The sequence below is a fragment of the Lithobates pipiens genome, unplaced genomic scaffold (assembly GCF_037356315.1).
Source record: "Lithobates pipiens isolate NorthernLeopardFrog02 unplaced genomic scaffold, aLitPip1_a1.2 Scaffold_18, whole genome shotgun sequence".
Classification (NCBI taxonomy): Eukaryota; Metazoa; Chordata; class Amphibia; order Anura; family Ranidae; genus Lithobates; species Lithobates pipiens.
This window is the reverse complement of record NW_027507758.1, coordinates 567,933,759-568,077,937: the sequence shown is the minus strand read 5'-3', so window position 1 is coordinate 568,077,937 and position 144,179 is coordinate 567,933,759. Positions and strand designations below refer to the sequence as shown.

Genomic DNA, 144,179 nt, shown 5'->3' with positions numbered 1-144,179 from the left:
CTTCTAAGAAAACACATTAAAAAGAGAAATAAAAAATAAAAAAATACATAAAATCTTAGAACTAGTGCATAATAAATTGGTGACCAAACGTTAATTTTTTTAAGAGCAAAATAAACTTTTCTAGTGTAACTTTTTTGGTTATACATTAAGTTGGCTGGTGAAGTGTTTTAAAGGACTTATTTTTGTTGTGCGATTTTTTAATATATTATGTTGCTGTAATTAGTATGTAATTTTTGTAAAACACATCATACTATCAATCTTACAATCTTCTAAGAAAACACGTTAAAAAGAGAAATAAAAAAAGTTAAAAAAATGACATAAAATCTTAGATTTAGTGGCATAATAAATTGGTGACTAAAAGTTTATTTTTTTAAGAGAAAGATAAACTTTTTGGTTATATATTACGTTGACTGGTGTAGTGTTTTAAATTACCTATTTTTTGTGTGATTTTTTAATATATTGTTATCTTGTTGTAATTATTATGCCATTTTTGTAAAACACACCATACTAACAATCTTACATGCTTCCAAGAAAACACATTAAAAAGGGAAATTAAAAAATCTTAGATTTAGTGCATAATAAATTGGTGACCAAAAGTTATTTTTTTTTAAGAGGAAGATAAACTTGTCTAGTGTAACTTTCTTCATTATATATTAAGTTGGCTGGGGTTGTGTTTCAAAGGACTTATTTTTTTTGTGCAATTTTTTTGTATATTGTTATGTTGTAATTATAATGTATTTTTTTGTAAAACACATCATACTATCAATCTTACATGCTTCTAAGAAAACACATTAAAAAGAGAAATGAAAAATAAAAAATTACATAAAATCTTAGATTTAGTGGCATAATAAATTGGTGACTAAAATTTTTATTTTATTTTTTCAAGAGGAAGATAAACTTTTTTTTGTTTTTTTTTAGAGTTAAATTTTTTATTTTGGCTTGTGTAGTATTTGAATATGTCATGTAGGGCCTTTTAAAAAAAAAATCATATTGTTTTGTTGTTTTTATTTGTATTATTATTATTATTTTGTTTTACATAACTAAATTTATCTGGGTTTTATTTATTTTTTATTTTTTTGCTCACTCTGAAAGGTTTCCCTTTTGTCTATAGTCAGAAATCAGGGAGAAAACAAAACAACATAGGGGAGGAGGGGGTGGTTAGTAGCCTTTAATTTTCTAAATGCTGCTGTTTTGTAAGGCTGTGTCATGCATCTCAGTTCAAACATGCTTCTCCTCTTTATTATTCATGGGCTTTTTTCTCAGCCAGTGGTGTTGAATAATAAAACAGCCCGGGATCAAATGGACCAATTCTCCACGCCTGACACCAACTGCTACTGTTCTCTGGGCTCTGCCAAGCGTTGCCTCTGATAATGAGCGGGATTTGGTTAAACAGTAAATTAATGAATAATGAAATATCCAGGTTGATCAGTTAGAGAGCACGCTTGCTTTGCCCCTGGCTAAACGCTGGGGGCTGAAATTACTCTCAAACGGCACTTGCCTGTCTGCTGGGCTGGATAACTATTTTACAGACCATTGCTTGACAGAATGTTAGAATGGGAGGGCCGAGGTAGGGGGGGTTGGCTGGAAATGAGCTACACTAAGGATTATCAAGGTATTGTATACAAAACAAGGGGAAGGAATAATCTTGTTATAATCTGAAGGGAACCTTGTTTCGAGACTTGTAAATAAGACAGGAAATAAAACATGAAACAGTCTAATTTTTGTAGTCAAATTATTTAAATAATTTAGTTATTATATTGGTAATATCATTATTTTACTTGGGTATCCTTTTATTTGTATATAGTAATGTGTGTGTGTGTGTAGTATAATATTATTATTATTATTATTTTTATTTTTATAGTTCACCAAAGTTGGTCATCTCCACCAGGCCACTTTGGTCTTAACCTCCCTGGCGGTATGATTATTTCAGATTTTAGGTGCTGAAAGCGGTACCATTATTTTGCATTAAAATTTGGCGTTTTATATTGTAGTCCTGTAATTCTTAGGAATAACTCACTTAAATCTGTCCAAACCAGAGTCTAGCAGACATCCCGGGTATGATAAAGTTTGAAAAGTTAAATCATAAATTATAATATAATAAATAACTATAAATAATTATACCAAATAATAATATAATAATAATAAAAATGATTCAATAATGTAATCAAATCAAAAACACTGAAATTAGCTCAGTGGCAGAATTGTCACTGTCATTACTTTTCAATATTTGATGACGGATCTCCCCACAAATCGATATCCCTAAATTCTGCGAGTGATTCCAAATTATTATCGCTGTTTTCTAGCTGGTCTAAAACCATTTTTGATGTAAAGGGACAGTTTTGGTTGCTATGGACAATCTCCAGTTTCCAGGCATAAAGAAAAGTTTTTATATCATAAAACTGCATGCAGGATACTGGACAGAACACTAGGGACAAAGGGGATGTGAAATAATTACATACAGCAATGTAATCTGTAAGATTATATTATACTGTATGTAATGTGTGTGTTTCACTTTTTGAAGTTTGCACCGTTCTCCGTCCCCATGCGTCGCAATGCTCGCATGGAAGGGAGCTAGGCTCCGTGATAGATCGAACGGAGGACAGCTCGCTCGTACAGCAGGGGGACATCGCTAATCGCTAATGTTCCTCTTAGGCCATCATTGGCAAGTCCCTAGAGCGATGTGGACTTCTCATCTTCCCTGCCTCACTGCCACAGGTCCCCTGCCAGTGCTCTGGGCTCCTTCCCTTTGCCAAGTGGCCCCATAACAAGCCACTAACTATGGGGGCACCCATGTGCGCTTGCTCATGAGCCCTGCTCTGTGTGTCTATAAGACACAGAAAGCGCAGCGCAGCTCAGCCCCACCCCCAACTCCCTCCTCACTGTCTGTGATTGACAGCTGGGGAGCAAATGGCTTCTGCTGCTGCATCTCAGCCATTCAGGAGGGAGTGCCTTGGCTCTCGTGCACATCACTGAATTGGGATCGGGCTTAGGTAAGTATTGGGGGTATTGGGGGGAGCTAGACACTGAAGGTTTTTTACCTTCATGCATAGAATGCATGACGGTAAAAAACCTTTAGCCTTTACAACCAGTTTAATCTCCTTTAGTGATATGTTCTTAGGTCTTCACTTATGTCCTTGGAGTGATATGGTCCTCTCAGGTCTTCTTTGATGTCCTTGGAGTTAGATGGTTCTCTTAGGTCTTCATTGAGAAGTCCCTAGAGTGACGTGGTCTTCTCAGGTTTTCATGGAAGTCCTTACAGGGGTTTGGAGTTTGTGAAAAGTCCTTAGAGTGACGTGATCCTCTCTGATCTTCGCTAAAGTCATTAGAGTGACACGGTCCTCTCTGACCTTCACAGAAGCTCTTAGCCCTTGTACACACGGTCGGAGATTCTGACAACCAAATCCCTTGTACACACGGTCGGACAAAGTTGTCGGAAAACCCAATCGTTCAGGACGTGATGACGTAATTTCGTTACGATGGGACTACGTTCAAGCTAGTAGCCAATAGCTTTGATGTAGGAATTTGATCTGAGCATGCGTGGCACTTTGTCCGATCGGAATTCTCTACACATGATCGGAGTATGTCCGATCGGAGCATTTTGACGGAAAATATTTCCGGCAAGTTGGAAAATTTGGTCCGACGGATATTCCGACGGAAACAGTCCGATGCATACCACAAACAGTCGGAATATCCGACAAAACGCTACGATTGGACACATTCCGTCAGAATCTCTGATCGTGTGTACAAGAGTGACAGTGTCCTCTCAGATCTCACTAAAGTCTTTTGAGTTGTCCTCTCATATCTTCACAGACTTCACCAAAGTCCTTAGATTGACATGTTACTCTGGTATCTTCACCAAAGTCCTTAGATTGACATGTTACTCTGGTATCTTCACCAAAGTCCTTAGAGTAACAAATTCTCCTCAGTTGTTCACCAAAGTTCTCACAGTGACATGTTTCTCTTTGTTATTAACCAAATCTCTAAAGTTTCATGGTTCCCTTTATTTGGAGAGTAGGGATGGGTTAGAACATCTGTCAGTTGTGTTTTAGCTTTCTGTCTTCCTATCCCAGTGACACCTGCACCCTATTTCTTATCCTGGTGTCAAGACAGTTAGTGGGGGAAGATCACCCTAATAAAACACTGACAGTAATAAAATATCGACAGATGTTTTTACTCTTAACCACAAAAAAATGGCTTGAGCTGGTCTTTGTTTTTGTACACAATCGGGTATTTGAAGAGAAAACAGGTTCAGATAAAGATTACACCAGATCCCCAACAGGACATTGACAGAAAGATTTGCTTCTCTCTACAATAAAAAAGCTAAAGTTCCATGGCTCATTACAGTCCATTAGATAGAACCCTAGTTAGAACTGATCCCAGGACCCCAGAATATGATTAGCCACTGTAATGTTACTATACTAAGTTACCTCTTTTAACATTTTTTTTAATGCAGATACTTTTTATTGAGTTAAAATTATAGAAAGTTCAAAATAGGTAAGCCCAAACAGTAGGCTTGTATAAAAAGAAGCAAAAAAACTAAACCTATTTGGTAAAAGAAAAAGTCGTCAGGAGTTCAAAATACAACCACATTACAGATAGAGCAAGAGTCAAGGTAGTAGACTATCCATATAAAATCACATATGACACATACAATGAAACTTGATTTGTTGTAATAGACTCTGTGTTCCTATAACATATTCCTCAAGCTCTCCAACAATAAGGCACCAAAGTATCAACCATCAGTAGGTATTATAAGCGATAATAGTAAGAATCTTGGGAAAACCTCATATAATGTGTCACAGCAGTCCATGAGCCACCGCTCCCAAGTGAAATTGGACAAAGTCAAGTTAAGAACAGTTATAGGCATAGCGTACAACCTCCAACTAAGTAATGGAAAGACCAACCTTGTAACGTGTCAAGGATCAATTGTGTAGGAGCCAGGTCAGAAATTGCCAACCAGGCATCCCAGATTTTGTAAAATGTAATAGGCAATCCCTATATTAGTACACAGGCTTCTCCCTTTTGAAGCATCTAATAGCTGTTTCCACTCATTATGGAGGTCATGGATCATTGTAACTTGTTTTAACATTTAACTTAGCTTTGAGAGAGCTGTTGTAGTTACTTTTCCATGTTTTCCAATTCTAACATTATTCTACACTGAACATCCTAAATCTCTACGCCAGACAGACTTCCCTTCTATTCTATCTGAATAGAGTGGGGAAAGATTAGCTACTCCATCAGGTTTTTCATCCTGTTTGTGACTTCATTGAGAAGATTTACCTTAAATATGTGCCTTTCTGATACCTTTATCACACCAGGACAAGAAATGAAGTGGGTGAAGGATCAACAGGGCACAAAGGCATAAACATTAATAAAAACATGACCCCGTTGTACTTAACCACTTCAGCCTCAGAAATATTTGCCCCCTTAATAACCAGGCCATTTTTCGCGATACGGCACTGCTTCGCTTTAACTGACAATTGTGCAGTCATGCAACGCTGTACCCAAACAAAATTAACATCCCTTTTCCCCACAAATAGAGCTTTCTTTTGTGGTATTTGATCACCTCTGCAGTTTCTATAAACAAAAAAAGAGCGACAATTTTGAAAAAAAAAAAAAAACATTATTTATTTACCTTTTGCTATAATACATATTCCCTAAAAAAATGACAAAAACGAATTTCTTCATCAGTTTAGGTCGATATGTATTCTTATACATATTTTTTGTAAAAAAAATCACAATAAGCGTATATTGATAGGTTTGCACAAAAGTTATAGCGTCTACAAAATAGGGGAAAGATTTATGACATTTTTATTTTTCCTAGTAATGGTGGCAATCTGCGATTTTTAGCAGTACTGTGACATTGCAGCGGACTGATCGGGCACTTTTGACACTTTTTTGGGACCATTGAGATTTATACAGCGATCAGTGCTATAAAAATGCCCTGATTACTGAGTAAATGTCACTGGCAGTGAAGGGGTTAAAACTAGGGGGTGATCAAGGGGTTAAATGTGTTCCCTCGTGTGTGTTTCTAACTGTGGGGGCAGTGTAGTGACTGGAGGAGGAGAGGAGACATATCGCTGTTCCTAATTAGTAGGAACAGATGATCTGTATCTCCTCTCCTGTCAAAATGGGGATTTGTGTGTTTACACACAAATCCCCATTCTGACTCAGGCACTCGCACTTACCGGCCACGTGCATCGGGTCCCCCGCCATGCAGCCGGTGTGCGCATGCCTGCTATGACTCCTAAAGAAGCTGACGTACAGGTACATGAGCTGGTCGGGAAATGGTTAAAAAGTAAATAAATAGAAAACCTCCATATATACAATCACATACCCAGAAAAAAGGCAAACACTTATAAAGCATGGTCCAATTTACTTCAGAGGGAGAAAAATAAATCCTTCCTGATCTTTTGCGGGCTATCGGATATTCCCTGGACGATTTCTGGTGTTCTTATAATTATTAGTATCCAGCTATGTTTTGTGCATTTAGCAAAGGAATTAAGGTCTCTTTTAAAACAATCTTCGGACCAGCAGAAGGTGCTAGCGGCACACTTTGCTAGAATCCCAGGCAGATTGGCTGTGACACATGGCTTATAAGGGTTCTCCCTGTGTCTCTTTTCCGGATTGTCTAGTATTCTGATCATCTATTTTGAACCAGACATGTGGCACTTGCTTTGGCTGTTGCCCCCCCCCCCCCCCTTGATAATCACTTATTCCTTTGTGGGTTTTTGAGCCCTAACAGAGTGTGCTGCTAGCTACTTCTGCTGGTCCAGAGACATGGCCATGTTCATTTTTGATTGCTTCCATCCAATTATCCCCTGAGGAAGACTACGCATAGTTGAAACGTGTTGATAGATTTTGGTGGCTATGCAATTCCTTTTAAATATGTAATGTTTGATTACCCCTGCCCCCTGTGAGGCTAGCGGGAGATGATTATAACCTATTAGGACATGGGGTGTATAGACCAGCCATTTTGATCCATTGTATAACAAAGATTTTTTACTCTTATAAAAATACTTTCTCAATTCTCAATCTGTGTGCTTTCAACTTTTCTTCAACAAAGTCCCATGGGAAATACTTTTTCTAGAAGTATAATAGGGATGGAGCAGCCTTTTCACCTATGATACATTGCTAATTCTTGCTTTGATTAGTTCACAGTTTTAACCGCTTTCCGACCACTTCACACACATATACTGAGGCAAAAGAGCATACTAATATACCTGTACGTTGCACTTTAAGAAGCGGCTTGCGGGTTTGCGCATGCCCGCCATGAGCTCCGTGAGTGTGAACGCGAGTCCTGTGGACTCGATGTCCGCAGGGATACCCACAATCATCTCACGGAGAGGAAGAATGGGGAAATGCTGATGTAAACAAGCATTTCCCCATTCTGCCTAATGATACTGACACTGATCACAGCTCCCTGTGATCGGGAGCGGTGATCAGTGTCGTATCACACACAGCCCCTCCCCCCACAGTGAGAATCACTCCCTAGGACACACTTAACCCTTGCAGTGCCCCCTCCTGGTTAACCCATTCACTGCCAGTCACATTTACACAGCAATAAATGCATTTTTAATCGCACTGATCGCTGTATAAATGTGAATGGTCCCAAAATAGTACCAAAAGTCTCCGATCTGTCTGTCATAATGTCCCAGTCATGATAAATATCGCTGTTCACCGCCATTACTAGTAAAAAATGCCATAAAACTATCCCCTATTTTGTAGACGCTATAACTTTTGCGCAAACCAGTCAATATACGCTTATTGCAAATTTTTTACCAAAAATATGTAGAAGAATACGTATCGGCCTAAACTGAGGAAAAAAATGTCTTTTTATATTTTTTGGGGGGATATTTATTATAGCAAAAGTAAAAAAAAAATCAAAAATTTCACTTTTTTTGTTTACAGTGCAAAAAATAAAAACCGCAGAGGTGATCAAATACCACCAAAAGAAAGCTCTTATTGTGGGAAAAAAAGGACGTCAATTTTGTTCGAGAGACACATCGCACGTCGGTGCAATTGTCAGTTATAGAGACGCAGTGCCGAATCACAAAAAGTGCTCTGGTCTTTGGCCAGCCAAATGGGCCGGGGCTCAAGTGGTTAAAGGTTTTTGCAGATGTGCAAAACGAGATCACACAAACAGTTGTAGATAAAATCAAACTGTATACATTTATTTAAATAATAACCAATAAATATAACGAATGTAATAATATTGGAAAATGTAACAGGAATACTTAGCTATAGTTGCCTTTTGCCAAAGAGAACCCCCCCCCCCCCCCATATTTAGGGCTTGGTTCAATGATTAAACCAGTTGTTTGTTTTGACTGCAGTATATAAAGGAGCATTTGGTAATATTGACCAATAATAACTGGAAAGCAACATTACCTTTCAAGGAAAATAGCACACATTCCTGAAAGGGCTTGGTCATTTGGTCAGTTCATAATGACATTCCTATAGTATAAAGTCATCTAAGGTAACCAGGCTTAGGGTTCATTCTTAGATATTAGTGAGCCAATATAATAAAGAAATACAAAATTTCCTCAACACCAAGCAACATGCAGTCAGTTGACAGAAGGATGTAGACCAGCCATTCTCAACCAGGCTTCCATGGAATTCTAGGGTTCCTCCGGGGGTTCCTTGACCTCTGGCTAATTGACCTCCCATTTGATAGTGTTGCATAGTTCTGGATCAATGCCACTTGGCAAAGCCAGCTGACAACAATGATATTTTTTGCTATATTTAAGGGAGAAATTTGCATAAGCGTAAGGGGCATTTTTCTCCATGACCATCAATACAAGGGGCATTTGTTCCACTGGCCCTTAGTGAATTATTTTAGCAAGGCTTCCCTCGGACCTGAAAATGATTTTAAGTGTTCCTCTTAGGTAAAAAGGTTGAGAAAGGCTGGTCTAGACACCTTAGTAAACTGAAGCGGCTGAGTCACTGAAATCCCTCTTCATTTTCTCACACATCTTCCAGCCTAAGAACAAATTGTTAGCATATGGAATGTGTCTGAAGGTTCAAACGGCAGCCTGGATTCTATAGGAAGCAATATGAGACCATTATATACTCAGAAGACAAACTGCCATCTGGAAACCATGCAGACTTGGATAATATTTTGAGCTGCTCGCTGCTTTCATGTCCAATGGAAAATTAATATTTTAATTATGGGTGGAGGATGCTGAGTTAATCCACCCACTGGATGCTCATAGTAAGTAAGAATTCCCAACTGAAAGCTCCAAGCTTTTCAGCCTGTCTGGGACCTTTAAGAAAGTCAAACATCAGTGTTGGGTAAACTGATATTTCAGATTTTAAAAGATGCTGGCAGCTTCCGTAAAGTGACATAAAACTCTGATTTAAAAAAAACTATTCCAATATGGACTCCTAACTCAAAAAAATACATGTTAAAGTATGCTTTCGCCCTCCTCTAAATCTCCAAATTTATTTTTTTTCTACTGTGATCTGACTTCTTGTTAGAGGGTGGCTATGTTGGATCTCCAGGTCACCCTGTATGTAGGCACGTAGCTCATACTCACTCCCAAGACAGACTATAGAATATGGACTAAGATTTGTGATGTGCATAGGGCAGTGCACATGACTGCAACTAATGTGCACTGCTTGCTCCAAATAAATGAAAGTGAGAGGGAAAAGGCATGGGATTTTAGCAATCTTAATTGCATATCCTTAGCTGTATGGAGATAATGAGCTATCATATACACTATATTACCAAAAGTATTGAGACACCGCCCTTTACACACACATGAACTTTAATGGCATCCCAGTCTTAGTCCATAGGGTTCAATATTAAGTTGGTGTACCCTTTGCAGATACAGTTTAAACTCTTCTGAGAAGGCTGTCCACAAGGTTTAGGAGTGTCTCTAGTCTATAGGAATGTTTGACCATTCTTCCAGAAGCACGTTTGTGAGGTCAGGCACTAATGTGGATGAGAAGGCCTGACTTGCAGTTTCCACTTTAATTCATCCCAAAGGTGTTCTATCGGGTTGAGATCAGGACAAGTCAAGTTTCTCCACCCCAAACTCACTTATCCATGTCTTTTGTGCACTGGTCCAAATCATTTGGTGGAGGGAGAATTATGGTGTGTGGTTGTTTTTTAAGGGTTTGGCTTGGCACCTTAGTTCCAGCTCTGGCGACCAGAGAGAATGCAGACATGATACAGGAGATGGTCAGATACTGCAGACATGGTACAGGAGATCAATGCAGCTTCACCAGTGCCCATCAATGCAGCCTCACTGTGCCCATCAATGCAGCTTCACTGTGCCCATCAATATAGCTTCACTGTGCCCGTCAACACAGCCTCACTGTTCCCATCCATGTAGCCTCACTGTGCCCATCCATGCAGCCTTACTGTGCCCGTCAATGCAGCCTCACTGAGCCCGTCAATGCAGCCTCACTGTGCTCATCATTGCCACCTTACTGTGCCAATCATTGTCATCTCACCGTGCCAATCAATATAGCCTCACTGTGCCCATCATTGCCGCCTCACCATGCCAATCAATGTAGCCTCACCATGCCCATCATTACAGCCTTACTTTGCCTATCATTGCCACTTTACCATGCCAATCATTGCTGCCTCACCATGCCAATCAATGTTGCATCACCATGCCCATCATTGCCGCATCACCGTGCCCATAATTGCAGCATCACCATGGCCATCATTGCAGCCTTACTGTGCCCATCATTGGCGCCTCACCATGCCCATCATTGCAGCCTTACTGCACCCATCATTGCTAACCTCACCATGCCAATCATTGGCGCCTCACCATGCCCATCATTGCAGTATTACTGTGCCCCTCATTGCCCCCTCACCATGCCAATCAATGTAGTTTCACCTTGCCCCTCATTGCTGCCTCACCGTGCCAATCATTGCAGCCACATCATGCCAATCAATGCAGCCTCACCGTGCCCATCATTGCCGCCTCACCGTGCCAATAATTTCCGCCTCATGTTGCCAATCAGTGTAGCATCACCATGCCCATCATTGCTGCCTTACCGTGCCCATCATTGCAGCCTTACTTTGCCCATCATTGCCACCTTACTGTGCCAACCATTGCCGCCTCACCATGCCAATCAATGTAGCTTCCCCATGCCCATCATTGCTGCATCACCGTGCCAATCATAAAAGCCTTACTGTGCCCATCATTGCTGTCTTACCGTGCCAATCATTGCCGCCTCACAGTTAGTGCCAGTGGATTTTGTACAGGCACATCGCGAATCTCACGCTGTGTCACGGAGCTCAGTGTGAAAGGTTCAGTCTTGCTGTGACAAAAGTCCCGCCCCCCTCCTAGACCAGCTCATGTGATAGACAGAACACTGCGTCTATCAAATGAGCTGGTCTAGGAGGAGGGCGAGACTTTTTTCACAACGAGACTTCACACTGAGCTCCATAACACAGCGGCACTCTGCTTTGAGCTACGTTGCAGCCGCAGCATAGCTCAAAGTGGCCCCAGGGCAGGCAGCCTACCGGGAAATGTCCCGGTATCCTGGTAGGCCAGTCCAGCCCTGGTGCCCACTGCTGTGAGTGCTGGCTGGGAAGGGAGTTTGTCTATACTCCAGGCAATGGTAGAGAGTGATTAGGTTTACCCGCGAGCCCCACATCAAGTCATGGCCTGCTTTAAAATAGTGAATGGCGGTCTCAGCCTGGACCATGCCAGGCCACGCCCCAATGTGTTTCACTCCGCCCATCGGAGCTTACTCATGGGCGGGCAGAGTTAAACATGTTGGGGTGGGGCCTAGCTATTATACAGCAGGTCTTGACTTGATGATGTGCGATTCCGGGGACACCTAGTCACGCTCTATCAATCAAGTAACACACACATACATATGTGAGAAGAATAATTCTTAAGCCATTGTTTATGGTTAACTCTAAACTGATGAGCTGTAAAAGTTTTTAAAAATATAGCAAATGGACAATTTTGATTAATATAATGTTTTGCTGTTTCTCAGAGGCATGCATTTTTAAGGGTTACATTTATGTGGTAGTGATTTACTCAACAGAGTCTAGTTTTTTTACATATTACAAGAACAGGGAATTATATTGTAATTTTGTGCACTAGAAATGTTAGTGTATTTTTACACATCTCTTATGTATCCAGGTGCCCTGCTCGCTCCCCCTCCCTCTTGGCAGGGACCAATCAGAAAAGGCTAGAGGAGAATCACGGGACATGCAGCACCTATGGAAACTAGTCCTACCAAAAATAATGGGGCCTGTACTATAGTCCCCACCAGACCCTGCAGGAGAAGGATGAGGAGGGGAAGAAACTGTATCTCTCAGGTTGTAAAGGACACAGCTTGGTCTTGCCATGAGGGAGCCTGGAGAGTGCATGTTCCTGTCCAGCGTATAGCTCCGCTGCTGCCTAAGGGCAGCCAGAACAGGATCCGGAGTGCTAAGTCCAGATTCACCTTGGTCCAAAGCCGAGAGTGGATTAATCGATGTGTGTGATCGAATGGTCAGAGTTGCAGTATCGCTGAGATTGGTGAGCTGCTGCTGTGGGGATTTACTATCTTCTGCTAGAGAGACTGAACCCTTACAGCCATCTAGTAGCGTTATTTTTACTTTTTGACACTTTTTTTGGTGAATAGGTAGGAGTACAATGTACCCGATACCCATTCACATAGGGGGGCTGGGATCTGTGGGTCCTCTAGTTAAAGGTGGCTTCCAAATTCCGATAAGCCCCCCGCCCGTAGACCCTGACAACCAATGACCAGGACTGTTGGAAAAAGGGTCTTGCCCCCATCAACACGGGGATAAGGTGCTTTGGGGGGACCCCAAAACACCCTCCCCATTTTGAGGGCATGTGGCCTGGTATGGTTCAGGAGGTGCTCGCTCGTCCCCCCTATCCTAACCTCCAGGCTTGGATAAGGGCCTGGTATAGATTTTGGGGGGGACTCCAAGCACATTTTTTTTTCGTGTGGAGTTCGTCTTAAAATTCATACCAGACCCATAGGGCCTGGTATGGACTGGGTGGGGGGGGGGTGGAACTGCCGTTTTTTTTCTTGATTTTTTATCTTTATTGATGGTAGCCAGCAATACATTACAGCTGCGAGCAAGTTTAAATTACATTTTTTCCTTTAGAAATGTCATTTTGCTGCGTCACTGTTCTACACATCGCACAGTGCCACTTTACAGGCAGACTAAAGGGACCCCCCTCCCCCTAGCACAATATTTAAAGGAATCTTTAATTTTTGTTTCACTTCACATGCTTGTTAGAACTTTTTGCCTGTTCGCGTGTTCTGGTGCAAACCGAACCAGGGGGTGTTCGGCCCATCACTGGAGATGACCAATTGTCAGGCCTGAACCCTTTCATATGACCAGGAGAGTGAAGTCATTGTTCTTCTGAGTTTCTGACCTTGCTGACCTTGGGGCAAGGAGACACAAGGGAGTGCTGGTAAGGTGAGCACAATGAGTTGGGGAATGCACATTCCAGAGGCACTGGGCAAGAGGAGGGGAGCTTTGGTAATCCAGCATAATTGCCTTGAATATGTAGTTTCCTCTACGAGCAGCTGATCAAAAGTTCTAAAAAAAGAATGCATACTTCAATGAATTCTTAATGCCTGTTAGCTGCTCCTGTGCTGCTCTCTGAAGACTAATCCACCATAGATCGCTTTTCAGGGACCAACACAAGTGTAAACAAGCCCAAAGAATGTCTTAGACACTCATAAGAGAACGGTCTTCCTTCCATTGAACAAATTTCGCTATTTGTGACAGATTCACGCAGAGGTAAGAAGTGTACATAAATTTGTCACATGGAGACTTGGTGGGGGGGCAGCACTGAGTCCATACTGCTGTCCAACAACAAATGACACTGTGAGGCCCCAACAGCAACTTCGCAAACAGTGATCAAGAAGAAGAGAAGGCTTACTCCAGAATTACATTGGTCTGACTATTTTTTTAAACTCAGAACTAGTGGTATATTCATTTGCTGTAACAGTTATTGCAATAGCTGTGAAAACTTGCTGAGAGGATTTTCACTTTTGAGAAATCTCCCTCTGTTCTAAAGCAACACTCTCCCCCAAGAAGCCAACATTTCCAGGAATGTTGGTTTCCTACTTCCTCATTGTTATTCAAGCTGTACACTCACTACTTTACATTGTAGCAAAGTATACTTTCTTCAGTGTTGTCACGTGAAAAGATATAATAAAATATTTTCAAAAATGTGAGGGGTGTACTCACTTTTGTGAGATACTGTATTTAGCAGTAAACATTGGTTAAAAAAAATTCTATTGTTTTTCTTTAATAAGGTGATGACGCGAAAAAAAATAATGTTCACCTTTGTCTAAATAAGGATTAATAGCTTCACAGTAATCTGCACAGTAACATTTATATTATATATATATATATATATATATATATATATATATATACTGTATAGTAAATACATACTGTATATACATACACACATATTGTTGCTGTTTTTATACACTTGTGTCTTCACGATCAGAATGGTTTGAGTCAAACACATAAAAATAGAATCGCATTTTAAGCACCATGGAGGAGTGACCTTGTAGTTAAAACACTGAACTGTGCAGTGGATGACTCCCCTGGCCTTGGGCAAATCACTTTATCTCTCTTAATTTAAAGTACTTTTATATACTCGCATAGAAAGGCGCTTTCTTCCCCTTTCTTGCCCTTGCCATGTCCTTTCACCAAGTCTATTTTAGGAAGCCTTGAAAGTGATTATATTGTAAACACATCACTGCATTTTCTCCATATACTTCCCATGCTTTGCTTACTTGCTCATGCTATTGACAGATTCATGTATAATCAGGGATGGACCGCCTGTTAAGGCACTGTGCCTACAAGCCATAGGGGTATAGGAGCCCCGTGAAAAAGGGTAAATCAGAGTAGTTAGTAACGGGGCCCTTTGATCACTGTACAAGTTGACTATATGGAGGGGGGGTTAGGTGTAAGGGGCCTTCAGGTACAAAGTGTAGGGGTTTGGATGAGGTTAGGTTTGGTAGACATATACTGTTTTAGCTTTCAATCCACATATACTTTTCCTAGTTTACTGTAGTCAAATATTAGAATTTGGCTAATTATAAAATCTCTTAAACTATGTATGTCAAATGCAGGCTGAGGAAGGGATTTTTTATTTTCCCTAGGGCAAAATTGGCCACATTTGCCTGGAGGAATCTATATTTTGCCCTCCTCTGGATCATGAGCGAAGGTGGAAGGTGGAAATTAATGGAGATGTGCATATTTTTAACCTGTTAAAATGCAATTCCAGCCTAAAACTTTGAAGGTTTTGGAAAGGTGAATGTTTAGAACAATGGCCAAGCTTCTATCACATCCCAGTGGCCTCTATCACTTGGATAGGAAGTCAGACTCTACCATTTTCAGCCCCCCCCCCTTTCCACTCCAAAGATTACTGTTGCTTTGTGGTCATACCCTAGCTCCCCATAAGGTATGTCTTCCCCCAATGGCCCTCTGTTCCCTTTCAACTTGGGCTTTGGAAGCCATTTGGGAAGATGCACTCATTGAGATGCAGTTCCCTTTCTAGTGGCAGGACTGAACAGAATGCTACATTACTAAGAGACTACATTCAGAACCAAAGTAATGCATGTTTCATTTGTGGTGTACATCTGAAGCTTGTGTGACGAGGCAACAAAGCAGGAGAACAATTGAGAGATGGACAGAGTGTTGTCATCCTATGACAGGAAACTACTGGGTAATATTTTAATTAAATCTGCAGATAATATGAGAGTAGTGATTGTGCTCATATACATTGCCTTTAAAAAGTATTCATAGCCCTTGACATTTTCCACATTTTGTCAAGTGACACATAATTGTGAAGTGGAAGGGAAATGATGGTTTTCAATAAAAAAAAATATATATACAGTGGTGTGAAAAAGTGTTTGCCCCCTTCCTCATTTACTGTTCCTTTGAATGTTTGTCACACTTAAGTGTTTCGGAACATCAAACCAATTTAAACAATAGTCAAGGACAACACAAGTAAACACAAAATGCAATTTGTAAATGAAGGTGTTTATTATTAAAGGTGAAAAAAAATCCAAACCATCATGGCCCTGTGTGAAAAAGTGATTGCCCCCCTTGTTAAAACATACTATAACTGTGGTTGTCCACACCTGAGTTCAATTTCTCTAGCCACACCCATGCCTGATTATTGCCACACCTGTTCACAATCAAGGCATCACTTAAATAGGAGCTGCTTGACACAGTAAGGTCCACCAGAAGATCCTTAAAAGCTACACATCATGCCGAGACCCAAAGAAATTCAGGAACAATTGAGAAAGAAAGTAATTGAGATCTATCAGTCTGGAAAGGGTTATAAAGCCATTTCCAAAGCTTTGGGAATCCAGCGAACCACAGTGAGAGCCATTATCCACAAATGGCGAAGACATGGAACAGTGGTGAACCTTCCCAGGAGTGGCCGGCCGCCCAAAATTACCCCAAGAGTGCAGCGACGACTCATCCAAGAGGTCACAAAAGACCCCACAACAACGTCCAAGGAACTGCAGGCCTCACTTGCCTCAGTTAAGGTCAGCGTTCATGCCTCCACCATCAGGAAAAGACTGGGCAAAAATGGCCTGCATGGCAGAGTTCCAAGGAGAAAACCACTGCTGAGCAAAAAGAACATCAAAGCTCGTCTCAATTTCTCCACAACACATCTTGATGATCCCCAAGACTTTTGGGACAACATTCTGTGGACCGATGAGACAAAAGTGGAACTCTTTGGAAGGTGTGTGTCCAAGTATATCTGGCGTAGAAGGAACACTGCATTTCATAAAAAGAACATTATACCAACAGTAAAATATGGTGGTGGTAGTGTGATGGTCTGGGGCTGTTTTGCTGCTTCAGGACCTGGAAGACTTGCCGTGATAAAAGGAACTATGAATTCTGCTGTCTACCAAGAGATCCTGAAGGAGAATGTCCGACCATCTGTTCGTGTACTCAAGCTGAAACGAACTTGGGTTCTGCAGCAGGACAATGATCCTAAACACACCAGCAAGTCCACCACCGAATGGCTGAAGAAAAACAAAATGAAGACTTTGGAGTGGCCTAGCCAAAGTCCTAACCTGAATCCTATTGAGATGTTGTGGTATGACCTTAAAAAGGCCGTTCATGCTCAAAAACCCTCTAATGTAACTGAATTAGGACAATTCTGCAGAGATAAGTGGGCCAAAATTCCTCCAGGACGCTGTAAAAGCCTCATTGCACGTTATCGCAAACGCTTGGTTGCAGTTGTTGCTGCTAAGGGTGGCCCAACCAGTTATTAGGTTTAGGGGGCAATCACTTTTTCACACAGGGCCATGATGGTTTGGATTTTTTTTCACCTTTAATAATAAACACCTTCATTTACAAATTGCATTTTGTGTTTACTTGTGTTGTCCTTGACTATTGTTTAAATTGGTTTGATGTTCCGAAACACTTAAGTGTGACAAACATGCAAAGGAACAGGAAATGAGGAAGGGGGCAAACACTTTTTCACACCACTGTATATATCTGAAAAGTGTGGCGTGCATTTGTATTCAGCCCCCTTTACTCTGATACCCCTAACTAACATCTAGTGAAACCAATTGCCTTCAGAAGTCACCTAATTAGTAGAGTCCACCTGTGTGTAATTTAATCTCAGTATAAATACAGCTGTTCTGTGAAGACCTCAGAGGTTTGTTAGAGAACCTTAGTGAACAAACAAGTCGTGAAGGTCAAGGAACACACCAGACAGGTCACGGATAAAGTTGTGGAGATGTTTAAAGCAGGGTTAGGTTATGAAAAAATATCCCAAGCTTTAAAATTCTCATGGAGCACTGTTCAATCCATCACCCGAAAATGGAAAGACTATGGCAAAACTGCAAATCTACCAAGACATGGACATCCACCTAAACTGATGGGTCGGGCAAGGAGAGCATTAATCAGAGAAGCAGCCAAGAGGCCCATGATAACTCATGCAGAGATCCACAGCTCAGGTGGGAGAATCTGTCCACAGGACAACTATTAGTCGTGAACTCCACAAATCTTGGCTTTATGGAACAGTGGCAAGAAGAAAGCCATTGTTGAAAGAAAGCCACAAGAAGTTCCGTTTTAATTTTTGCAAGAAGCCATATAAAATACATTTACGTTTTTGGTTGTAACATGACAAAATGTGGAAAATGTCAAGGGGTGTGAATACTTTTTCAAGGTACCATATGTAAGATGTGCATACATACATTCCAACTGTCCCGGCTTCAGTCCGGCACGTTGGCCCCCTGTCCCAACGATGCTGTGTCCTGGGCCATGTTATGTCCCGTAAAATTTGTTTGGACCACCACGCCCGAAGCATACAATTGAAAAAAATTATAAAATTCCAAAGCATGGTTCATGTGGCTTTTCTATAAAAGACCATTATAAGAAAAAAAAAATCTCACTTATTCTTCCTATAAAATTCCCTATGAAACGGACCACAAATTATGAGACATTATTGGTCTGACACAGTTTCAGCTTTACCTAAGGTCCATTTATAGCTCTCTTTTCTCATCTACATTGTTCTATTTTATTGAAAGTCTGACCTTTGAATTTATTGTTATTGTCATAATCCACCTGCCTGTTAGAAATATGGAGACCCTTGTTTGTAGAAATGGCCTTGGGCATTACAGTAAATTACCTTAGGATGAATATAGAATAATTTACCAAGAGAGTAGTCTACATAGATTTAAGTGTGCCTGTTCAAACAAACTTCCATCTGACCCAAACTATACCATGGACCACCATAAATTTGCATGACTGGGATTTTTTTCACATTTTTTATTTCAGTATCCACAGTATGTTTCCAAGAGATTTTCAAAACCAAATCCCAAAGTTGCTCTAGATTAGGAGTCCACAAAGGACAGAGTAAGAAACTAAGTCCTAAATGTATTAAAATCAATAAAATCCATTTCAGAGCATGCACTGATCCCTCATCCGGAGAGTTTTTCTTATTTATTATATCATGATTCACTACTTTACATCGTACTTTGTGCACACCTAATATTCAACAGCATTGATGTAGAGTGTGATACACTCAACTCAATTTGATTTTAAAGATCTCCTGTAAATTTACCATGGATTTCTGCTTTACAAGCCTATTTGCTGGAACACAAGTTGGTGTTTTCTCAGCCAATCACCCAGATGAGTGGAACGCATTGAGTCTAATTTACTTATTCATCTGCTGCCACTCTTAGCCCTCGTACACACGGTCGGAGAATCCGTTGGAATGTGTCCGATCGGAGCGTTTTGTCGGATATTCCGACTGTGTGTGGTATGCATCGGACTGTTTCCTTCGGAATATCCGTCGGACAAAATTTTCCAACTTGCCGGAAATATTTTCCGACAAACTGCTCCGATCGGACATACTGCGATCATGTGTAGAGAATTTCCAATCGGACAAAGTGTCACGCATGCTCAGATCAAATTTCTACATCAAAGCTATTGGCTACTAGCCTGAACATAGTCCCGTTGTAACTAAATAACGTCATCACGTTCTGAACGATCGGATTTCCCGACAACTTCGTCCGACCGTGTGTATACAACAGTTTCGGACAAAATCCGTTGGACAAAATCCAACAGATTTGGTTGTCGTAATCTCCGATCGTGTGTACAAGGGCTTAGATGAGCTCCATTTTATTTTGTTTGCATTGAAGTATGCATTCTTTTTTTTAGGACTTTTGGTTAGCTGCTTGTAGAGGAAACTACATATTCAAGGCTTTTATGCTGGATTACCAAAACTCTCCCATGTTATTTATGGATATTTGACTTTCCATTGTGTATTCAGCTTTAAAGAGACACATTATTCTTGCCCAGGGCCTCTGGAATTTGCATTCCCCAACCCATTGTGCTCACCTTACCAACACTCCCTTGTGTCTCCTTGCCCCAAGGTCAGCAAGGTCAGAAACTCAGAAGAACAATGACTTCACTCTCCTGGTCATATGAAAGGGTTCAGGCCTGACAATTGGTCATCACCAGTGATGGGCCGAACACCCCCTGGTTTGGTTTGCACCAGAACACGCGAACAGGCAAAAAGTTCCAACCAAAATGCGAAGCAATAAAACAATAAAAATGAAAGATTCCTTTAAATATCGCTCCTGGGGGGTCTGCCTGTAGTGGCACATCTGTGCGATGTGTAGAACGCAGCGAAATGAAATTTATAAAGGAAAAAAACGGCGTACAGTTACACCCCCCAGTCCATACCAGGCCCTATGGGTCTGGTATGAATTTTAAGGGGAACTCCACACCAAAATAAAAAAAAAATGTGCTTTGGGTCCCCCCCAAAATCTATACCAGGCCCTTATCCAAGCATGCAGCCTGAAGGCTAGGATAGGGGTGACGAGCGAGCACCCCCCCTCCTGAACCATACCAGGCCACATGCCCTCAACATGGGGAGGGTCTTTTGGGGTCCCCCAAAGCACCTTATCCCCATGTTGATGGGGCAAGAGCCTCTTCCCGACAACCCTGGTCATTGGTTGTCAGGGTCTGCGGGCTGGGGGCTTATCAAAATCTGGAAGCCACATTTAACAAGAGGACCCACAGATCCCAGGCCCCCCTATGTGAATGGGTATTGGGTACATTGTACTCCTACCCATTCACCAAAAAAAGTGTCAAAAATAAAAACCACAATAGACAGTTTTGACAATTCCTTGATTAAAAAATGTGTCCCACAATGTACATCCTTCATTAATCACGCCGCCCGACGGACCCGAACAAGAGAAAAAAAAATCAAAAACCTCTGCCTTCATGGGAGGGCTCCCGCCAACTGCTGTCTTTTCTCTTTGACAGCACTTATATAGCAAGGGTGGGCGAACCCGCTGATGTAACCGGATGACCCCGCCCCGTCTGACATAACATGATGTCACATGACGGTTACGTCACCAGGTGGCCCCATCCTTGCCTATATAACATTTGTCACAGCCAAGAGACAGCAGTCACCGGGAGGCTTCCCATCGAGGGAGAGCTTTTTTATTTTTCTCTATTTTTTTTTTTTTCGGGTCCATTGGCTGGCGTGATTGAAGATGGATGGACATTGCACTTTTTTTTTAATAAAGGAATTTTCAAAAACTGTCTGTTGTGGTTTTAACTTTTTGACACTTTTTTGGTGAATGGGTAGGGGTACAATATACCTGATACCCATTCACATAGGTGGGGCGGGATCTGGGGGCTCCCAACCAATGGCCAAGGTTGTCGGGAAGAGGCTCTTGTCCCTATCAACATGGGGACAGGGTGTTTGGGGGGCACCCCAAAGCACTCTCCCCATGTTGAGGGCAAGCAGCCTGGTATGGTTCAGGAGGGGGGCACTCGCTTGTCCCCCCCTTTCCTGGCCTGCTCGGCTGCTTGCTTGGATAAGGGTTTGGTATGGGGGGGCTCAGGCCAATTTTTTTTTAAATCTTTGCCAGACCCAATGGGCCTGGTATGGATTGGGGGGGGGGACTCCCATGCTGTTTTTTTTTACTTTGGCATGGAGTTCCGCTTAAAATCTATATCAGACCCAAAGGGCCTGGTTTGAATTTTGGGGGGACCCCATGCAGGGTTTTTTTTCTTAATTCTGTCATAGGGTTCCCCTTAACCACTTCAATACACTGCATTATATACTCTGCAGTCTGCACTGCACTATATATCTTGCACTGTATTCAGTGTTGCCAACCGTCAGTATTTTTACTGGCAGCCAGTAAAAAATGGGCACTTTTCTCCTGCCAGTAAATGCCAGTGACAGAAAAAGGTTGCCAGTAAAATATATTGTTGTGACGCTCGGCCCGAGAACTGCGTATTTGCAGACCATTCAAGTGCCTGCTATAATGTGTTCAGGTAGGGCAAGCGGGGGGGGGGGGGGGTCTGGCGGAGTTGGTGCCTGAGCGTGTTGTATGATGTCATGGTGCAAGACTAATCCAAGCATAGTGGCCAGAGCCTTGTGTTCAGGTCTGCAGAATGGGAGCAGGGCAATGCGGGAGTGGGACAGTCAGTGCTGTTTGGACCGGAGTACAGTGAAGGGACCACCTGGCATGGAGAGAGATTGTCACTGTGACTCAGAAGGAGACATATCATGTAGGTGAGGTGTCATCATCATCTGTGCTGCTGCAAACTGCTGCCAGTGCCACTGTGTGTGCCTGCCCAATCTAATTTCCTGCCCATTGAGTCCTGTCCTGAGCTACTTACTTACTATATCAAAAATAAAATAAGAAATATGTTTTTTGCTTTAATATCTACCTTAATATGACATTGCTAATTGCATATTGTACTGGTTTGTAGCTTAAATACTGAAACTTGCACTTAAAACCTTAATTTTGTAACTTTTGGAAATGGCAGTAAAAACTTGGCTGTGCCAGTAAATTTTGGGTGTCATGTCAGTAAATTTCAATCTGGTAGGCAACACTAACTGTATTGTATATTTTGCACTGACTTCCCTGTATATATATACATATATATATATATATATACATACACATATATATATACATACATATATATATATATATACATATATATATATATATATATATATATATATATATATATATATATATATAAATTAAACTGCCTGCACTCCACTAACTAACCTGCCTAATCTAGCTCAAGTTCTCTCAATCTCCATGTTATCACACTACATACGGCCACCCTGTGAGCAGCCTTACATAGTGTGGGGCATGGACTTAGCCCCTTGGGCCATGATTAGCCAAAGGCACCCTGACAATCATGGCTCAGCAGATCGCGCTGTGATTGGCTAAAGCATGCAGGCCGGATGCACTACGATCTTGCACTCAAATTTGCCATGAACGCCCCATATGTTTGTTTGTTCTGCCAACAAACAGTGGATGTTTTAATCGAACTTACTTTTGACTCCAACATCTAGACCATCCCTAGTGATCACAGGTGAGCAGGACAAATTCTCCTTTATACTCAGAAATTCCACTTATTCTCACCAGTTATGAAGGAGAATGGAGCTGTGTGAGAGTGCAGGCAAGGCAGGAAGGGGTACTGTCACTAGGGATGGGCCGAACAGACCCTGTTCAGTTTGCACCAGAACTTTCGCACACCACGAAAGTTCAGGCCTGAATAACGAACCCCATTAAAGTCAATGGGACCCGATCATCAAAAGTGCCCATTTTGAAGGCTTATGTGCAAGTAATCGGGCATACAATGGTTATAGGGGTCTGAGTCATGCTCTGGGGGACATGTATCATTGGAATTGGATTTTGGATGTTAATTGTGCCCATGAAATCTATTGGATTTTGGGTGTTAATTGTGCCCATGAAATCTATACCAAAAACATTCTTCCAGATGAAATGATTGAACACCCTCAAAGCTAGGAAGCCTCCCAAAAAGACTTAATCAGTGACATCGGCATCAGGGGCTTCATAGTTGGTAATCCAGGACTGATTCATTTTTATAAATGTTAAACGGTCCACGCAGTCTGTGGACAGGCGCATTCTATGATCAGTAATGAAACCTCCTGCAGCACTGAATGCCTGTTCTGAAATCACGCTGGATGCAGGGCAGCTAAAACAACTCAATAGCATACTGGGCAAGTTCTGGTCAGTGGTCTATTCTCATGACCCAGTAAGTCAGTGGATCATCAGCTGGAAAGCTGGAAAGCTCTCCATCTCTGTTTTGGCCCCGAGGTAATTGTCCACCATGTGATACAGATGCCGCCGATGGGATGTGGAAGCTGACAGCCCTGGGTGGCGAGGACTAAAACAATTCCGAAATGTCTCACTTAGGCGGATGCCTTCTCCAGCGCTCCTCTCTTGACCAACAGAAGACTCAAAATTAAGTTTTCCCTGTAACCTACTGGAGTCAGGAAAACCGTTCAGTAAAATCCTCTTTGTGTACTCAAGAGATTTTATCTTCTGCACTCTCTGTGGTGATGGGATGAGTTCTGAGATCTTCGTCTTATAACAGTGGTTAAGGAGGGTTGGCAATCAGTAATCATCCTTCTCCTTTATGCCACATATTCTTGGGTCCTTTCACAGGCTTTGAAGCATGAAGTTGCCCATGCGCCTCAAATTTGCAGAGGCTTGAGAAGCAGACTCCTCGGGGTTACTCAGGGTGACAGAATCTGGAACGTCCTCCTCCCAGCCACGTACTACTCCCAAGGGTCCTGGGGTTGGAAAGCCATCGCTTACAGATTGACACATGTCTTCCTGTTCTTCGAAGCCTATGAAAGTGCCATAATCCTCCTCCTCATCCTCCTCCCCTCTCTCCTCCTGTGTGTTCTTTGACATGGGAATGATGGTGTCTGGAAAAGTGGGCCTTATGAGGAAAGGAAGTCCTCCTCTTCCTCCTGCTGCTCTGCCTCTAGTGCCCTGTCCATAATGCCACGCAGAGTCTGCTCCAGCAGGAACACAACAGGGATAGTGTCACTGATACATGCACTGTCACTGCTCACCATCCCTGTGGCCTCATGCTGTACTGGCACAGATACTCATTGACAGCCCTCTGCTGCATGTATAGCCGCTGCAGCATTCCCCAAAGTTGAGTTTCACCTGATGGGCATGTCACAAATCAGGCGGAATACGGGCAGGTGGAATTCCCACTGAATTTCAGCCAACCGAGCACTGGCTGCGTATGACCACCTGAAATGGCTACAGACTCTTTTGGCCTGCTTTAGTACATCTTGCAACCCTGGGTACGTACTGCATGGCACCTTTTAGCCTGACTCTGGGAATAGCCCTTTGAACGCTCAAGCCCCATACACACTATCAGATTTTCTGCTGATTTTTTCCTTCAGATTTACCAAAACCATGTAGTGCAAGGGCCTGGCTGATTGCATACAAATTGAAACTCCTAATGTTTGACCTCATATTATATGGTTTTGGTAAATCTGAAGGAGCAAATCAGCAGAAAATCTGATAGTGTGTATTGGGCTTTAGGGGGTACCTGATGTTCATAGGACAGATCTGAAGAGGAGGGCATAGAGGTGGCGGAGGAGGAGGAGGGTGTAGAGCTCACTGGTCTGGCATCATCATCACCACCAGCTGGAGACATGGGGCAAAACAAGCTGCAGCACCGAGCCCTGTCCTGCATCCTTTAGAGTTGCAAGCAGCGTTATCCAGTGTGCTGTGAAGGAAATATATCATCCCTGCCCAGGCTTGCTGGACCACATGTCAGCAGTAAGCTGGATTTTATGGCTGACTGCCTTGCCCAATGACGCCAGAACATTCCCTTCCATGTAATGGTAGAGAGATGGAACAGCCTTACGTGAAAAGTAGTAGTGACTGGGAACCTGCCATTGTGTTACAGCACATTGTGCAAATTCATGGAAGGGGACAGAATCCACCAGGCTGAAAAGCAGAAGTTGGAGAGCCAACAGCTTTGACAAGCTTGCATTCAGACGCTGGGCATGTGGATGGCAGGGACTGTATTTTTTTTCTGCTGCAGCAGATGGGGCAGAGAAGTTTGCCGGCTACAGTCTACAGCTGGTGGTGTGCTGCTGGTAGATGTGCTGCTAGGACCTGAGACACCTTGTGCTATACCATCATCTCTGTCAGTGGAGGCTGCTGAAAGGTAATTACTCGGTATCGTAGGGGCAGACTGAAGTGGGTAAGGAGGAGGAGGGTCAGATTTGTGCCCCTTTTGTGTGGCTTTTAGATGCTCTTGCCAACGGGCTGAATGGTTGGATGTTAAATGCCTTGTTAAGCATGTGGTACCCAAATGGTTGGTGTTTTTGCCACATTTGATGTGCCTGAGACACAGTTTTCAGATGGCAACAGTGCGATCTGCTGCAGATGTGCTGAAAAAGGCCCTGACATATGAGCTTTGGGGAGTGGGCCAGGAGATAACAGCTGCAGAATGTGATGGAATAGGATGGTTTCTCTCTACTCATTCTTGATGTCAGCCTCCTTGAGGTTGTGCCACCTCACCTTCAGTTTCCTCCTCTGCTCTATTTAGCACACAAGTCGCATCAGTGACCTCATCATCATCTCCATCTCCTCCATCTTCATCACTACCACTGGAGACAACTTGCTGCGGCTTAGGGAACATGAATGCCAATTTGTCTACCAGTGTTCCTCCCTCTCTCTAGGCTCATGTTCCTGTCATCCTCAACCTCAGAATGAACATCTGAATCCAGTAATGGCTGGACATCATCAAGGAGCAAGTGGCTGACGCTTTGGTCAAATAACTCAGCTGACTCCGCAATGGCTGGTGTTGGGGCTATGGCAGGAAAAGATGTGGCCAAGGAGGCAGGTTTATCCACTCTAGCAACTGCAGGGGACTGAAAACTTGTCTCTGCTTGCGTGACAGAGGATGAGGAGGATGAGGACGTTTTAGTAAGCCAGTCCACCACCTCCTCTGCATGCTGTGACTTGAAAGCACTGGCAAATTCACTAAACAGAGGAAATTAAGCCCTGCCTGAGGACTGACCACCACCTCCACCTTTGCCTGCGGACATATTTGTTGTTGGCCCCCTTACAGTGCCAAGGGAACATCTGCCTCTCCTTGTTATCCTCCCAGACATTATTGTCAGGGAGGGGGCGGTGCCTATAAGCAAATGTAAAGAAGAAGTTAAAATCTGTACGTAGATGCACTTTAATCAATGTAAAGAGTTGTTTGGTGCACTTTAGATTGAGTACTCACACTACACAGACACACTCCACGGATACACTATGATATACTGCAAGATAATGTGCCAAACGCACAATGATACACAGAACTGTATGGCGTTAAACTAGCAGTAATGCACACAAAACTATATGGTGTTAAACTGGCAGTAACAAACACAGAACTATATGGCGTTAAACTGGCAGTAACACACAAAAAATGATATGGCGTTAAACTGGCAGTAACTCACACAGAACTATAATGCGATAACTGTCAGTAATGCACACAAAATGATATGGCATTAAACTGGCAGTAACGCACACAGAAGTGAATGGCCTTAAACTGTCAGTAAGGCGTGCAAAACGATATGACGTTAAACTGTCAGTAACGCGCACAGAACGATATGGCGTTAAACTGGCAGTAATGCACACAAAATGATATGGCGTTAAACTGGCAGTAATGCACACAAAACTATATGGCGTTAAACTGACATTAACTCTCAAAAAACTATATGGCGTTAAAATGGCAGTAACGCATGCAAAACTATATGGCATTAAACTGGCAGTAACGCACACAGAAGTAAATGGCTTTAAACTGGCAGTAACGCAATCAAATATGTCTCTCCACACCAAATTCACACTGAAAACGGCTGCCATTGAAAGACTATTGTTATACTGTGGGGCGGGAATGAGCCATGATTGGATAAAGTCATGATGATAGTGTTCAATCATGACTCTGACAGTGCTCTGTTCCCTGATTGGCTGAAGCTTTCACTACTTCAGCCAATCATGGCTTGTATTGCACTGTACAGCGCCACAATGCATTGTGGTTGGTTCGGGGAGCCAAACAAACGGTCAAACGACACGTTTGTCTGGATGTTCCCCGAACGACAGAACTACGAATGTTCAGCTCGAACTTATGCTCGGGCCGAACTGTTCGTTCATCCCTAACTGTCACCTTGCTTTACATGAGCAAGGTGTTCTGCCCCACTTTTATGGAACTTTCTGTGCTGTATTGAACTGCATCGTGTTATTATTTTTCAGTAGTATGTTGACATCTACTTTGGGCTGCTACAACGTGTTTACTATGTGATTTTGGTTTCTCCCTCTGCCCTCCCCTCCTGTTTGATAATATTAGTCTAGTTCTAGATAGACCATTCCCATTTCTTTCACATTCCCTCAGTTGGTGTTAGTACTTCACAGAGACAGGGCAGACACTTCAAAATATTAGATAACATCCCCTGTCCTGCGATTATCTGAAGTAAATTCACATTGGATCCCATAGAAATGTTAAGCTGTCTGTGTATGGTGCCAAGCTTGCAGGTGACTGTACTGTCCAGACAGACTGGGTCTAAGGAGGTATGTCAATCCATAAGGCGGCATTTGAAACAAAACAAAGGGTGACATTGTCTCTAATTTTTGATTTTCACTGGCATGTGTCTTTAATACAGTTCACCTTCCTCAAAGCCATAAGCTTACAATAAGTAAAATAATTCCTTTAATGTTTTCCTTTTAACAATTATTTTCTAATGTTCTGGAGAAACATGCTACACAGATTAGTGGAGATTAATCTAAAACCCATCCAAAAACATTTAGCTATAATATCGCTTTTACTGGCCTGAAAAAGTAATTAAATTTTCTGTAACAACACACTGGCAATCACCTTATGTTTAATTACCAGCTTGCCTCATTACATGAGCTTGTGTTATATATAAATCTCTTTTTTTTTTCTTTGCAGGCAGGGAAAGATAGCAATAACTTACCAACTTCACAGGACAAAAATGTTCATAGACCAAGCCCGGAGCCTCCTTTTAAGTATGTTTCACAAAGGCCATCACTGTAGACTGGGTCAACGGACACATGTATTTTCTTCTTAAAGAGACATTGCCCCCAACTCAAAAAAGTGATGGCAAATGCACAGGGAAATCAAATATTTTTAATTCAATATATTTATAGATATCTTGTGAAAGAGATGGGTATAAATACAAAATCTTGAAATGATCATATATGGGTCGTAAGGTTTAATTCACAGTACCAAGATGTAAATGTGATAGTACAACATTACAAAGTACAAACAATTTTCATGAAGTGGTAAATAGAGAGCTGGTTGTCCATATATTGGGCCCATGAGTCCCATGTTTTTTTTCAAACTGTGTCTTAGTTTAATTGGGCAACTGTGTGGCAAATTAGGTTTATTGTTAAAAAATGTAAAGTTCTGCAATTGGGGGCTAAGAATATGCATGCATCATACATACTAGGGGGGAGTACAACTGGGGGAATCAATGGTGGAGAAGGATCTGGGTGCTCTGGTAGATCATAAGCTTATTAATAGGTTGCAATGCCAAGCTGTGGTTTCCAAAGCAAGCAAAATCCTTTCTTGTATTACGAGAGGTATGGACTCCAGAGAGAGTGATATAATTTTGCCCCTGTACAAATCATTAATAAGACCTCATCTGGAATATGCAGTTCAGTTTTGGGCACAGGTTCTCAAAAAGGATATCAGGGAACTAGAGAAAGTCCAGAGAAGGGCAACCAAACTGATAAGAGGCATGGAGGAGCTCAGCTATGAGGACAGATTAGAGGAACTGAATTCATTCTCTCTTGAGAAGAGGAGATTAAAAGAGAAGTAAAGGTATTTTATTTCTGTCTGGAAGAAAAGAGATTTAAAGTGGATGTAAAGTCAGAAGGTTTTTTCTCTTAATGCATTCTATGCATTAAGAGAAAAAATCTTCAGTGTGCAGCAGCCCCCCTCAGCCCCACAATACTCACCTAAGCCCATATCAATCCAGCGATGTTGCGCGAGAGACTCTCCCTCCTCATTGGCTGAGGTGGCAACATGGCAACATTGGCTGCCACTGCTGTAAATTAAAGTCATTGAGCAAATGAGGAGAGGGGTAGGGGGGGTCAGGACTGAACCGCGGCCCTGTGTCTCTATGGACACACAGAGCGCTGCTTTCTGTGGGGGCACTCAGCTAGGGGGAAGGGCCAGGAGCACAGGGAGGGGACCCGAGAAGAAGAAGATCTGGAATTTGCAAAACTATTACACAGAGCAGGTAAGTATGACAGGTTTGTTATTTTTAAATAAAAAAAAAATGATACTTAGCTTAATCTCCAAATACAGAAAGGTTTCTTCACAGTAGGAGCTATGAAAATGTGAAATAAACTCCCTCAAGAGCTGATTGAGGTTGAACTGGATGGACTTGTGTCTTTTTTCAACCTGACTAACTATGTAACCATGTAACTATGATTCTGCCCAGCTCAGTAGATTGCTCAGTAGAGGGGGGGTTGGGGGAACAAAATGTATTATTATCAAGTAAGATATATTGTACATGTGCATATCTTACATGATGTTGATTCATTTTGTTGTTTTTTCCCTCTTATTTTGTTTTAGTCATTGGGACACCAGCATATCTCTTTCTGGATTTCTGGATTGTATATGTAGCGCTGGCTCCTGAAGAGCACGCGCTATATTTTTTGAAAGTTAATGTTTCACCTACACTGCAGTTTGGTTTGGGTACAATTTATATACTTTTTTAGAATGTAAATACTGATGGCCCCATTTTGTTATAACCATATCGATTGATGTTTTATGATCCATGCTTTTTATCTATTTTTTGGATTGGGGTGTAGAGAGTTGTGATGCTTTCCCTTTCCCCCTAGTGTTTGAGTGGTTTGCCAATTGATGGGCTCCACGTCGGCTCTCCCACCCACTCCTATTATAAGCAACTTGTACCTCCCTATACCCTATTATGGTTTGATAAAGGAGCTAATTGGCACTCCAAAATGCATTACCAGGAAAACAGAACCGTCCTGATGTCACTTCCACGTTCTGCAGTGGTTATGGAAGTCCTCCTCTACATCCGATGAGTGGTGATCCGGCTTGCACCATCCAAAACCACCAGCGGCGGCTGGCTACCAGCCTGGAATTTGAGCGACTTCTCTGCACATTCTTATAAATATTGCACATAGAGGTGCCCCCCTGTGTGTTTAGAGAGATCCTTTCCTGTCTCTGGGATGAGCTGCCCACCTAGTGCTCTATTGATACACCATCCCTTCCTGTAGATTTATAGACTTATGGACAGGGCTGGACTGGGACAGAAATTTGGCCCTGGACTTCATCCAGACCGGCCCACTTACATTTTGAGTGTCCCATCAGCACTCTCTTACATCAGAGTGTCCCATCACCAGCCCCCTTACATCAGAGTGTCCCATCACCAGCCCCCTTACATCAGAGTGTCCCATCAGCACCCTTTACATCAGAGTATCCCATCAGCACCCCTTACATCAGAGTGTCCCATCAGCACCCCTTACATCAGAGTGTCCCATCAGCACCCCTTACATCAGAGTGTCCCATCAGCACCCCTTACATCAGAGTGTCCCATTACCAGCCCCCTTACATCAGAGTGTCCCATCAGCACCCCCTTACATCAGAGTGTCCCAGGAACAGTCCCCTTACATCAGAGTGTCCCATGAGCAGCCCCTTACATCAGAGTGCCCCATCAGCATCCCCTTACATCAGAGTGTCCCATCAGCACCCGTTTACATCAGGGTGTCCCATCACCAGCCCCCTTACATCAGAGTGGCCCACTGAGTCATCGGTCCACCGGGAAACTCCCAGTAGTCCCGATGGCCAGTACATGCCTGCTTATGGACTATAATATCACACATTACAATTGGTTTTATATAAGACTATGGGAGTTTTACATGCTAACTTACCAGAGATTGCACCATATAACTTTCTGTTGTTGTATACTGTATATGAAGGCTTTCATTTGTGTTTGTGTGTTTTTTACTATGTTGATTGAACTGGATAGAGTTGTGTCTTTTTTCAACCAGATTAACAATGTAACTTAGTATTATTGATAATACAAGCTATTTTTTCATGCACCATGATCCATAATATCTTATGTTTAACTTTGGATAAGAAAAACGAGGATTGTTTCCACGCTCCAGCTATGGGAATTTTGACGGCCTAAAAGATTTAAAAATGTTGATTTTGTGAAGAACAGGGTACATGTTGAAAGCCAATTACACACCATGAGTTTTTTCTTCATTAAAATAAATATAATAACCGCTGTACTAACAATCCAATGTTAGTTCAGCAATCTCCCCTGCTGAGCTGTTGTGTTCTGAAAGGTGTTGATTACAAACATTGTTTTCTTAAATGCTACAACCTCCTGCAAGATCATAATCATTCAAAAGTCCCTGGATTCTTGCATTGCCTGCCACACTCTGTGGTTGCTTCTGCAGATGTGGGGGATAGGGAGACAAACCACTGAGCACAGTGAGGAACTAAGCTTCAACTCCCAGAAGTGTGGTGTATATGAAAATTCTGCTGGAGTAAAGTAAATATAAAAAATTGCATATGACTAGTTTATGTTTACATCAGTCAAAAGGTGGTACTCTAGGCTTCTTCCACAGGTTGACTGGGCTAATCTAAACTGCTTTACTAAATATGTCTTTTTAAACAGCCCAAAAGCTCAAGCTCAGATTTCACACACAGCTGAATGAATAAGAGGAGTGTCTTCTCACCATCCCTCCTAGCCTTGTATAGCTCCATACAAACTTTCATTTACAGAGAGACAGTGTAAAGCAGGGGCAGGGAACCTATGGCCCTCGGGCCAGATGTGGCTCTTTTGATGGCTGCATCTGGCTCTCACCTCTCAATCCGCGGATTGCATGGTGTGCCGATCCGTGTATTGAGCCCATAGGAAAGGCCGCAGCTTCGGCCTAGCTCCGGAGCTGCGGCCATCTTGGTACACTGGCAGCGGCCTAGGTGAGCGGCGCGCTGACGTCATCATCACCCGCCTCAACTACTCGTGGATCTGCCTGCCTGTGTAGTGGTAAGCAAGCAGACAATCGTAGGGGAGATGTGGATATTACAGTGGGGGAGATGACGTGGATATTACAGTTATAATTGAAATTAATTGATTAAAAAAACAAAAATAGTTTTAAACATATTGTATGACTCTCGCAGAATTACATTTTAAAAAATGTGGCGTTCATGGCTCTCTCAGCCAAAAAGGTTCCCTACCCCTGGTCTAAAGGGTAGTTCAACTTTACAGGCAAAATGTAAAGCTTAACTGACACCGGACACCCTCCCCACCCACCCCTTAGTCCCCACCGTACTTACTTCCAGGATTTATTTATCACATTCATCTTCAAACTATTGCCCTTCCGCTGCAAATTCCACTCAAGCTGTCTTGCATACACACGGTCACACCGTAGTCCGACCGTCAAGAATGTGGTGACGTACAACAAGTAGGACTGGACTAGAAAAAGGAAGTTCAATAGCCAGTAGCCAATAGCTTCCGTCTCGTACTTGCTTCAGAGCATGAGTCGTTTTTGGTACGTCGGAACAGCATACAGACGAGTGGCTTTCCCGATAGGAATTGGGGCAGGCGGAAAAATTTAGAACATGTTCTCTTTCTAGGTCCTTCAGAATTTTTGACGTAAAAAGTCCGATGGGGCAAACACACGATCAGAATATACGATGAAAAGCTCCCGTCTGACTTTTTCTGTCAGAAATTTTGCTTGTGTGTACACGGCATTTAAGTGTATCTAAACCCTACAATAAAAATGTCATATACTGCGGCTTTCCAGTCCTTAGATAAAGTGGTTGCATTTGTTTTCTTTGTTTAATCGATCATCTGGTAATCCTGCAAATAACACACTTGATGTCCTTGGGTGGTTACACACCATTTTTATGGAGGAAGCCATGGTTGCCTCTCAGGCTAGACTTCAGGTATGTCTGACCTTGGAATTACTGGTTTACATATGAAATATTACGATTGTTGGTGCTTTCAGTGCAGAAAGTCAAGCGGACATTGCATTTCTGCCAAGATAAACAGGTATTTTCTATACTTACTGTTTTTTTTTTCACGTGTAGGTTCTGTTCTTGGACGACTCCTTTTCTTAATCTACACCTCGTCCCTGGATCAGTTGACTGCCTCCCGTGGCTTTCAATACAATTTCTACACAGGTGACACCCAAATCTATCTCTCTTCCCTTAACTCATAACTTCAGTCTCTTCAGGCATCACCAACTTACTAGCAGACATATCAGTATGGATGTCACGCCACTTTCTCAAACTCAATCTTTCCAAAACCATGCTCATAATATTTCCTCCTCCTCATGCCTCTTCCCCTGATTTCTCTGTCAAAATCAATTACCCAGCTATCAACCCATCCACCCATGCCAAGGTCCCCGGTGTAACACTGGACTCTAAACTCTCCTTTCGGCCGCACATCCAATCACTGTCCAAAGCTTGCCGCCTCAACCAACATATCCAAGATACGCCCCTTCATTACCAATGACACAATGACGCCAAATTTATAATTCACTCCCTGGTTATCTCTCACCTAGACTACTCCATCTCCTTCCTCATTAGCTTACCTTTAAATAGGCTAATCCCCTTTCAGTTCATTGCAAATGCTTATGCCATCATCCACCTTACAAACCACTCAGCGTCTGCTGCCCCTCTCTGTCAATCCCTTCACTGGCTTCCACTCACCCAACAAATTAAATTCAAGATATTAACAATAACTTACAAAGCCATCCACAACTTTGACCCTAGCTACATCACTAACCTGATCTCAAAATACCAACCAAATTGTTTGCTTTATTCTTCCCAAGACCTCCTGCTCTCCAACTCCCTTGTCACCCCATCTCATTCCTGTCTCCAGGGCTTCTCCAGAGCCTCTTCTGCCCGTTGTAACTCTCTACTCCATTCTGTCTGACTATCTCCTACTCTATTCACTCTCAGATGATCCCTGAAAACTCATCTCTTCAGAGAAGCCTATCTGGCCCCTACTTAACAACCGTACATTTATTTTCTCCATGAGCCCATCCCCCACAGTTATTACCTCTTGTATCTCTTGACCTCCCTCTTAGCCCACGTACACACAGTCGGAGATTTTGGCAACCAAATCCGTCGGATTTTGCCCGTCGGATTTAGTCCGACGGATTGTGTCCGAAACTGTTGCATACACATGGTCGGGCCAAGTTGGTGAAAAATCTGATCTTTTAGAATGTGATGACGTAATTTCGTTACAATGGGACTACATTCAGGCTAGTAGCCAATAGCTTTGATGTAGGAATTTGATCTGAGCATGCGTGGCACTTGGGCCGATTAAAATGCTCTATACATGATCGGATTAGGTCCGTCCGGCCCAGTTGGTCGGGAAATATTTCCAACATGTTGGAAAATTGGGTCGGACGGAGATTCGGACGGAATCAGTCCGATGCATACCACACACAGTCGGATTATCTGACGACACAGTCCGATAAGACTCATTCCGACAGATTCTCCGACCGTGTGTACAAGGGCCCAGATTGTAAGCTCTAACGAGCAGGGCTCTGATTTCTCCTGTGATAAATTGTATTGTAATTGTGTCTACTCTCATGTTGTAAAGTCCCTCGCAAACTGTCAGCGCTACATAAATCCTGTATAATAATAATAATACAATAATAATAATAAAAGAAAACGAATGCAGCACCAAAATGAAGCAATGGCAAACTGCAACATTTGATGTTTTTGTTTTTGGGCTTAGTTATCCTTTAAAGCCCAACCCCAGGATATAAGACATGTTATGTTTCACTTTTCTCCCCTCTCCCAGGGCACATTAGAAATAACTTTTCCTCAAACTATGCTTTTTAAATACCTTAGCTAGCTGTGACTTGGCCATGGATGTCAGTTTCAGAATTAATTAGGGCTTAGGAAGGAGAGAAGCACCTGCCCTGAGCTGTGACATAGACCATCAATCTATCCTTGAAATGAATGCACAGTCAAGGTTGTGTGCTGGTGGTGTGCTGTAAAAGCCGGGGTGGGGGGGGGGGGGTGGCATGTCTATGATAGTGGGGCAACAAAGAGAGGGTCTAGCCTCATGCAGACTGATAGATAAATGGCAGAGAAAGACTAGACAATAACATTAAAGTCAAACAGACGGGAGCACAGAAGCTAGAGTTGGGCATTAAAAATTAAACTTTTAAAAACTTCTGTTTACCCATTTGGAAGATTTCCAACCATTTTATGTCTTTTTTGGCAAAAATGGAAGAGAAAGAAAGCAAAGAACATCCCTACAGCTCGCTGAAGGAAGGTGTCGTCAGATGGAGCAAGTGTTCCATGACACACCAAAAAGTGTGAAGTACCCACAGCAGCCAGGGAGCAAGTAAAGTGCCAGCATTTGGGCACATGGGCCAATAGAAAGGTAAATGTAGATGCTCCTCTTGTACAGGATGGGGTCAATTTGGTCACTTTGAGTAAAAATGGCCTTCTTCATCCTACACTCTACACCCAGTCTTGCCATTATCCTCAAACCAACACATGCATGACAATTCAGAGGATGCTGGAGAGCTGTTGGAGGTGAACATGTGGGCAGGCTGAAACAGTTAGGTGCTGTCCCGGCCAGGAGGGTAGGAGTTAATGCCTTTCCCCGTTATTTGTTCTTTTGGCAGGTTCTGCTCTGAATCTGGCCCACTTATTCTGTAAATTGGGTCAGTGGTCGCACGAGGAGTCCCCTTTGTAGAACCCTCAGATGTATGAGTCAGGTGAAGAAACTCCAGAGAGAGAACTTATTGGTTTAGGACCTGCATTAGGTCCGAGGCCGTCAGGGATTGAGACAGAGGACAAGACCTGGAGGAGCAGAGGGATGTCGTAAAATGTAAAGTCATCTGAATTTGGGATTCAGCCTGAAGACACCAGCACTTGTCTACGTCAAGTAGGTATAAGGACTTATACCTACATGACGGTGCCTGTAAAGTAATGATCGGTGCTTGGACTACACCTTAGTAGATATGCTGGGGCAGCACTCAAGCCTGTAGTTAGAGCTAGGGAATTATGAATGAATAATACCTTGCCTGTTGGACTGTGAAATATCTATTTTGCATTTTCTCTAAGTACATTATTGAAACATTGCCCCTGCTTGGTCTGAAGTTACTAAAGAGGTGTATCGCAAGTAACCAGCACACATCGCTTAACAAGTGGGTCTTAGCACATTGGGATATGAAGGTATTCATGTGGAATGAAGTAATGCGAAGAAACAAGCAGTTGCCAAGAGTAATGGATGAGTAACAAGCAGCCTGTCAATAGCGTGTACCTGTTAAAATTGGAACGGCCTCTCCATGGACGCCCTCTCAGGCAAACTAAGCCTGCACTGTAGCCATCTTTCAGCTATAGTGCGGGCAGGAAGTAATTACGTTTAGGGCACATGTGGAGCCCACGCAGAGTGCAAGGCGGGGCCCACTCCACTACTGGGGAGATAGTTTGCTAATTAATGAAAGAATACTTACGAAAGATACTTGTAACCAGTGTTAATTTTAACAACAAATTTTGATTTCGTTTTAGTCATAGTCTTTTGACTAAAATGCCATTTTAGTTTTAGTCGTATTTTAGTCTTTTGACTAAAATGCCATTTTAGTTTTAGTTTTTTTTTTTGTCATCTGAATTGTTGTAGTTTTAGGCGTATGTTTGTTGGCTAAAATCTCCAGTACATTTTAGTCAACTGAAATCAAATGGGTTTAGTAAAATTGTAATACATTATTTAAGCATTTCTCTAGAATTGCCAAACTCATTATATACTCCTGGACTAAAAATCGAATAACATTATTTATGGTATTAAGGTTTGAACATGCACTACAAACACAGATTTAGCCGTTGTGATATATAACATCTTTATAAATAAAACCAAGTTTCATAAACAAACAAAAATATTGCTTTTTGACAAATAGAAGTGAAAAAGTGTAATGCCATTGCACATATTAAAAAAAAAGCCTTTTTCTTATTTCTTTAATTACTTATTCTTATGTGGTAGTGCAATGTTCATTTTGATGTCAAATTTCGATTTAGTTTTAGTCACAGTCTTTTGGCTAAAATGTCATTTTATTTTTCATCGTATTTTAGTCATCTGAATTATTTTAGTTTTAGTCATATTTTAGTTGATATATTAGTTTATATATAGGGTATATACACTTTTTTTTTAATATGTGCAATGGCATTACACTTTTATATATATATATATATATATATATATATATATATATATTATTTATAAAAAAATAACAATATATATAGAAATATATATATATATATATATATATATATATATTTTTTTTTTTTTTCATAGTTAAAGTATTGTATTAGACCATGGTAAACCGAACGAGTGGAGGGATTTCTATGGCCGGTATGTACAGTATGTTTTAGTACCAACTGACTCTGGCCTTTGCTGGGAACTCTAAACCCCTTTAAGTACAAACTGTATGTTTTCATTATTGTAGTTTTTGGAGGCTAAGCTTCCTGGCTCAATTCTCCAATTCATCATACATATTATATTTTTATTTTTTAATGTTTTTATTTTCTGTCTTTTTGACTTTTATTTTTACAATTTTGCAAATTTGTTTTCATATTTTTTTTTTACACAGGCATTATTAACAATTGGTTTATTAGGCAGGGTGGTTTTGGTTATTGGTGTTATCAAAACCTAATATTTTTGTACTATTTTTGTACTATAATGTGTAATACACATCTATACATTTTTTTTCTTACATAGTCTTATTTCATGGCGTGTTATTGACTTGACAAATATTATGTATATTGTTTATCGGCCCAGGTCAGTGTCATCAAGGGATCCCTTGATCGATGATAACATTATTTTGGTTATTGATTTGGTGTAATGATATATTTGGGCGGTATAGGTGTTTTTTTTTTTTTTTGCTTATTTTATCTGTGGGTTATATTTTTTGGTAGTTTGCACAATTGTTTAGTGCCATGAAATTTATAATAGAGTATTATACTTGGTCTGCTTACTTGGTGATGCTTCTTTTTTTTTGATAAAGATGCAAGCTGGACCCAGACTTTTAGGAGGATATGTTGTTCAAAGTTTAAAAGGAAGGTTTTAAAATATAGAAAAAAAACTTATAGAACAGAAAATTGCTGAGATTGTTTTATAAGATGAAGGATTTAAATCTAGGCCCTTTGCCTGTCTATATCCAGCCCTTGGGGCACTACTCTCAGTGACACCAAGAAAGAGGTCACTATGCTCCCACTGATACCAATGATGGGGCACAATTCCTCCCACTGACACCAATGATAGGGGTGCTATTCCTTCCCCTGATACTAACGATGCGCCACTATTTCTCCAACTAATACTAATGATGGGTCATTGTTTTCTCCCACTGATGCCAGGGCATTTTCTACCTATATACGGCCCTTGGGGCACTACTCCCAGGGACACCAAGAAAGAGGGCACTATTCTCCCACTGATACGAATGGCGGGACACAATTCCTCCCACTGATACCAATAACAGGGCACAATTCTTCCCACTGATACCAATGACGGGGCACAATTCCTCCCACTGACACCAATAATGGGGCACTATTCTTTCCCCTGATACTAATGATGCAGCACTATTTGTCCCACTAATACCAATGATAGGTCATTGTTTTCTCCCACTGATGCCAGGGCATATTCCACTCACACATTCAACCCTCCCCCCAAAAAAAACAGTAGACTGGCCCTTTGTTTATAAAGTCTGGAAACCCCCTATCTATACAAAAGACATTTTCAAATTTGGTGAAATATTGTATTTTTTTATAACATATTTGAAAGAAGATATAATTTGCTCCCTTAGTTGAGATTAGTATTTTATATATCAACCAAAAGTGTCTAATGTGTCCCCACTTATCTTTGTATCCCCTCTTTTTTTGTACAAGCTGGTAATATGTTGTGCGCCATAATATTAATATAAACTGTACGTGTACCTGTTATGAGCATAAAGGTTACAGTATTTAATGTCAAATCCATCTACTTGTTTTTTTTTTTTTTTTTTTCAGTTTTCAATAGAGCAGAGAAGAGTTGTTGTTTTTTTGTTTTTTGGGGGTTTTTTTTGCCTGCTTCCGTGTTGGTCAGATTTCCTGACACTTCCTGACCCAGTGACACCAGGACAGGAAAGGCTGTGGAAGACAAAAACTATAGGCTTACTAAGGTCCCTTCTGCATGGCTTTTCCAATCAGGTCCGCCTGTCAGTTTTGTAGGTGGAGCTGCTCAGACGGTCTATTCACCCCTATGGCCCGGCAAGTGTAAACAGACTTGTGTCTGTTTAGACATGCCTACCTCTGATCGAATCTGATGAGCTAAAAAACATTCATTCTCCTACGTGTTGGTGGATCAGAGGGCAGTTGGGTGTAAATAAGCAGTGAAGTCTGTTTTCACCCAGCTATCCAAAGAGAAAAGAGAGCTCTGTCATTGTCTGCTATGCGGAAATGGAGGTGACAAGGAACTGTCATCCACCCGCTTTGCTCAGATCAGCAGGGGATCAGTGGCAGATCAAAATGGTAGGCGTCCATGTGAAAGGGGGCTAAAAGAAAATGGTCAGAGACTTTGGAGGCACTAGAGGAGTGGTTGTAGACTGGAGACATGATGCAGCTGAAACTAGGAACACATGACATGAGACCTCTAGAGTTCACTTCCATTACAGTCCCGTTACACATTAAAGCTCTCTTTTCCACTCCTGACTTCTGGGATCCAAAGGCCACATAGCAAGTACCAAGGAACAATTGCAGGCCTTAGTCAATAAGCTGGACACCAGGGCTCTAGAGACAGACAGACAGAGCTTTGTCGGGGATGCCTGACATAAACACCACCACCATCTTCTACCATCCAAGCTTACTAACGTAGCAACATGAGATTGTGAATCTGTCTAATTAGGAAGGACAAAACCATTATTTTTCCTTCCCACCAGTGCTCATTGTCCTACTGTTTTGGAAAGTAAAATTGACTAAATAATACACACGAAGCTAAGAAATACAACAAAAACACAACAATGTTTTATTAATGTAAATCAGATCAGCACTGGACAAGAATCAATTTTTCTATTCATTGCTATACTTTTTTTTTCTTTTAAGGAACCAAATTTTAAAAAATAAAGTAAAGAAAATTAAAAAGAAAAAATTCAGAGACTACCTAAGTTCAAGCGTTACCACCCATCCACAGAGTAACAGACTCACATATAAATAAGTACTTACTCGCCATATATACAAACTCCTGTTAAATTAAGCATAAATAAATATATACAAACTTAACATTATTTCCCTCCCGCTTGCAAATCTAATGTTTCTTAACAGCTCAGATATCCGATTTCATCCACAGGTGAAATGAAGTTGGCAAAAATGTGTGAAATGAAGGTAGATTACTAAACAGAAGTATTCTCAAAGACTGAAGTAACCCTTTTGCAAATTTGGCACATTTCAAGTGCAAATTTTTCCCATCTTTTTTTTTTTTTTTTCGAAAATTCATCAGCATCCACTTTTCCTAATTTTTTTTTCTAACTAATAAACAATCTTTTTTTTTCCATTTCAACTATATATCAAATCAATTTAAAAAAAGAGCATGTTCTCTCGATCTTATAATTTTATCGTGTTGACACAGTATACATGGCACAGCCTTTGGAATAAAAACAGGTTTCAGTATTGCAAATGATAAAAATTTTACATCACAGAGTAGAAAATCAAATAAAAACGAAATTATTGTACATAAAAATGTTATAGTCGGGACAGTAAGAAGAAAGCTCCCTGCTATGGAATGAAATTTATATTATTGGCTATAATTTTCAGTGCTGTATGTTGTTTATAAAAAAGGCATTGCAAGGGTCCAACACAGATAAAACATATTTTTATAATGAAAAGAAATAATTTTTCTTCACTGGAAATATATTTAATCATAAACATTGTTAGGGAATCATAATTCAAGGTTTTATAAACAATTTTTTTTTTTTACCAAAAACGACCAGGTACTGCAATATGGCAGCTAAAAGATTGCAATTTTAATCCATTTCTATCCAGGGAAAAACACTTGTTGGAGTATGTATAGCTTCCCCTTATTTGTCTGGGATTAATACATGTGCTCCAGTTTCCACCAAAAACAAATGTAACAGGTATATAATCAAATGGACACAACTATGCTAAAGGCCTTAGGCAGGGACTGTTATGAACAATTCTATGTACGCTGTAAATCACTGTATAGTATTCGCTATATAAATACAAGAAATAAATATTTTCTAAATTTCAAATGAAGCGTTCGTTTCAGGTGAACAATTAACTAATGGCTGTGAAAGTCACTGAATTGGCAAAACACTTAATTTAGTAATTATGATTGTATCATCAACATGTGCAAATGTACTCTGGTGAGACCTGTGAGTTTATTGGGCAGAAAGGGGCATTTAAAAGGTATTATTTTACAGGAACACAATTGTATTAATATAGAAAGGTATTCTATGGAATCACTATACTGGAGGTTCAATGCACATTTTTATAGAATTTCTTTGAGATTTGGAAATGACAATCACGCAGATGAAAAATAAGTTTCTTATTCTTGTGTTAGCATTTTGTAAAATAAGCCTCTTGGCATGAAATAATGGGAATTAATTTACCTAATAAGAAAGGGCAACGGCTAAGTGCAATCAACATTGACAACCAACCAGAGTTCAGCTTTTCTTGATGCGCCTACAAGAAACTGAAACCTGATTGGGTGATGGAATGTTATATATTTATCCATATTTAGTATGAAATTGTGTGGGTTATGTTATAGTATAATGTTATTTTTATCTCTGTGCTTGTATATATATTTTTAAACCAGGGACAACATTATTCTAACAGTGCTTTCTGTGCATTTTTTTCGGTATGTTTTTTTTTTTTTTTTTTGCTATCACATGTATAATTTATGAGTATAATTTTATGAGTGCTCTGAACTTGGATTAGAGATCAGAGCAGTTTTTGATGGCATCTTACAAGCAAAACCTTTAGAAAAAAAAGTTTAAAAAAAAAAGAACAGAAAATACATATATATATAGTTTGAGAATTTTCCTAGCTCACCATTTACAGTGATAACATGAATTATCTGAGGGAGCAAATTTATGAAATGTTACTCATACAGGAAAGAGGACAATTGATTGGCAATAAAACTGATTCTGAAAGTACACATATATCACAAGGACCAGATGCCTAGAGTAATAATCAGTGGCCACCATATCGCTGTATGCCCATGCCTCCTGCGGCAAGGAGCCCATACAGCACACGCGACTGTTGCAGGCCCCCAGGTCTTCTCCATAACGTTCTTACATTTTCTAATCAAAGCTGTGCACCTCAAGGAGTTAACAAAAAGCTTCTTTTTTCTTCCATATATTTCCGATAGACTGTTCTGTTATTGTTCCAGAATTGGGTTACTATAAAGTATTCTTAAAAATGAAGAGGATACAAAGGAAGTCGTTGACAGAGATTTTTGCACCCAATTGCGTGCTGGATGTCCGTGGGTTGCGTCATGGGCGCAGTCTGATATATATTTGTAATTCTCCAAAGCCAGTTCAATATTTTTTCTTTCTTTTTTTTTGTTTTTCTTTAAAGCTAAAATGAAAGATGTTAGAGTAGGTCCAGCTTTCATTTCCGGTGCTTTTCTTCCTTGTCACTGTTTTTACTGCCCGGTCCCTCCCCAGATGTGTGCCTGTTGGTGCTGTTGTTATTCAAGAACATTTTGTCCATTCCCTTCAGGGCCTCGGTAAGGTAGTTTTGCAGGGCCGTAAGGGCCGCACAGATAGCAGGGGAGCCAAAGCCATGGGTGATGAGGCTAAAGTGAGTTAAGCAGCTCTGGATTCCTGGTTCTAGGATTGGGCTAGGTCGGCTGTTACCTATAGGTGTTCTGTCCTGGGCCAGAAGGTCTGTGAACTCTTTACAAAGTTGCCTGGAGAGGAAAGAAAACACAACAAGGTGAGTACCTGGTAGGCCATCAAAATACGCAAGTCAAAAAAGTTGTGGTTTCTTCAAAGAAGATACTATTTTAAGTGGACTTGAACTAAAACTTTAACTGAAAACTATCTTCATAGCCTTGCTGACATAGATAAATAACAATGGAATTGCTGAAACACTTTACTGGAGAAATGGATGCTCTTTGATATCATTAGTACTAGGAATCAGCCAACTGGAATTCTTGTCCAGAGATCACATGACCAAATGCTTAGGTTTATGTTAGTAGCACTGAAGGGTGGCTGGAAAGGAAAACCTAGCATTATTGAAAGTATATCCATTTTAGTATTGGGATAACACAAGGAAACTGGTCTTTTTTTTTTTGCCCTATGTCCTACTAGAGCCATCTCCAAATGTGAAGAGTGAGACTTTTAGACAATTATTACTGGCACAGGTTTACTGATATTTCTGTTCTGGTGACAAATGTAATATTTTGTATTTCTATCACTTTCTGTCCCAGTGATAAAGATCACCAGGACAAATATAGATAATTAATCTCTCCTTTGACCAATGTTAGGCATTCCCTAATCTATCCAAAACCTTAAACAAAAAAGTGTTGGATGTCCCATGTATGTATACTTTTACAAACTATACAAAGAAACAATTTTAAAACATTGTAATAATCAGTTATACAATTTATAAAATGTAATAATAATATTAATTTTTTTATCAGTAGCATCATTTCGATTTAATTTAAAATAAACATTGATAATATTACTAGCATTAAAATCATTATATTCACATTTATATATAAAAACCCAAAAATACACGGCATTTACAGAAAGCATTTAATTTTTCTTAACATCATCATTTCTCAAGTCCACGCTAATTGGTAATATATCTAATTATTCAATGGGGTTAAGGGTGTTATAGGATAATTGTAGCCCTTCCTGACCTGTCAATCACCCTGGAGAAATCTGAAAGGAAACTTTGAATTTGGAAAGTAAATGGCAAAAAGTCAAGCATTATCCGTCTTCAAAGTCAGCAGTAAGAGATCTGCAACTTATTAAAGGTCTGAGCCACTCCTATCTCCTGACCTCAGAAAATGAGACAATGAAATTCAAATCACATTAAGCATAACATGTGTTAGAAATGGAGTAAATGTTTTTTTTTTGCTTGTATCCTTGGTGTAAAGCAGATACTAGCACAGCTCTTTGTGGTTTTCAATGTGCGTCTGTCTTCCATACATAAAGCGACCCCATCGGTCCCTTGAAAAAATTTAAATAGCTTTTTTTCTGTAATAGAAACGATAGTACTTAGCTTTCTAGGAGCCTGTGTCTTCTACCTTCCTCTGTTCTAGTGCTGCAGTCTTCATCAAAGTCTTAAGCATTTAACACTTCCAAGAGTGTCACCACTAAGCACTGTAGCTCCATGCTCCAAACCCTGTCACCATGGGACTCAGTAGTAACATAGGGAGTCAGAGGCAGGAATTACAGCATGCTGCAGAGGACACCGATATTCAACACTCCTGGAAGTGGCAAATGTTGAAGACTTTGCTGGAGGCTGTGGTGCTGGAAGGGAGTGAAGGTAGGAGATTTGCCTCTGGAGGGTAAGTTAGCATAACAGCACTGGTATTACAGGAAACAGCTATTTCAAGTTTTTATAGAGTAATGGGGCTAGCCATTGTTGACTTATTTTTCAAACTGAAGACCTAAGAATTGCCACCCTGATATTAGCTATGCAACCTAATAGGTGGCTTTTATGGAACATTCATAAAGAACAGGTGTTTTTTGTAAATTTTACTGGCAGCATGCTTGTTCCAGTAAATAATTTGGCAGTAAAGTCACAATCTGAAGCTTTCAACATGGAAATGCAGAATGCAGTGATTGTAGAAAGTGCAGTACCCAGCAGAAACCCATCGAAAATAATACCATACTGATGGGAGTAGAATAAATTGACCTCAAATTAGTTGCAATATTATGCTACAGATCACTAAATAAAAACATATACCTCTTAAAATCAGGGTTTGGAGACTTGCTATGTAACTACAGAAAATGTGCCCGTGACAGTCGCAGTGTGTGTTATCTTTCAGCATACATTATGCAGATTGCTCAGTTATATTCAATTAATGTGGTTAGTTTTGTTCCCAACATGTGGCTTGTCGCCACCCAGAAAAATCTGTACCATAAAAAATGTATTATTATTATTATTTTCCCAGAGGCTTCCTTCTTAGACTGATATGCTCCAAGATATTATCTTGTAGACCACTCTCATTCTAAAGACTGCCTTGTAAATGTCAAAGACCCCAATTCTCCCAAACACTACTTTGTTAAACTGTTCTGTCTTATACTGTAGATTGTCATATTCCCAAAAACTATCTTGCAGACTGCCATGTTTTCAGAGACTGCCATGCTCCCAGAGTCTGCCTTGTAGTTAGCCAAGCTTAGAAAGGCAGCCTTGTAGACTACCATGCTCTCAAAGACTGCCTTGTAGACTGCCTTATTCCAAGATACTTCATTGTTAAACTGATTTGCTTCAAACTACTGCTTTGCAAAGTTTGCCTTGCAAGCTGCCTTGTTTCATAGACTTGCCTTGCAAATTGCCATGCTAACAGAGAATGCTTTTTAGACTGCATGCTCCCAAAATTGCTTTGTAGATTGTTATTGCTCCCAGAGACTGATGTGTAGACTGCCATGTATCCCAGAAACATCCTTGTAGATTGGCATGCTTCCAGAGTCTGCTTTGTAGACAGACAAGCTCCCAGAGGCTGCCTTTTAGACTGCCATGCTCTCAAAGAATGCCTTGCAGACTACGATGTTTTCAGATACTTTCTTATAGACCATCAAGTCTAAAAGACTGCCTTGTAGAATGCCTTGTTCCCAGATACTTTAATGTTAGACTGGTTTGCTTCAAAAGACTGTTCTGTAGCCTTTCCATAGATTGCCTTGTAGGCTGCCTTGACTGCCACGTAGAGTGCTATGCTTCCAGAGACTGCTTTGTAGACTGCAATGCTTCCTTTTTTGCTTGGAAAACTGTTAATACTCACAGAAACTGCCTTTTAAACTGCCATGTAACTATAGATATCCTTGTAGATTGCCATGCTTCCAGAGCCTTGTAGGCTGTGATGCTACTGGAGATTTCCTTACAGATTGTGATTTTCCCAGAGACTGCCTTTTATATTGTCATATACCCAGAGACTGCCATTGTCAAAGAGTCTACCATGTTATCCTAGACTGCTTTGTAGACTGCCACACTTCCTTTTAGACGTCCATACTTCCAGCGAATGCCTTATTGACCAACATGCTCCCACATACACACCCGCTGGACAATAAGCTTCCACAGAGACAGTAACTTACTGCAGAGTGCACACACAAAGAAACATACATACACAAGGATCCTACAAGGTGCTGCTATAAGATCTGACTGATATCATTTTTAAGAAGTGCTAAGAATGCTCGGGAATGCTGAAAGCTGGGCCCATCACTTCTCTTGGCACAATATAATGAATAGATCACATTACTGAGCAGTTGCATCATTCTTACCTAACCTCATCTAGAGGCTCATCTTAATCTAAACTTCCCATTTTTACATGTTCCCAGACACACCAGCATGATATTGTTTTCTGTATATACTCTAGAACAGAGGTCTCAAACTGGTGGCCCTCCAGCTGTTGAAAAACTACAAGACCCATGAGGCATTGCAAGGCTGACAGTTAAGAGCAAGACTCCCAAAGGCAATGGCATGATGGGACTTGTAGTTTCGCAACATCTGGAGGGCCACCAGTTTGAGACCCCTGCTCTAGAATCACACCATTCTGATTCACCATTTTCTATAGTCTGAACTCATACTGGTCTGACCTCCTATGCTGTACTACCTATAAAATCACATTAACCATGAACTCCTTTCACCAAAAAAGGAAAGTATTGTTATCATGGAAGCCATTTACATTTGCTGTATATACTGCATGGATCATCCCATGTGTGATCTTGAAGAATGCTTAGTTTATCATCCCCCAAACCAAGGAACTTTAATAGAAAATGTCGAGAGAAGGAATTGTTTTCCACTGGGATGACACAGCTTGACATTACTGGGCAAGGAGCCCAGAATTTTCAAACCCTGTTTATAAGTATTAACCTTTTTTTTTTTTATCTAGAAATTATTTGATAGTAAAGAAGCAAATAAGATATTGTATTTTGCACATCATGCTTATCATATCCCCGTGTAGTCAAGCTACATGGCCCTAGTGACCTACTGTATAACATCACATCATATGATCCAGCAAGAGATCCTCAACCTAAATCCCAAATGAAGTTTTAGTTTAAATCAGATAAATACAATCCAAGTGCATAGAAAAACTTTGCAATGTTTTACAGTTTGCTTTCATTAGAAAGCAGGCACAGCCTGAGTAAAAAAGCCTATCTCCTGCCAAAGTTCTGCAGAGAAGACCCTTGCTCTCTGTGTGGAGGCAGAGGTCCAACACACCTCAAGACAAACTAATATCTCTGCAATCAAAATAGCTTCCTAGTGATTGGAGAGCTCTTAGCTCTGACTCAACATGGGGTGTGCTGATGGACCACTTCAGAGAGTTTACTGCTTCCACACAGAGAGCAAGTGCCCTTTTCTACACCATTCTGGCAAGGGAAAAACGTTTCTACTCATGCGGCGGCTGTGTTTTAAAGCAAATGAAAAGTACACTTTCAATGTGCCTGTAAAGTCAACTATATGGCTTTACACGACCATTGTATTGAAGCACCTCAAATGTATTTAGCTGATTTAAGCTAAAAGCTATGCTGGGCTGAACACACACAATGCAACAACTGTGTGCAAGAAGCAAAAATGAATAGCAACTAAAATGATGGATCATTGATTGCTATGGGCTACTGTACCTAGCAGACAGATACTAAACTTTGCAACACCTTATGACCAAGATGGTGGAAAGAGAAAGTTGTGAAGTAAATAATATTTTCTCTCCAATCTACTGATTATCTGCATCTATACACCTACTTCCTACACAGAAGTAGTTTCTGGTGAGTTGTCGGTGATAATCCACTAAATATCTTTGGCCCAACAACTAATTCTGTGCCAGTGCATAGCTGCAGGCAGGGGGTTTACAACCTCCAGAACCCAGAAATTGACCAAAAAATAACCCTTCACAGCCATAGCTGATGCTAAAGTGATCAATTATAGATGGAGTATCAATTATTCACAAATCCTGAGATATTAGTAAGTCAACTTCATACAGAGGCACTGCATTCTGATTCCACTGTGGGTACTACTGATCAGCTTCTCTGACAATATTATTGTTTGGCACAGCATGCTTCTGTACCTGCTCAGCCAGTAGGGGCTTCATCTAGTGGTCCTACCTCTCTAGGCCTTAACCTATCTACCCTGCCCTGACTCCTTTTGACCAACATTAGTCTATAAAAAGGAATTATGTAGTCAGCAGGGATCTCCAAACTATGGCCCTCCAGTTGTTGAGGAACTACACGTCCCATGAGGCATTGTAAAACTCTAACATTTCAGACATGACTAGGCATGATGGGAATTGTAGTTCCTGAACAACTGGAGGGCCACAGTTTACAGACCCCTGAGTAGTGAGATGGACAGAATAGGGTCAAGAATGATTTAGGATAATGAATAGTAATGCAAGAATATATCAACCATGTGCAAGGCTGTTTCTAGGCACAGAAGAGTCAGCCAACCATCTACAGTGTTGGTCGATAGAGGCACCAGGGAAAGAAAACAGCAACCTTAAATTTAGGAGTTTATGATATTGTACCGGACCATTTGTGAGACGTATGGTATACACAGTATGTGTTAGTTTAACTCAAGTTAGCTTTAGGGCCATACCTCACTAGCAATCTTGTTGATTGGTGGTGACTATCAAACAACTGGATCATGAACCGCACTATCAATTCCTCATTGGCTGAACCAGTGAAATGTCACAAATGGCAAGAGAAATTCTGCAGCAATTATCCTGTGAGGAAAACACACCTTAGGAGCAGGTAGGTCCTCTTTATGATCCTGTTGTTGACAAGTTGCCACCAGCGACTTATGTGACATGGCACTTGCATTGCAAAACATTCACCTTTCAGCCTTGCCCACAGATCTAACTTTTCTGTCCAATTTGCATTGCCTCTTGGTAGAGAAATTTGGATTGCGGTGGATTACAGTAGAAGATTGGCATAGAGCGCAACAAAAAGGTTAAGCTCATGTAGGCAAACTAGACTTCATAACATCATTATATAAATCTTACTCTTCCTTTTTTTTTTCTTTTTAGAATAGCAATCACCCTTGGACAAACATACATGTAAGATCAATTATGTGAGTTTGCAGAGTCAGTTACTCACTTTGTGGCCAGCAGCATGTTCTTTCTGGAGTGCAGATCGCTCGGGTCTGTGTGTTGTCTGTTCATGTATTCGGATACCGCCTTGGCTGGAAATTCTGTTTCACAGATGTAACCAAAATCCCGGGCAAGATGGACAGCTTCACCTGTACAGAAAGTATATGTATGGTCAGTACTGTCACATTTGGACGTTTTCCGACAAATGCAGGCTCACAAAGTCAGCCAAGGGCAAAAACAGAAAGCAATAAAAAAAGAACAATTTTATTTTTTTATTTTTATATCTTTTATGTTGACATTTATGAGTAATCACAATGTCAGGCATAGAGGTGGCTGACAATAATTACAAGATTTTCAGTAGATCAAGTCATCTGCACACATCTCCTCTTATCATATGAATCCTTCACTATGGTAGCCTATGAGAATTCTGTAAATACAGCATTCTGTCTTAAATTCCAGTTTCATAATTTCATGATCGTAAAACATGGTTGTTGCTGCCATTCATTTGCTGCCAACATTCCTGGTATTTGTAAATCTTGCCCGTGGAAAATACAGAGTTGAATGTGGTCAAATACAAATGAAAGAGGGGGTGAGTCTTTGGCAAACATGTGCACTTAGGCCAATAAGATAGTTCAAGTCTACATGGAAAGGTCTTGTGCATCTATAGATTTATCTAGCTGAGTTTAGAACATTTTCACAAGCAAATCTTATCAGCAAATGTAACATTTATGTATTTTATATATTTGCCATAGGGTAGAATAGGCAAAAAAAAGAAAAAGAAAAAAGAAAGTGATACTATTGTTATGGCCTTGTGGGAGAGAAGGAGACACAAAACACTGCAATAAATCTTTTCAATGTAATGTTAGCTTGAGGAAATCAATGGGGTGTTTAAAGTGTATATGAAGCCCATTTTGGCTTTGGCATGTTTTAATTGTTATCTGTAGCCTCAGGAGCGTAGATGAGGGGGTACCAGTACCCCCAGTCCTCCTGTATGGGGCCCAGGCCAGCAGGGGGGCCCAGGCAGCAGGTTGAATCAGATGTGGGCAGGGAGGATGATCGCTGTGGCAGGGGGCAATTACTGAAACCAATCTGGTGTATGGCTCTCTCTCTGCAGCATCTAAATGCTGGCTATATCTCCTTTCCCTCCCATTGGCTTTCAGCTGTTGCAAAGAGAGCCATACAGGGGATTGTTTCCAGTAATTGCCACTGTTGGTGACAACTATCCGGGTGACAACTGTCAAGAGATTTACCTCTTTTTAAAAAGATCCTCTCACCTCCTATTGTGTCTACTGGACAGAAGTAGAAGGAAATCTCTTAAATGGGGCAGAAATGGCAAAAAAAAACCTGCATTGAGTTTTAACCCTACTCTACTCAAGCCAAAACCAAAAAAAAAAAAAATCCTTATTTACTAAAACTGGAGAGTGCAAAATATGATGCAGATCTGCATAGAAACCAATCAGCTTGCATTTTTTTTTGTCAAAGCTTAATCAAACAAGCTGAAGTTAAACGCCGATTGGCTACCATGCACATATGCATGGTAGCCAATTTCATACGCTCCAGTTTTAGTAAATCAACCCCTTTATTTGCACTTTAAGCACTTGTCCCCACTCGTACCTAGAGACAACAGTGACTAAAAATAAACTGTAATAACCAAAAGATCACTGCGGCCATTAAAACTATTGTAATCAGTGGTAGCTATAGAGACAGTAGTGCAGTATACAAGTATAGTTTAATTTTGTTGTTTCTGGAAGTCACAAGGTGAAAGCTGACTGACAGGAAGAAACAAACAAATGTTCGCTTTAAAAGGCGAAGCAGTAGAAAAGAAAAAACAATAATTAGGCTTAATATAATTCTAACTGGCACATTCTCTGTTAGCTGTGCTATCCGGTTTCTGGCCTGGAGCAGCAAACTCTTCTTCAAACTTGCAAGAATGTGACTTTGACACACAAGAAAGCTGGGAGGTAGCTAGGGGTGGCGAGAAGTCAAGCTCGGATGGGATTCTCGCAGAATTATCTTTTCTAGGTAACCTGGGGGAATTGGATGTATTTCAATATTTCTAGGCAGGGTCCTTGTGTATGTTAATGATCAGGATTCGTTTTTCATTGTTGAAAAGAGAAAACTGAAGGCAAGTCGAGGTGACTGCAATGTCCAACAACCGAGACCTTTCACCAGTAGACAGGGCCAGATTTATACTTCCTGTCCCCCTGGGCCAACCATATTTTGCCACTCCCCTCTACACCCAATGGACTGGCCAGTCCTTATCAGTAACATATTAACAAGATAGGAAGTCACACTCACATAAATCCATTGTTGAGTTGGCCACTACTCAAAAATGTTAGAGGATTTCTATGGCCTCAGTACTTTCTGAATCAGTAAACTTGAAAAGGGCAAACAGCTATTAAAGTCAGATCACCAGGCTTACCTATATGTTTTAAAGTATGTGGAATTCTGACCATCAGACCCCTATGAGCTGGTTGGACATCCCATTTTAAAACCACTGGGCATTAATATGGTGTTAGCCTGCCCTTTGCATCTATAATAGCTTCCACTCATCCGGGAAAGGTTTTCAGAAGATTTTGGAGTGTGTCTGTGGAAATTTGTGAAGTCAGGCACTGATGTTGAATGCGAAGACCTGGCTCACCAGTGGCCATGAAATTCATCATAAAGGTGTTCATTTAGGTTGAGGTCAGGGCTCTGGGCAAGTCTCTGTAGTTTCTCCACAACAGATCTACCGATCAAACCCTGCCTTTATGGAGATGGATTTGTACACAGTGGAACAGAGAAGAGTCTTCCCCAAACTGTAGACAAAAAGGTTGGAAGCTCACAATTGTTTATAACTGGAGTTTGCATGTTCTCTATGTGTCTGCGAGGGTTTCCTCCGCCTACCCCGGTTTCCTCCCACAGTCCAAAGACATGCTGGTAGGTTAATTGGCCCCCTTTCAAATTGGCCCTAGCATGTGTATGTAAGAATGTGAGTTAGGGATTTTATATTGTAAACTCCTTGAGGGCAGGGACCAATGTGAATATATAAGAAAAATATGTAAAGCACTGCATAAATTGATGGCACTATATACACTAAGTACCTGTAATAAATTAAATAAATAATGTCCTTTTTATGCTGCAGTATTAACAGTACCCTTCACTGGAAACACCTGAACTCAATTAGCACTAAACAGCATAGAGATTTCCTACTCCGTAACAGCTATTGTGCAAAATCCAACCACATTTAAACTCAAATGAAAAAAATATTAATAATAATTATACAAAGCATAATATAATATAATTTTATTACAGAAAGAGTAAAACATATAACCTTAAAACATTATACCCATCAACTTTAGTATGATTTTAAAAATTATATGACGATCATGGCTCAATTTGGGACAGATTGTGGTTGATTTAACTCCTTCAGATCCACGCTATAGCCGAATGACGGCTGCAGTGCGGATCTGCTTTGCCGGGAGTATGTCTATTGACGTTCCCCTCTTTGCAGCCTTGCCATAGCCCCTTGAAGGGGGTTCGCGGTGCACACTGTAATCACCCGAGTCAGTGAGACCTGGGTGATCACAGATCCGAGTAAGGGGTCGATCCCGACCCCTTACCACATGATCAGCTGTCATCCAATGACAGCTGATCACGTGATGAAAACAGAGGATCGGTAATCTTTTTTTTTGTTTTTTTCTCACGCTATCAGCATAAGAAGAAAAAAAAGCCAATCACTGGCTTCAGTTTGCAGGGACATCGGTCCCGAAGAGGAGCAGCATGTTATAAGCCCACCGGTATCGCCTGCAAGTGCCACAAATCAGTGTAAAAAATCGGTGCCCACCAATCAGTGCCCACAGTGTCCACATTACTTAAGTGCCAGCAATCAGTGCCACCTATCAGTGCCCACAAGTGCCACCTATCAATGCCCACCAGTGGTGCCAATCAGTGTCTCATCAGTGCAACCTAGCAGTGCTGCATATCAGTGTCACCTACCAGTGTCGATCAGTGCCCATCACTGCCACCAATCAGTGCTACCCATCAGTACCCACCAATGCCACATATTAGTGCCCACCGGTGCTGCCTATTAGTGCCCATCAGTGCCGCCTTATCAGTGCCCATCTGTGTAGCCTCATCAGCATACATTAATGAAGGAGAAAAAAATACCTGTTTGCAAAATGTATTAACAAAATACAAAACAGTTTTGTATATTTTTTTTATTGGTCTTTTTTAATTTTTTTTAACAAAGAATAAAAAACCCAGAGGTGATCAAATACCCCCAAAAGAAAGCTCTATTTGTGGGAAAAAAATGCTAAAAAATTATTTTGGGTACAGTGTTGTATGACCGCGCAATTGTCATTCAAAGACAATTCAGTTTGTTTCAGTTCAGCTAAAAGCTGAAAATTGGTCTGGGCAGGAGGGGGGTTTAGGTACCCAGTAAGCAAGTGGTTAATAACAAAGTAGTAGCCATCCACTTAGCTTAGTAAATACGGATGAGTGGTGTAGATCAGGTGAAAACTGAGAAATTAACTAAATTGAAAATCTTATTTTTAGCCACTGAACTGCTGAGATTTGGTCAAATAAAGAAAAAAAAAATCAGCTTTTTTTTTTTCTTTATTAGGAAAGTATGTTTTTGTAGATTCTTTTAGAGTGATGTGTTTTATTTAATTTAGGTGTTCATTGTATTTATATATATATATATATATATATATATATATATATATATATATATATATATACATACATTAAATTTTTTGCTTTTTTGTGAAAAAAAATAAAATAATGAGGCTCTTGAGGGGCCTTTTATGGCACAAGAACATGTTCAAGATGGCTTCTGTAACCCTCATAAGTTGTTTAAAGCTCATTGCACGCTTGAAAAAAAAACCACTGAAAAGTAAATTTCAGTTTTGCAATTATATTTTACCAAAATGGCTACATTTTGAAAAAAAATCCTGCTTTTGAGATTTCAGGACAATGAAAACTCACAATTTGATTTATCCCTGTTAGGAAATATATGAATTTGATTTCACGTCAGTCATTCAATCACGTGCAAAGCAAAAATCCTGTTGTTTGTAAACCCTGCCACATGCTTGGGTATTCAAAATGAAGTTTGCTTTATTGTATTATTTAAACTAAGCAAAAATTCAATTTTCCAAGTGGACACTTTGCTTCTTTAGTAAATCATCCCTCATTGCCTTTTGGTTTAGTTGGGTAATGGTTACCCTATGTAAACTCTTTTGAGTGACGTGATTCATAGACACCTCCTAAAGATTATCATCTCTTCCACCAGCCTGGGCCAGTTAATGTTTATATTATGGGTTCTGTCTTTGCTAAATATGAACGTATGAACCAATAATTATAATAGTCCTTGCCAGTCACAAGAGACAGACAGATGACTGGTAATTACAGGCATTTACCTCGCATTAGCACACGTCAGGCTGCCGGATTATCATTGAACATACTGTAAGTGGATGATGATTAGTATAAATTGTCCCTGTACTCTAACGACATCTATATTTCCTATTTAGCCCAGCCGTAATTATTCCTGTAGGGAGTGTCTGGTTACACGTAGTTTAGAGTGGCTGATATCAATCTAGGGGAAGAAAGAAATCCTCATGTTGTGTGTGTGGCCGCAAGTGGAGCATATCAGATAAAACTGTGAACATGGAGCGCCAGACAACTTTTTTTTAATTCGGTATAGAGAGTTGTTTTTTTTTTTCCAGGGCTTTATTGAGCTATTTTTTATGATACTCACACGGTCGGACATTCCGACAACAAAATCCCTTGGATTTTTTCCAACGAATTTGGGCCGAAACTTGTGTTGCATACACGCGGTCGGACAAAGAGGTGACGTAAAACGCGTACGACGGGACTATAAAGAGGTCAGTAGCCACTAGCCAATAGCTTTCGTCTCATAATTTATTCTGAGCATGTGTGGCACTTTGTCTGTCGGAATTCTCTACACACGATCGTAAAAAGTCCAATCGGATTTTGTTGTCGGAAAATTCTCAAACTTTGTGCGTCGGAACTTCCGACGGAAAAAGTCAGACGGAGCACACACATGGTGGATTTTCTGACAAAATCATCCGAATCGCACATTTTTCGTCGCAAATTCCGTCTGTGTGTACAGGGCATTAGTCATATGAAAATCTAACATCACGAATTCTCATTTGGCTTCAACAAAACAACTCAATGTGAGCCGGTTTGTCGTTCAATTCTTTTATTCATGCATAGACTTCAATCATTAAAATAAATAGCAAAGGAAAAAAAAAGAAGAGAAAATAGAAAGAAGAGAAATAAAAAAAATTAAAAAAGCAGAGAAAAGAAAAAAGAAAAAAAAAAAAAAAGAGAGAGCCGGGGACCCTTCCTTCACAGTTCCCTATATTCGTATTTGGTGAGAAACTAGGCCACAGGTACTGTCTCAAGATATCTGAGATGGTGAAGTCTTTCCAAGCCCCCCCATTTGGCTATGAATTTGGGGTTATTCTCCTATAGCGGTGATGGCGAACCTTGGCACTCCAGATGTTTTGGAACTACATTTCCCATGATGCTCAACTACACTGCAGAGTGCCTGAGCATCATGGGAAATGTAGTTCCAAAACATCTGGAGTGCCAAGGTTCGCCATCACTGTCCTATAGGCTCTCTGACAATTCCTCCATTCACATAATATAATTCCGCTTGAACTGGGAATAGCACTACAATTCCAATGCCACTGCAAGGGTGGGTGGATTCCCGCACCTCAAGGGCTTGATGTTCATTTAACCACTTGCCTACGGGGCACTTTCACCCCTTTCCTGCCCAGGCCAGTTTTCAGCTTTTAGCGCTGTCGCTCTTTGAATGACAATTGCGCAGTCATGCACTACTGTACCCATATGGAATTTTTTATCATTTTAAATAGAGCTTTCTTTTGATGGTATTTATTCATCCACTGGGTTTTCTTTTTCTTTTTTTTTTCTTTTTTTAAACAAATGAAAAAAGACCAAAAATTTTGAAAACAAAAAAAGTTTTTCTCAGTTTCTGTTATAAAATGTTGCCAACAGGTCCTTTTTTTCTCCTTCACCGCACTGATGAGTCGGCACTGATGGGCACCGATAGGCAGCACTGATGGGCACTGATAGGCAACACTGATGTACAATGATAGGCAGCACTGATGGACACTGATAGGCAACACTGATGTACAATGATAGGCTGCACTGATGGGCACTGATGAGATGGCACTGGTGAGCACTGATGAGGAGCCATTGATGAGGCTGCATTGATATGCATCACTAATGGGCACTGATAGGCCTAGGAGTGTAGATATATTGAGCTTTTACTTATAAGGTCCCTCCAGTTGTGTGACTGGCCCAATGCCTCGTCCTTACTTAGGGCTCATTCACACAAGCTTTGGTTTCTCTCCGGAGTTCGGGTTCTTCAGACAGCATTTGCCATTTATTTATTTTTTGTCACTTTATGCTTGGGTCACTTTATGGTTAGACCTTCATCAGCACTACGTCACTTTATGCATTGTTATTTGCACTGTGACACTTTATTTACGTTATCAGTTTGAAACTACATTATTTAATTAATTTATTTAGTCACTAGGAAAAATTTTGTTTGTTTCACTCAGATTTTGTGATTTTTATTGTGCGAAATCACCCCATATTTAATTTTAGCATTTGACAAGACGTGAGGAGGCTTTGCATTTCTTCCTCACCACCTGCACATGCAGTGCATGTGGTTGAAGGAAGCTTACAGAGCGGCCTCGTTAACTTTTGGAGGTTATAATTCCTGCTACAGCTGCAAAGAAAAGCATTATGGCCACAGAATGTGTACAATTCCAGCCTCTGCAGCTAAAAGGGGTTGTGGCTGGGGGAGGAGGTAAAATTGCCCCTCCACGGCAAGTGTGAATGAACCCTAAAGCACTTTAGGCCATAGTTGCATGCACCCTTTCTCCATGCACAATGCAGAGTTAATGGTCATGCACTGTAAGTCATGACACTGACATGACTAATGACTAATGGTCATGACACTGCGGGGCCACTCACAACCTGGAACTTGAAGAGATGGCTGAAGGCTGCCAAAGTGAGGGATAGGGTAGGTAATACACCCTATGGATGTACCCCTGGGCTAAACAAGCATTTAACTCTGGGGGTCCTGGGGGCCCCTCTGCAAAGGTAAATCTTGTAAGATACCCAAGTGCAGGCATGCTAAGAATTTAGTTTATAGCTGAAGTCCAGACAGATAAAATAAACCGATAATGCACCTCTGTATTAGTTAACACATCATAAAAATGTTACTTTTGAAATGAAGGCAGTGTAAGTGCTGGAATTTAAAGTGGTTGTAAACCCTTACATACCACTTTTACCTACCGGTAAGCCTATAATAAGGCTTACCTGTAGGTACTGGAAATATCTTCTAAACCTGCACAGCTTAGGAGATATTTGCCATATACGCTTGTGCCGACTTTATCGGCGTATGTGCAATGAAGAAAGGGCAAGATTGTCCCTTTTCTACAGGGTCCGCACCGTGACCGTCGGCTCCAGTGCGCATGTGCAAGATGTCATGCGACTCCAACCAGTCACAGAGCCAGAGTCCACGGCCCCGGATAGAAGATGGGTGAAGATGGATGCGGCCACCAGAGAGGACATCGCAGGCTTCATTTGCAGGTAAGTGGCACATAATGGGCTAGTATGCAATGCATACTAGCCCATTATGCTTTTACTTTGCAAGGAACAAAAGAGGAAATAAAACCCATCAGGGTTTACTTCCTCTTTAACTTGGTATCAATCCCTTGCAATCCCCTGTACAGCAGAGCTCAGAAAGGGGTAAAGTAAAAATAGCCCTTCAGTTATGCTTCAGGACAAGAAGAATGGCAATAGGTGGAGAGAGCAGAGGTGGTAAGCTCATCATTCTGTTGTTGTGTCTCAACTTTTACTTTCCAGTCACAGATTGAATGAGGGTGAGGACAAGACCCATAAAGACCCATAAGTGAAAGTGAAAGTGAAAGAGAAACTGTAGCAGAAAAGATCAGGTCCCATCACCTGCCAGACAGGGCTGTGTGACAGAGCTGTGCAAAACCTCAGGAAAGGATGAGCAGAGTCACAAATCCCTTGGCAGGTACATCAGCTCCAACATATGTGTTTCATCTACTGTATGAATTTGGCTGTGTGCCTAGAGTTCAGATTTAATCTGCTTTCTCTGCCATAAAGTGTGGAGCGATTTTCACAGACCATTTAACAGGGTCATTATTAGAAATGTACTTCCTGGGATCTGTGGTATGTAATTTCCTCACTTTTTGCCTTTCTGCATCACCAATCGTATTAAAACATCCAAGGTAAATTAGGATTTGAACGGGGACCTTTATAAATGAGTGAACTGGGGAGTTTTTTTGGGCCATAGTGCTAAAAAATGTGATTTTGGTGAAATTTCTTAGTTTTGGCAATATGCATTGGGGTCAATGCAGAAAGTGAAATTATGGTGTTTTTTGGTGGTTTTTAAAAGGGCTTTAAATGGCTCCAGAGAATTACAAAATCTCCTTTTATTTCTCCTAGACCCGTTCTTTTGCCAACAAAAAGGGACCTTGATTAGCTTTATTTTTTAACGCCTCAGTTTAACTCCTTAGCGCTGAAGGGCCGCAGATTTGCATTAATTGCTGCCTATGCACTTGTGCTGAGAGCGCACATGCTGTTCGCTCCCAGCACAGTTAATGTAGACTGACTGAAAGCTCCCGATTGCTTGTTGCGATTGGAAGTTTTTGGACCACGTGACCGTCATGACAGCCAATCACTGCGATCATGTGATCTTAAGCCGAGCCGAGCCTCCCAGCATCATAAACCTCTTAAAAGGCCAGGAGGCACCAGCACCAAGAGGTTAAAGTGGATCTTCATCCTCAGGGGAGACTTCCCTCTTCCTCGCAGTTTTTTTTTTAAATAATAAAGTGAGACACCACCCCCTTGCATTTCACTCGTATAAGCAAATGACTTACATGGTTCCCCCCTTTGCCTCCTGGGACATGCACATCACATATGCCTGAAGGCATATATTGCTTCATTCACAAAGGAGGAGGGGTGGGCCTAGTGCCGCATCATTAGGAGGCACCCTGGCTGAACCAAGAAGAGCTAGCGGGCATCCCAATGGTGTCATACAAGACCATGGCAGGGCAGAACAGAGAGGTGGTGGAATATAAGAGGATTACAGCTGGACAATGCTGGATCCTCTGGATGGATGAGTATCAGAAATGTGGCACCCCAACCACCCAGTAAGTGGGGAGAAAAAGCTGAAGTACTGAGTTAGTAGGTTCTTCTCCCTGAGTACATATCAAGGTTTCATTTATATTTTGACTATTTACACTTTAGGTGGGTCAAATAACCCACAAAATGTCGTAAGGATTCCCAAGAATAGTGTCTCCATCAACTCTAACAAAACCATAACATGCGTGCCCACTCTCACAGTTGGATTTCCCAATTATTTATTATGCAGTATATATTGTAGAAGAGCAATGTCATTACATGGCTTTGCTGTGGTTAGAGTAGTTGTACAGGATTGGGAATTCTGTTGAAGGATTCTCTCCATAAGAGTCCTCAAGGGCAGGGGTCTCCAAACCTTTGAAACAAATGGCCAGTTTACTGCCCTTGAAACTTTAGGAGGGGGCCATACTGTGGCCAGTGGGAATAGAAAAATTCCCTGACATCAGTGGGAGTAAACAATGCCATAGGCTTGGTGGTTAGTGGGAGTAAAAAAATTACATCATTGGTGTCAGTGAGAGAAACAGTGCCTGATAATTGGTGAGAATTAGTTCCCCATCTCTGGTGTCAGTGTAATGAATAGTGCCCCATCTTAGGTATCAGTTAAAAAATTGTGCCCAAAGGGCCAGATAAAGGACCACACCTGGCCCACAGGCCACGGTATGGAGACCCCTGCTTAAGAGATATATGAAGAGATTCAATCTAAAATATCACTATTGAGTTGAGTTGGTTTTTAAAAACCAAAATATGTTTCTTTTAATTTTGGATGATATAGGGAAAAGTTAGAACCTCTGTCATGTTTTCATTGCTGAGTGTTGTCCCACTGGGGCAATTATTCTCTCTATTTTTCATTTTGATCATTGTCCCTGAGACTAAAAGTGAGGGAGAATCCAAAACCTTACAATTATCATTGGCACAGTAATAGTTACATAATTACATACATAAGTTGAAAAAAAAGACACACATGCATCTGGTTCAACCAATAAAATATGAATTGAATACATAGAAAACTCCATATACAAAATCCTATAAACACAACTTTTCCAGAGCATTGCAAATTAAAACCCCAATAAAAAATTGTCCAGTTGTCTCAAATGGGGGGAAATTTACACAAGGCAACTGGATGTTCACTGGGTCTACAATCTCTGATATTCTTACTTAGAAGGGAACATTTCCAATAGAGAAACGTTTACCGGTGCCAAGAGGATGTCCGCCTATTCTGAAGAATTTTCCTCTCGTTTCCTGTCATGTCTCAGAAACAAGAGGGTGAGGGAAATGACTCAATGGGATCTAGACAAAAAAACTTGACAGAGGTTATAATTTTTTTCCTTACTCTATTCAAATTAAAAAATTGTCTTTAAATAGGCTTAGTGGTTAGCAATTCTGTTGCCAGCACTAGGGTTGTTGGTTCGAATCCCAACCACCACACTACCTATGTGGAGTTGCATGTTCTCCCTGTGCCCGCATTGGGTCTCCTCTGGGTACTTTGATTTCCTCACTCCATAGACATGCTGGTAGTTTTTTTTGCTCCTGCCTAAATTGGCCCTGCTATGTGTATGTATGAATGGGAGGTAAGGGGCTTAGTTTGTAAGCTCCTTGAGGTCAGGGACTGGTGTGAATGTACAATATATATGTAAAGTGCTAAGTAAATTGTTGGCCCTGTGAAAAAAATACAAGCAATTATCACAGTACTTTAAATCCTGGCAGGGAGGCCATTGGATGTGTCCTTACCTTCCACCAGGGAGGTCAATAAAGTGACATTGGCAGCTTTGCGTCTTCCAGCTGGTAAATTCAAACCAATCTTTTCCAATCTCTCCCTCAAAGATCTTCCACCGTTTTTCGATTTCGCTCTGTAATGGAACACAATGAAATGACATTTAGGATTATCTGTGAAAGCAACAGGTCACATGTAACTTGCACAAGAAAATAATGTAATAATACCTTAAAATTCAGTACATGATTCAGTACAAGATATGACATAGATGTGAATATTCGCAACTGTGGATCTACTCCCGTCATGTCTAGCCAGTCAGATTTAGGTTGTGTGACATGGCATCAGACACTGATCAGAGGGGTGCGATTGTAAATTTAATGGGAGGGTATGCTATATAAGAGCTGCTATACCAAGGACATTGGAAGGCATATTATTGATTGCCTCCTAATGCCCCCCTGTGATGGCATCTTTGGGTACTTTTAATTCTATAATCACGGTACAGAAAAAATAGTTAAGCATTATAGACAGAGCCTGCATGGGCACACTGGGACTTCTGCTTTAAAGCTGAAATGGGCACATAACCCCCATGCATTCCTACAAGGAACCATGATGGAGCAGAATTTCAACTTCTTCCAAAATTGATATTTCATCACCAGCAGCTAAAATAACCCACCAGCCCACCTTCCTGTGATATAAGACCCATTGCTTGTCTTGCCTGTATGATCATGCATCAGTACATAGACTGGACATGTAGCTAGCGCTGGCCATACACTAATTTTTTTTATATACGGTAGACCATTTGACCCAAATGTGGTAATTGATTGATTGATTGGAAGTCTGAAACGATTGTTCACTGGAGCACAAATGGTAAATTCACCTACCTGATCATTTCAGAATCAATCGATTGTTCCATACACCCCTTTTGAAAGTTCCCACCTTTTCTGAAAGACAAACACCGGACTTATTTGGGCTGATTTACTAAAGCCGTAGAGCCTATTCGCTTAGAAAAGTGAACATTTACTGAGCTTACTACATGTGGTGAACCTGTGTTGTCTTTGGGTACCCAATCACGTGCAAGGTTAAAGCTTCACCTTATTTACTAAGCTCAGCGAACATTCAATATGCTAAGTCAAAGGTCTCTACTCCGTTAGTAAATTAACCCTATCAACTCTTTCCTATTGGTAATACTAGCGAAAAGTCCCAGATGACAACCCTACCAAAAAGGGGACAACCCTACCAAAAAGGGGACAACCCTACCAAAAAAGTGACAACCCTACCAAAAAGGGGACAACCCTATCAAAAACGGGACAACCCTACCCACATTTGAATGCTTTCATCTGCAATCAGAAAATCAATGAGAAGCAAAGGAAATGGTAGGGGGATGGCTAGAATTCTAGAATTGGTCAGAACATTTTAACAATGTGTATGGTGAGCCTAAGATTTTGCCGGCAGGTGACATAACCGACCTCTTCCTATGTACTGGATGTGTGCTGGATTCCCCATGTAGGTCACAGCTACAATGTTCCCAATGTGAAGGTGAGTGGCATTAACCCTCTCCTCCCTCAGCCCCCCCAGACTCACCTCCTCAGCACCCCTCCCAGCAGAGAGGCGTTCAGACACTCCGGAGGGGACAGGCGACGCTGCACCTCCCCCACTGTCACTTTGTATTTGGACGTAGAGCTGAGCAAGGACAGGCGGCCCGGCACCGAGCAGAACACTTCCCCGGCGTTCACCGTCACCCCTCCCAGGAAGCCATCCTTGTTCATCATCAGCGAGGTGACAGACTTAGGGGGCACAGGGACTGCGGAGACACAGGGGGACACACAGGCTCAATAACATGCTGCAATACACCACATAGGCTTCATATGTATGTTAGAACATCATTCCTACATATAATAGATAGAAGAAAGAGATACATTGAAATAGATAAATAAATAGATAAGATAGATAGATAGAAAGATAGATAGATATGGGTAAATAATAAACACAATAGAAAAAGGCAAAATATAGATAGATAGATAGATAGATAGATAGATAGATAGATAGATAGATAGATAGATAAATTGATAGATAGATAGATAGATAGATAGATAGATAGATAGATAGATAGATAGATAGATAGATAGATAGATAGATAGATAGATAGATAGATAGAAGGTGAGCTATTGATTGAAGATTGATAGAGACGGGTACACAAAGTAAAAGGCAAACAATTGATAGATAGATAGATAGATAGATAGATAGATAGATAGATAGATAGATAGATTAAATATTTTAAAAAGCCAAAGAGAATTAGATGAATGGAGACGGTTAGAGGTAGATAAACAAAGAGCTAAGAGATAGATAGATAGATAGATAGATAGATAGATAGATAGATAGATAGATAGATAGATAGATAGAAGATGAGCTATTGATCATAAATGGATAGAGATAGGTAAATAATATACGCAATAGATAGATAGAGAGATAGAATTAGAGCAATAGATTGAAGACTGATAGAGACCGGTTCACAATGTAAAAGGCAAAAAAAAGATAGATAGATAGATAGATAGATAGATAGATAGATAGATAGATAGATAGAAGGTGAGCTATTGATTGAAGATTGATAGAGACGGGTACACAATGTAAAAGGCAAAAAATAGATAGATAGATAGATAGATAGATAGATAGATAGATAGATAGATAGATAGATAGATTAAATATTTTAAAAGGCGATAGAGAGTTAGATGAATGGAGATGGTTAGAGGTAGATAAACAAAGAGCTAAGAGATATATAGATAGATAGATAGATAGATAGATAGATAGATAGATAGATAGATAGATAGAGGTAAATAATAAACACAATAGAAAAAAGCAAAAGATAGATAGATAGAAGGTGCACTATTTATCATAAATCGATAGAGATGGGTAAATAATATACACAATGGAAAAAAGGAAAAGATAGATAGCTAGATAGATAGATAAAGAGATAGATAAATGGATAGAAGGAGAACAAAAGATTGAAGATTGATAATTAGGATTACAATGTAAAAGGGGAAAAAAATGATAGATAGATACATACATAGATTAAATATTTAAAAAGGGGATAGAGAGTTAGATGAATGGAGACGGTTAAAGGTAGATATACAAAGGAGAGCAATAGATTGAAGATTGATAGACAGGTTCACAATGTAAAAGGCAAACAATTGATAGATAGATAGATAGATAGATAGATAGATAGATAGATAGATAGATAGATAGATAGATAGATAGATAGATAGATAGAGATATAAGATAATAGGAAACAGAGATATTAGACAATATTAGATAATTCCATCATGAATAATATTCTTATGCAAGTAAATGAAAGGAGTAAAATAAACATTGAAGACATGTTAAAATAATGTTAGATAAAATCGTTCTCATCTCTTATTTAATGTATAATATTATCTTGGCTAGTAATAAACTGTGATGATTGAGCCTCCATGTGTTCTCATACAGGTCCCTGACCAGGAGAACATCCAGGCAGAGAAGAGAAGAATGCGTCCCGCAAGGTACTCTGGGAATTCTGGTCTTTTTTTATTAACTCTGATAGCGAATAGATTAAAAAAATACTAGAGCGGGTTATAACAATTATTTATGTCATCTAAGGAATGGGAATTTCTATAATATAAAGGTAACATGACCGTGTTTTACTTTTATTATAGATTTATGAATCCTCCATAAAGTCTGCGTTCTCCTCTCTGGCTGGACAAGCTCACAACAGCATCTAGCAGGTAAATCGGTTCCTTTTGTGACATCACAATAACTGCCGCTTCTGGCTGTACAAACTCAGAAGGGAGGCTGTTGCAATCACCAAAGAAGGGATCTATAATTTCGTAGCTATGGATTGCCAAAGTGACAATCTTTAAGAAGAAGAGGACACATTGGGGTCAATTTACTGAAACAATAAAATTGATTTACTTTAATAAGGTAGGAATGTCCATGAAGATGAAGTGGCGTTCACTTCAATCCTCCAACTAAATGTATTTTTTAGTTTTTGTTTCCCTACACATTACTGGCATATTGATAATGAACACAGATTCAGATTAAATACCAACAATTATTTTAAGTGAACACTCACTTTGGTGAACAGACTCTATACTCTTTTAGTAGATAACCCCCCACTGTGCTTCCTATTGCTCAATTGTATATAGGGGGATGTCTCTCCAAATGGGGTCTATTTACTTAAGGAGTAGAGGCTGTTCACTTTGCAAAGTGAATTCTAGAAAAAAAGAGAAGATGTGTTCAGTTTGAATATATGTGAGGGAAAAAAAAGAGAAACAAAGATATATACTAGAATATATAATAATAATAATAATAATTATTATTATTATATTTATTTTATTTTTTTCATTTCCCTCACATATATTCAAAGTGAAAACATTTTCCCTATATATATATATATATTATATATTATTATTATTAATATTATTATCATGATTTAGTATGTAGTTATTATTTCTTTACTGTAATATATTCTTGTTTTTGAAAATGTTGTGTGAATTTAATGCTACAGCGTTTTCATATGCCATTTTTAGATTATCATTAGGCCTCATGCACACTGGATGTTTTTGGACGTTATTACAGCTGCTGTTTTTGGCTTCAGATGTTTTTTTCTACAGTCAATAAACTCCCCATCATGTTATCCTATGTGTCCATGCATGCATAGGCTGTTATCAACTGTTTTTGTCTGGGGCGTTTTTTTGGCTGTAAAAAAAACCCAAAACTAGTGGGTTCCGAGAGAAGTTTTGTAAAGCTGTAAAAATTCTCTAATATCAAAAAATTCTGATAAACGCTCAAAAACAGTGTTTTTTCACGCTTTTGATCCATTGGAGAAAAAAAACGCAAAAAAAAGCGAATAAACGCTAAAAAACTATATTGCAAAAACATTGAAAAATGTTGAAAACTCACTGCAAAGCTACTGCTATTTTTATAGTGTTATTTTAACGTCCAGTGTGCATGAGGCCTTATTATTAGTATGTAAAATATATTATTGTTTATTATGATATATTCTTTTCTTTTGAAACAAGTTTTTAATGCATATAATTGTTTTAGTTTGCCATTTTTATTTATTATTAGTATTATTATAAAAAAATATATATATATTAATATTTATTTATTATAATGTAATCTTGTCTGTGGAAACATGTTTATTGAATTGTTGTGCTTGTCTTAGTATGCCATTGTTATTATTATTATTATTATTATTTAAAAAATGTATTTATTTATTTATTTATTATAATATATCCTTGTCTTTGAAAAAGTTGTGTGTATCAAGATTTTCAATATCACTCTGTATGACTGTGTATAGCCCTCCAGGAAATGATAATGTTACATAAATCAACAACAATAATAATAATAAGAATAAGAATGATGAATAACAACAAATGAGAGTTTAGCAAACTAAGGACGAGCCCTGGGGCCATCCTAAAAAAAATTAAACAAAATTTTGAGTTTCGCAGTCAGAATTCAGAGTAAACAGAGCTGCAATTTTGGAAATATAGAACACGTTTTGTCTCTTTTCTTTCTGTATACAGAAATGCGGATAATTTTGATTTGCTAAAAATCACTTCACAAATTCAGAAATCACAATTCATAAAATCATAAATAAATTGCATGCACATGTGCGTTGTAAAATCGATGATGCGCCATTTGTCAATTTTTTTTAGATTAAATTTTTGCATTAATTTTGCTGATCTGTAATATTTATGATATAATAATGTACATAAACGTGGAGGTAGTGGAGGGTTAAATAGGATTGTCTGAATGGCAGTGTTTCTCTTGGCTGGAGGGTGCGGCACTTGTTGGCAGGTAACATTCGCCTCGATAATTAATAAAATGCAGTGAGGAGGAGCAGTAGTCACTAGAGTACACAGAGAAAGGGGCAGGCTGTGTTCTGAGGACTATTGCCTTGTCTACTGTGGGAAAAAGAACACGGAGTGGGTGGCAGTTGGTATACAAGGGGTTATAGATTGCAGCTGGGCGGTGTTGTTACTGGTGTGAACTGCTTATACAATGGTCAAAGCGAGTTCACGTGCTGGACATGGTCATCCAAATAATGGAAGTTTATACAATGCAGCCTATACATAATATGCTTGTTTCTTTACCATATCTGTATTTAATTTGTGAAATAAATATGAACTTACTGTACTGTTATCATCTAAAAGTATTTGAAATTGGCCCATAGCAGATTTTTGTAAGCTTTTATAATGTCATTTATTATTTTTATTGCATTAACGTTTATGTATGCTATTTGTGCTTACAGTTTTAGTCCTTTTTTTTTCTTTCGTGTGGTTGTTTTTTGTGTTGTATTGTATTTTGTCTATCTTGTGTATTTGCTTATGTTTCTTTAATTTTTCTAAAAAAAATAAAAAAAAAATCTGATATTAAAGCAAAAAGTAAAAAAAATAAAATAAATAATGTGCTGGCAATGATTTTTTATTACCCTTGCATGTGATTGGGTATTCAAAGTGAACACAGGTTCACCTTTAACATGTACTTTGCTAAATTAACAGCCTCATTTAGTAATGCAACACCAATACCTGCTTACTTCCTGGACACCGCTTAAGATCTACAAAAGGCCAGCACATCGGTGTAAATCAGCAAAACTGTTTCCTTTAATATACATAGTGAGATACAGCATATAAATTACAATGTAAATAAATAATATTTCTCTTATTAATTTATTGTTTTTTTGTTTTTATTTTTTTACTTTTCTTGATGAAAACTTTAATAAAACTATATTTGTAATAAAAATGCAAACGTGTTTCGGTCATTCAGTCATGATTAAGCCCTGAACAGCCAAAACGTGTTGGAATTTTTATGGCTGTGTCTCACCATGTATAATAAAGGATAACCGTTTTGCTGATTTCAACTGATGTGCCAGCTTTTTGTGCATTTGTGAGGTTACGGAGAAATTTTAGCTACAGCACCAGGTTTATAAGCTACTCAGCCTTTTGGCTAAGATCAAGTGTAGTATTTTTTCTTATCAGTTGCCAAAGGAGGTGCTGCGCTTCCCCTATAGAGAGGGGTGGCAGGCAACTCCAATGGTGCCATTAGCACCTGGAAGTAGGATTTCAGTAGGTTTTACACTGTGCTGCCCAACAGATACTGGGGGCTAATGAATGTTCCAGTCTGAGCCGTCCAGAAGGGTGCTCCTGGTGAGGATGGGTGCTGTATCTAGTCTGACCCAGAGGGTCGGATCCCCGGCCTTCTGGCCTAAAGTGGGGTAGTCCTAGGCCTGGACAGTTTTTTGAGAGAGAACACCAGCTCCTCTCTAGCTGTGGGGGAGGAGCGGTTAGTACTTACCGAATGTATGTAGGTAGGAGTGATAGGAGCGACAGTGGGGTCTGATGATCTCTTGGCTCTCACCAAGATCTCAGAACTTCAGGGCTTCCTACCTGGGGTGGAGGCTGCTGTGGTCTGGGTCGTTGGTCAGGGTTGGTCCTGAAAGCCTATGGTGTATGTGCCCCTGGAGTGGCAGTCCAGGGGTGCCTGAAGAGCACTGTGAGTGAGGGTCACTTTGATTTAAGGCACCTTGGTCACTGCACCATTACATGCTTTTTTTAGCACCTGCCTCCTGGGCCAGGCTTTTTGGCTGGGACCAGAGGAATTTTCTATTCCTGGCCAGAGGGCCTGGCCATTTTATTGCACAATGGCCACCATTTCACTTTCCTCTCCATTTATTCCTCCCCCACTTTATTTTTATTTATTCCTTTGTCACGTTTTTGTATTTTTATGTTGTACACTGCAGGTGTGATGAGTAGGGTAGCAGGTCCTCGTCTTGGGAGGGGGTAGACATGGCCTTCTGGCTTAGTTCATCCTCTCTCATGGGGTCTCCCTTCGGGGGAGCTCTACCTAGTACTTGGGTGGGTCTGTTTCGGCAGACCTTCCAGAGAAAGGGGTCTGTCTGGTTTCGGCCAGATAGACCATGTTTTAAGTACTCTTGTCCCTGTCAGGAGCCTAACACCCCAGGGGATTCAGGGCAAGGCCCTCTGATTTCAGAGGGCTTGTGTACCCGTTGCACTTTTTTGTGTTTCACTCTTTGTGTGTGCACATTTTTTTGGCACTGGGTGAAGTTTTGAGGGTGTTTCACACGCCATGGGCTTTCAAAAAAAAAAAAAGAAGGTTTATAAGCTGTCATTAGATTGTAGTAGAGGTTGCTTGTTTTCTTCAACACCACAAAAAAAATAAAAAAATAAACCAGGTTACTCTGAAGACCAATGAGTGCTAGTGGGATCATAATTGGCCACCACACCTAGATATGTATTTGGAAACAATTCTCCCTGATTGGAAAATAAACATTCAAATTATTTGAATTATATGTCCCATGTGTGGTTGCGCCTTCTCCCCAGCAGATCATAGTTGTATTAATCTGAACCAGGTGAAAAAAATGTTATAGTCTTATAGATACTTTTCTTCTATGCTATGAGTGTTACCAAGAATACTGAAATCTTTAATTTTGGATATGTCCCTGTATAAATAGTATATTTGCTTTATGCAGTCATGTTGGAACAGGAAGGGGTCATCCCCAGACTCTTCCCATAAAGTTGGGAGCATGAAATTGTACAAAATGTTTTGGTATGCTGATGCCTTAAGAGTTCCCTTCACTGGAACTAAAGGGCGAAACCCAACCCCTGAAAAACAACCCCACACCATAATCCTCCTTCCACCAAACTATTTGGAGGGGTGGCCCAATACTTTTGGAAATATATAAGGTGAATGAGCAAGTTTGGGGTGGAGGAACTTGACTGACCTGCACAGAGTCCTGACCTCAATCCAATAGAACACCTTTGGGATGAATTAGAGTGGAGACTGCAAGCCAGGCCTTTGCGTCTACATTAGTGCCTGACCTTGTAAATACACTTCTGGAAGAATGGTCAAACATTCCCATAGACACACTCCTAAACCTTGTGGGCAGCCTTCCAGAAGAGTTGATATAGAGGAATCAGATATAAGACTTGTTATAGCTGGGTGGGCCAACTCAATATTGAACCCTACGGACTAAGACTGGGATGCCATTAAAGTTCATGAGTGTGTAAAGGCAATATGTTTGACAATGTAGTGTATATATATATATATATATATATATATATATATATATATATATATATATATATATATATATATATATATATATATATATATATACAGGGATACCCCTCTTTTAAGTACACAATGGGGTTTATTTACTAAAGCTGGAAAGTGCAAAATCAGGCTCACTTCTGCATAGAAACCAATGAGCTTCTAACCCCAGATTGTTCAATTAAGCTTTGGTAATAAAACCTGGAGGCTCATTGTTTTCTATGCAGAAGTGAGCCTGATTTTGCACTTTCCAGCTTTAGTAAATAAACCCCATTGTGCACTTAAAAGTGGGGTATGCCTGTATATATATATATATATATATATATATATATATATATATATATATCTCATATTCAAAAGTTCTTTGTCTGATTAGGATATTATTCTGTATAGTGGGAGAATGGGACAGACCCAGAAATGGCCAAGCCCTGGACGACATTTAGCTGGACTCCCATTGCAAGTGTGTTGTGTTGATAACTGACTTTAAGGGGTACGTTTCATGGCCATATTTATATTATCATCTAGTGGTAATTAGTCATATTCAACTGATCTTGTTCAGTAATGTTGGAGACTTTTTACGGATAAATAAGGCATTCCACAGGCATATTAGCGATGCTGGAGTATCTTTCTGACACGCATTAGAACTGAAGAAGTGACTTGGAGAAGCTAAGAAACATATTTTCATAGTAACATTGATTTGTGCTGAGTTTGGTGAATCCTAATTGCATATTTTATGGTAAGTTAACCCTTCTGACATCCTAGCAACCCTGATTCTCCTTTGTAGTGAACATGGGTCAACTGGCTCTCAACTACTCTGTCTGCCTTGAGAGATCTCTGAAAACTCATCTATTTAAGAAAGCCTATCCAGTCTACCTAACAATTAGACTTTTAAGCCCCATACACACTATCAGTTTTTCCTTCAGATTTACCAAAACCATGTAGTGCAAGGGCCTGCCTGATTGCATACAAATTGAAACTCCTAAGGTTTGACCTCATATTATATGGCTTTGGTAAATCTGAAGGAAAAACTGATAGTGTGTATCGGGCATCACTTTCTCCATCAACAACTCCCTACAAAATGTTTACTTTTTTTTGGACCACTTGCCTCTTCCTCTTTAAGTGTAAGCTCTCACAAGCAAGACCCTCCAAATCCTCTAGTCTTGAATTGTATTATAAAGCACACACATATTGAAATTCAGCTGTTTTAACAGAAACTGGCTGATTTGTGATCAACGTGTGACTCTCCTCTTTTCAACAGAAGCGTTTCGAAACTTGGTCGCTTCAGCAGGGATCTGCCGAGATTTGAACCATGTGTGGGCAGGCCGATTGTACCCAAGTTGATCAGTCGTTCACCTTGAGCATAACTAGCCTATCGGATTATAGCTGCTAGCAATAATCGCTGTGTGTTCTTCTGGCGGGGACAGCTCCCCGCAACCTTCCATCGGGAGAACACAATAGCACACTGACTGTGTTGATGGGAGAATCAAGCAATTTGTGGTTCCAGGAAATAAAATTGCTCCATCTATGGCTGGTTTAACAACAGTCCGGTTGGAGATCCTGCATTCGATCAGCCACTGCAGCGCTGTGGGGGGGGGGGCTTAGTCCCCGTCGTCCAAATACAATAGTACAATGGGGGAGATTCCTGCATTCACATCACTTGTGTGGAGACGAGAATCCCCCCCACAGTGCCCACAGCTTGTAAATCTTTTTACATTAAAATACTGCCACTATATACCTTTTTGGATGATCTGTATACCACAGTTACATGATAAACTACAGTTTCTCCATTGCTGAGAGTTCAGGTAGGAGGAGATTTCCACTACAGCCTGTATACACACCCACATGTGTTATGTCAATATCATGTGACCTGGCTAGCTCTGAGAACAAGGAAATGTTCTCTCCCGCCTAAAAGACACAGCTGAGCATGTGCATGTCGGCTACTATGCCTGTGTTAGCTGGCCTTCCCCAGATAGACAGTGCAGGAGGGAAGGATCTGTACAGAGGGCATTAAACAGCCTTTTTACACAATGCAGAAGATTAACCCCGTAAGTTTGACAGTGAGTATAACAAGCATGCTATGCTGCATACACAGACAGATTTTACTGTTTTGGGTTTAGTAACACTTTAAGGTGTAAAAATTGCTTGCTTTGTAAATAAGATAAACTAAAATAAGGCAAAGTTCACTTTGAAGTTATGGAGATAAAATAAAAATCTACTTGCGCATTAAGGTGTACGTTAATAAACTGTGAAAAGTGGGTGATAATTAAAAATTCCCTAGAGAGGCGTTTAATAAACTGTGATAAGGTAGGAAAGCAGAGGATTTCTGTGAACACAGCTTCACTTGATTCACCAAGCTAAGGGAACATTCACTTTGCAAAATGAATATTCTCCTGTAGTTTAGTAAACAAACATAAGTGTGCTTGGCGCAAAGTCAGAACAGAGTGGGGTTCATTTACTAAAACTGGAGAGTGCAAAATCTGGTGCAGCTGTGCATGGTAGCCAATCAGCTTCTAACATCAGCTTGTTCAATTAAGCTTTGACAAAAAAAATAAAAGTTTGAAGCTGATTGGTTTGTATGCAGAGCTGCACCAGATTCTGCCCTCTCTTGTTTTAGTAAATAAACCCCGTTGTATGATTGACAGAGCCGCAGTTTTCCTGTCTGGTGTGTTCATCATTGGAGGGCAGCGGGCAGCTTGCTCGGGTTGTTGATAATTATGGGCGCAGTGTTCTCCAGGACAGCAGGAAATAGAAAGGAAATGGAGCATGGCAAACACTCAGTGGGGGCAAATACCACTTCTTCCTGCCACGCTTATATTAACCATTTCTCCACCACATCTCCACTGCCTGAGGAGGCAACAAACCTCACTGCCAGTGTATTAACCCTGCGCATGCTGAAGGGGGGCATGAATGGAAGAGGTGTAGATGAACTGCCTCTAAAGCCAAATAACAAGTTCCTTCACCCTGTGCATGTGCCAGCCAAATCTAGTCTTTTACAACCTGCAGCTCTCCAGCTGCTGTTGAACTAAAAGTACCAGCATGCCTAACCGATGGTAGAGCTGCAGGAAATAAAAGAGTGGCTTTAAATGTCCAGTATTAGCCAACATGGACAAACACAACCAAGTATTCACATATGACATGACTACATTGTCCCATCGTCAACTATAGCTGACTTTCCAATTACATTTGTAGGATGATTATTTAAATATAAAGATTATAAATTATTTAAAAAATGTAAAATCAAAAGAAACCTAGATGCTACATTAAATGAGAAGAACTGTAGCAGCAATAATAATCAATGATGGAAGATAAAGCTTAAGGAGATAGATAGATAGATAGATAGATAGATAGATAGATAGATAGATAGATAGATAGATAGATAGATAGATAGATAGATAGATAGATAGATAGATAGATGGATAGATAGAGATAAATTATAGATAGATAAACAATGATATAGACAGATCATAGATGGAGGGATAGAGAGGTAACTAGACAAATTGATTAACAGATAGATAGATAGATAGATACTGATCTAGATAGATCATAGATGATAGATAGGCAAATTGATTACTCGATAGATAGATACTACAACAATGCAATAGGTTTCCCTTTCAAAAAAAAAAAATTGTTCCACAAAAAAGTCAGATTTCTGTCAGTCTGCCTGCCTTTATCTATCTCTTCTTTCTTTCTTTTCTGTCTTTCTTATTTCTTTCTTTCTTTTCTTTTTCTTTCTTTCTATCTTTCTTTTTTCTTTCTTTCTTTCTTTTCTTTCTTTCTTTTTTTCTTTCTTTCTTTCTTTCTTTCCTTCTTTCTTTTTTTCTTTCTTTTTCTTTCTTGTTTCTTTCTTTTCTTTCTTTCTTTCTTTCTTTCTTTCTTTCTTTCTTTCTTTCTTTTTTTCTCTTTCTTTCTTTCTTTCTCTCCTTATTTCTTTCTTTCTTGTTTCTTTTCTTTCTTTCTTTTTATCTTTCTTTCTTTCTTTCTTTCTTTCTTTATTTATTTTCTTTCTATCTTTTTTCTTTCTTTCTTTCTTTCTTTCTTTCTTTCTTTCTTTCTTTCTTTCACTACCCACCCATCCCCTATGTGTGTCATCCATTGATCAGTGTGGAAGTGTAATACTTGCTGTGGGACGTGTAATGCGGTTAGTAATGTGGACACACCAGGCATGGTAAATATTATGTTAATAATCCCCCCTCCTCTCCAAGTAACGACAGGCAGAGAATTCCACCAATGATGTCTTAATGTCTCCTCGGAATCTGGATGTGTTAATGTAGCGGATCCTTCTCATTATTGCCTTATTGATTGCTCATTGACCAGCCCCTCCAAATCGTATTAACCCCCCTCCGCCAACACATATTAGCAGATCTTAAGTGCCCCTTTCATTATCTGCCCGGGATCTGCTGCTGCTAATGGTCCAGTTAGAGAAGAGGGGCCACGCTCCCTGACTATTGCATTAATAGCTCAAAGGGGGCTCATACAGAAAATTAGCCTTAAACGAGCTCTGGAGATCGCCAGATGAGAGAGCCATTCATCAGCCTGGCTGCCTTCCTCTACTGGGAGCAACTCATTTCCTCTAACTAAATGACTCCGTCAGCTAAGCTGTGATAGCAAGCCATAACAAGGGGGAATGACGCTGCTGCCTGTTCACGGGGCTGACCACCTTTTCTAGCTGGATGGTGACATCATTGCGTCCCTCAACTGAATGGCTATTGATGACCTCACTTCATCATTCCATGCTGGAGCTAAGCTTCCTCTCTAATAAAGAGTTCAGCTAAATCAATTTTGTGCAACATTATGGATTTTTGGCACAATTTTAATCACTTATTGAGCTGCTCTGCTTTACAAAAAAAAATAGACTTTTTTATTTAGAGAATCTACTATTTTTTCTTTTCATTACGAGAGTATGTATTTTCGATGTATTTAAGGTCATTTCGTTTATTTGTATTTGAATGAGGTTAATCAAGGGTTGTTTTTGGCACAAGAACAACCTGCTCTACTGGTATTCCTGGAGTGTCAGTACTTCCTCCCCTTTCCGCACACTGTGCTTTCCTTTGCCGTTTCATTGTGACATAGCCCGTGAAAGGAACCATAGCGTGTAGTAGGGGCTGCAAGTATTTGACAAACCCAGAAGTCAAATACCTGCAACAGCAAAGCGTTGGCATTCGAAGATATGGGTTGTCAGAAAGGTTCTTTTACAGCCCATGGTTAGTTTGCAAGTGACCTTGTGATAACAGGGTACCTATAAATCTTGTTAAACCTTTAAAAATTTGCAAAATTTACCTTAATTTTACCATTCCTACTGACTCCAATGCATTTTGGTAAAATGGCAAAATAAAAATTCTCAATATTATTCATTCATACTGACTAACTTGTGAAGTCATAAAATCACTTAGTCTTTCCTCTAGGTGATCTCCCTTGCTGCCTAATGATGTCTTTTCATTGCTCAACTATGTTAGAAATGACCTCCTCTACTGAGGAAATTAGTTCATCACCTTGTTCTTGCTAGAGTTTCTGATTGGCTGGTGACATCACATCATCACCATTTGCCCGCTAGAGTTTCTGATTGGCTGATGACATCACATCATCACCGTGACCCTGCTAGAGTTTCTGATTGGCTGATGACATCACTTCATCACTGTGTCCTTGCTAGAGTTTCTGATTGGCTGACGACATCACATCATCACTGTGTCCCCGCTAGAGTTTCTGATTGGCTGGTGACATCACATCATCACCATGACCTTACTAGAGTTTCTGATTGGCTGATGACATCACATCATCACCGTGTCCCCACTAGAGTTTCTGATTGGCTGATGACATCACTACATCACCATGACCTTTCTAGAGTATCTGATTGGCTGATGACATCACTTCATCACTGTTTCCTTGATAGAGTTTCTGATTGGTTGATGACATAATTTCATTACTGTGTCCTTGCGAAAGTTTCTGATCATAGACTCATGACATAATTTAATCTCTCAATTCATACTGGAGATCTAGTTAATACTTGATTAGCTGATGACATAATTGTATCACCCTGTCATTGCTAGAGTTTCTGAATGGCTGATAATATCACTTTAAAATATAATTTTACTAGAGATGATCTTTACCATTGACTAATAACATCAGTTTATCTTCCCGTCTCTACTGGAGATCACCTCCCTAATGAGCTCAAGACATTTCTTCGTCACCCTGTCTCTGCTAGAGTTTCTGATTGGCTAATGACATCACTGCATCATACAATTTTAATCAAGATGATCTCCACCGTGGACTAATGACATCAATTCATCTTGAAATCCACACTGGAGATCACCTCCCTGACTAGCTGATGACATCAGTTCATCACCCTATCACAGCTACAGTTTCTGAATGACTGTGATAAAGTGACATCACTTTATCACAAAATTCTTTGAGAAATGATCTTTACCATCGATTCATGACATCAGTTATTCTTTCAAGCTTTACTAGAGATCACCTCCCTGACTGACTGATGACATCACTGTTACTGCAGCTAATTTCCCTCTCTTACTGACTCATGATGCACTTCACCAATGTAATTCCGGGGTCTCCAAACTTTCTAAACAAAGGGCCAACTTACTCTCCTTTAGACCAGCGACAAACTACGGCCCTCCAGTTGCACAGGAACTACAATTCCCATCATGCCTAGTCTTGTCTGTGAATGCCAGAGTTTTACAATGCCTCATGGGACATGTAGCCCAAAACAGCTGGAAGGCCGTAGTTTGGAGATCCCTGCTTTTGACTTTCATGGGACCAGAATGAGACCAGAGAGGGTAAAAAATGCCCCTAAAATAAACAACACCCCAGGCTTGGAGGTCAATGGAAGAAATTCCCTAATTCCCATCTTTGCTGTCAGTGGAGGGAGTGGTGCCTCATTGTTGGTGTCATTGGTAAGAATAGTGCTACTTATTAATGGAAGGAATAGGGCTTTGTACCAGTGGGGGAAATCTTTGTACCAGTGGGGGGGGGGATATTTCCAGTGGGGGGGATATTGCTTTGTACCGGTGGGGGGAATCTTTGTACCACTGGGGGGAATCTTTGTACCATGGGGGGGGGGGGGTAGTGCTTTGTACCAGTGGGAGGAATACAGATTTGTACCAATGGGAGGGATCTTTGTACCAGTGGGGGGAATCTTTGTACCACGGGGGTGAAAAGTGCTTTGTACCAGTGGGAGGAGTAGGGATTTGTGCCAGTGGGGGGAATCTTTGTACCAGTGAGGAGGATAGTGATTTGTACCAGTGGGGGGAACAAATATTTCTACCTAAAATATACCTGTTTATCTGCAGTCTTCTCTTCTCTACAGTCATTCAAAGTCCATCATTTATAATGCTTGTCTGAGCCGTCAGAAAACGGGGTGGTTAGCTGAAATTACACTCTGCAGAGTTCAGTGAGGAGAACTCAGAGAGCTGATTGGAGGGAAGGGACACATCCCTTTTATACAGCGCACGGGAACAGAGCTGAGGCTGTCAATCAGTGTGATGGAGCTCCCTCCTCTGTCACCTTTTTTCTCCTGGTGTCAGGGAAACTTGTCAGAAGTGACTCGTGCTGATAGCAGAGGAATAAAGCAGAAGACAGAAATGACACTTAGGGGTTGATTTACTAAAATTAGAGAGTACAACATCTGGTGCAGTTCTGCATAAAAAACAATCAGTTTCCAGGTTATTTTGTCAAAGCTTAACTGAACAAGCTGAAGTTTGAAGCTGTTTGGCTGCCATGCACAGCTGCACCAGATTTTGCATTCTCTAGTTTTAGTAAATCAACCCATTAGTGCTTTGGAATGAGACAGGTACACACTATAGAGGGATATGCTTTGTTCATATTTCATTAAATTGAATGGAGGAGGGACTATGGACTTTTTAGGCACAATATTGTGACTAAAAAGTCCATAGTCCCGCCTCCATTCAATTTCATTCTATACATAGGACGTGGCACTCTGTTACCTTTTTTGTATCCACAGTGCCAGCTCTGTGATAGGATACATACCGTATATACTCGAGTATAAGCCGAGATTTTCAGCCTCTTTTTTGAGGCTGAAAGTGCCCCCCTCGGCTTATACTCGAGTCATCGCTGTCTGCCCGCTCGATCAGCGTGTCGAGCAGACAGACAGCGGCCATTCTATGATTCAAAAGCCGCGCCTCCGGCTCCGCCTTCGCCTGTGATAGGCGGAACACTGAATTTCCCAGCAGCCTGTGTTCCGCCTATCACGGGCATCGTCTCATCCTCGTACTACGGACGAGGATGATACGACGTCCGTGATAGGCGGAACACAGGCTGCTGGGAAATTCAGTGTTCCGCCTATCACAGGCGAAGGAGGAGGCGCGGCTTTTGAATTTTACAATGGCCGCCGACGAAGAGGGCACGGGACGGAGGCAAGGCAAGGCACGGCACGGGACGGGACGGGACGGGACGGGACGAAGGTAAGGCACGACACGGGACGGAGGCTCGGGACAAAGGCTCGGGACACAGGTAGGCTGGACACACACACACACACACACACACACACACACACACACACACACACACACACACACACACACACACACACACACACACGGATGGAGACACACACACACGGATGGATGGATGGATGGAGACACACACACACACAGGGATGGATGGATACACACACACACAGGGATGGATGGATGGATGGAGACACACACACACAGGGATGGATGGATGGATGGATGGAGACACACACACACACAGGGATGGATGGATGGATGGATGGAGACACACACACACAGGGATGGATGGATGGATGGACACACACACACACAGGGATGGATGGACGGACACACAGGGATGGACGGACACACAGGGATGGACGGACACACAGGGATGGACGGACACACACACAGGGATGGACAGGCATGTCTCACCCTCGGCTTATACACGAGTCAATAAGTTTGCCAGTTTTTTTGGGGGTAAATTGGGGGCCTCGGCTTATATTCGGGTCGGCCTATACTCGAGTATATACGGTAATACCAATTTATTTCTTGTTCATATTTCATGTCTGGGGTTTACAGCCACTTTAATGCTTTTATAGGTTTGACTCGTCATCACCCTTATTTCCATTCTTTCCTCCAGACTGTACATAGTTCCTGCAGTTTCCCATGTTTTATCCCTCAGTCTTTTCTCCATTTTGGTCAACCAAGTGCAAGAAAAAGTATATTGTTTTATTTTAATTTTCCCTTCACATCATTGGCATGGGGTTTATTTACCAAAGGCAAATAGTGAATGTGATGAAGCTCTGCTGACTTCCATTATTCAATCACATGCATGTCAAAATGCTGTCTTTTCTCTATTTGTAGGTTGTTTATATAGTTGCTCGGTAATCTCCTTTGACCTAAAAAAATATTGTATTCTACAACTCTACTGTACCTCAGCCGTTTGGGCGAAAGGATTTGCTGTCCAAAGAGATATTGAAAGCAAAACATGATTGTGTATTCTTTGCAAAGTGAAATTTCATCGTATTCATAAAGCTCTGGGGCAAGTTCCCATACAAGATCAAAGTGTTACTAAGCCCAGGACCCTGCATTCATTATATCTGGTTTCCCACAGTACACACAACATAGAAATGCAATCCCACAGTAAAATCAGTGTATATATGCAGTAAAGCATGCTTGTTATACTCAATGTGGAACCTAATCCTCTGCGTTGTGTAAAAAGGCTGTTTGATCCTGTCTTCTCTGATTCTCGCCTTTTTCCATCGTCCCCAATCCACCTGCTGATAGAACAGAGACTTGGAGGTACTCTGCACATGCTCAGTTTGGTGTGTATTGCTAGAGAGGTTTTTTTTTTCTTGGGAGGGTGCATGTGATCAGCACTGTCCAGACAGAGGGTCAGGGGTCCTGCAGCCTCATAGGACAGTTAGAGGAGAATAAACACTCCTCCGGCTTTAACTGGACAGTGATAGAAGTCACAAGACTACTATATACTGCTGATGAAATAAGGTATTTAGCAGTTTATATTTCTTAAAAGAATTGCACTTCCATGTTCTGTGTACTGTGGGAGACCAGATATAGAGAATGCAGGGTCCTGGGTTTAGTAACACTTTAAATATAAACTGCTAAATACCTTTTCTCATTGGTAATATATAGCGTAATGTATATTACAACTTCTATCAGTGTCTGGTTAAAGCTTGTAGGAGAAGTTTTCATTCTCCTCTGATTGTCCTATGAGGCTGCACAATCCCTGACTTTCTGTCTGGACAGTGCTGATTGGCCCTGTGCTGATCACACAGAACCTCCCAAAGAAAAAAAAATAACTCTCTAGCAATACACACCAAACTGAGCATGTGCAGAGTGCCCCCAAGGCTCTGTTCTATCAAGAGATTAAATTGGAGACTGTGGGAGAAGGGGAGGATCAGAGAAGACTGGATTACCTTTTTTACACAATGCAGAGGATTAACCCCTTAGGTTCCCATGGTGAGCATCAAAAGCATGCTTTACTGCATATACGGACTGATTTTACTGTTGTGGGTTTAGTAACACTTTAAGTGAACAGCCTACTTGCCTTTAGTAAATCAACTCCTATGTGTATTTATTGCTCAATTGTCCATGCAGAACTGTCTCTCTTATGTATTTTCTATTGTATTATCACCTTTTTGTTGCTAGGATTTGTTTTTAGTTTAGAACTAGTGTAAAGATTAGTGTAGCGTTGCAAGTGATACCAATTCATGATTTATTTTAGTGACAAATTATGCACAAAAAATTATGTATGTATATAAAAGTCACTGTAGTTACATATAACAAATGTAGTAGTGAATAGATAAATTCCAAAATGTATGAAAGCCACAGTGAAAGTCCAAGAGTCAAATCCAGAGGTCACCATAAAAGTCTAAATGTGTTGAAGAGTAGCAATCCATGAACCATGAAGTCAGTCCGTGATCCACCACCATATGAAAACTACGCATGCTTACCAGAGCATGTAAACCCTCATACACTAGGTATAGCAGGGGTCTCAAACTGGTGGCCCTCCAGCTGTTGCAAAACTACAAGTCCCATCAGACATTGCAAGGCTGACAGTTACAAGCATGACTCCCACAGGCAGAGGCATGATGGGACTTGTAGTTTCGCAACAGCTGGAGGGCCACCAGTTTGAGAACCCTGAGGTATAGAGTCAAACAGGCTTGTGTGGCTCCAAAACCACTATTCAGTAAGCCGAATCTCCACTCATAAGGTTGGACACTCCAATGCAGGTTCCAAGCATGGTGGTCATTAGGCAGCATCCCATTTAATTGTCATATGTAAGGGAACATCAAACAAGACTACATAGTGTAAAATGGCCAAATATTTTTTTATTAAAAAGGAGAAGTACTAAACACTCACAAAATCTGAGGAATAACAGCGCTTATTAGAAACAGCCATCCCAGGAATCATATAGGCCACTTCCTAGGTTTGGATACGCAATAACGTCAGGAGCACAAGCTCCACCCAACGCGTTTCATTACAACTGACAACATTTATGGGAAAGTTTTATGTATCTTTATGTTTTATGTATCTGTTTTTTTATACATATATATAGTTCCCTTTACCGTGTAATGATAAAGTTACATAAATCAGCAAATATTACCAATTAATAATGATAATAATAAAAATGATAAACTAGCAAATAGTGCTGCTGTTTTAAATTAAAAATGAAAGTGGTATTAAACCTAAAAGAAAACATTTAATATATTACAGGTTACCCAATTTTAGATGTGATGGTTGCATTGGTTTGCTTTTTCGGGCTTTCTTTCCTTTTTTTTTCGCCTGGTGATCTGGCCAGCAAGTCTGTTGTTTTTCAACAGAACAAGCTGTTCTGCAGATGTAGTAGTTAGACTGTTTAAACAAACCATTTAAAACTGACTGGGGGGGCTTACAATGATCAGCTTTTATTTATTTATGTAAAATCTTTATCCTAAAAGGAAAAAAAAACTGAAATGAAATGAATAAAAGCTTAAGAGATAAACATACCTAGCTCTTTACACACATTTGCACGTCTAGGGTCAACAGGGTTTTTTTTGTTTTGTGGCAAAACACTTCTCTCCTGAATGCCCTGGCCCTTTTTTTCAGCCTATGAATGCCTGTAAATGCCTATGTCTGCATGGACATAATGGCTAACATGGAAGGGAATTTAGAGGCAAAACAAAAACATCAAACACCCATAAAAGCAGCGTTTTCTGACACCTAGTGTGCATGAGGCCTACTAGGGTGTCTATGCTAGATGTTTAACCAGTCTTCCTCTCAACATGTTTCACGCGGTAACCGCTTTCTCAAGAGTTTTAGAAGGAGTATTGATCTGCAGAATATAGACCATAGATGATAGTATACAGAATCAGTGGTGGCTGGTGCTCCAAAAAGTTTTTTTTTGGGGGGGGGGGGGCACAAACTAACACCTAAGACTCCCTGACCAATAGGGGCTTCCTGATTGGCCGGAAGGAGAAGGAGGAAGAGAATAGTGAATGTCACACAAATGGGTGTGCTTGGGGCACAGTGCTCTGTGCCCCAAGCCCACCCTTTTTTGAAGCCTACTAGAGCCTCATGCTCTAATCACGTCCTTCAAGAAAAGAAAAAAAAGAAAGCATTAGGATACTTAAAGCTGAATTAATTTATAATTTTTAATTTATAGATTAATTGATATCCACTTCAGATAAAAGTGGTCTCTGCGGTGGATTTTCTGCAAGATCCCTTTTATTGGAGGTGGTAGAGGGCCCACCGTGTTCCTGTCATCTCCGCCACTTCCAGGAGTCGTCGGTAGCGGCGGAGACGATTGGGTCTTTTCTCCTGTGAGTCCTGGAGCCAGGTGAGGGAAAGATGGTCCCCACTCTGCTCCATACCATTGGATGGTGGAAGCAAAGTCAAACGTCACTTCTGTTCAATGGTCTTAAAGAGGAATTTATTTATTTTTTTGTAAAAAAAAAAAAAAGACATTTATTTATTGAATTTTTATTGCATTTTAGTCTTTTTGACCCCAGATCTCACATTAAAAAAGCCCTGGCATGCTTTTTTTGTATTACAAGGGATGTTTATATTCCTTGTGATAGGAATAAAAGTGATCCAAAATGTATTTTTTGAAAGGACAGTGTAAAAATAAAAAGTAAAATAAATAAGAAAAAATAAATATAAAATTTAAAGTGCCCCATTCCGCCAAGCTTGCGCGCAGAAGCGAACGCATACGTAAGTTGCGCCCGCATATGAAAATATGTTCAAACCACACATGTGAGGTAACGCCACAATCGTTAGAGCGAGAGCAATAATTCTAGCACAGGACCTCCTCTATAACTCAAAACTGGTAACCTGTGGAAATTTTTAAACGTCGCCTATGGAGTTTTTTAAGGGTCAAAGTTTGTCACCATTCCACGAGCGGGCGCAATTTTGAAGCGTGACATGTTGGGTATCAATTTACTCGACAAAACAATATGTTTCACTATATTAAAAAAATGGGCTAAATTTACTGTTGTCTTTTCAATTCGAAAAATTAATTTTTTCCCAAAAAAGGTTGTAAGACCGCTGCGCAAATACAGTGTGACATAAAGTATTGCAACGACCGCCATTTTATTCTCTAGGGTGTCTGAAAAATTTATATATAAGTAATTTTCTAGCAAAATAAAACGATTTTAACTGGTGAATACCAAGTCTGAAAAATAGGCCCGGTCCTTAAGTAGTTACGCTTTGACAATAAAACTGGGAGTTGATTGGTTTCTATGCAGATCTGCAACAGATTTTGCAATCTCAGTTTTTAGTAAATCAACCCCGCTGTTTCTACTCCTCCATATAGAGAATGAACTTATATAGGCGTCTCTTCTCTCTCTTTATCACACATCATCATTGCCGCTTGTCTGCTCTCCCTATTTCTGCTCTCTTATGATATAATAATAAAAATAATAATAATACAGAACAGCAAGGAACGTTATATTATGGGCTATGTATGACTCTTTTTTTCCATTTATTGCACAGGAGCAGCTTTGGCCTGTCTGCACAGCACGTGTATCTGGCAGTGTATGCTGTGAACTCCACTGACCCTGAAAATCCGTGTATGCCCCCCTCCGTCTATAATATAGGGAGCGCTGGCTTTGGACTAGACTGTGCAGGAAGTGCCATGTCTGACCTAAATACTGCCGCTGTGCTATTGTGCCGCCAATGTAGGCCATGTACTTAGCAGCTCGATAGTGTCGCTTTGTGAGTTGGTAAACAGTCAGAAAATCATTAGAGGATTTCATTCTATGCAGTGATGAACAGAACGCTCCCATCTTCCACCCAATTCACACTGTTCCTTTAAATCCCATTGTTCACATACAGCTGCTGGCTTTGCTAAAGGTACCATCGGTGTGCAGTGTCAATGGCCCGTGCTAGGTAAAGGAGTAAAAGTATATATTGTGATTACTCCTTATCCAGTGGATAACAACACAGAGGATGATGTAGTCGTACTAAGAAAAAATTGTCCTGAAATTGAATTTATTCTTTAGTGCACAAGTTAAATTTTGCATTCACCCAACGTCTAAGTAGATGGAAATCCTTATTGAATGACATTAAGAGATTTATTTACTAAAATTGGAGAATGTAAAATCTGGTGCATCTCTGCATAGAAACCAATCAGCTTTTTGTTTTTTGTTTTTGTCAATACCTAAAGTGGTTTTAAAGGCCATAGGCATGTGCATGGGGTGTGCCAGGTGAGCCTGGGCACATTCTAATCACCCTGTGCGATGCAGATTCCTCCTGCTGAAGGAACCCCCCCGCCCGTGGCAGCTGAGGCTACAGAGAAAGGGACTGGGATATCTCTGTTCTCAGTCCCCTTCTCTGCTAGTTCACCCCTAATGGAGCTCCTAACACATTGTAAAAAAAAAAAAAAAAAGAAGGAATTAAAAGAAATACTGTAAAAAATAAAGTGCAATTGTAAAAAATCATCACAAAATAAAATATTAAAAATGAAAAACGACACCCCCTGCGCGGGTCCCTTCCCGGTTAATAGCCAGATGGTGGCTGTGCTGTTGTACGTTTGTATCGTCTATGTGTTTATTAAGAAAAAAAAAAAAACTACTGACACCAATCTCTTCCCTACTGACAAAGTCCACTGCCCTACTGACACCAATCTCTGCCCTTCTGACAAAGTCCACTGACCTACTGACACTGTCCACTGCCCTACTGACACCAATCTCTGCCCTACTGACAAAGTCCACTGACCTACTGGCACTGTTCACTGCTCTACTGACTGACACCATCCATTGTCCTACTGACACGTCCACTGCTATACTGACACCATCTACTGCTCTACTGACACTATCCACTGCTCTACTGACACGTCCACTGCTCTACCGACACCATCCACTGCTCTACTGACACCATCCACTGCTCTACTGACACTATCCACTGCTCTACTGACACGTCCACTGCCCTACTGACACTATCCACTGCTCTACTGACACCATCCACTGCTCTACTGACACTATCCACTGCTCTACTGACACGTCCACTGCCCTACTGACACTATACACTGCTATACTGACACCATCTACTGCTCTACCGACACTATCCACTGCTCTACTGACACGTCCACTGCTCTACCGATACCATCCACTGCTCTACTGACACCTTCCACTGCTCTACTGACACTATTCACTGCTCTACTGACACGTCCACTGCTCTACTGACACTATCCACTGCTCTACTGACACGTCCACTGCTCTACTGACACCATCCACTGCTCTACTGACATGGTCCACTGTACTACTGCGCATGAGTGTTTGAGCTTTGGGGTGCACATCCTAATTCAATAGGCTGCACACACCTATGTTAAAGGCCTGAGCCCCCTTTCGATCCAGCAATGTGCATGAGAGCTGAGCTTCTCCTGGGTCTCTCATTCCAAGTTGGTTGAGACAGCCGCAGGAGCCATTGGCGCCTGCTACTGTCAATCATAACCAGTGAAACAATGAGGAGAGAGTGGGGGGGCAGAACCCAGCCACGGCTCTGTGTGCCTTAATCGGGGCTTGGAAGCAAGCATCAGCCAGTGCCCCCCGTGCTATTGTCATGCTCTAAGGTGTTTCGTCGTCACGTCTTCTTCAGAGGGCATCCTATAGCTCCTTTTTGGTGAGTGCATCAACAGGGATTACTTGTGCACGAGGTGTCGTCTGGTGATGGTATTCAGGTTTTGAGGCTTTCCTGTGATTCTGAGGGGTCACACGGAGCACCACATCTATCCTAAGGACTTTTTTGGACTTTGTCACATATGGACTGATGTATGTGTGTGTGATTTGATTGTTCTTTAAATGTCACCATTGCATTATTTTGTTAGCGCTGTTAATGCTGGTATGATTATTTCTATTTTTATCTTTGCATTTTTTTCATTTTATACATATAAGTACTGCTGATCTCTGGAAACCTTTTTGCAGCCTCATCTTGTCTACCTGCTCTCCAGGCTACAGCAATGGCTGTATGGCATTTCTCAATGCAAGTTTCCTGATAGTAACAACATTGGACCATGTCTATGTAACATGCATTGATATGGCCACCTACCAACTGTATCTTGTGACAGGGTGTCAGAAGAGGAGCACAAATGGAAGACGGGGACAGTATGTTGTCACCCTATGACAAGAAGTCTCTAAACAAGGGCCTTCATGGAAGGATCAACAGATATTATTTTAATAAAAGATGGAGATTTAAAAATTGAAAATAATTTTGGACATTATTGTATTAAATATGAGATTCTTACTGTTGGGTTTACGTCTACTTTAAAGAGGTAAACAAGTCTAATGCTTTAAAAAATAAAAATAAAAGAGCCTCCTGCAGCGTTATGCCATAATGTATGAAGTCACATAATAGACTTTTCCTTTAAAGTGGAGCCCTTCAGCAATGTCGGGCCTCCCATCTTCGCCCAGTCTACCTTCTGGATTCTCAATCCCCATCCGTTTGAATGGCCAGGCCACCATAACATCTATCATTGCAGCATGGTATTTTGCATTCTACTGCGCATGCGCAGTGATGTCATAGTTTTTTGCTGACGACACACGTTTTGGAGATATTCATTGTACCTACAAGTAAACTATATTATAAGCTGACCTGCAGTTACAATTTAATAATGGGAGTTTACTACCACTTTATGGCACTAACAATCCCATCATATATAATATTATATATTATACTAATATCATGTCAAACGTTTGATCATCTAACATTGGTCCAATAATAACAAGCAATGCTCTTGATTTTGAGCCCTCCATGCAATTATCAGATGTTTTTGTGCTGCAAGGATAATGATAAAATAGAATTAGTAGATAAATGTCTCCAAAAAAAACTGACCTGTGGAGTTGCATTTTTATGCCTGCTTTCTATCAAACAATTATGTCTACTTTTCCATCTTAACGTAATCCAACAATGGTACACAATACACATTTCTAGTACATACTAGCATCATAAATGCACAAGCAACTCTGCCACTCCTTGCAGGGAATGAGAGGTTGTCAACAGTGTTCAGTATAATGATAAACGTATCAATATAATGATTAAATGGACAGTGCAGCTCACATGTTAATTTAAATCCTTTAAATGCTCTCAATACATGCACAAGCAACATTTTAGCCCATCAAAGAACTACAAGGTTGCTTGTGCACGGAGAAGAATAAAATCACTGCAAGCAATATACCCTTTGCAGTTTAGGCAGTTAGCATGAGGGAGGTAAAAGGTATTTTTTAATGGAAAATTGTAAATAAGCATAGAGTGTGGAAAACAAAACAACAAAACTTGAAAAAGCAAAGATGACTTCAATCAGCAAATAATAATAATAATAATAATTCTATTGTAAATATTTTTTTCTGTTATTTTTCAATTAGTGCTATTTATTTTATGTAGCATTTTAACAGCAATCTTATAGTTTATTACAGTATAGTTTTAGTTTTACTTGGTATTATGTGCTGCTATCTGTATGTTTACTGTAGTTATTATGTCTTGATATATATATATATATATAAAGATATGTGTGTGTGTATATATACAAATTCTTAGATTTTTTAATATATATATATATATATATATACATACATACACTCTTAAAAAATATATATCTATATAGATATATAGATCTATCTATCTCTCTCTTTCTCTCTATATATATGTATATATATATATATATATATATATATATACATATATATATAGAGAGAGAGAGAGAGAGAGAGAGAGAGACATATAGATAGATAGATAGATAGATAGATAGATAGATAGATAGATAGATCTATAAAAAATCTAAGAATTTGTGTATATATATATATATATATATATATATATATATATATATATATATATATATATATACACAAATTCTTAGATTTTTTATATATATATATATATATATATATATATATCCAAACAGGTGAGGTAAAGAGCAATGTCAGTAAACTTCACAATGCAAAGCAATCAGTCCATCCCACAGGCCATATCTAGAGAATCCAAACAAGGATTGCTGCACATATATATATATATATATATATATATATATATATATATATATATATATATATATATATATTTATTTTTTATTAAAATTATTTGTAAGCAATATTAGGTGTCTATACTACAGTATCTATATATATATAGAGAGAGATATTTTAGTTACTTTATAGTTATTTTAGGTATTATAATATTGGGAATGTTTCAACAGCAGGATAGATGATGTAGCAATGTCCAAAAAATAAAAAGGAAACCTAACAACAAAGGTTTCTGCTACTTCTTCGGTATTCTACTATTAAAACATTGCTGGATACAAATTTCCTCACTGGATACATGTTTCAGTTGTCTCTCTACTAGTAAAAAAAAAAATGGGGGGGGGGGGGGCATCTTGACAATGTGTATAATAGTGCTGCTTCCAATTTACTATTGAAATATTGTCTTCAAATGCCTTTGTAGCAGCATACAAATTACACCTTACAAAGTATACCTTGATAACTAATTAACAATGTATGGAGACACCACCTTTTTGGGTAATGGCTATCGATATAAGGAAGACTTTTTCCATTGATCACCAATGTAACAGGATATGTGATACAGTCAGAAGGTATCATGGCATTTGTGGCCTCAAAAACCTATCCCCAGTCCCCACAATATCTTTATATGACTGGATCAAAATAAAATCAAAATAGGGAATCTTTAGCTGGCCACCTACACTACTATATTGTACAATCCACAAGCTTCAAAATATATCTGAACAGCAATCACAAAAGGGGGAATTTACTAAAACTGGAGCACTCAGAATCTGGTATGGCTGCACATGGTAGCCAATCAGCTTCTAACTTCAGCTTATTCAATGAAGCTTTGACAATAAAACCTGGAAGCTGATTGGTTTCTATGCAGAGCTGCACTAGATTTTGCACTCTCCAGTTTTAGTAAATCCTCCCAAGCTATTGTTTGATTCGGACCCTACCAGATCTTCAATTGCCTCAGATTACTCTGAAAACCTCTGTGTGTGTGTGTGTGTACAGGAGAACCAATCGTAATACAGATCTATTAAACAATTCCATTTTGATTTATCTTTTAAGTTTATGGATAATCAATTATATCGTGTCATTTGTTGTATTTTAATCAAGGAGTCACTTGTTTTCCTTGGCTCATACCTAGATCAAACACAAATGAATATTGGCATGTGTATGGGCAGTTTTATAATTTGCCTAAATTTAATGAACAAATGTTTTACTTTGACTAATAAAATATGGTCTCAACCAATCTGTACATAATATTGTATGTAAACCCAATTAAGAATCTAGTACAGTCAGTTGTATGATTACACTGATGCTTATCTTTGTGTTAGTCATGCTCAGTGTAGACCAGTTTTACTAAAACTTTTTACCCTGGAGGAACACCCCCTTACTTTAATAGTCAATAAAGAAGTGTCCCCATACATTGGTGATCATTGGAGAAATATCCTTTTACATTGGGGGAAATGGGGAAATACTCCCTTACTTTGATGGTCAGTGGAGAAGTGGCTTCCTACATTGTTGATCAATGGAGAAATACCCCTTAAATTGGTGGGAAATAGAGAAAGATCCCCTTAGGCCTATACCTTTATGGTCATAGACGAATATATATTGCTGATAAATAAAAAAAATCCCCCCTTACATTGTTGATCAATGAAGGAATACCCTCTTCACATTTGTCAATAGAGAAGTGCCCCCATACATTGGTGATCAGTGAAGAACCCCCACCCCTTATATTGGAGGCTAATGGAGAAATAACCTCTTGCTTTGATAGTCAATGGAGATATGTCCCCATACATTGTTTATAAATGGAGAAATATCACTTTACATTGGGGGTAATCGAGAAATACTCCCTTACATTGATGATCAGAAGAGAAGTGGCCCCATACATTGCTGATCAATGGAGAAATATCCCCTTACATTGGTGGTCAATGGAGAAGCACGCTTACACATTGGTGATCAATGGAGAAATATCCCCTTACATTGGTGGTCAATGGAGAAATATCTCCTTACATTGATGGTCAATTGAAAAGCACCCTTACACATTTGTGATCAAGGGAGAACTATCCCCTTTTATTGGTGGTCAATAAAGAAATACCACCTTACATTGATAGTCAATGGAGAATTGCCATTACATTCATAGTGAACAAAGAAGTGTCCCATACATTGATGGTCACAGGAGACATACCCCTTTACATGGAGGTGGTCAGCGGGGAAAAAAAGCCTCCTTGTATTGATGATCAGCGTAGAAGTTACCCATTACATTGAAAATCAGTAGGAAAGTGTTCCCTTACATTGGTAATTATTGTAGGTGGTAGGTGGTTAATCTGGCAATGCTCACTACTCAATGAACCCCTAGAAACATCTGGAGGAGCTCTATGGTTCAGCCAATCAATGCTGATAATGGTGAGGGTCATTGTACGGGGTGATAATTACATACAAGCCAGCTTCGAGCATTTCATCAGCATCAATTCACTGGACAGCTCAATTTAAACGCAATGGATTGTCGAAGAATGAACACTTCCAAATCAGACACTCCTGTCTGCTGCTTAGATACCTCCTTCAAAGGGGGGCTATCTACCCAGCACTGTATGGGAAGATCATAAGGCTGTAGTTTTAGGGCCCTATGCTCTTTATTAAGACTAAAGGTGAGCAGTCTCTAATTATCCATACATTGCTAAACTACAAGACCCACCAGCATATAAAGGATGGTGTTCTAAGATTAAAAGTACCACAGCTGTTGGAAAAAGAACTGTCAGCCTGGTTTTAGCCTAAGAAGCATCTAAATATAAGTAAGACTTTTCCTAAATAAAAGGCAAACATTGGTTTCTCCTGGGTATTAAATTAACTTTGAATTAAAAACGTATTATTGCAACCTCTGCACAATAAAGCAAACGATATCTAAGGTCAGGATGTGAAAGTCTTCATGGACTTACTACAGCAAAGGCCACATTCGGACACAGAATATCTCAGTCGAAATAATAAGTTAACATTTAAAGAAGTGTAGAAAAAATGATCCGCACTCCGGTTGTTGCTCTTAAAACGCTGATTAAATCAGTTGACGCGTTTCAGTCTATAAGGTCTTAGATATGACTAAAGCCTTATAGGCTGAAACGCATCAACTGATGTAATCAGCATTTGTTCACTGTGGCTATTCAATAAAATGAAGACATTTTAAGAGCAACAACCGGAGTGTGGATCATTTTTTCTACACTACTCTACTCAGCCAGTGACTGTGGATTGAGCACCTGGGATCTCTGCTATCTATGTGGTGTTTGGGTAGTAGCACTGACATTTCTGTTTATACTTTGAACATTTAAAGTAGACCTGTACCAAGAGACATATTAGCTAAAAATTAAGATCTTTAGATGATTGGATTAATGTATCATTCAGAATAAGAAATCTTTACCAGGCTTCGCAAACACTTCAATCATTTTGTACAATCTACAAAGTTCCGAAGCCAGTGAAATCAAATCTCTTGCCCTACCAACATGTCCCAGGCTAGGGACTCTGAAACTATTTAAGCCAATGGATCAGCATGACAGTCAGAATTTTCAAAAAGGAGAGGTCGGCAACCGTAGCTTCCATGTTTGCCTCTCAGTACAGATTTCCTTTAAATTCTATAACTCCCAGCTTTCAGAGGTTCAACTAAGGCTTCGTTCCCATACCCATGAGCAACAAAATGATCTACCATCCACAAACCTGCAACCTATGTCCTAGAGGTAGTTCACAACTCCTTGGGGGAAGGGCCGGTACAACAAACAAAAGGTCCATGCTGCTCACAGGTCAGTCAGCTCCAACGGCATGGTCTCCTCACTGCACGGTGCTCGCCCAGTCGCAGCTGAAGCAATAATGAAAGGAAAATCCAGATGGCCGCACACCAAACTGAGATCCAAATGCCCTTATTGGCATAAAATCATGAAGAACATGAAAAGCACTACATGTACAAGCAAGCTTACATGTTTTGCACACAAAGTGTGCTTTATAAAAGTACATGGAGTGCTCTTGATGTTCTTCGTTGTTTTATACAAATAAGACTTGGGCTTTTTAATCCTTATCTCACCACTATCCCAATGTTGTGAGCTCCCTAGAGAAAAGGCTCATCTGGAGGAATGCTACTGTATAACTCCCAACTTTCGGGGGCTCAACTAAGGCTTTGTTCCCATACCTGTTAGCAACAAAATAATCGGCCATCCACAAACCCGCAACCTATATCACAGAAATAGTTCACAACTCCTTGGGAGAAGCAGTTAACCTTGGGCCTTTTTGCTTTGGGTGTTTAAGGACCTTGTCCCACCACTGTACTAATGTTGTGAGCTCCCTACAGACAAGGCTCAACTGGAGGAATGCTACTGTATAACTCCCAGCTTTTGGGGGCTCAACTAAGGCTTTGTTCCCATACTTGTTAGCAACAAAATAATCCACCATCAACAAACCCGCAACCTATATCACAGAAATAGTTCACAACTCCTTGGGAGAAGCGGTTACCCTTGGGCCTTTTTGCTTTGGGTGTTCAAGGACCTTGTCCCACCACTGTCCTAATGTCTTGAGCTCCCTACAGACAAGGCACACATGGAGGAATAGCGACTGGTTGAAAAATGTTGACATTGATTTACTAAAGCCTGGTGTCTAAGTGGTTTGCACTTCTGCCTAGTAGCACTAGGGTCCTTCGTTTAAATCCCAACCATGGCACTATCTGCATGGAATTTGCATGCTCTCCCTGTACCAGTGTGGGTTTACTCAGAGTAAAGACGTGCTAGTAGGCTAATTGGCTCCTGTCTAAATTGGCCCTAGTATGTATATATATACCGTAAACGTGAATTAGGGATCTTAGATTGTAAGCTCAATGAGAGTAGGACTGAAGTAAATGTACAATATATGTAAAGCATTGCATAAGTCAACGGTGGTATAGAAGTACCTGTAATAAATATATCATGTTCACTTTGCACAGTGAGGGTTCACTAAGCTTAGTGAATTAGGTGAAATTGAGATTACTGAGATCATCCAATCATCTGCAAGCTAAATCCTGTTTTTTTTTCTCTTCTCTTAAACATGATTGGGTATTCAAAGTGAACACAGCTTTACTCATCTTTACTAAGCTGAGCATACAAAAATAACTTTGTTGTTTTTTTATATGTATGGCAATGTTGTGATTTTAAATTTTTGTAATGGGTGGTGGTAATAATTATCTGGTGAGTTTTTAATTACTATTTAATGTCCTGCAATGCAGTTATTTTTGTATAAATCAAACTATCAGTATTACCTATAGTACCTACTTTTTTTCCTGGGAGTCTTCCCATTATTTCGTTTTAAACCTTTGTGTTTTGGTACGGTTATCATAACAACACCAATTTGGTGGTATAGTGGACTACATAAACTACTGGTCCTCTTATGCAGGGAAGTCCTTTGGATAATCCTTGCTCTTTGCATTATTATTTTTAACAGAACATACACTACGCTAAGTGTAACAGCTTCTCTTACTTTAGTAAATCAACTTCATAGCCTAAAAGATATTGGGATTGATTTACTAAAACTGGAGAGTGCAAAAATTGAATGCAGCCCTGCATGGTAGACCAACCCGCTTGTTAAATTAGGCTTTGGTGAAAAAAAACTGAAAGCTGATTGGTTCTATGCTGAGCTGCACCAGATTTTGCACTCTCCAGTTTTAGTAAATCAACCCATATATGTCTTTCTATTTAGTAGTGTCTGGAGAACAGATCTGCCTCTCTCCATGGGCTAATCACAAATGGCCTTACAAGGTCATCCTTCATGTTTTGGGATGCCTCAGTTGGCACAGATGCTGGAAGGTATAGATACCCCTGCACATACCCCATAGATGCCCATGTGACCATCCTCTATTGTCTATAACTAGAAATACAGAAATTGGGCCTAAGATCTCATTCACACCTGGGCCATTTAGCTCTGTGGCCTATTGTATGATAACAGTATATGTGAAGTAGACCATTTTATTTCATGGTTTGCTCAGATCGGCAGTTAGAAGGGCTATATGACAATGCACTCCAATAATCCCGCAGGCAGTAGTTTGGGTAGGCTTTACACCATATCCAAATCCAAATTCAAAATGAAAACGATGGGTCATTTTGATTTGCAGGTTTCATTGTGCAGATATGAAGGGACCATAATGGTGGCCACAGATGTTAGATGTCCATTTTCCCATTCTGTTGTCATAGGTCTGACTTATGGAACATTGGTGCATTGTCAGTGATCAGACATCAATAAATGCCATAGGACATGCTTGATAAGGGTTGTCTCAAAGATATGCTCTAATAATTATGTACAGTTTATGTGATGACTACCTTTAGATTGTAAGTTCCATGAGCAGGGCCCTCCTATCCCTATTGTATTGAACTGCATTGTAATTGTACTGTCCCCCCTCTACGTTGTAAAGTGCTGCGCAAACTGTTGGCACTATATAAATCCTGTATAATGATAATAATGACTAACTGGCCTGAGCTGACCATGATCACGGCCTTTTCTGGTTTGTCAATTTTATGCCATCTTCCAATAACACGGGTGGATTTTGGCCGCCATATGTATGGTCTGAATCTCTTTTGGTCTAGCAATCATCACGTCTATTTAGGTTAACCTCTCATCACCCCTGAAACTACCTAAACTGACAAAACACATATATACTATACACACTAATATACAAAACGTCAGGCTCTTCTAGAAAACACAACACCTTCTAAGTGAAAAGTCGCAAATACAACCACTACAGGAAACAAACCCAAAAAAAAAATACCATTTTCTACAAACGTCAACATACAATTACTGTTTTCCGAATTTAACAGATTGCAAATATGCCATAAATAATAATGTGTAAAACTCTGGACACCTTGTCAATCAGTATACAGTAAAGCCTCTGTTGGCAGAATGAATTCTTCCAACATTTCAAGTAGCCAGCCAACAATTTCTCTCTTCTTGTTTTAGAACAATTTCAGTTCAAAAAATATATAATACTTCTTGCGTACATGTGTGCATCATGTGTGTGCATGTGTGCTTGCATGTGTGCATGTATGTGTGTGTGTGCGTGTATGCATGTGTGTGTGCGCGTGTGTATGCATGTGTGTGCTGGTATGCATGTGTGTGTGTGCTTGTATGTGTGCGTGTGTGTGTGCGTGCATGTATGCGTGTGCATGTGTGTGTGTGTTTAAGTGTGAGGTGTAGGAACCTGTGTCAGGTGATTTTATATCTGTAAGTATGAAGAGAGTGTAGAGGGGTGTCTGCAAGTAGGGACACAGAACGAGTATGTGTGTGTGTCTTTAAGTGTGAGATCTGATTGTGTGTAGGACAGGATAGGGGGGTGTATCATGTCTTTTTTTTAGGTGGGTGTGGGAAGGAATTCCTATAGGTGTGAAGTGTGTGTGCTTGTGTAATACTGTGTTCATATGTATGGAGGAAGAGAGTGTGTGTGTGTAGAGAGAAATACATATACAGAGAAAGAGTCCATATATATGTAAGGAGTGACCAGGGGTGGACTGACAACTCATGGGGCCCCCGGGCAATAGGAGATTATGGGGCCCCCAGATAATCAGAGATTGTGGGGCCACACAGTATACAATCACACAGTATACACAGACATGTTTCTATTGGCTGAGTAGGTACTGGAGAGGTGGGGCAGCTATAATCTCTGGATTTTTAGACCAAAAGGATGTCGGTAAGGGACATTTCAGAGACAGATGTGAAAAAAACACACATTTTTACATACTGTCCCTGGTTTTACTGAGGCTGGCAACCCTGATGGGGCCCCCTAGTGGCATGGGGCCCTCGGGCAGTGCCCGAGTAGCCCAATGGTCAGTCCGCCCCTGGGAGTGACAGAGTACTGTATGTATATAGAGAGATTTTATGTAAATAGACCTCTGTGTGTTTCAAGGGGTATATGTATGTATGAGAAAGAGAGAGGGCATATGAGAAAGTATATATATATATATATATATATATATATATATATATATGGAGAGAGACAGAGAGTGCATATATATATATATATATATATATATATATATATATATATATATATATATATGGAAAGCACACTTACATATGTAGAGAGCATATATGTATAGAGAGAGAGAGATCATATATATACTAGAGAGAGACCACATATATATGTAGAAAGAGGGAGAGATCATATATACTATATATATATATATATATATATATATATATATATATATATATATATATATATATATATATATATATATATATGAAGAGAGAGGCCACATATATATGTAGAAAGAGGGATAGATCATATATACTATATATATAGAGTGAGAGAGAGAAATCATACATATACTAGAGAGAGACCACATATATATGTAGAAAGAGAGAGAGATCATATATACTATATATATATATATATATATATATATATATATATATATATATATATATATACAGAGAGAGAGAGAGACAGAGCATATATGTATAGAGAGAGAGATCATATATATATTAGAGTTATGCTAATGATAAATATATTTTGTATATTTTGTAAGTTTTGTATTTTTGTCCATGCTTACTTTTGAAATAAACTTTTAAATGGGGATATATATATATATATATATATATATATATATATATATATATATATATATATTAGAGAGAGACCACATATATATGTAGAAAAGGGAGAGATCATATATACTAGAGAGAGAGAGCATATATATGTATATAGAGAGATCTTATATACTATATATATATAAAGAGAGAGAGAGCATATATATATACATAGAGCGAGAGAGAGAGAGAGAGAGAGAGAGGGAGAGATCATATATACTAGAGAGAGAGAGAGCATATATATGCAGAAAGAGAGAGAGATCATACACACTATAGAGAGAGAGAGAGAGAGAGAGAGAGAGAGAGAGAGAGAGAGAGCATATATATGTATAGAGATTAGAGAGAGATCATATATACTATATATATAAAGAGAGAGAGAGAGAGAGAGAGAGAGAGCATATATATGTATAGAGATTAGAGAGAGATCATATATACTATATATATAAAGAGAGAGAGAGAGAGAGAGAGAGCATATATATGTATAGAGATTAGAGAGAGATCATATATACTATATATATAAAGAGAGAGAGCATATATATATATATAGAGAGAGAGAGAGAGAGAGAGGGTGGGGGTGATCATATATACTAGAGAGAGAGATCACATATATATGCAGAAAGAGAGAGAGATCATACACACTATAGAGAGAGAGAGAGAGAGAGCATATATATGTATAGAGATTAGAGAGAGATCATATATACTATATATATAAAGAGAGAGAGCATATATATAGAGAGAGAGAGAGAGAGAGAGAGAGAGAGAGAGGGTGGGGGGGGGGGTGATCATATATACTAGAGAGAGAGATCACATATATATGCAGAAAGAGAGAGAGATCATAGAGCATATATATGTATAGAGAGAGATCATATATACATTTGCCAATTGCCATATATATATATATATATATATATATATATATATATATATATATATATATATATATATATATATATATATATATATATATATATATGGCAATTGGCAAATATGGGTAAGGGATGAAAGTGTAAATGTAAAGAGAAAGCTGATATATGTGCGTAGTGAATGATGATCTGAATAGTCAATGTATAATAATAATTATAATAATACAGCATTTATTCCACCAAAAACAAATCAGAACCCTCTATAATCCAGTGACATTGTCTTCTGATTGTGTACAGTCCTGGTGTAGTGTGTAGGTGTATGGTGATGTATGAAGGTCCGATGACTGTGGCAGAAGCGTTGCCATCCCTGGGTCCCTTCCTCTCCCCTTTGTACTCCTCTAACAAAGCCCCGCGGAGCCCCATAGAGGAGCTTCATAGAGGAGCTCTCATAGAAGAGCCCCATAGAGAAACCCTCATAGAGGAGCTTCATAGAAGAGCCCTCATAGAGGACCCTTCATAGAAGAGCTTGATAGAGGAACTCCATAGAAGGCTCCTCTATGAGGCTCTAGAGGAGCGCCACAGAAGAGCTTTCATAAAGGAGCCTTCATAGAGGAGCTTCATAGAAGAGCCTTCATAAAGGAGCCTTCATAGAGGAACCCCATAGATGAGCCTTCATAGAGGAGCGCCATAGAGGAGCCTTCATAGTGGAGCGCCATAGAGGAGACTTCATAAAGGAGCCTTCATAGAGGAACCCCATAGATGAGCCTTCATAGAGGAACCCCATAGATGAGCCTTCATAGAGGAGCGCCGTAGAGGAGCCTTCATGAAGGGGACTTCATAGAGGAGCGCCATAGAGGGGCCTCCATAAAGGAGCCTTCATGGAGGAACCCCATAGATGAGCCTTCATAAAGGAGCCCCATAGAGGAGCCTTCATAGAGGAACCCCATAGAGGAGCCTTCATAGAGAAGCCGTTGCTGTGCTAATGATGAATGATGGTGATCGCAGACTGATGAGCTTAGACGGGGTGACAGTCAGCAAATCGTCCTTGTCACTGTCACGCATCGTCTGTATTTGTCACACAAACGCAGAACAAAAAAAAAGAGAGAGAGAAAAGACTGAGCCAGGCAATAAGCCCAAAATGAGTTATTGTAATTACATTTAATTAGTTTAATTAGTTAATTATTTTGCTTACAGCTGTACGAGAGACTGCAAACATTTGTTAAGATCTCACCCTCGGTAACAGCGGGGGCAATATAAATCAGAAGGGCGCCTGTGAGCGTGCGACTGAACGCGACAGATCGGGAGATGGTCGCTGTCCTGATGATGGAGGGCAGGTGAAATTTCCCTCATCTGTTTGCCAAAGGCTAAAATAATCCGAACAATTCTGATAGGGGCAGTTCTGCGAGGCACAAAATAAGGATCTTATTGGGAAAGAGAGACAATACATTTCATGGTAGAGAAAGGTTTGGAAATGGAAGAACGCGTTTTAACGCCTGAAAACGCCCTGCCCCAAATAGTTTACCCTTGTGTTTTTTTTTATATCCTAACATGACAGGAGGGGGTTGGGTCAAATCGTTTTGGCTCTCCTACAGCTAAATACAATTTAATTACACCGGAGCAATGCTGCTTATTGATACAATTCTCTCGTTGGCAATAAAATAAAAGAAGGAGCTCCAGCTTTGTATGAGAACAGTCACATAAGAGGATTTTGGTAGGATAATGTGTGTAGCATTAATCACTTTTTTTTTTTGCTTTATTCACAAAAAAAAACGTAATCCATTCAACAGCCCTATTATAATAATACATCAGGCAACATTTTATTTATTTAACCATCCAGGGGGAGCAGGTATAGCATTGTTACTTTATCCTTTTTTTCCACCTCTCCCTATAATCACAAAGTATCCATCAGATAACAATTATTACATTGTAACTTTCTGGAGGTTTATGTTTCTTTTTACTACAAGGATATGGCATTTAGATTATACTTATCACACCAACTGTTTTTCTTTTAGATGAGTGTCTATAATAAGCTGATTGTCTATATCAGATAAGGTTCACCTTCATTACATTACAAGATATATAAAATGCTATGCAATAGTAATGTTATATATATAAGATATATAAAATTACACTGAAGGGGGCGGAGAAAATAATTATAACTTTTTAATTATTTATTGTTGCTTTAGCACACATATATACCAAGATGTGTAATGGTGGCCCTTACATAAATGATCAATTTCTTTTGAAAATGTTCTCTCCTGACAGAAACAATAGTTCAATAGTCGAAAACCTAATCGATCGATATGTCATGTACAGGAAAACCAAATTATATCGATACAGGTAGTTGGAAAATGATTGCACGTGATCCATTGCATCCTTATTTCCATCATGGATTCTCATAATCTGATCAAAATACGATCGGATTCATAGACAAAGCATTTTGATTAATGCAGAACATTTTATCGGTTTGTCTGAGTCAATTGAAAGGAAATTGTGATTGTTTGCTGATTTGATTGTTTTGATCAAATTGCACATTGATTAGATAAAACATTTGAAGTACGTATGGCTACCATAACTCTAATTTCTGTTATTTAAAAAAATCTGCTATATATTACCATGTGCTGCAGGGCTTCAATTATTATTATTATTATTATTATTATTATTATTATTATTATTAAAAAACAGTTTTTTTTTTTTTATAGGGTCAGCAGTTTTCACAGCGTTTTACAACATTATTATTTCATTACCAGCTAGTCTTAATATTATATATATATTTTTTTAGAATATAATAAAAATAAAAAAGAGTGAGAACAATAATATTGCAATTCTTTGGTTAAATAATCAGGATATGTGAGGGCTTATTTACTAAACACTTTCTACACTTGATCTGTTTTAGTAAATCGTATTTAGATATATATTTATATGATAGTATCAATATTTTACATATCACTTTAATATATATATATTCTGACACTGCTCCAGGAAAGCAAAGAGCTAAAAGAAGTAACTCCCCAATTATTTTATATATATATATATATATATATATATATATATATATATATATACTGGCATTTGATATAGGGAAGGTGCCTATACTAGTACCTACACTAGTAAAATAACAGCTGCCCCTTTAAGTGTGGATCACACAATACCATATAACACCAGTACACACACACACACACACACATATATATATATATATATATATATATATATATATATATATATATATATTTTTTTTTTTTTTTTTTTATATTTAAAAATATGGGTAATTAAAGGTAGATAGAGGTTACCTTTATTATCTTGTTATTTTTGTTATCACTAATTCTACTTCTTTGGTAAATCAACCCTTGTATATAATATATAGAAGGGTTGGTTTACTATTAAGTATTAGTAAATAGGGAGTAGAGCAGAATTATTTTACACAGTTTGGATACCAATTGTAAATGGTAACAGACGTCTTGGGGATGATTTACTAAATTCTGTTTACTCTGCAAGGAAGGTTTCCTATAGCTTATGTGATGAAAATTTACTTTGCAATAGAAACCCAATCAGGTGCAAGGGACGTTTAAAAAAAAAATAATAATAATATATATATATATATATATATATATATATATATATATATATATATATATATATATATATATATATATATATATATATATATATTATTAGTATTATTATTTTTTGCTTGTATCTGATTGGATGATATGAGTCAGCAAAGCTTCAGTTCAATCACTAGGCTCCATGCACACTGGGCTTTAAAAAAAAATGGCAGTTCCCCTGGCAGAAAAACAAAAACAAAAAAACGTTTGTATAGAATATTGTTTGTGCAAAGTTTAGAAGAGTTTAGAAGCGTTTTAAGGGTTTTTTTGCCCATGCACACTGGGCTTTAAAAAAATGCCAGTTCCCTTGCCAGAAAAAATACGTTCTGCAGTCTGTTCTCTTTGAAGTCAAAAACGTTCATATAGAGCATTTTTTGTACAAAGTTTAGATTTGTTTAGGTGAGAGTTTTACGTTTTTTCTGCCAGTAAGCCCCTATCAGATACACGAATCAGAAGGGCTTTTTCCTGCCTCAACATTAAATATGCCTGTAATCGTCCTAATGTGCATGGGCACCAAAATATGCCTGTAATCGTCCTAATGTGCATGGGCACCAGATAATTATTAAGCTGCTTCTATAGGCACAACACAAAACTTCTGTAGAAGGCAGCAGCGATTTTTACGCCAGTGTGCATGGGTCTAAAAAGGAAAAATCAAAATTCACTTGCAAAATGAACAGCCTATTTGTCTTTAGTATATTAACCCCCTGCCCTTGTTTTTATTTATTTATTTTTTTTGTTATTATTATTATTGTCTTGCATGACTGATTATTTAAAGTTCATCCTATTTACCAACACTCAAAGGGAAGTGAACACACACCAGGTGAACAGTCCTTTGGTAAATCCACACCCACTGATTGATAATGTTGGTCTAAACTAATCAGAAAAATAAAACATTGCAATGAAATTATCTATAACCATAATATTACAAAAACGAGGCTGTAACCTGTAGCAACCAATCACAAGATTTTATTTGACAGGTGAACTCTGGTTGCTATGAACAACATCACAGTTTTTTTTTTGTTTTTGTTTTTGTTTTTTATTCCTCTGTTCCACTTTAACTCCAAAAAGAATGGGTGGCATTTTCTTACAACTAGCAATTTTAATCGTTCTTAAAACTTTAATAATTGTAATTAGTATTTTTTTTAAATGATTAAAATGTCGATATTTTAAGTATGTGGAAAAAGAAACAAAGTAACCAAAGAAAATATAATCAGTACTTTGTTTTACATTTGGATTGATATAAATTGATTGATATTAGTATTTATTTTATTATTATTATTTAGGTTGATATAAAAATGCAGATATTTGTTTGTAAATGATGGAGCACCCCTCTCTTCTTTTAGTGTGTTTATTTTTTTTTTATTTGCATATTTATTTATGTATTTAATTTTTTTTTTATATAACATTTATACTTTAATGTTATATTTTAATATTTTTGTTTTGTCAAATATTCTGTATTTGTTGTTATTTATTATTTCTAAAACAAATAAATCTTTTGAACGAGAAAAATGCAGATATTTAAGTATGTGAAACAAGAAACAAAGTAGCCACAGAAAATCTAAGAATATACAAAAGTGTCTCAATTATAAATATGATGAATTCTGATTTATAAATGAAAAAAAAACAAAACTTTAAACAATTTATAATTATAGAATAATGATGATAATAATCATCATTATCATTATATATATATATATATATATATATATATATATATATATATATATATATATTTATATATACATAAATATATAAATAAAAAAATAAAAAAATAATAAATTAAAAAAAATAAAAAAAAAAATATATATATATATATATATATATATATATATATATATATATATATGTGTGTGTGTGTGTGTGTGTGTGTGTGTGTGTGTGTACTGGTGTTATATGGTATTGTGTGATCCACACTTAAAGTGGCAGCTGTTATTTTACTAGTATAGGTTGGCACCTTCCCTATATCAAATGCCAGTATATATATATATATATATATATATATATATATATATATATATATATATATATATATATATATATATATATATATATATATATATATATATATATATAATATATACATATATTTATATAGATAGATGGATAGATAGATACATCTATCTATCTATATTAGTATATAATGATGATGATTAATATGATGGTGATGATGATAATTATAATTATCATCATCATCATCATCGTCACTATATATAATTTTATATATATATATATATATATATATATATATATATATATATATATATATATATATATATATTTAGATTTAGATTTAGATTTATTTATTTTTTAAAGAACTGTAAATTAGTAAAAAAAAATAAAAATTAAAAAAATAGAACGCACCATTTGATATTCTACACAATTTGTTAACAGATCAACCTTATACAAATATATAAAGATCTCCCCAGAAACATAATTAGAAAAGTTAGGGGTCAAACAGTAACAGCAACATAATGCTAAGTGTTACATTTCAAGACATCCATAATACTAATAATAATTGTTATTAATGCAACATATGTACTGTATAAAAACATAAAAAGCAGAACAAATGAATAAGACATTTAGAGCTGTGTAATAATTACCCCAGTAATTTTTTGATAAGTAGGGGGTGTGGGTACACTGTTCGTTCATACCTTTCTTGATAACTGACTGGTCCAACAGATTCATGGCGTTATTAGCATCTTCCACTGACTGTGAATATAAACCAAGAGAGATTAACAGCGTGAGAAGGTTGGATATTAAAACACAGCATATATAAATCATAGGCAGCAGCTATTTCCATTTATATTAACCCGGCAGGACAGTGCGTATTATGCAACCCATATGGACACAGAGTGGGAAAATGAAATATATTTTCCAGCTGATGTTGGGGCCCCTCGATCATAAAAAATGAGCTTGTGAAGTGTCTGTTGGAGGCAGTGATTTTCTTATCTTGTTATACATTGAATTATACACAGAATCCTGCTGCAGCTCGGGCTGAGCGAGCGGCGACGCGCGTCTGCTCTGCATAATTCAATGCCCGGGCGCCGCTTCAAATAAATCGAAATTTAAATAAGACTTCCTATATACACGGTAAGCAAATGAAAGGCGTTCACTTAACGCTGTCATTTGTTTTCTGATTCGATTTTGTGCTAGTTTGGGTAATGGCGACGGCTTGCCTCTTGATATATATTGGGAGGGGGGGAGGAAACAGGGGAAATAAAAATATTTTTAAATAAAGCATACAAATATTAGTGTATACGACATTCAACATTTTCAATAATGTGGACTGAATAAAAGGTAAAATAAAGAATGCAATGCTGTTGTAGGAATAATAATAGCGAAAACATAATAATAATAATAATAATTGATAATATTTACTGAATATATTTTAGATTTTTCAGATTAGGCAATCTAAAATAAAAAAATAAAACATAAAACGTCCAATAATAATATTAATAATAATAATAATTACACTAACACTATTATTAATATTGTAATTATTATTATTATATTTTTTATTTTAGATTGCGCAATTTGACATTTTCTACTATTTTTTTTTACTTTTTTGTACTTTAGGTTGGCCAATTTGAAAAATCTAAACGTTAAAATATATTCAGTAAATATTATCAATTATTATTATATTTTTTTGCTGTTATTATTATTATTATTATTATTATTACTACAGCAGCATTCAATTCTTTATTTTACCTTTTATGCAGTCCACATTATTAAAAATAATGGCTGTCGTTATTATAATTTTTGTTATTATTTTTCAGAAATTACTTTTTTTTTTTTTTATAGGTTGCCCAACAAAAAAAATGTAAAGTTTAAGATTTTTTTTTCCTAAACATTGTCATTTGCTGATTTATAACTCTTATTATTATTGCTATTCTTCTACTTTTTCTTATTATTTGTATTATTATTACACTTGACGAACGTCTGTATTTTTTCACTTTATCCATAGACATAATTATAATTATATTATATATATAAATATATATATATATATATATATATATATATATATATATATATATATTGCACATTATTATGTATCTATGTATTATTTTCATAGATAAATGCATATGTCCTCCAAAAATAATGACAATATGGAACCAAACCTACAATTATTAAAATTGTTTAATTTTTCTTTAATTATTTTCTTTAATTTTAAGAGATCATACAAATTTCATCGAAACTAAAAATGATAAATAAATAACTAAAAAAACGCCATTGAATAAAAGTTTAGTTATGTATTGTATATCATCTTTTTATAAATTAATGTAGATGTCCATCGAGTGTAGTAATAATAAACAACCAATGGTTAAAATAATAACATGCATTTTTTTTTAGAAGAAAAGCATATTTAATCTAAATTTAAATGTATAAATAAATGTAAAAAAAAAGAAATAAAAATGTATATTATAATATATATATATATATATATATATATATATATATATATATATATATATATATATATATATATATATATATATATATATATATATATATATATATTATTTATGAATAAATACAGATGTCTATCAAGTGTAATAATATCATTATTAAACCAAACTAATTATCAATTATAATAACTTATCAATTATAATAACTAACAAACTATGAACTATACTATGAACAAAATATATATAAACTATCATACTTATATATTTTTTTTTCAAAGAGGACATTGGAAACTAATTACAGCTAAAAATTTTAAACAAATAAATATTTTAAAACATAAATAAAAAGACAAGCTTTTTTATTGAAGCTTTATGATACTTTTTTATTTTCTCTCTCTCTCTCTCTCTCTCTCTCTCTCTCTCTCTATATATATATATATATATATATAATGAAGTTGTGTAAATCTGTATTTTTATTTTTATGAACCTGCATTGATATGGGTTTTTTTTTCTGATTCAAGACTTTGATTTATCTATGGGCCCCACCAAATTATTTTTGCCATTTATAATGATTATTGATTGGCAGAAAAAATATCCTACTTAGCCAATACATAAAAATGACTGCAGGACTTTTTTTAACTCTTTATTTGCACTGCACCAATTTAGAGTCTCACAGTTTTGGTAGATAAGTGGATTAGGATGGGAAAAGGTTAGATGGGTGGCAGTGGGGTCAGCCTTAAATTGGTCTGTTGATGACATTTAGCTGGGGGCTTTGCCCCCCCCCCCCATCCCGCCTGAAGGGGGGCTCTCCCATTCTGAGGACTGAGGCCCCCTCCTCTGCCCTGTACCCTGCATGCCCCTAGTCACCGGGCAGCTAGAAGCACAGTAGTAAGTAGTTCACAGGTAAGTAGTACCCAGTTGTAAGTAGCCCAGGTAAGTAGTCCGCCCCTCACCATTCAACAGTGCAGTGCTGAAGTCGTTGTAGTTAATGAGGACTTGTGTGTGATATTCTATCTAATTACAATCGCCTGCTGGGTTTTTGTTGGGGATATGTACCCAGCATGTTGGCACTTAATAGTCACTGAGAGGATCGTAAAAATTTAATTAGAACTACACATAGAAATATGGCACAAACAACTGAGACTTTTAATTACTATACTTCTTCACTTTAAAAGCATGCAGGAGGGTTCCTGGGTGTCAGGTTGGCACGGAGGGGTGTGAGTGGCACCCTGAGATTTCGTGACAGGCCAGATAAGCAAAGGGTAAAGCCATGTGCCCCAAGATGCCATTAGAGCCCCTGCGACATTTTTATTTTTCTGAACCCATGCATTGTTTTTTGTTTCCAGAAAAAAAAAAAGTCTAATTATTGCAAGACACAAGCTAACTTTGTTATAATAATGGTATTTCAACATGCTTGTTATGACTTGTGGCTTTCCTTTCATGGGAAAGATTCAATTGCCGATGTATGCAGTGTGCTAGAACTAAACGCATTACACCATGTCATAGAGTGCCCATGTTTGTTCTTTAATGATGAAAAAATGACATTTTCCTATTACTGCTGCAAAACAAATTGGATTAAACTGCTGCATTTCTTTCCTTATTACAAAATGACGCAAAAAAATAAAATAAAATAAAATAAATAAAATGTTCATCTGGTTATAACGTTCAATGCCTAGAACAGAGAAAGGCAATATTTAATATTTCCCAATATTACTGCAGATTACCAGGGGGGGATAATTACAGCATTGGTTGTAATGTAGACCCTACAAGCACATTGATCAAAGTTGTAGGAACATTAGAAGTTCAGGAAATACATATTGTCTATCCATTACACACAATGCAACACACATCTAATCTACATCTATGATATCCTTCCATGGCATTTGTGATCCGAAACTAAACAAATGCTTAAAATTCTGCTAGGAATTATTATCGATCAAAGATATGTCATGGGACCATGACTTCATTCCCATTTATATGTATCTATTCAAAGGTTACATTAACCAGGCATGGCACATTGCAATTACATCTATCTATCTATCTATCTATCTATCTATCTATCTATCTATCTATCTATCTATCTATCTATCTATCTCTCCTTCCTTATCTATCTATCTATCTATCTATCTATCTATCTATCTATCTATCTATCCATCTATCTATCTATCTATCTATCTATCTATCTATCTATCTATCTATCTCTCCTTCCTTATCTATCTATCTATCTATCTATCTATCTATCTACCTATCTATCCATCTATCTATCTATCTATCTATCTATCTATCTATATTTATTTTCTTTCGTGTATGATTCAGAAGCATACATAGAAATGATTACATACGTGTAGTACATTGCCAATACTAGATTTCATTTTGTTTGTCTGTCTATCTATCCATCTTTCCTTTCTTTTCTATCTGTCTATCTATCTATCTATCTATCTATCTATCTATCTATCTATCTATCTATCTATCTATCTATCTGTCTATCTATCTATCTATCTATCTATCTATCTATCTATCTATCTCTATAGTCTACTTTATAAGTGTATATATTGTTCCTTGTACTCTATCTATCTATCTATCTATCTATCTATCTATCTATCTATCTATCTATCTGTCTATCTATTTTTCTATTTACTTCCATGTTTTCTTCTTTCTTTCTTTCTTTCTTTCTTTCTTTCTTTCTTTCTGTCATCTATCTATCTATCTATCTATCTATCTATCTATCTATCTCTATATTTTCGTTTATTTATCTAAATATGTGACCCTTGTAATCTATGTATCTATATATCTATCTATTTTCGTTTATCTATCTATATATTGCTCCTTGTACTCTATCTATCGATCTATCCATATACTCTATCTTTTCATCTCCACATCTTTTTAATTCCATCTTTCTTTCTTTCTTTCTTTCTTTCTTTCTTTCTTTCTTTCTTTCTTTCTTTCTTTCTTTCTTTCTTTCTTTCTTTCTTCTTTCGTGGTATCTCTCTCTCTATATATATTTTCGTTTATTTATCTAAATATTGATCATCGTAATCTATCTGTCTATATCTGTTTATTTGTCTTCTTTACCATTTGATGTAAAAAATATGATTAATTACATACACTATAGGAAGAGATATAACACCAATATATATATATATATTCAGTAAAGCATAACACAGTAATACAATTGATTTGCAATATATAAATAAAAGTGGCATGTTCCAGGATAATAATACCATCATTTCTCATGCCACAACACACAGTGGTGGTAAAAGTTAGAGCTGTGCCCTGGGACGTACCTGAACATCGTCCATGCCAGGGTGCCCAAGTCCATGCAGGGACAAGCCATCCCCCATGCCGGAGTCCAGGCCATGGTGGCCGGAGTGGAGGAGGACATCTGGGCGGCGAACAGAGTGGTAGTCCCTCCTGGGGTCCAGTCCAGACAGCTGGGGCAGAGAGGCTCTGGGTTGGGGTAGGAGAGATCCGGTGTCGGAGCTGACATCTTGCCTCTGGCGCTGCCCCCAGGGGTGCTGCTGGGGCTGGTGCAGGGGGTTCAAGGAGTAGGGGTCGTTGACATGGGAGTAGGGGTCCTGGCTCTGGTGGTAGGGCAGCGGCTGGTAGGGCGGTGGAAAGTAGGGTGGCTGAAAGTCCGAGGATGGGGTGTGTGACAGCGGAGGGGCACTGGAGTAGGGTCCTTGGGACACCGAGCCCAATTGGGACAGCCTGGAGCTGTGACTGGGGACACCATCATGGCGGTCCTGAAACACAAGCCAACATTTCGGTCATTTCTTCTCAAACTACAAATCCACCCCCACCTACCTCCATCCAAATTAGAACCCCCATGCCCTAGTCAATAACCATTTCCAAATTACCATCACCAACCCAATATACAGCCCACATCATGTAACCCATGTCAACGAAATAAACCACTTACATGCCAGGAAAAAAACACACACACACAAATTGCTCATTGGATTAATTTTATAAAAAAAAACTAAAACAAAGAAAGAAATAAAAGTGCACCATTCAGTTACCATTTCAACATTACAATCAGCCTCCTAATATATAACATAACATTACAATCAGCATCCTAATAAATAATATAACATTACAACCACCATCCTAACATATAGCCCTTATGCTATAACCCATGTCAACAAAATAAACAAAATAAGACCCACTTACTTACTGGTTCAATAATCGTTAAAATCACAACAAGAACAAGTCATCATAACCTATGCCAACAACATAAACCACTTTATATTCCAAAATAACATTAAAAAAACAAACAGACACACAAATTGCTCATTGAATCAATCTTATTTTAAAAAGGCACTCGGTGCACCATTCAATAACACTTTCCAAATCACACCATAATATATAACCTAATATCCTATAACCAAAATAAAATAAACCACTTATAATGCAAATGAATAAATAAACAAGCAACATATAACTCTTTGAATCCGTCTTATAAAATAGCCAGTCAGTGCCCCACTTCATGACCTTGCCAAATGACAACTACCACCTTCATATATAACCTATGTCAACAAAATAATCCCACTTACATACCAAAATAAAATGAAATACAAGAAAACAGCCACAAACTGCTCCATAGATCAAATAAAATTATTTAAAAATGTTTGTATTCAAATAACATTCTGTTATATCCAATTTCACCAGATCTGGACAAAAAACAGCATTAAAAAAACAATAAATAAAAACTGTGAAATGTTAATCTCAAGGTATTGCGATAAAAAAAAATTATGTAAAAAGGCAAAGTCAGTTTAAAAAAATAAATACAAATTGTAAAATGTTATTCTCAAGGAATGTCATATAGCCTTAACAAAATACTGTAAAAAAAATGCAAAGTCTGAATTAATAAATAAATAAAAATTGTAAAATGGTATTATCAAGGTATGTCATATAGCCTTGACAAAATACTGTAAAAAAATGCAAAGTCTGAATTAATAAATAAATACAAATTGTAAAATGGTATTATCAAGGTATGCCATATAGCCTTGACAACATACTGTAAAAATGCAAAGTCTGAATTAATAAATAAATACAAATTGTAAAATGGTATTATCAAGGTATGCCATATAGCCTTGACAAAATACTGTACAAATGCTGAATTATTTTTTTTCCTAGAAGGAAAATGAAAAATCTAAAAACACAGTCCAACCTATAAAAATAACCCTAAACATAATTTAAAAAATATTTGCAAAAAGTGGAAAAGCCTATAAATATTCGAAATAAAGTTACCAAAAACAATTTGAAGTACAACAAGAATACAAAAAAAAAATACAAAACAATTGCAGTAAAATAAGAATAAAAAATGCAAAAAATAAAATAAAAAATACATATAATAATAACAAAATGAAATTGAACTGAGAACACCAACCCGCCCTATCTAGAAGAGAAGTAAAACAAGGAAGAAAAAAAAAAAAGTGTCCAAGTCCAAAACGCCACCAGCAAAATCCACTAAGCTACTCTCCCCCCTCCACAGCTGAATACGATCTACCTTGCGCCAGGCAGGAGAATCCAGCTGCACTATGCAATTATTGCCCTAAATTACTATGCCAAAGGCGTTAAAGGAAAAAGAAAAAAAAAAAAAAAACAGGATTGCCTAAAAAAAAAATAAAAAAAGGAAAAAAGTGAAAAAAAAAATTACAACTCACCATAGCTGAGTAGGTGTGAACTAACATCTGGGCAGATATTCAGTGCCTTGCAACAGTTAAATCAAATAATAATAAAAAATAGCTGTAAGTGAGGGTTGAGGCAGGAGAAAAGCTGCAAAACTGTTTGAGAGTGTTCCAAGACAATCCATCAAAAAATGCCCCCAAAATATAGGAAGTGTATTGTCCTCGCAGCCTGTGTGAGTGGCTCCCTGTTTTTTTTTTTTTTTGAGCTCCAAATGTAATCCTCTTCCACCCAAGGCTAGAAGCAGAATGTCTATACGACCCTGCCCAACTCTGCACTACACCGCCTCACAATAATTGATATTCATGACTATTAATACTACAGGAGCCCTTTAAAGGGAGCATGGAGCGTGAAGCCTCAGCCAGCTCTCTAGCTCCCCTACCCATTGTAAGTGACGTTTATTCAATGGAGAATTACTAGATGTAATCAGAAGAGAGGGGGGTGGCTAGGAAGTCTTGGCTGGAAAACTTTGCAACAGAAGAGTGGCAATTAAAGTTTGAGTAGAGTGTGCAAAATACATACAAGCACACATAAATACACACATAGGCACACACACACATACACACACAATTGGATACACAAAGCAAAGAGGATTATGGAAGGAAGGATCACCACAAGTGAACCTAGAGGCTAATAAAAAATATTTCCTCCTCTTTCACTTAATTACACCCTACTAATAGCCCTTGGTGATTAACACCCAAACAAATAAACAAAGGTTGGTGCACCTCCCAGAAGTGGTGCAGAGAGCACAACTTTACACATTCTTTTTTTTTTTCTATTTTTTTTTTTTCTTTCTTTCTTTCGTTTTTTTTTTTTAAAGAGAATTTCTCGTTTCACGGACAGCCACAGGCAATCTGAAGTGTCTTTTGATGTCCTGCGAACTAGCAAAACCAGCCCGGCCGTCATTATCTGCTTGTTTGCTACACAGGGCTGCAGAGAGAAGAGAAAACAGCATTTCAACCCAATTCTTGGTGGCAGTAAATTCCTTGGAGCTCAGACAGCCCGGGGTGCTTGTCTGTAGAGGGGGGGGGGTAGTTTTTTTTGGGGGGGGGGGGCTTCTAGGATTTGGGGTTTTAGGGAAAGAGAGACTTAGGAGAGGACATACTTGTAAGGTTAGTACTAGAGAACAAGGACATGGGGCTACCTAATTCATAATATATTGAGATTAGAGTCAGAGTGTTATGAAAGGGGGGGGGGGTGTTTTTTGGAAGGGGAAGACAGAGAAGGAGAGAGGGGGGAGAGCAGGGAGGGAGAGAGAAGGAGAGAGTGACGGAAATAGAGGGAGAGAGAGAGAGGGGGGGAAAGAGAGAGGGGGAAAGAGAGAGGGCGGGGGAGAGGGAGAGAGAGAGGGGGAGAGGAGATGGGGGGAGAGAGGGAGGGAGAGGGAGAGAGAGAGAGGGGGAGGGAGAGAGAGAGGGGGAGAGAGAAGGGGTGAGAGGGAGATAGAGAGAGAGGGAGGGGGAGGGGCAGAGAGAGAGGGGAGAGGAAGAGGGGAGAGAGAGGGAGAGGGATGGAGAGAGGGGGAGAGAGGGGGCATAGAGAGAGGGAAAGGGGGAGAGAGAGGGCAGAAAGAGAGAGAGAGGGGGAGAGGGGAGAGAGGGAGGGAGAGCGAGGGAGAGGGGGGAGATAGAGGGGCAGAGAGAGGGAGAGTAGGGGAGAGAGGGGGGCAGAGAGAGATAGAGAGAGGAGGAGAGGGATGGAGAGGGGTAGAGAAAGAGAGGGCAGAGAGAGAGAGGGAGAGGGGGCAGAGAGAGGGGGGGAGAGAGAAGGGGGGCAGAGAAAGAGAGGGGGAGAGAGGCAGAGAGAGAATGGGGGGCGAAAGAGAACAAGATGTATAAGGGGAGAGAAAACAGAGATAAGCCAGAAAAATAGTGATGAGGAGGGGACAGACAGAGTAGAAGGTCAGAAAGAGAGAGAACCAGAAAGCTATTGATAAGAGAGAGAGAGCGAAAAGGGACAGAGAAAGAGAGGAGGGGGGAAAAGAAAGAGAAAATAAGGGGTATAGAAAAGGGGGGGGGGGGGTGAGAGAGAGAGAAAAAGAGAGAATGAGGGAAGGGGAACGACAGAAAATAGAGGGATAGTGAGGGAGCAGAGAGAGATAGAGAAAGGGAAAGGGAGGGACACAGATAGAGAGAGAAGGCGAAGGGGAGAGACAGAAAATAGAGGGATAGAGAGGGGGCAGAAAGAATGAGAGAAGGGGGGCAGAAAATAAAGGGATGGAGATGGGGCAGAGAGAGAGAGAGATGAAAGAGACGTAAGAAGGTGTAAACGAGAAAACGACAGAAAGTAACAGAGGGAGATAAAAAGAAAGAAAGAAAGAAAGAAAGAAAGAAAGAAAGAAAGAAAGAAAGAAAGAAAGAAAGAAAGAAAGAAAGAAAGAAAGGAAGAAAAAAGAAAAAATGTAAGAATGAGATAAAGACAGAAATAAAGAGAAATTTAAAGATGAGATAAAGAAAAAAAGTCAGAGAGAAATAGAGGAATAGAGAGGGAACAGAAGAAAGAAAGAAAGAAAGAAAGAAAGAAAGAAAGAAAGAAAGAAAGAAAGAAAGAAAGAAAGAAAGAAAGTGGTAAAGTGAAAAAAAATACAAAGAACTAAAACACCAACCTAAAATGAAAATAGGAAGATGTATAATCAGTTGACAGAAATAGAAGAAGCGGCAGAGAGACTGTCCGTAGTAATGTTCGTTCGTTTCTATATTTCTTTATTAGAAAGGATAACAGGATAGACAGAGGAGAGATAATGAGGACATAAGATCTGATTAAAAATAGAAAAAGAAGAGAGATGAGAATAGAGAGTCAGGGAGAGGAAGAATGAATAAAGTGGAGAAAAGAAGGAATGCAGATAGAATGAGGGTGAGAGGGATGAAGAGAGGCGAAGAAGGGAGTGTGGAAGATGAGAGGGTGGAGAGCAGGGCACAGAGGATGGGGCATTGCCCGGAACTAATGCAGCATATGCCGGATTGTGCCAGGCGTTCCGCTGCTAATCGGCGTGACTGGCGCTATTGAGAGCAGAATCCCCCCTTATGTGGGAGCCGGGCTGCCTGCAGCCATGGGGGGCTTCTGTCCTCTGCACATGCTAATTCACAGGCATCAGTATCTCTTTGTGAAAAGTCTACAAGTGACCTCCATTCCCTATCACCGGTCACCCCAATGCAAAGATTCTCATCTGCAGCAAATCCAAGACCCAACTTCCCAGACCCTCTTCCACCTCCTCTCTTATTTCCTGCCTTCCTATGGCCAGTCTTTAAACATTAACTGAAAGTAGTGACTGCAGGAATGACCTCCTTCCCACTTTACCCTGCTAGGGTCCCATCACTTCCCCAAATAGTAGTCCATCTACCCCCCCCCCCCCACCTCCCCACCATCCCACATCCAACACAACACACACTCACCCATTGTTACACCCCATACATTAGACCTCAGCCAGAGGTCACAGCTATAAAACAAAAATTACTGCCCACTGCTTCAACTTCATTGTCCCTTCCAAAAAGGCTTGATTCCATTCCAACAAAAAGAAGGAATATCAAAATGCAAAATAAATAAATACACGAAACAGATTGTCTCTTGTCTCCATCTTTTGCCTAAAAAAATATTAAATTAAAAAAAATATCAAAATGTAATAATAAAAAAATGTATGTTAATACTTTCAAAAAAAGAATCCATATTTTAAGAAGAAAAATCGAAATAAAAAAATAACAAAAACAAAAGCAACAACAAGTAATAATAATAAAAAAGACATTTCCCATCTCAAAAAAAGTATCAATAAATAAAGAATAAATAAGAAAGTACGAAACAAAAATTGTTCCCTTGCAAAAAAAGTATCAATAAACAGAGAAAAAATATCAAAATACAAAAAAGTAAATAAAAATGTCTGATATAAATATAACATAAACTAACACAATTTCTCAATAAGTGAATGAAATGCATGTTTAGTGTCGTGTGCCAACACTTGGCAAAATAATAATAGCAACAATATTAGACCAGTAAATACCAATATAATTTACTGGGAAAACAAACCTTAAACCTTTTTTTTTTTTTAATATAAAAAATCAAGAAGAAGATAAAAAAACTAAAATAAATAAATAAATAACATGAAAAAGATCGAAATCGTAATTTCTGCAGGAAAAACACACTTTTTTTTTATGAGTTAGAAAAAAAAAATAGATTTTGATCTATTATTGAAAAATGTCATCGAATGTCATGGTCTAACTTTATCTGGAAGACCAGGAATTTTTAATTTAATTTTTTTTTAAATATAATCATTAATTAATGGACTAGGCATCCAGAAAAAATGATGATCCAGCCGTCTTAAAAGTTGACCAGTGCTGAGAAGAGGGAGGATGAGGATGCTGAGGAAGGTACCGATCTCTACACACTCCATGGACCTGGTGTATGGAAAGGGCCAGGACGGGGTGCAATGGAGATGAAATTTCCCATGTTACCTCGTAGATGTCTTCATACTTGACATTGTCCACTAGTTTCCAGAGCATGATGGCAGCTTGTTCAGAGTGAGGTGAGAGCATTCATGTGAGTAGCAGCTGTGTGGCTTCTCACTGACTCCTCGCCTCTAATCATCCACATACAATGAATGGCAAGTGGGGGGGACACACACCGAACCCACTTCAGAAAGCAGCAACCAACAGCAACCTCTTTTCTGGGGCTGTGAACAAAAGGCTGAGCTTGCAGGACACCTACCCCCCACCCCCACCATCTATCATCTATTACATGCATTTATTGCTGGATGTGTCTGTCTGTCTGCTTCTCATCTACACTCACTGATCTGCAGGACCAGATCATGCCATCGACCATCGAATTGTCTGTGGGCACACTGCCTGGACACCTGAACTTCTCTTTGTTATTCAGTGCTTATTACATGCATTTATTGAAACATCCCATATACTGTACATATTTATTTGTTTTCATGCTAGTGTAGAGACAGATATGTATATGTTCTGTTGATCTCTCTCCCTCTGGTATATTGTTTATAGAAACTAAATAGATATCTGTTTAATGTTTGTCTATGCTTAAACGTGTATAGATATCTCTATCTATCTATCTATCTATCTATCTATCTATCTATCTATCTATCTATCTATCTATCTATCTATCTATCTATTATTATTATTCAGGATTTATAATATATATATATATATATCTATATCTATATATAGATATATAGATATAGATATGTATAGATAGATATATAGATAGTTATCTCTCTATGTATGTATATAGATAGATAGATAGATAGATAGATAGATAGATAGATAGATAGATAGATAGATATGGGCTGGGATGCCTGCAACTGTCAGCATACTTACCTTTGCACAGCAGAAGTTAACAACTCCAATGTGTGGATTTGCCATTTGGTTTTGCAGCATACTTTCTTGGACATTATTTCTTCATAATAGTGTTTGGATCCTGTTTGATGCTTTGCACCTACTAGATAGAGATTACTTTTCCAGTGCTATATAACCCCTGATGTATAAATTAATTGATTTTCTTTCTTTCTTTCTTTCTTTCTTTCTTTCTTTCTTTCTTTCTTTCTTTCTTTCTTTCTTTCTTTCTTTCTTTCTTTCTCTCTTTCTTTCTTTCTTCCTGTCTATCTTATCCATCTATTTGTCTGTCTGTCCTTCTCTCTCACATATCTGTCAGTCCATCTTTTAATATCTCATTTAACACCATGTACTGTTATTTAATACCATGAAATAGGCACACACATTCACACATTTAAAGAGGGATATATATATATATATACACACACACACACACACACACACACACACACACACACACACACACACACACACACACACACACACACACACACAAATAATGTGTCTATTTGTATATATCTATATATATAGATATAGATATAGATATAGATATATAGATATAGATATATTATATATAAACTCTAAAATCTAACAGATATCAAATATCAATATAAGAAGAGGTATATGTACAAAGCACTACAAGGGCTTATTAGATGTACACATACCTTTAAGGAAAGGGAGAAGTGAGTCATATCAAGTTGTGTGTAGATATACTTTTATATATATCTATATATCTATATATCTATATATCTATATATCTATATATATATATATATATATATATATATATATATATATATATATATATATATATATATATATATATATATATATATATATATATATGTGTGTGTCCTTCTTTAAATGTGTGAACGTGTGTGCCCATTTCATGGTAGTAAATAACAGTACATGGTGTTAAATGACATAGATATTAAAAGATGGACTGACAGATATGTGAGAGGAAAGGACAGACAGATAAATAGAAGGATAAGATAGGAAGAAAGAAAGAAAGAAAGAAAGAAAGAAAGAAAGAAAGAAAGAAAGAAAGAAAGAAAGAAAGAAAGAAAGAAAGAAAGAAAGAAAGAAAGAAAAGCAATGCAGTTGCAATGTGCCTGGTTAATAATTTCCATATCTTACTTATAAAACATACTTGTCTATGTACTGTAGCTATAAGAAAGAAAGATAGAAAAAAGAAAGAAAGAAAGAAAGAAAAAATAAATAAAGAATTACATGCAAATATAATGTTCATCTCTTACTTCTGAAGCATACTTGCCTATGCAAAAGAAAGAGAGAAAAATGGAGAGGTGAGAGAAAGACAAAAGAGAGAGAGAGGGGGGGGATAAAGAGGGGACAGAAAAAGAGAGAGAGAGGGGGGGGGGGATAAAGAGGGGACAGAAAAAGAGAGAGAGAGGGGGGGATAAAGAGGGGACAGAAAAAGAGAGAGAGGTGAAGATGAATGAGGGAAAGAAAGGGAGGGAGAGAGAGGAATGAGAGGGAGGGAGGAAAAGAAAGAGAGAAAGAGTGAGAGAAGTTCAGGGATAGAACAAGAACAGAGAGAGAGAAAGAAAGAAAGAAAGAAAGAAAGAAAGAAAGAAAGAAAGAATAAAGGAAAGAAATACAATTATAATTCATTAAATGCAATTGCAATCTGCTATGCCTGGTTACTTCTCATCTTACTTCTAATCATATTTGCCAATAAAGAAAGTAAGAAAGAAAGACAATGAAAGAAAGAAAATCAATTAAATGCAATTTCAATGTGCCTGGATATTAATTTTCATATCTTACTTCTAAAAAGAAAGGAAGAAAGAAAGAAAAAGAGAGAGAGAGTTTATGTATTACACAAATGTACTGTACACATGAATATGTATTATTAGTAAACTGTTCTCATCATTGATATTTAGTAATTATTATTATTATTATTATTATTATTATACAGGTTGTATATAGCGCTAACAGTTTGCACAGCACTTTAGTTGTATTGTAGTACTTGCTCTTGTTACTGATGACTACATACATCCAGTAAGTAATGATCTGTTTGCTCTGTTCCAGGGTAAGGATTTATTTCTGATACAGCAGCTTTGTTTTTTTGTTTCTCAGATAAATGGAAGAAGTGGAATGAGAGGGAAGGAAAGAGAAGAAGAGAAGTGATATGAGAGCAGGACACCATGAATCCAGTCTTCAGTCTCCTCTGTGGAGTACATTGGTGATTGGTGTTCCTGGTTCATAGTTAGTGGTGACAATAACAGTTATCAGTATTCCTCACCAGGATAATGACATACAGACACACACTGACATGGGGAGTGGACCATCTCTGGGATGGAGTGGGAGATCAATTAGGGAATGATTACAGATTCATTAAGAATAATTTCCAGCAATTGACAAAATACAAAAAAAAGTAGAATCTGTTGAAAACATTTGGAGACTATCATTAAAAAAATAAAATAAAAATAAATGTAAGAACAAACTCTTGAGCAAAAACTACCCAAAACGATTCCTTCTTTTAAGTATTTATTATTAAAAATAAGGGGTTGATTTACTAAAATTGGAGAGCGCAAAACCTGGTGCAGCTCTGCATGGTAGCCAATCAGCTTCTAACTTCAGCTTGTTCAATAAAGCTTGACAAAAAAACTAAAAAAAAAAAAAAAAACAACAATAAATAACAACCTGGAAGCTGATTGGTTTCTATGTAGAGCTGCCCCAGATTTTGGTACTTCCCAGTTTTAGTAAATCAACCCCAGAATGTTCACTTTACAAAATGAATGATGGTAGATAAGGACCCCTTTAATACACAATCATGGGTGAGGGAAAATGAAAATGAACAGCATATTTGCTAACACGTGATCGGTTGATTGAAGTGAACAGAGTCTTCCCCTTATTTGTTAGGTCCAGGAAACTGAAGATCATTTTGGTAAACTGAACAGCCTTTAGCCATTGAACCTCTATGGGAAGGAATAGAAGGGAAGATTTACTAAAACTGAAGAGTGTAAAATCTGATTGGTAAAGCTTAATTGAACAAATTGAAGTTGGAAGCTGATTGGCTACCATGCAGATTTGCACCAGATTTCTGGGTGATCCAGTCCATTTTTAGTAAATCTTCCCCAGAATGTGTTCATATTGCAAAGTGAATTTTTCCCGAGCTATGTGAATGGGGTGAAGTCGAGGGAAAATTCACTTTAAAAAGAATACCCAACCTGGCGCAAGGAAAATTGAAAACTAGAATCCTTGTTTGAATGTAATTGGACGATTGAAGTCAGCACAGCTGTACTTCCTTCACTAAGTGACAATTCACTTTGCAAAGTGAACATGTCCTAATCCTTTAGTAAATCGACCCTGTCTGGTGAAATAAATGGACGTAAGAACAGTAGAAACCAGTACTTCTTTTCTTGAATCAACCAGAAAGTTTTCAGCCAGCTCCACTTCTTTTGATTGCACAGTTTTACAGGCTCCTGCCCGTTACTGAAAGTGTTTACCATGAATTCACCACAGTTCGCTGTACAGCACCCTTCTGGCCTCCTCCGACCTCTTCCACCAGCCATGATCTGCCTGCATTGCATAGAGAAACACAGAGAGCCAGCAATAATGTCACTGGGGCTAGAATAAGGTACAGTGGAACCTTGGATTACGAGCATAATCCGTTCCAGGAGAATGCTTGTAATCCAAATCACTGACATATGAAAGTGAGTTTCCCCATAGAAGTCAATGGAAACAAAGATAATTCGTTCCGCTTGACATCTATTACATGCAATACCGCATGTGGCCAGATGTGGGGGGGGGGCAACGGAGAGCCTCAGAAATACTTGGGGACAGCTCGGCTGAACTTGGAAAGGCTCGGAAACACTTGGGATTGGAGTATTTCCAGGTGTTTCCGAGTATTTCCAAGTCATTCCGAGTATTTCCGAACGGCTCTGAACTGTACCGAGTGTCCCCGGCGCCCCCGCACCTCTGGCCAAATGTGGTACTGCACTGCCCATTAGCTTGAATTCTGCTCATTTTACGAGAAAACACTCGCAAACCGAGTCCGAATTAAAGAAAAAAAGTTGCTTGTCTTTGAAAATGCTTGTTAACCGCGTTATTCATAAACCAAGGTTCCACTGTAGTAATAAAAATTGAAAGGGTTTATTTATGAGTTTTATTAGCATGCTGATGGGGGTGGGGGGTAGGAAGAACCAGGGAAGGAAAAATACAAGGAGATTAAATGTTGGCTTTAAATCTAAATGGATTGAACACCTGTATAAACTGATACTGGCAAATATTTTATTTTTTAATTTTTTTGACCAGAAATTTGGAAGGAATTTAACAAGCCTTTTTAAACAACATTTATGTGTCCCATTATATGTGTTTGCCACCCTTTGCCCATGATGACAGGAAACAGAAAAAGTGGCAGCTGATGAGTAAGTCACATGCGCATTACAGGGCTGGCCTGGACCCAGGACCTGTGTATGTGTATCACCTATGAAGCTGGGTGTACAATATGCCAACTTAGGATCTCTTTGGGGTGTATAGTGGCATGCATGTATGTGCTCACTACACTGGGTCATGACTAGTTTTTAGTTCATCAATCTTTTTATATACTGATTTTGTTTATGAAGTGTTTTGCTTTTAAATGAATAGTGTGAACTAGACAAAAATAATCTGTAGCGGGGCTGGATCAAATGTATACATTTTTAGGAGGCATAACAGAATCGCCACCTGTTTTTTCACCAATGCGCTCGATTTCTGGCATTGTAAATGAATGCAAAAAAGAATAATGATGTTATAAGTAGAATGATAATGATATATTTATTCATATTTTTATTGTGCTGAAATGATTTACAATTACTAGAAAATAAAAATGAAAGCTTCAAAGCATTGCAAAAATCAATGTACCATGCCAGGAGAGGACACTGGAGGGGGCATGAAGGGTGACACACAGATTGCTTATGACATGCTGCCCAAGTGCCCAGTGTACAACCATTGGAGGAGGAATGCTTGGCTTCTCCATGAGATGTATTGTGGCTTCTGATATCTTTATTTCCAAAGTCAGAGCAACACATGAGCAGCAGATATATTGCTATTAAATGATACAGAATTTGACTGTCCTGATTATGTTTGCATTTTATATATATATATATATACATATATACAGTTCTTTTTTTCCTACAACACTCAATTTAATTATGTCTATCTATCTATCTATCTATCTATCTATCTATCTATCTATCTATCTATCTATCTATCTATCTATCTATCTATCTATCTATCTATCTATTCTTTCTTTTCATCTCTACATCTATTTGCTTCCATGTTTCTTTTCTTTCTTTCTTTCCTTCTTACTTTCTTTCTTATCCACCTATGTGTCTTTCTGTTTCATATATCTGTCAGTCCATCTTTTTATACCCATGCCATTTATTTTTCAAGGAAATATCTACATAGGCATATATTATTCAGAAGCTTACATGGAAATGAATACATATGTATAGCATATTACTAATATTCAATTTAAAGTGGGGTGCCCCTTAAAAAAATAAAAAAATAAAAGTCAGCAGCTACAAATACTGCAGCTGCTGACTTTTAATAATCGGTCACTTACCTGTTCCAGGGTCCAGCGATGCGGGGGGACAAAGCCCCGCTGGTTCCCCGCTCCGCTCGGCAGTGCTGGCATTCTTACTGTGGGCACCTGGCTTTGGCTTCACAGCCGGGCACCCACTGCGCATGCGTGATATGCCGCACAGTCACCTGGGACCTGTCTCATGTCCCAGATGACTGACTGCGCCGAGGGGAAGTGACGTCAGGTGCCCGGGCACTGAAGGAGGCAGACTACGAGGGACCACCTAGCAACAGGCATTTAAAGGTGAGTTAAAAAAAAATTCCAATTTAAAAAAAAAATTTGTTTAGGAATTTTAATCATTTTTTTTTGGGGGGAGTGGGGGGGAACACCACTTTAATTTTGTGTATCTACTATCTGTCTGTCTGTCTGTCCATCCGTCCGTCCATCTATCTATCTATCTATCTATCTATCTATCTATCTATCTATCTATCTATCTATCTATCTATCTATCTATCTATCTATCTATCTATCTATGTATTTATCTTTTCATCCCTGCAACCATTTCCTTTCTTTCTTTCTTTCTGTCTTTCTTTCTTTCTTTCTTTCTTTATTTCTTTCTTTCTTTCTTTCTTCCCTTATATAACAGCTGCCATTCATATAAATCATATTCTTTTAGGCATTTGTGATCAAAACCTAAAATTGTTTATCAGGATATTTCAGTATTCGTAGACAATGAATTAATACTTTTCACAAACAGGAAATATTTTTACTTGCTCTTCTGTTTATATTTATCTATGAAATATCTATGTAGACATGTAAGCTTCAGAAGTACATGAAATTATTTAATATTGCCAATACTTGCCAATACTTGTTTAGATTCTGTCTACATATATTGCATCCGTCTATCTATCTATCTATCTATCTATCTATCTATCTATCTATCTATCTATCTATCTATCTATCTATCTATCTATCTATCTATCTATCTATCTATCCTTCCTTTCTTATCTATCTATCTATTTATTCTTCCTTATCTATCTATCTATCTATCTATCTATCTATCTATCTATCTATCTATCTATCTATTTCCCTTTTTAATCTCTACATCAGCCTACCTCCATTGTCTTTCAAATCCTCTTATACATAAAAATAACTCTGCTAAGCTCAGGTTAAAGTGGACCTGTCATCCTGAACTTCCATTCTATTAACCTCCCTGGCGGTACGATTATTTCGGATTTTAGGTGCTAAAAGCGGTACCATTATTTTGCATGAAAATTTGGCGTTTTATATTGTAGTCCTGCAATTCTTAGGAATAACTCTCTTAAATCTGTCCAAACCAGAGTCTAGCAGACATCCCAGGTATGATAAAGTTTGAAAAATTAAATCATAAATTATAATATAATAAATAATTATAAATAATTGTACCAAATAATAATATAACAATAATAAAAATTATTCAATAATGTAATCAAATCAAAAACACTGAAATTTGCTCAGTTGCAGAATTGTCACTGTCATTACTTTTCAGTATTTGATGACGGATCTCCCCACAAATCGCTATCCCTCAATTCTGCGAGTGATTCTAATTTATTATCGCTGTTTTCTAGCTGGTCTAAAATCATTTTTGATGTACAGTGACAGTTTTGGTTGCTATGGGCAATCTCCAGTTTCCAGGCATAAAGAACAGTTTTTATTATATAAAACTGCATGCAGGACACTGGGCAGACCACTAGGGACAACGGAGATGTGAAATATTTACATACAGCAATGTAATCCGTAAGATTACATTATACTGTATGTTTACTGTTTGTTTCACTTTTTGAATTTGGCGCCGATCTCCGTCCCCGTGCGTCGCAACGTCGCAGGGAATGGAGATCGGCGATGTGATGCATCGAGCGAGACACGGCTCGCTCGTACAGCGGGGAGACAACGCTGGATCCGAGGGAGAAGGTAAGTAATCCTCCTCCTGGATCCAGCGATGCAGTCCCGAGTCTGACTCGGGGATACCGCTTTTGGTATGAAAAATCCACCCCGAGTCAGACTCGGGAATACCGTCAGGGGGGTTAATACAGAACATAGAGCACTAGGATTGATTTACTAAAATTGGAGAGTGCAAAATCTGGTGCAGCTCTGCATAGAATCCAATCAGCTTCCAGGTTGTATTGTCAAAATGTAATTGAACAAGCTGAAGTTAGAAGCTGATTGGCTACCACGCAGAGCTGCACCAGAATTTACACTCTCCAGTATTAGTAAATCGATCCCCAGTGTATAATGAGGCAGAGCTCAGACAATTTCCTAACCCCAATCTGGTCAGACAGGAGCTTAGATGACAGTGCACCCACTGCGCCATTGACCTGATTTTTCACATACAATAACATGACCACATGACTTATCTAATGTGATTACGAATGCAAATAAAAAAACAGAGGTCTCAGTTGCAAAAATGTACAAATATATGCGGAGGGTTCCTGTCATGTCGGAGATCTGTCTTTTTATTTGCATTTAGAAAGTACTTAGACAGGTCCTCTTTACTGTCTGGTAGAGTTTCATAGAAGTTGTGTATTGAATTGTGAACCTAATGAATTCACACTCCCATTGTGCACCTTTCAGGCTCGCTGGACATTGATCAAGCAGCTGCCCTTTGTTGTTATCAGCAGCTCTTTCGCACAATGAGGTTGAGTTACTAAATGTTCACACAATAAATGGCGGAAAGATTTACTTTAATTATCCAATTATGTGCAGATGAAATAAGTCAACAAGGATTCGCTTTTCACAGGATTGAATAGTTGAAGTGAATCTATTTATTGTATGACTCCTTCAGGCCACAGATGATGCGATTCTCTTTCTGGCAACCACCGGTTTACTAAAACTGGAGAGCGCAAAATCTGGTGCAGCTCTGCATAGAAACCAATCAGCTTCCAGATTTATTTGTCAAAGCTTAATTAAACAATCTGAAGTTAGAAGCTGATTGGCCAACATACACAGCTGCACCAGATTCTGGGTACTCCAGGTTTAGTAAATCTACCCCCTCAGTGTCTTATTTGGTTGTTTGGCTGGTCGGTAAGTTAAGCTTGGTTTTTAACTTGGATTTATCCTTGACCTTGTTTATAGTCTTAGTGGCTAGCACTAGGGATCAGCTGGGTTCGGTCCAAATGGGCTGATTGGGCCAGTGGAGATGTGAATCATGCTCCTGCTTCCCATGGGTCCTTCCAAAGTTGGTTAAGACCCTAACCCAGCTCACCCAAATCTTCTCCTCCGCTCTTCTCAAGACCTCCTACTCTCAAGCTCTCTCGTCTCCTCCTCCCATGCTCATCTCCAGGATTAGCCATCCTCTGGAACTCGCTACCCCCACTGGTCCGGCTAGCCCCTACTCTTGCTACCTTCAGGTGATCCCTGAAAACTCATCTCTTCAGGGAAGCCTATCATGTCTCCAACTAATCTCCTACCACTTCCATCAGCTCATTCTCCACAGTTATAACCTTTTGTGCCACCTGCCCCACCCTATTAGATTGTAAGCTCTTCTGAGCAGGGCCCTCCTAATCCTCTTGTATTTTATTATATTGTAACTGTATTGTCTCCTTTTATATTATAAAGCGCTGCGTATAAATCCTGAATAATAATAATAATAATAATAATCGCTGGTTGGCCCTTATGCCTTGCAGCACTGGGGTCTTCAGCTTGAATCTTGGCCAGTACATGATCCACATGGAGTTTGCATGCTCCCCCTGTTTTCGCTTGGGTTTTCCTCCAGGAGCCAGGATCACCCCAGAAAAGGAGGATAGGGGCTGCTCTGTGCAAAACCCTTGCACAGAGCAGGTAAGTATATGTTTCTTAAAAAAAAAGAAAAAACCTTTACAATCATTTTAAGTATTGCTAATGAAATACACGTGATATTTTATTAAGACAAAAAAAAACAAGCAAAAAAAACCACACATGATTTTTTATTAAAACAAACAAAAAAATACACATGATTTTTTATTAAGATAAAAAAAAACTCACATGGTGAAAAACAATACACATGATTTTTTATTAAGACAAAAAAACAAAACAAAAAACAATACACATGATTTTTTATTAAGACAAAAAACAAAACAAAAAACAATACACATGATTTTTTATTAAGACAAAAAAAAATATACAGGATTTTCTATATTAAGACAACCCCCCCCCCCCCCCACAAAAAAAACAACAGCAATACACATGATTTTTTATTACGACAAAAAAAAACAAATGATACACATGATTTTTTTTATTAAGGCAAAAAAATAAACGTTCACTTAGCAAAAGGAAGTGGTGATTACTTTGAATACCCAATGATGTGCCGGACAAAACAATATAAATATAGAAAAGTGATGGCAGAAAAAGACCGAATAGTCTATCGTGTCTGCCCATTTTATTTATTTTTTTTCCTGTTAACTTTATTGTCTGACTAAAGATCTATGTTTGTCCCAAGCATGTTTGAAGCAATAGGGTTTTGAGTTGCACAAGATTTAACATAAGCACAGCTTAACTTTTCTAGGATTTTTTTTTTCTCTTTTAGTAAATAGCCCCATTTATTTACTTGAAGCGAGACCAGGCCTTTATTCCAGTTTTTTTCATAAAAGTTGCATAAACTTTGCAATGTGCAGATCAGCAGGCATTTATCTTGTACAACAGCGCCCTCTGCTGCTATATTTGAGGTAGAGCAGTCATGGTTTGTACTGAAATTACTGGAGTTGTTTTGCTAAGGAAGGAGACATTGTTCATGTTGCAAAGTGAAAGTTCAATTATCTTAGTGGAAAAGATTAAGCTGTGCTCACTATCCAATCACGTGCAAGCAGAAATCCTATTTTTTCTTAAATGAAAAAAAAAAAATAATTAAAGTCAACGCACAGTAAATGTAGTGTGTTGCCGTGTGTCACAAAAAAAAAGTAATGTACATATTTTGTTATGTCAGTGTGCATAGACAGGTTATTAATATCAATAGGCTGCCCTAGCGCAATGCATATTAATGAGTGACGGGCATTAATGCATTGCAAAAATGTAGGCTCTTTTCACACGTGCGGCCGACCCCCAGGGTTGCCAACTTTCTCCATCATTTTTACTGCTAAAACATGGAAAATTTAGTGGCACATTTTTTACTGGCAACCTGAGAAATTACAGAACTCTAATTGAAAACTAACGCAGTGAATATTTGAACAGTATAAACATGATATGGAAACACTGGCAATACCTATACCAAAGTCATTTGCTTGATTTACACCTAAAAAGTCAACACAGCATAAAAATGATCAGCCCCTGATATTTACTGGCAGTTGTAAAAAAAATCACTGTTTTCTCAATTTCTCAGTTTCTCAACCTGATAATTGCTTTAGAAATACTTAGCAAAACAGCCATGGAAGTCGCTCTTAACGGTAGAGTAATGTGAGCTAACAGCGCCCTCTGCTGGCAAGTAAAATCTACAAGAAGTGAGTTTTATTTTAATGAGCTGTACTAAAGCCTCGTGTTGTACACACGGTCAGACTTTCCGACGGGAAATGTGTGATGACAGGCTGTTGGTTGGAAAATCCGACCGTGTGTATGCTCCATCGGACAATTGTTGTCGGACTTTCCGCCAACAAGTGTTGGCTAGCAGGTTTTCAAATTTTCTGCAGACAAATGTCTGTTGCCAGATTTTCCGAGCGCGCGTACACAAGTCAGTCGAACAAAAGTTAAAAGTACAAACACACATACCCGGAAGCAGAAACAGTAGATCTTGTAAACTAGCATTTGTAATGGAGAATTAACATTCGTGACGTGGCAAATTATGAAATCTTGAAATGCAGCGCACATTCTCTTCTTCTTTAATGGGATAATAATGAAGCTGCTTTGTTGGTGATACTGATGGAGTTATTGCAAACTGATTTTCAAAGGTTTTTTTTTTCTAGTGATATCAAGAATAATATTATTATGCTTTTTTAATTTTTTTTATTTGGGCAAGTTTTCACAATATCGTTATCCTGTAGTTTTTAAGATCAAAGCTACAACTATGTTGGTGTCCCTTGTTAATTTTACATTGTATTTTTTAAATGTAACTGCCTACTCCCAAACTGTCATTCGAAGTAAAACACATAGCCAAGTACTATTCTACACAATTGTTTTATTGTGCATTTAAAAAGAAAACAAATAAAATTAGACATTCTATCTGCCAATAGAACTTAACCCAAAAGTGCATTCTATGCAACCAAAAATATAGAAAATATACCAAATCAAATCATTATTCAACCAAAAAAATAATGTCAAAGCAATAACTGCAAGGCCAATAATAAATAACACGTTATCTCCTCCGATTCCGCAACATGGCTGGTTGACGAACGGCCATTCAGAAACGAACTGAAAAGTGCAAAATGAAAAGCGCTAAATGAAAAACACAAAAAGAAAAGCAAGAATCAACACTCACCAAACTTCTACTAACACGAAATTAGCAGAAGGAGCCCAAAGGGTGGCGCTAAAGAGCTAGAAAACCACATAGTACGTCTAGTACGTCACTACGTGCGTCATTGTTGGCCAACAATTGTGTGACTGTGTGTATGCAAGACAAGTTTGAGCCAACGCGATTCGGACAAAATTCCACGGTTTTGTTGGCGGAAAGTCCAATCGTGTGTACGAGGCATAAGATTTATAATTAGGGCCAACACCACCCAGGACTGTTATATTCCTTTTCAGTGGTGGCTTCAATCACCTCCTGCCTTCTCACATCTAGAAATTAGGTTCCAGCAGGTTCAAAATTCATTGTCCCATTAAATTAAAGTAGAAGTATATGCAAAACCTTTTTTTTTTTCATTTGGATAGAGCAAGGAAGGGTTATAACCCCTGTCAGATATTTTTTTCACCATCTGTGTCCCATTGGGGAGATTTCCCTTCACCTCCTGTCCCAAAGCCAAACAGGAAGTGAGAGGAAATCCCTACAAATTAAACATTTCGGCTCCAGAGCAATTTTTTTTCTTTGGCGTATACATGTAAGAATCCAAATTTTTGGCAATAAAATTACACAAACCCTCAGAACTTTATATATTTTCTGAAAGCAGAGGCCCTGTAGAATAAAAAAGTGATAGTCGCAAATGATTGTTTTACGTTATATTTGCGCAACTGTTTATATTAAAATCTAAAATAAATTTTATTGCAAAACCACACCATATAATACCCATTTATGGTTAAAATATAAAAGATAAGGTTGCATCGAGTAAATAGATACCTAACATTCCATGCTTTAAAATGTGTGTGCCCGTGACATTGCCAAAAACTATGGTGCCCAAAAATCACCATAGGTGATGCTTTAAAAGCCCTTAAGGCTCATCAACTTATGCTGTGTACACACGATCAGACTTTCCAACAGGAAAACGTCAGTCGTAAAAATATAGAACCTGTTCTCTATCTACATTCATTGGAAATTCTGACAGAAAAAGTCAGATGCGGCATACACACGGTCGAAATATCCAACGAAAATCTCACATCGGACTTTTTCTGTCGGAAATTCCGACCGCGTGTATGCCGCATTAGAGTTAATTAGGAGTTCTTGTGCTAGAATTATTTTTCTCACTCTGACATTTGCGGCGAAATGTCACATGTGTGGTGTGACTGCAGTTTACATACACATACGCACCATGGGCGTGCGTTTGCGCACCTGTGCCCGTGCAACGGGCGTTTTGGCAATCTTTTTTTAAATTTTATTATCTTTATTTATTTATTTATTTATTTTTTACATGATTGCTATCACAAGCAGTTAATAAACCCCTATGTGATAGCATTGAGCAGGTGACAGGTACTCTTTATGGAGACATTAGGGTCTAATAGACCTCAATGTCTCTCCTGTCCTTCACACCATCTAATCAAGCACGGATCAGCTTGGTTAGATGTGTCTCCTGGCTGTACTGGGCAGGAAAGTGTGCCATCACTTACGGTTTCATTGTTTGCATGTGAGTTCATCCCCCCCCCAAGCGGATGTGTTCCCGAGCGACAGTAAGCACGAAATAGCCCGAGAACAGCCATCAGCTTGTGATCAAAGGTTCACTCTCGTACATGCTATGTCCAAAGAGCTGAACTGGTTAAGGGATTTCCGTGGGGCCCCCCAGGTCACCAGAACTAGTGTCCCCATTAGAAGATTTCCCCTCTATTACTTTTCTGGGGACAACCCAAAATTTTGGATTTTCCTTTACTTTCACTTTCAATGATAATGGCAAACAGGACAAATAGAGAAGGTGAATCTCCTTAACAGGGGCATAGACAGCAATAAAAACTGACAAGTGTTTTAACCTCCCTGGCGGTACGATTATTTCGGATTTTAGGTGCTAAAAGCGGTACCATTATTTTGCATGAAAATTTGGCGTTTTATATTGTAGTCCTATAATTCTTAGGAATAAATCTGTCCAAACCAGAGTCTAGCAGACATCCCGGGTATGATAAAGTTTGAAAAATGAAATCATAAATTATAATATAATAAATAACTATAAATAATTGTACCAAATAATAATATAACAATAATAAAAATTATTCAATAATGTAATCAAATCAAAAACACTGAAATTTGCTCAGTTGCAGAATTGTCACTGTCATTACTTTTCAGTATTTGATGACGGATCTCCCCACAAATCGCTATCCCTCAATTCTGCGAGTGATTCCAATTTATTATCGCAGTTTTCTAGCTGGTCTAAAACCATTTTTGATGTAAAGTGACAGTTTGGTTGCTATGGACAATCTCCAGTTTCCAGGCAGAAAGAACAGTTTTTATAATATAAAACTGCATGCAGGACACTGGGCAGACCACTAGGGACAAAGGGGATGTGAAATAATTACATACAGAAATGTAATCTGTAAGATTACATTATACTGTATGTATACTGTGTGTTTCACTTTTTGAATTTGGCGCCGATCTCCGTCCCCGTGCGTCGCAACGCTCGCAGGGAACGGAGATCGGCTCCGTGATAGATCGAGCGAGACACGGCTCGCTCGTACAGCGGGGAGACAACGCTGGATCCGAGGGAGAAGGTAAGTAAACCTCCTCCTGGATCCAGCGATGCAGTCCCGAGTCTGGCTCGGGGATACCGCTTTTGGTATAAAAATTCCACCCCGAGCCAAACTCGGGAATACCGTCAGGGGGGTTAATCCCTCTCCACTCTATCCAAAACTAAAGAAAAAGCTTTGCCTTTCGTTATACTTTAATATTGAAATTTGTCAGAATGAATTCTTTGCAACTATACAATTCACTGTCTAGCCTTTGAACTTCTCAGCTGACTTAGAAGGAACAATAAGGGGTCTTTTTGGACATTCCATAAAAAGATGGGTTCCCACCAGCCGTATTGACGAAGTGCTTTAACTGCGATTAGGGGCGTTTTTGCCTTGGGTTACATTTTTTAGGAAGTGGCACCCCCCATCAGATGGGACACTACCAGCAGTGGCGTCGCTACGGGGGTGCGGACCATGCTTCACACCGACCCTCTGACAATCTCATTTGTAAGCTCCTCTCCCCGTGACCAAGCTGCAACCGCTGATACTCCAGTGACATCAACCAGCGGTCACCTCTTCACATGGACTCTGCCTTCTTCTAGGTGCCTTAGCTGTGATCGCCCAGCAGAGAGGAGAAAGAGAGGAGAGCGGAGGGGACGTCACATCGCTCAGGACATTCTATGAGACTGACAATGGGGTGGAAGAAGAGGGACTGCCTGGGAGCGGCGCTGCTCTACCTCCTGCTGCAGGTGTTTGGGGACCCTCAGTATCCCATCCAGATCCTGGAGAATGGAGACCGACCAGCTGGATTCACCTCAATCCTAGGGATGCCTACCGGTACCTATCGATCGGCTCCAACTATGTGTAATCACAGCGGGAGTGATCTACCGGTGGCACGCATGCATGCCCCCTATGTGGAAGTCGCAGATCGCATGTATATATATATAAATGTAAAACTGCTTCAGGGTGGACCTGAACTGGTTAAAGTGTATTTCCATTTTTCCAGCCAAATTGAGATAACATCTGCTTTATATTTGTTATATGTTCCCGGTCACATAGCGTAACCTTTGTAAAAAAAAAACATATTTTTGCAGGTAAAAAAATGTGCATTTATTCTTTTTTTTTTTTTTTTTTTACTAGGAGCCTATAAAGTGTTGCACCCATGATCAGCAGATTTTTAGTGCAAAGCAGACTGTCAGTGTAAGCTGTTTGCTCGTACCTCGTATGGGCAGGCAGATACTAGACATGGGCGCCGTCAATAAATTCGTTTTGTTCTGTTCCGTTACGGTTCGTATTAAAATTAATTCGTACTTCGTATTTCGTGTCCGAAATTCCGTTTCGTTTTGTACGAAATACGAATTGTCGTTAGGTTCGTTAATTTGTATGAACGTTCATTACGATGAATTTAAAGGCAAAAATATACCTCAATATGACAGTCGATGCTGATGGAAGTTTGGTTTTTATCCGAAATACGAAATTCCGTTGAAGAATTTCCTATCCGAAATACGAATTTTCATTAGATGAGAAAGAGAAAAGCGGATTGTCTGCCATGCACCGCTGGTCCAGTTTTCATCTTGCTCATCATACAGTGGAATCCTAGATGGCCAAACCAGGAATCCACCTCATAAACATCCAACTGGGTTTTTTTCTCCCTGAAAGTGTTACTAAACCCAAACAGTCAAATCAGTCTGTATATGTATTAAAGCATGCTTGTTATACTCTGTGGAACCTAAGGGTTTAATCCTGTACATTGTGTAAAAAGCCTGTTTGATCCTGTCTTCTCTGATCCTCCACTTCTTCCACAGTCCCCAATCCATCTCTTGATAATACAGAGCCTTGGGGGCACTCTGCACATGCTCAGTTTGGTGTGTATTGCTAGAGAGTTTTTTTTTTTTGGGAGGATGCATGTGATCAACACAGGGCCAATCAGCACTGTCCAGAGAGAGGGTCAGGGGTCCTGCAGCCTTATAGGACAGTCAGAGAATTAAAACGCCTCCTACAAGCTTTAACCAGACACTGATAAAAATCACAAGACTGCTATATGATGAGAAAATGTATTTAGCAGTTTATATTTACCAAAATAATTGCTTTTCCATGTTCTGTGTACTGTGGGGGGCCAGATATAATGAATGCAGGGTTTTGGGTTTAGTACCACTTTAAGATTTTGTACTCTCTTAACTAATGCCACTGGTGTTCTGGAGAGAGGGAGCCAGGTGCACTTGCACTGTAATATAATGTGCAACAGAGATCCACAAGAGGGGTGTTGGCAGCGCAGATGCACAGACACATCCAGGAACAGCTTGGTGGGCTACAACGCATTTCGAGGGCATGGCCCCCTTTCTCAAGTAAGAGAAATGCCCATCTGCCTCTCTCCAGCACACCAGCGGCATTGTATAAGAAAGTACAAGAGCTTAAAGAGGAGCTCCAGGTATATACGCTGTGAACTTCCTCTTTAAGGGAGAAAATATCCCAGTTGGATGTTCATGATGTGGATTCCGGGTTTGGCAGTGTAGGATTCTAATGTAAGATTAGCACGCTGACAAGTACATGGCATGTGAGTGCATATTAACATGGTTTTACTTTTAGTCTTTAACAAAAAAAAAATTATTGCGCTGCCTGTGGCCCCCCCATTAGGGAGATTTTAGCATTGAAAGTGAAAGGAAAAATAAAACCCAAACTTTGGGTTGTCCTCAAAAAAGTAATAGAGGAGAAATCTTCCAATAGGGACACTAGTTCCCCCTAATATGCAGGGATTTTCTCTCACGCCCTGTTCTGGCTATGGGACAGGAAGTGAAGGTAAATCTCCCCAATGGGGCACCGGTGGCAAAAAATAAACCAACAGGGGTTATAAACCTCTCTTAGTCTATCCAAAAAAAAAAAAAATGTTTTGCCTCTACTTTAAGATTTGCTTTGACTGTCATCATTAGGGATTTAAAATATTTTGGAGCATGGACATTTGGAAAAATCAGGTTTTTAACTTCAGCCTGGCAATAGAGTTCTAGTCAAATGTAAAGGCATATAGTAACCAGAAAGATTGAAAAAGCTGTGCAAAGAAGTCCCTGGAGTGTTCCTACTACAACTTATCCTAGGCATTCCAGTGCAGGGCCAGTGCTACCAATAGGCAAGGTAGGCACCGGCCTAGAGCGCACATTTGTCGGGGGCAGCTGAACCCCCCCCCAGACCAGAGATATGTTTGTGAAAAAAAACAGGAAGCTTTGCTCTCATCCCCATCCGGTCAATAATTTTTAATGGACAGGAACAAGGCAAGCTCCTGTGTAAATCCAGACCCAGGCCTTGGTCCATGTGCTCTTCACTGGGTTACATCTTCCCACCCTTTCACAGCTCCGGGGGAAGACTGGTGGAACTGGTGGCATTTTATTTTATTTTATTCTCTCGTCTTTTTTGTTCTTGGGTGGATATACTCATTGGAACACAACTTCCTGTCTACTTTATAGTCAGCCACTCATGAGGTGCCAGTAGGCCAGGATTTTCTTACCAATTGTAAGTTGAATATGTTAAATAATATACAACAATATATATACATTTTATACAAAAATAATTTTTTTTCCCTCTTTCTTCTTTTTTTTTATGCCTTTGAGCTCCAGATACTTTCCTGTGCTTCTCCTGAAGAAGCGAGATTCTTCTGGTGAAGTGTGTCGAGACCTACAGCACAGATGTCCTAGACTGTTGGCAGTTATCTTCATAGTATATTTAGGTCCTATGTTTGTTGTAGAACACAGACTACTTCCTCCTTCTGGTAATATCCCAGCTCAAAAGCCACTATTTTCTCCTGGTACCTCACATGTCAGCCAATCAAGCTCCTCCTACCGGTTTCGTCACAGGTCTTGTGACATCCTCTGGGATATTCCTTTTTACATTTGGTCTCAACCATGTACTCTGCCCCTACAGCGAATATTGTCGCAGCGGGACACATATCAGGTGGTATCAAACACCATAAGGGGACCAGACAAGGTTGCCCCCTTTCGCTGCTTCTATTAAATCTGGCCTTAGAACCATTAGAACCATTATTCTGAAACCTGCTCTTTCAATCCAATCTCCATGGCATTCATATAGGACACCAAGAACTCCGCCTAGCATTATTTGCAGAAGATATCCTTATCCTTACCTCCAACCCTAAAGATGACTTGCCCACATCCAAGACCTTTTTACCTGCTTTCAAACTCGCTCAGACCTACGCATTAATTTTTCCAAAAGCAAGATTCTCCCCCATACCACAACAGAACCCCCCCCCCCCTCCATTGGCAAGCGCTTCAATCTTTGCGTTTGCCAAGCAATTCATTACCTACCTCGAAGTAAAGATTGGTAAATTACCTTCCTCTCTCTACTATTTAAATTTCTCGCCAGTGGTCACTAAGGTTATAGGTGAACTGGAGACCTGGATGGACCTTCTGCTCTCTCTCCTCGGCAGGTGTCACCTTTTGAAAACGATCAGCTTTGCTAGACTTCTTTACCCCCTTCAGACCATTCCTCTCTTAATGCATCACACAGATGTGCAAAGGTTACAGAAGGTCTTGTCAACAGAAGATTACAGAAGGTCTTCCTTTGGCATAGACGCAGACCCTGCATTTCTTTGCCTAAACTTTGTCTTTCTAGGAGTGAGGGTGGAGCTAACCTCCCCAACATAAGGGTACAACCTATCTTATTTAATGAGAGTATGCCTGGATTGGCTTTCACAAAGTTTGAAGTACTCCAATCACAAACTAGTGTCTAAAATGGTAAGCCCATACAGCCTACCAGCCCTTCTATACTGCAACCTAAGGTCTCCACCCCCCCAGACCTCAAACAGAATCTGTTAATATGTGATAGGCTTGTGGCTTGGCGAGAAAGAAGACAAAAACTTAACCTATCTCCCTAGGCATCTCCCCATCTCCTGCTTCATGGGAGCCCAAATTTAACTCAAGCCCAACAGTACGATGATTATGCTGGGTGGGCTTCCCATGGGCTTCACAGGTTTGCTCAACTCTTTGACGAGTCCACAGGTTTTCCTCTTCAGGTCTCCCAAATTTTGTCACACTTTGTTCTCCTTGCTAATCACTATCTCTTTGTGCATCAGGCCACATGTTATGTTGCGGCTTTGTCCCTAAACAAACTCTAAAGATTTCGCTCCCCTACCCTGGATACTCTCTTGGAAACCCAACATTTCAAAATCTCTACTATCTACAAGCCACTTCACCTGCGCCTAAGCAAGCCGCCTAATGCAACCTCAGCAGCTGCATGGTGCAAAGAGCTATGCTCCCCAGAGATGGTCAAACGGATTATGGCAGGATACAATACTACATATGCTTTAGTTATCAATGAATTTTGGTGAGAGCAATAACTTAAGATTATGCACAGAACCTACAGTATATCCCCCATTTATTCAGTGGACCACCACAGAAAAACCACAAATGCCCCCTATGTGGTCAACTCAGATCAACACTGATTCACAGACTCTGGTCTTGTCCCCAAATAGCCGATTATTGGAATCAAATCAAGAGCTTTGCAGGCTCTGTCACTGACCATTCCCCCTCTAAGGATTTCTTTCCCCTAATCTTTAGGTACCTGGGGGCAACTACTAACTCAGCAAAACAAGGTCTGGTTATCGATGTGCTTCATGTCAGTGAAACGCGCAATTCTGAGGAAATAGGCCTCCACTATCCTCCCTATACTTTTGGATGTCAAACAAGAACTCATGAGTCTACTACGTAAGGAAAAACTAGACATTGAAATGTCTCACCAAGGAACAACAACTCGCTTTCTGAGCAAATGGACCCACTTTGTTACAAAATCCATCCCTGCTAAAGACCATGACACCTACTTGCTCACTTCCGGAGGTGGAAAACTACCTTAGCCTCTCTACCATCCCTGAAGATCCTTCCCTGTTACTAACCAACTAATACCAATACATGGAAGCTCATTCTTTATGGATAAGACATCTAATTAACCATGACCAACCAAGTCCTGGACTTACTTATTAGTCTCTTCAGCGGACTATGACTCTCCTCATTTCAACATCTACTCCTCTCAGGCTATGCCCCTTGACTCTACTCCCCTCTATTGGTACAACTACTGAATCTGTTTAACTGACCCCAGCCCCATCTCTCCTTTGCCCATTCAAGCATATAGCCATAGCTGACTAAATTCTTCTTCCTCTCTCATCCCCTGACACTCCCATACCCGGCAACTGGTTACAGGTCCCCCTCCCACAGCCCCAACACACTACACAGTTACCCTGGCTACCGGGCCGGTAGACCGGAATGTTTGATATCTCATTTCATCGTTTAATCTCTCCACCTGATGATCCCCACAGACACAAGATACTGCACTTCAACAAGCCAAGGTGTTTTATAATGTCATATTGGAACGTGTTATGCTGTGGGTGCTCTTAGTCCTCTCCATTTGCCTTTCTAAATATTATGTTGTAATGTTTAAAAAAAAAACAATGAAGTTTATTGAAAAAAAAATTTATTTATAATTTTTTTATATCTCTAAAAAAAATTTGTGCCCTTCATTTCTATCTTAAACTGAATGGGCTGTTTTACATGGTGATTGTTTCACCGAGCCATCAAATAAGCGATAAATCACTGGGAAGATTTATTCATTTATGTGTGTAAACTTCATCTTGAGCTATTGAAGTCTGTAAATGACAGGCTTCTTTCATCAAAAATTCAAACAGAAAGCCTGGAAAATATGGAAGGAGCCCAAAAACTCCACAAAAGACGAAATATTAATTGGCTACGTTTATATTTGATTGGAAAAAAACATATACTTATTTTTTTTTATTTCTGATCATAATCAATAGATAAATATGTTTTTGCTTTGGCTACTCATCTCGCGCCATAGTTTGCTTGAAGTCCACTTTCAAAACTGCAGGCCCATTCTGACATGATCCTGGCTTTCCTTTACAGCACCAGAGCAGGCTGAGTTCCCAGCACAGCTAGAGAACTGACTATGGTGTGTTCTCCTGCTTAGTGTGATCAGTTGTTAATAGGAAAGCAGATGGTCTGACAGGAACACCAGGGAAGCAATACAGGATGGAACTGTGGGAGCCTAAGGCAGCGCTGTGCCACATCCTAAATTTAAATTGAATAAAAAAGGAAGTAGAAAAAATTGACTTTCCAGGCACCAATCATAGAAAAATAAACAATAATATGTCATTAACAATTAATACATTACAATAAAAAACATTTAAAATACTTTAAACAATAGCAACTAAACCTCTCCAATGTGGACTATAAATGTTAAGGATCATGTCAGGCAAGACATGTGTGAGATAATATCATTTACTGTAAGCTCATAGGCTCTACATGTTTCACGAAAACTTGCTTCTTCGGGAGCTTGATAAGCGTTCTAAGGAGAGAAGGAGGCAAATAATTGTAACAATTGTATAATCTTCATTAAGTATGTAAAAAAGGATCTCAACAAGTGCATAAAAGATTGCAGGATGACAGCGCATCTGCGGAACCTCCGAAGATGGCCGCTTAGCCATGGAGCTCTGCATCGTTCTGGTCCCCTAAACCCCCTAAACCTCGCCGCAGCCGACAGAGCCTTAGGACCAGGCCAGCTCCACAGCCGATCGCTGTGGACACCCCCGGGCATACCCTGATGACCAGGTGTCCCGCTAGGAGAGATCTCTCGAGACAGCGGGAGGCAACATTGCAGCAGCAAGGCCAGTGCAAGATGGTGGCCGCAAGCACATGAGGCACAAACCAGGAGCCAGAGGAGTCCATAGCAGACCAGGACGAGGGCCCAGCTCCTATCTCTGTACAGGTGAGGGCCACAGAGAGTACACCCTATTTGCCAGCCTCCATGGAATCTTTGATAGGCAGATCCATGGGAGACTTTCACCTCAGCCCCCTGAAGGACACAGAGCTACCATGATAACTCTGACACTGAGAGGTATGTACCTTCTCACTACCCTACAGATCTGCCAGCTTTGATGAAGGCTTTTTCTACAATGTTAGCCAGAGGCCTTGATCAAACGGCAGCACAAATTACCACTGCCATACAGATTGATCTCCAGCACTTAGGCATGAGAACACATTGAGCAGAAAACGGATCAGTCTGCTGCCAGAATCAACCAAAACACAGCCAGAATCCAGGATATTCAGGACCAACTGGAAGTGGCCCTTTTTAAAATCGACGACCTCGAGAATAGATCCCACCGATATAATTTTAGAATCCGTGGTCACCCTGAATCTGTAAAGGAGGTGCAACCGTTGGTCCATTCCCTCCTCAGGAAACTTATTCCAGATATCGCAGAACACTACTACTCAGTTAAGGAAGAGGTGATGAGAGCTGCACGATCTATCAACAACCTTACTGTAAGGGAGCATCAAATACAGATATTTTCTGATCTTTCCCCCTTTACAGTCCAGAAATGACAATCGCTGAAGCCTTTACTGTTGATATTAACACAAAAATAAATCACATACAGATGGGCCTTCCCCTTTCGCCTAAACTTTTCCTACCAGAATAAACCCTATGGATTCTCCTCCTTCGGCTGAAGGTGAGCATCTGCTGATCCACCTAGGGCCTTATGTCTCAGGAGATACCACCTCAGACCACTGGCAGAGGATCCTCATCAACCAAGCGACCTTCCCCACCTAGTACTCTGCTGCCTGTCTAGCAGAAACAACAGCCCAAGAGGTCCAAGGTCTTGTGACCTCCATAGTGGTCCGATTGATGACATCAGAGGTTCTACTTTACCCAGCTCCCACGGGAACTGCATCTTTGAATTCCGATGGATTCCACCCGAGTCTACGGACATGTTTACACTGGACCCCACTCGGGGCCTCAGTATGCCTTATTACAAGTTTTATAGCAACTAAATAGTTATATAGCCCTGTTGACTTCCTTTTGTCTATTATCTAACTCATATTCAGTTATGTTCTCCCGGGTTTGTGCCACAGGGAACGCGGATTATGTGTAAGCTGCAATGTTTAGGTTAATGTTTATTCCCTATTGAGTATACCCCTTCAGCCTATTGAGCTGTGGGGGGGGGGGGTTTGAAGGGGGTCCTGAGGGACCAGGGGGGACCCCCAAGATACGGGGTTCCTCGCGACCCCACGGGCACCCTAGAAGAGGGTTTTGCAGTGAATTATCTCCCCTCTCTTTTTTCCAGAGTATACCATTTTTGTTCTAGAGGGTCTGAGCTCTTTTTGGGGCTAGATCATGACACATTACATCTTTTTATGGTGGGCAGACTGAAACGTTCTGTTTCTGAAGAGATGTTACAAGCCTTTCTGAGACAACCTGAATTTTCCAGGGCGGAGGAAACACTCCCCTCCCTGGACCTAGGGGACAAGGGGGACAGCACCTTCTCCTTGCGTTTTACACGATCAAAATGCAACTTACAAGATTTTCTTAACCTGCTCTTTGTTTTCTATTCTTTCTCCCCCTTACTCTCCCACCTTATCTCTCTCCCCTCATCCAGGTCACACCAGATCCATGGCCATCCAGGGGAGGTCCTGACAACGACTCACAGGCTCACAACATCAGAAATATTTCAAACATACTACCAGTTCAAACAGCCTATCCACAGGGGTAAGCTACTGTGACTGAGGCCACTACTGTATCATGTAAGCTACTGATTCTCTCTCACAACGCCCAGGGCCTAAACTCCCCAATCAAACAGAGGGAATTATTCCACCAATATCACAGTCTAAAGGCAGACGTCATCTTCATCCAAGAGACACATGTCCCGTCCTCATACAACCCCACATTCCTCCACCAAAATTTTCCATACTTCTACCTGGCTAACGCTGATAACAAAACTAGAGAGGTAGCAATAGACTTCTCCAAAAAGGTTAACTACTCAATGTCTGAGGTGGTCAGGGATCCTGAGGGCCAATACCTGCTGACTACGGGCACAATAGATGGGGGGTCTTATATTTTTCCTTCATACTATGCCCCCAACAAGGGCCAAGAAATTTATTTTGAGGATATGCTATTAAAATTATGTCTACTTTTTAAAGGGACGGTGGTTCTGGGCAGAGAATCAAACCTGTCTTTTGATCCTATCCTAGATAAATCCAGTGCTAAGAAATCCATAGCTAGACACCCTCCCAGATAGAGTCTCAAAATAGCTCAACAATTAAACGCTCCAGGCATGGTAAATATATGGAGAGAACTTAATCCATGGGCGAAAGACTACACCCACAATTCTATCCCACACCAAACCTATGCTAGGATAGATCAAATCTTCTTACCAACCACCACAGTCCCACTTGCTATAAAGTCCCAAATCAGGGACACATCACTCTCGGACCACTCTATAATATCTTTGACAATGGAGTGCCCACAAGGGATAGAGCAGACCTACAAATAGAGACTCAATGAATCACTATTAAGCAACCCAGTACACTGCACTGTACTAGAGAAATTCCTGCAGGGATTTTTTCAAGACAATGATATTGGATCGTCCAGGATCATTGTCTGACCATCACACTAATGTATCATGAGTTGTAGATTTCTCATTTTTAGCAGGGGTTCCCCGAGACTGGAGAACTATTTCAAGGGTTCCTCTGTGTTGAAAAGGTTGAGAAAGGCTACTTTAGATGGTGGTTAAATAAGGGGTTATTAGAATAGGTCACTTCTTCACCTCACCGGTCCCTATCACATTGAGGATTTGCCTCAGCAAACTTGAGATGCCTGATGCAAGGAGTTTTCGCCTCTCTCAGATCAGGCACTTCCTTCACACCCTGTGGATAGATAAATCGCCCCCCCCCCCACCCCACTATATATGAACAGTGGTGCTCTATCCTCATGGATCAGAGGGGTGGTATTTCACTCATATATGCCTCGCTCACTCAGAACAAGAGTTTGCCTTCCTATGCTCGAGCTTGGGAATCTGACCTGGACCTCCACATGGACCTTGAGGACTGGTTTCTCTCCTTTAGACGCTCATAAAAAGGTATAATGAACACTGGATTAATTGTAGCAAATGTTAAGTTACTCACCAGATGGTATTATGTCCTCACAAGACTAGCAAGCATATATCCAGATGCCTCACCCCTATGTTTTAGGGGTTGCAGTCACATAAGCACTATTCACCATATTTGGTGGACATGTCCACGCATCTGCAGCTTCTGGAAACACTTCTTTGCTCTGGTGAGGAGAGTCACTGGGACTGCAATCTCCCAAGATCCTAAAATAGCGCTTTTGAATCACAGAATCAACAACACTTCCAAACATATGCAAGCTTTGATCTTCTTCATGTTTCTGGGAGCCAAAATATCTCTGGAAAGGGCCTGGAAGAAACCCAGGGCCTCTATCTAGGTGACAAAATGCAAAATCTCCTGGATAATGACCCAAGAACACATGACAGCAACACTCTTGGATAGGACCCAGAAGTTTGAAGCCATTTGGGAGTCTTGTGCGTTGTACACCAAGGTCCCATTATATCCAGGTCATATTTCGTCCTGAACAGCTACTCCACTGGATGTGGCCCCACCCGTCTACCTTTATTTCCCCTCCCAATCTTCTTCATCACTTCTTTTCTTCTCTCCTTTCTACCTACTACCCTGCATGCTCCTGATGAGAAGGGACCTAAGGGGAGTTGCCAGTTTTCATGCACAATACAGACAGTTGATTGAAGATGTTCCCAGGACACAGAGTTGCCTCAATATGAGAAATAAACACCTCATGAGAGGACAGAGTACGGGGTCTTGTTACATTTTTACATATATGTAAAATGAGGGAAGGGGGGTTTGAGATGCCCATCTGGCCAAGTACGAGCCGAGTGGGTTGCAGTGTGATCCCAATGGGGTGACAATGGGGTGGCCCTCTGGTGCCGCTGTGGTATGGGAATGTCTCTTCCGATCCCTACAGAACCATCTCCCATTGACCCTAACCCGAGTCCTCGGGATACATTTTTTTTCCTTTTATCTGAGTTTAGTGAGGTTGGACTCATTATTTTTATGGAGTAACTCCTGAGGCATCTATACTTACAAGTATTCAAGTTCATTCTCTGCTCTTTTGTAATGTTCGGTCCCCGGCATTAACCGGGGGCCCGCATGGGACAGGGCAGAGGGCTCTTTGCCTGTGCATTTTCTCTCCTTTCTCTCAGCAGGGCTATTGGTGCAATATCCCTTAGCAACAAGCCGTCATTGGAGGAATTTGGCGGGCTGTT

The 144,179-nt window shown here is 39.3% G+C and overlaps 1 protein-coding gene across 6 annotated transcripts; it reads right to left on the bottom strand.

Moving 5' to 3' along the window:
• Positions 1-40,320: 40,320 nt before the first annotated feature.
• On the bottom strand, positions 40,321-116,859 carry TFAP2B (transcription factor AP-2 beta). 6 transcript variants are annotated; one of them, XM_077489012.1, is made up of 8 exons: positions 116,665-116,859; positions 109,819-110,277; positions 104,729-104,837; positions 63,097-63,316; positions 62,397-62,456; positions 61,533-61,651; positions 49,600-49,741; positions 40,321-43,247 (listed from the first exon to the last, which is right to left on the bottom strand). In XM_077489012.1, the coding sequence occupies exons 1-8, from the start codon at positions 116,743-116,745 to the stop codon at positions 42,947-42,949; spliced, it is 1,491 nt and encodes a 496-aa protein (XP_077345138.1). In that variant the 5' UTR covers positions 116,746-116,859; the 3' UTR covers positions 40,321-42,946. The 6 variants fall into 6 exon arrangements, with proteins under 6 accessions (XP_077345138.1, XP_077345139.1, XP_077345140.1 ...); XM_077489013.1 differs by having other exon boundaries at positions 104,780-104,837; positions 116,665-116,857; XM_077489014.1 differs by lacking the exon at positions 116,665-116,859 and adding an exon at positions 112,201-112,928.
• Between the last annotated feature and the right edge of the window lie 27,320 nt (positions 116,860-144,179).

Bases quoted from the DNA above. Each gene is read 5' to 3' on its own strand.
- TFAP2B (XM_077489012.1), bottom strand. From the start codon at position 116,745: ATGCTCTCACCTCACTCTGAACAAGCTGCCATCATGCTCTGGAAACTA. The intron at 62,457-63,096 runs GTGAGTCTGGGG...TTTGTCTTTCAG, and splicing joins CTGGGAGGGGTGCTGAGGAG to AAAAGGTGGGAACTTTCAAA. The intron at 49,742-61,532 runs GTAAGGACACAT...CTTTCTGTACAG, and splicing joins ATTGACCTCCCTGGTGGAAG to GTGAAGCTGTCCATCTTGCC.